This window comes from Poecilia reticulata, chromosome 23 (assembly GCF_904066995.2).
Source record: "Poecilia reticulata chromosome 23, P_reticulata-male-v2, whole genome shotgun sequence".
NCBI classification, from domain to species: Eukaryota; Metazoa; Chordata; class Actinopteri; order Cyprinodontiformes; family Poeciliidae; genus Poecilia; species Poecilia reticulata.
In genome coordinates this window covers 16,356,908-16,501,086 of record NC_088852.1, presented here as the reverse complement: position 1 = coordinate 16,501,086, position 144,179 = coordinate 16,356,908, and the positions used below count along the sequence as shown (strand labels likewise).

General features: G+C 39.6%; 3 protein-coding genes and 3 long non-coding RNA genes across 8 annotated transcripts in view; 3 read left to right on the top strand and 3 right to left on the bottom strand.

Annotated features, from left to right (window-relative positions):
* Positions 1-26,568, top strand: part of ntf3 (neurotrophin 3) — a 39,335-nt gene extending 12,767 nt beyond the window's left edge. The window contains exon 2 of the mRNA XM_008401435.2: positions 24,833-26,568. Within this exon, the coding sequence (XP_008399657.1) occupies positions 24,833-25,729 (897 nt within the window). The 3' untranslated portion in view covers positions 25,730-26,568. The remainder of the gene's footprint in view (positions 1-24,832) is intronic.
* A 15,143-nt stretch (positions 26,569-41,711) lies between these two features.
* On the top strand, positions 41,712-50,506 carry LOC145550185 (uncharacterized). Its single transcript, XM_081604045.1, has 6 exons — positions 41,712-42,896; positions 42,961-43,046; positions 44,053-44,178; positions 44,261-44,329; positions 48,617-48,712; positions 49,563-50,506. The coding sequence occupies exons 2-6, from the start codon at positions 43,005-43,007 to the stop codon at positions 49,638-49,640; spliced, it is 411 nt and encodes a 136-aa protein (XP_081460171.1). The 5' UTR covers positions 41,712-42,896; positions 42,961-43,004; the 3' UTR covers positions 49,641-50,506.
* On the bottom strand, positions 48,318-63,349 carry LOC103459668 (uncharacterized). The gene is made up of 3 exons (XR_532790.3): positions 58,182-63,349; positions 49,535-49,656; positions 48,318-48,733 (listed from the first exon to the last, which is right to left on the bottom strand). It is a non-coding gene; the product is annotated as an uncharacterized LOC103459668 (long non-coding RNA).
* A 5,315-nt stretch (positions 63,350-68,664) lies between these two features.
* Positions 68,665-143,752, bottom strand: ano2b (anoctamin 2b). Of its 3 annotated transcripts, XM_008401429.3 has the most exons (26): positions 143,307-143,752; positions 138,730-138,926; positions 132,294-132,683; positions 123,462-123,560; positions 122,254-122,405; positions 119,821-119,875; positions 119,161-119,212; positions 117,360-117,415; positions 116,836-116,883; positions 115,059-115,123; positions 113,335-113,469; positions 112,656-112,816; positions 111,597-111,679; positions 111,305-111,400; positions 110,143-110,226; positions 106,660-106,734; positions 106,356-106,557; positions 102,807-102,918; positions 102,466-102,523; positions 102,278-102,378; positions 95,982-96,121; positions 86,632-86,784; positions 85,960-86,012; positions 83,795-83,973; positions 71,761-71,866; positions 68,665-70,617 (listed from the first exon to the last, which is right to left on the bottom strand). In XM_008401429.3, exons 1-26 carry the CDS (start codon positions 143,341-143,343, stop codon positions 70,261-70,263), a joined length of 3,246 nt encoding a protein of 1,081 aa, XP_008399651.2. In that variant the 5' UTR covers positions 143,344-143,752; the 3' UTR covers positions 68,665-70,260. The 3 variants fall into 3 exon arrangements, with proteins under 3 accessions (XP_008399651.2, XP_081459823.1, XP_081459824.1); XM_081603697.1 differs by lacking the exon at positions 110,143-110,226 and having other exon boundaries at positions 143,307-143,748; XM_081603698.1 differs by lacking the exons at positions 138,730-138,926; positions 143,307-143,752 and adding an exon at positions 136,217-136,566.
* On the top strand, positions 89,292-90,967 carry LOC145550131 (uncharacterized). Its single transcript, XR_014085987.1, has 3 exons — positions 89,292-89,660; positions 90,156-90,349; positions 90,585-90,967. It is a non-coding gene; the product is annotated as an uncharacterized LOC145550131 (long non-coding RNA).
* On the bottom strand, positions 91,090-93,095 carry LOC145550132 (uncharacterized). Its single transcript, XR_014085988.1, has 2 exons — positions 92,599-93,095; positions 91,090-91,618 (listed from the first exon to the last, which is right to left on the bottom strand). It is a non-coding gene; the product is annotated as an uncharacterized LOC145550132 (long non-coding RNA).
* Positions 143,753-144,179: the final 427 nt, after the last annotated feature.

The following is a 144,179-nucleotide window of genomic DNA, read 5'->3' as shown; positions in this document are numbered from 1 at the left end:
TAATGTCTTGTATGAAAATGTCAGTGTATTGTCAATCTAGGTTGTTTGTGGAAATGTGGTACATCCTTTGCTTGAGGGAGGATTGTAAACAGTGTGTCATCTACACTGCATTGACATCATGCAGTTGTCTCATTTGCTCTTGAACAGAATTTAACAGTAATATGCCAAACGTGCGCGTCTTCAGATTTGCCTACATAACATTCCGTTTGATTTTATGGATCTTGCCCAACTTGCTTGTTTGCCCCGGGGGCGGTGGAGGAGGTGGGGGCAGTAACCCGCTCTGCCTCCATTAACCCCTATTGCAAGTTGGCACGAGAGACAGCAGGATTTTCTGGAGATTAGCAAGATCACAATCACAAGAGAATACAGATTGAGTTGTGCGTAAGACCACAATCCTCCTTAGTCGGTGGTGAGTGTGGCCTCGTCCCAGATCTGCTATGCGAATTAGTCAGGACCATCAGCGGCCACAGACCCTGCTGGGTCTCCCAATGTCAGACCATCTACCAAACACCAGAGCAGATTTCTCTCTGCAACACGGCGTACCAGAAGACGTCACTCCGTCGGTTCATGTTGATGGGGAAAGTGTTGCTTAGTTCAGAAAGATAAACGGGAAGAAACTTTGTGTAACATGCAAATTTAGGGCGTGTTGCTGGCATTGCCTTGATTCTTGAGCAGTTATTCACTGAACAGGCAGCCACAGAGCTCCTTCGTGACTGAACCAATCACATAGATGAAACCAAATGACATGAGATGGATGACAGACGAAATTCCACACATTCCACATTTCTGACTGTCATCTTGGTGTAGAAAAACCTTCAGTATTAATGGTTAAAGTAGATCTACTGTTGTGATAGACGAGACGTTTCCTGCTTATGACAATGAGCCACAGATAACCTTTAGTTTAGAGTAATATTGTCAATATCAACGGCTTGTAACGATGCAAAAAATCCTAAAGTAAGCTCAGTTTTCTCAAGAAGTAGCAATAAATATCAATCAAGAACTCCAGTTTATCATCATTCAAGTCAAACATAATGGTGTTTTTTGGTTTAACAGCCATTTGTGAGTTTTGTGAGTAGTGTGTGTGTGTCCATAATGGTGGAACGCTCCACACACACACACGAGCCAAAGCCTCTGCTGAGCCCTGCAGTCTATTCCTGCTTCAGTGATTGTATTAGGCTTGATGCTGGATTAGCTCCCCTGATCTCTTTGTCTGATTTTGTTTGGTAAACTATTACTGCTCTGTCCCTCTTCTACCTCGCACAACCTTTGGTGGCAATCCATTTACCCCATCTTACAGAGTTTGCAGATAGGACATTCCCCATCGTCAAACTTGCTCCTGAGCTCCGTGTTTGTTTGCGCTCCCACCAGGAGGCTCGGCTGGAAAGGGGCACAAAGGGGTCGGGGGGGGTGAAGGAGGGATTGTGGGACGTAATCTAAGATTTGTCTAGATGTGACTGCAAATCATAGGAGTTGAGAAACATCAAAAGAAGCAGAAGATCCATTTCAAAAAGAGACCAGCCAGAAGGGGAGACCCTTACCACTGATCAGCGTAGGTGTGTAGGGTGTCAGTCATGATGCTCTCTGTCAGATGTAGAGTACAAAGAGAACCACATCAAGGTAACACAGGCCTCCTCTCCTTTGTACCTAAAGAAACCCAGCCGGAAACGTTACCCCAACCAGCCATACTGCGTCTGTCCGGCCTGTTTGGAGAAGAAAAACATGGATTAAGGGCCTTCACTTTTCTGTTACTTCCTCTCTTTCACCCAAGGACTAAACCAATAACCACCGTGTTTGCTTATCCAATAGACCGAACTGTGGCAATCACTCTCAGCTTGAGTGCGAACAGACTCCCAGCTCGCATCACCACACAAACAATCCCGCAGCTGCTTTCACTTCTGAGATCGCCGTCTCTGTTTGAAGTGTGACAGCTCTGAAATATGTTTTCTCCCTGCGCTGTGCTCTGTTATGATGATCGCTTTCACTCTGTCGAGGGGTAATAACCTATTCCTGATTCTCTCTGTTGCACATGTAAACTGTGTGCTTGGGAAAAAAAAACTTTTTAAGGAACGGGGATCTGTGTCCAACTTGGCAGCGCTGACAAAGTGGGAATTCCAGATCCGGAGCTTCAGAAGAGACAGTTGGAAAGTGACAGTCAAGGATCCAGATGCTGTTAGAACAGAAAGTAGTCGCAAAACTATTCAGGCTCTAAGTTTTTTGGGGGGGCATTTTGGAGGGTTCGCATTTTGCCCAGGAACTTTCCAAACTTCGGTGTGTTTTAATTAGTTCGAGACCTACGTCAAGCAATCCCTTCATCTTTTACTGAAATTTCAGCAGCAGTTCTGTTTATGTTGCTACCGGCTTTTCAAATCTAGATCCTGAATTTTTTCTTCCCCAGCTCTCTCTGCAGAACAGCTCAAGTTCAGACAACATCAGCAGGAATGTTTGGGGTTGTTTTGTGCCTGGAAGGTGAATATCTGCCCCCGGCTCAATTCTTCTTCAACCTCTAACAGGTTTTCCTTCCGTCTTCCCTGTTTTTAGTTCCATCCATCCTCCGATCATCTCTGACCGGCTCCGAATTTTCCTGACAGATTGGCGTAAAAAAAAATAAAGTGACTAAACTCTCTTGTTCTATTAGCTAACCAGCATGTCTGGTTCTGTGACAGATGGATTTTGTATTCATAGTTTTGCTTCACTTGGCCACTTAAAAGCAACTGTCATTGCTAATGAACACAAACTGAAGCTGGGAGTGTTTCTTCCCAGAATGACAGACTTAATCCATGGAGCATAAAAGACCAGAAAATGATTTAACTTGTACGAGGGATGATGCGGCATTCTGTACAATGACGATATTATCTAACCTGAATAACTGACTGAGGTTCAAGGCTTCAGACCGACTCAATTTGTAGATGGAATGCACAACATCTGCGTTTCTACACAGATGTGGTGCCAAAGATTTTTCCAAAACTGATTTGAGGATTGACTTTTATAAGAAAGAGCTTTTCTGTTTTAATATAAATAGAGACGATCTTCACCACCTATGATTACATCACAATATTGCTTTTCAGATTATAGTTGTGCTATTTGCTGATCACCTGTTACATAAAAAACAGTGAAGAGGGTTAACTTCATTTAATACTGATGTTTTCAGGTGATTTTCAAAGCATGTAGGATACAAGTACATCACAGATTGACAATGTGATGTGACACCTACTGGCCAGTTTGGGAACTACAGTGACTACTACAACCATTCCTCTACAATTGGCATTACTGTAAAGCAGCAGGCTGCAGGCTAGCTACCCTAACAGATAATCTGACGAATTAACCAGCTCAATATAATCTGAGTGTTGGTAAAAATACAACGTTGTGCACAATAATTGGCATCTAGTATGTTACTCAAACTCTAAATGACACTACAGGTTAAAGATAGTTATTATGCCTGTTATCATTAGTAAATTAAGATTTGTGTGAAAAGTAAAGGGTCACAAAACGTATGGATGAACTGATATGAACATTTGGGTCAAAGTCGATATCCGATATTTTCCTATTCTTTCAACACAGAGAAAAAAACCAACTTTTTTTTTTCTCGATGTCCAACACTCAATCAGAATAAACGTTTCCTGGTTCAGCTAGGATTATTATTATTTGTTAATTACCAGAATAATAAAAGAGTAATACAGAAACTGCAGAGAATTTTCTTTAAGTTTCCTTAAACTCAGAAGTTTACACACTTCTGTATATTTGTCAGAATTACCTTTAAAACGTATCATCCAGCTCAGATGTTTTGCGTTTCCTTTCCTTGCGTTTTTTTTTCATCCTGTAGTTTGCTGGAAATTTGTCTCATTCCTCAGGACAGAGCTGCTTTAACTGAGCCAGCTTCTCACCCCGACTCCCAGAAACATCGACTTTGTAAAAGACCCATTTGAACCAAAGCTTTACATTCCAGATATTTTGAGAAGCTACTTCAATATTTCAATTTGTTTTAGTTTGTTTTTGTTTTTTGTCATGACTCCCACTACTTTGTGAAATGGATGCTCCTCCAGCAGAAAAACACCCACACAGCATGATACTCCCACCCAGTTTCATCAGCAGTGGTTTTGGAAACGGACCCGTTTCATAATAACCCAGTCTAATTTTTATTGTTGAACACAAACCTTTACCTCCTGTTTGAATCTTTGATGCAGGTTTGGAATAATTCTGGTAGGCTGGAATCTCCTTTTTATTTATGGCTGTCAGACTTTAAAGAAAGTATTAAGAATTATCTTTAAAAACATTCTATTATTATTGTGTTATTTACCAAATAGAAATAGTTTTTTGTAAAACTGAGACAGACATAACACATAAAATCTTCAAAGTCAGAGAAATGTAAAAAAAAATTTTCTTATACTGCATTAAAAATGACATCAACTGAACATGGTGGACTTTTGTAAACGTTATGCGTAGAGCGGTATGTTTTCTTAATGCTGTCACTTTATGTTTCTTATTAGGAAACTGTATTTTGTTTTCTTTTAATCCTGAAAGGTGAAATCATTCAATTCCACTGGCAGCTTCAGATTTTTCCAAAGCAAAAATGTGATTTACAAGGTCACATTATCAATCACTAGGAGAGAAAAAGCTGCCTGACATCCATTAGTCTTGTCTGAAACATTTACAGTATGAATATGTGCTCATTTATTCTAACTTAGCATTGGTTTCTGCTAATGGGTGAACCTGCAGATGGACAGAAAGCAGCTATAAAAGTCCAAGGTCTGGCCAAGACCATAAATCCACTGTTGCACAATCTAATGTTTGAAAGCAACAGAATATGAGTTGATGCAGTTCTCCATTAAACTGTCCGCTTCTGTAACTTCGGTGGCGTGTTTGTCATCGTCTCTGGTTAAAAATGACGCTGTAACTGAATCAGTATGAGTCTCATTACGGTTTGCAGCGTTTAGAGTCAACAGGAAATTTGTCTGCTGGCGCCTTTTAGAAGTCAGACCACTCTTACTTGTGCTACAAGGTGTGAGTTTTGACATACGTGAAGGAAATGTACCTGTAGGCGTGTGTGTGGACGGATGAACATTCCGTCCTCACGCGTTACACTTTGACCTACAGCTTCTCAGAAACGTTCCTCTGCATTAGCTGTGGATTCACTTCCCCCCCCCCTGTTCTGAGGCACACAAAAACTCTCACCGCTACAAAGCCACTTTCTTTCTGCGTCAACACATGCATGGGCACAAACCCGTTTTTTTTTTTTTTCTGAGGACATGATCAGCCGTGAATGCCGATGAGTCACCTGGCTCAGGGCTGCGAAACATTCAGAGGGTAATTCACTGTTATGACTGGAATTCTGCCCTTCCCTGCACTCACCCTGACACCCTCTGGGGTTCAAAGACGGGGTGGTGAGAGGTGGAGGTGGCAGGGTGAGCTACACGCCTTAGCGGGCTCGTCCGTGTACATTTAGGGGTGTCGGAGTCGCTCGGATCAAGCGTGCCATCAATTACAGATCCGGAGATCAAATTTTGCCAATGAAATACTGTAATTTTTATGGAGGCTTTGACGGGAAAACTTACATTTCAAATCAGTATGGGTCTCATGTGTATGAAAAATTGATCCATACACATGGCTGATGTTTTGGACACCATGTGAAATAATTTATCTTCTGAAACAAAAATATCCACTTACCTTTAGTTGGGCCTTTTATATTCATTTGTATTCAAAAACACATGAACTGTGATTACAATAGAACTGAATAGAATAGAATAAAGTGGGAGGCACATGCCTGCTAGTGTGCTAATAGCAGAACTCATCTTTTGTTTAGTGCTAACACTTTTGCTAGTTTTGAAAATATTTAGTGCACTTAAGTTTCCTCTAGTTACATTTTTCTGATGTGCTGATTTACTTGGCGGTTTTGTAAACTATCAGTTGAATAAAGTTTGACATCTGTGTCAAAGGTTTTGACATCGACTTCTCAAATTCTTCAAGTACTGTGCGTGTATTCATGCTCTGATTTTGAAGTAAAAGAAAGCCGTTTAAAAGCAGCAGTTCTCTCTCTTTTTTCCCCTCCATTACTTGAGGAAATAACATTTAATAGTTTAATAATACGAATACAATATCTAGGGGCATGATAGATAGAACATGTACACTATCTCAAAATTAATTTTTACTCGAGGTTTGTAGTTTTTCAAGGGCAAATATAATTATTTATTCAAGTTAGCCCTTTAGCATTAGCTACTGCATTGGTGTAGCGCTCTAGCACTTGCAGAGTCAAAGTTTATGATTGGTGCTTTAGGGTTAGCACAGCTAGCATTTTAGTTACGGTGCCCTGAGAGATTTATGGAAACATTCAGATTCTTAGAAAAGTTTAAAAAATAAAATAAAAATAATAAAAAGAAGCAATAGACTGTACAGCAAGGGCAAATTTACAGCATAGGAAAAAAACAATGTACAGTTACAATATAGAATGTCTGTACTGGTAGACCCTCTGTGGGTCTTATAGACATAGACGTAAACTCCCAACTACGCCGACCATACGGACGAAATGTGGCAGGTACGGGTATCAAGATACATCAATGTTTAAAAAAGTTGACATTTCAAAAATATATCTGTCTTTTTTTAAAGACATACTGGGGAATGTAACAGAGTTTCTGGGGTTTTCTTTTAGCTCCATGTAGCACAGTGGAGAGCTACGCTACCCCTCCCCCACATGTTGGCAACCAGCTGAGTAGAAGAAGGCCTTTCCCTGGCTTTCAAATGAGACTTCATCCGTTTGTAAATATTTCAAATCACTAAAACATCAACAGTTAAGGTGTGGAAATATGAACAACTTATCACCCGTCACATTTGGCAAGCTATAGGGAAGTGTGTGTGTATGCGCGTGTGTGTGTGCACACACAAGCAGAACTGCTGAAAAAAGATATTCTGTGCAACTGGTATGTTTATTTAAAAAGTAATAGTAAATTATGTTGGTGTTCCAGCTATATTTTTGCTAAAGTCTAGTATTTTAAAAACAAATATTATAGTTATGTAACTGTAATAATAAATGTTCTATACTGTATCCATTTTGCCCCCTTTCAGATTTTGTTTCTGTTATGGACACACTGCAGTGTGATATCACACACACACAAGATCCCCCCAGTGACCATCGTTGCTTTTAGCTGTGAAGTTGTCAACGTAACACACTGAATCTTAAATGTGTGTGATATGAAAAAGGAAGGCAATGTTTTGCTACGGTCAACACTAGAACTGGACAACAAGGTTCAAGGCCATCACATTTCACAGGTCAGTAAAAAATATTATTAAAAACATGACGAGGGAGAAGGAGATCAGTCACGTTAGCTTGACTTTGACAACTTTATGATGTGGATGTGCTGCAGAATTTGGTGTTTAGTTCACTTGGAAAAAAAAAGGTAACCGCAGTAAATGAAACATTGACCACCATATTTGATGTGTATGATTTTGGGGATGACCCATCAAAATATAATGTCTGTTCAAATGTTGACTGTATGCTGCTTTTTTTTAATTTTATAACTTTGTAATTTAGTATTTTTGTTATGTAAAGCACAATTAACTGCCTTGGTGCTGAAATGTGCTATATTAACTGATCTCTCTGATTAGAAATCAATAGAGCAGGTGTTTTAAATGAGCCAATCAGCCACTGCTGTGTTCAAACGTCACTTATTAAAAATCTCAAAACAAACATCGAGCCCGAAACGTGATACCGCAACGGACAGAACGTTCCATTCTTTGTGTGGGAAATGTTTGACTGTTTTTTGGTGCTGAATTCTGATACATTAGTGGCGTTGCAGTCAGTCGGTTGCTATGGCAACGAGTCTCTGTGTGTGTGTGTGTGCGTGTAGCATAGCTGGCACACACAGCGAGAAATAAGAAGGTTATGAGTGGTTTTGAGTTGTTTGGCATATTCTTATTTGCAGAAGTGTTTTACTGCAGCCTCATGTTTTTTGGCCAGGTTGTTCTGCTGCAGACCAGTTTTCTGTACTGATGAAAAAAAATGGACCTTTTCCAGTAATATATAAATGTGGCTACTTGTAAATGACATGTGACCATCGGGGGGTACTGCCAACTTTTAAATTACACACGTGGATGGATGATTAGGGTTATCACTTCTGACTCAGTGTTTCACAGGGTTTTTATTCATTTAAAAAAAAAAATACATTTAATACTCGTCTGTGTTGGAAGAATTAGTATTTGTGGGGGCATATGCTTGGCTGGAGATCACGCTGCAGACTGACCTGGATGTGGCTTATATGTGCAGAAACATCTGGAGTCAATCGGACAGCAGGGACCGGGCTCAGACAGTGCAGGGTGAAAATCCCTCTGGAGGATTTGCCGGGTTTGGCACGCTGCTTCACAGCGCTAAGCCTGTCGCTAAACGATCCCGACCGGGGGCTGGGCGGGTGGACGGGTTGGGCAGGTGGGGGTTGTAACCGGGTTCTCCGTGGCAACGCCATCATCCCTCTCACGGCCTCGGAGTGGCACAGCTGTGGTTTTCCTGATGCAACAACTTCCAGTGGAGACCCCCCACCCAAAGGAAAGTGAAACTCCAACGAGAGGGTCAAAGCTGAGTGTCTGTATAATGTTATTGTTTGATGATAATTAATATTGACTAGGGCTGTACAGAACACACATGGGTTTCATTACTGGTCTAATATCTATTTTGGGTTCAAAAGTTTGAAATGTGACACTTTTACAATATTGCCTCAGTTGGGTAAGACCAGCCGTTTCTACCACAGGCTCTTTATGTGCTATGATGGCCACTAACTTATTTCTCATCAGCAAAGCTTTGTGACATGTAATTGACTCCAAATCGAAGCGTATGTGACTTTGACCACCAGTCCAGCCTCGTCCAGAGAGATTTATCCCCAACAGAAGTTTATTTATCCTGGTGAATAAACCTTCAGCTTCCTGCCAAGGTTTTCTGACAGGCAGCCGAACTCGTCTGTAAGAGTTGCCATCAGTCATTCACCTATGTTATTTTTAAGTTCATCAGAGACTGTCGTTTCTATTGGAATCACAGATCAGCTATATTTAGCATTTGGAAATACGCAAATAAAGATCAAATAGATTCGAGTTACTGTTGTAACTAAAACCTGTAGATTCAAAAATATTTAACTGAATGACTCATTTAAATAATTCAAATGACATTTTCAATTCAATCCGATTTATTTTAGTAACATTCAGAATAGTCAGACTCGGTTCAGGTTTGCTCAGCCTATTATAAATCTAATCCGTTTTAATACGGAAAGATTTCCAACAGCTTCAGATAATTATTTTTTTGTTCCTAATACTGATCTAAGTCGCTTAATACTCTCTTGAGTGTAGTCCTACCTATAAAGCTAAATAAGGAAGTTAAGCTAAACTTAAGCCTAAGAAAGCTAAACAATGTGTTAACTTACCTTAGCTGTTCTAAGAATACTTCATCGAAAACATGCACAGTTTTAAAATTTGTCCTCACAGATACATCAGACGTGACTCGTACATGTTATGTATTCTTTAAATAAACATCTCACTCCTGGTGATTTTGTTGGCTGTTGTCAGAATGTCAAGCCTCTGTTTTGATAGAACTCCTTGATAACTCCGAACATCTGGGTTCTCGCAACAATTAAGATGTCGTTGAAATCTATTTAGGTTTAGTTTGTTTTTTTGTTTTTTTTGTGTGTAAAGCTGTCCTCCTAGTACAGCTTGGATTTTCAGTAGATTTAACTTTTCCTTACTTACAATAACATTTTACAGTAGTTTTCAGAAGCTGAAGACTAGCATTAGCGTGTTCACATTCTGATTTTGATAGGAATTGCTGATAATTCACAACGTAACTTATTTCTATTATTTTCAAACAAAACTTTTTCCAAAAGTTGATCTGCTTCATCGTAATTGTTGCGAGAACCCAGACTTTCAGGTCAATAAAATAATTTGTTTCCGTACCGTTGAGACCATCAATTTAAGCGTATTTTGGGATTTGTAAATAAAATAAAAGAAGGATATTAAATATTGACTCCATAGGTATCAGGAGTAAACCTGTGACTTCAGTAGCATTTGGATACGTGGCTGAATGTCACTGTAAGAAGTGACATACCGTTAGAGATGTAACACTTTGAATTTAAATTCCATTGATTTGCCTCTTTTTTTCTAGCACTGAGTGGTGATGAGTCAACTAAGACAGAATCTTAATAAAATATAGTTCCTCGGTAGAATCGCTGGTTTAGACTTGCTTCTGCTCTGAATGCAGTCGTCCATCGCTAATTTGTTTGGGGGCGACTCCCTTTACATGTTTAGGATGAACAACCAAAAGCTAAGATACGCAGCTAAGTCAAGCTTGAACATGACAAAAAAGAAGTCAAATAATGGATGGTAAAATCCAACAGAAACACAGATTTGTTCTGGAAAAAAGTCAATCAGTCTATGACTAGAGGGAAAGGTAAAGTTCTGTCTTAATGTTTACCGCTGCCATACTCTCCATTTACTGAGTTTAATAAACAGCTGGTTCTTAATTTAAAGCTGCATCTGGAGAAGCTGACCAAGCTGGACGCCTTTAGTTCAGAGGTTAAACAGTGATGTGTTGGTCACAATCCGTTCAATCCCAACATCTCTAAATCCTTTAATCCTCCTCCACACTTCCTTCCGGAAACATTCAAATTATTCTTCAATGCCATTATCAAGAGATTAGCTATTATTAATCTCTTTATTTTAGCACATTAAAACTCGTTTTTGTTGTGATAAGTGCATCTATTTGAGGTGAGTTTAAGTGTAATCAAAGGAACCAGAAACTAATCTTTGAGTTTTAAATATACAACCTATGAAAACACTGAAACACACTTGGCCTAATTGTTGTCTTTAACAAAAAAAAAAGTAGGAGCTGAGGATTGCTGGTTGATTGGTTATCTGATGGTTGGTTGACTAGTTGAAGCATTTTATTGGTTGTCCAGTTTGTTTGTTTGTTTGGTTAGTTTTGTGGCTCGTTGGTTAGCTTGATAGACCTTTAACTAATTGTATGTTTCAATTGATGGATGCACATACAACATTTCAACCAATAACTCAGTAAAATCACCCGGATGCTTAAAATTCTGCTATTCTTTTTTGTGCAAGTTGCAAACTTTACATGAACGTTGTAATGAAACCGTCCTGTCAGCACTTCACTGCCTAAAGATGTATAATCTAATAGTCTAGACCACAACTTTCTGAGGGCTTCCATGGCCTATAGATCCATACCTCACACAGAGCAAGTTAACTACAAACTTTCCAGCATTATGATTCAACAATAAGAACAAGCAAGCGTGGAGGTGTTATTATTATTATTTTATTTTTTGAAGACTCTGATTCTTTTTGTTGCTAAAGAAAATCCTCCAATTAGGAATGTCCCGATGTGTGGTTTACAGTATTTTTACAGCGATTCTGTGGTATTCCTCCAGCAGCCTGTGGAGAAGTAACTACTGTTGGCACTGATGATGTTGCCTCTTTGCCAGATTTATGCCAGTCTGCTGGTGTAAATTAGACCGACGTGTGCCAACTTGCTCCCGTTACTGCCAATAAAATCATTTCTTCCATGATAAGATCCACATTTTACTGGGACAATCAGAAGTAAGTAGGATTTTTTATTTTTTGGAATCGGTTATAGTTTGTGACTTTATTTGAATGTCAGAAAATCTGATATTTTTACGAGTGTTTGGTTATGCTTCCACAGTAGCTGTTCTAACATGGTATGCAACATTCTTGATAGTCGGTTTCGTGAACCAATAATAATAATGGTAATAATCTATTTGGTAATGACATCTTCTTCACGGGACGAGACGATGCGTGTTTTATTGGGTTTACGAGATTGAGAAACGATTTTACCCAAATTTATGGGAACATTTTGTTTTAAGGAATAGAAGGTTTTATATAACTAACTGCTTTTAAGACAACATGAGTGTAGAATAACCTGTTTCAGGTTTGATTCACCCAGAGACTGAGGTTGTTATGCATATTTTATATGAAATTCATGCAAAGAACTTAGCCAAAAGCTAAATATAAAGCTTTATAAATCTCTAACTGTGTTTAAAAGAATAAGCATTAATTTGTAACAGTAAATATTTTAGATTTTGAACTACACAAAACAGAAAAAGCTCTTCTGTTTTCTTAGAAGCTACCTGTTAGCTGCTAACAATGCAAATTCTTAGTTAATTCTAATTAGCTAAGAATTAACATTTTTAGCTGACGCTTAGCTAATTCTAAGCTGAGAATGCTAAGACTTTGCATTCTCAGCTAAGAATGAGCTATTTTTGCTTGTAGGAATTAGCATTTTTAGCAGCTAACGGTTAGCCAGGCAGGCTGCTATCTTGTCCATCTCTGACTGTTCCTTCTTTGCCTTTACAGAACTCAAATAGATTCTATATAAACTCTTTAAAAATTGAATAAAAACTTATTCAGATTGCTTTTAACCAGATTTGAAATCCTTTTGAGCCACCAACATCATCGTGGCATCAGAAGAACTTATCCTTAGAACATGTTTTTTGCAGAGCAGATACAGATTACACACACATTTGAAAATATCAACTTTTGCATCTTTAACAGGATAATGTCACACCAGTCCCTTCAACTCTTAATAATTGGGCTGATAATCTGAAGGAACTGACTGATTTTGTTTACCGACTTATTTATCTGGCTTGTCAATGAGTCCAACTACGAAACTTGTTTCTCGAGTCGGACCCAGATGTTTCTTCTGGTCAGTCGTAGCCCAAGGTATGGGTCAAGGATTTCCAAACTCCCAAAACTTTAGCTCACCAGCATACGGATCACACCTTCTGGGCTTTCAGTGCTTGCTTCACGTTTACGTCTTTCAGCTGTATTTCACTTCATTCCAATTCCAACGTAAATCAGTAGAAGTGAATCCACTGAGAACAGAAGTAATCCATCTTTAACCAGCAACAGCTGAAGCAGCGGGTTGGGGTTCGTCTGATTGAAGGCGCTGCTGCAGAAAGTAGAAAGTAGGCATGTTCAGACATGTTCAAACTTTGAAAGGACGTTCAACTTTACATAAACTGTAGCGCAAACATAAATGGGGTCAATTTCTCATATTATATAATTATATCTCATATTGTGTTGAGATATAATTTTGTTTGGTCAGTTTGGACATTGTCATCGGTGTTTGTCATGTTAGACTCTCATACGGGTCTCCTGGGAGAATCAGTGAAAACAGGGAACACCTGTTAGGGGAAACAGTGAGGTAACCAGGAGAGGTTTCATTTTCTATTTCCTCCATACAGGAGGTTAATGCTCTGATCTGGCTTTGACTGGATGATTTTTTTGTAATAAATTCGGTGCAGCACATTGGCTCACTTGTAGAATCTATTCCATGGAAAGTGGGTTATGCATGCGTTAGACTTTTGTGTGCTCAGTTCTTGCTTTGCAGCTGATGCTACATACATCACACCGTGAAACATCATGTTAAACGTATGCATCTAGCTGTGTTTCCATTAACTAAAATTGCACAAATTGAAATTACAAAAAAAAATTTGTGTAATGAAAACATGCCAACTTAAAAAAAAAAAAAAAAAAAAAGTCACGTTTTCCGATAAAAAGATGTTGCACTGGGATGGGGTTTTTCAACCGTATCAAAATGGAACATACTTGGTCACACTCCTGCTTTTATAACCTTGTACTAAGCTGCTTTGCTAATTGGAGAGTATCAGTTGGAACATACAGAGACTAGCCGCTTTTTCATTAAATATAGAAGTGTGCAAATTGAAATTCTACAAATAAATTTGCTTAACGGAAACACAGCAGTTTTGGATAAACATTTTAAATTGAAAGAAGATGACGATATAATTGGCAAAACCGCCAAATATATCGTCATCAGAGGAGATCAACAGGTGGATGTTGCTACTGGCAGAAACAGCAAAGAAAATGGCAGGAAGAGGCATTAGGATGATGGTTTGTGTTTGTTTTTTCCAGGCAATGTGCAGCTGGCTCCACCAGAGCTCTCACAGCGTCACACGGTTCAGAAAAAGCTGTGTGTCATTCCAACCTGTTGAATCCACAGCTCTTCTGTAAGACGCCCGACTACAATTTGCCCAAACCACCAAATACGTAGCTGCTCCAGATTAGGCGGGGCTTGTTGTTTCAAGACATCAACGTTTCCTCTGATTGGCTGATAGAGGATGAGCGCTACTCGTTCAGTCATGAATCTATGAGCTGATAGATTCATGACTGAATTATTAATATATCTCATGCAACTGTTTTCACTCATGATTTCTAAAGAGTTATTGCGCGAGCAAACTTATTCACTTGTGATTTAAATTTCATTTCTTGTTAAATGTAAACGCTGCAGTTGCAAAATTGTAATTTTTGCAACACTAGGAGATCATAGGCAAATATTTGTGCATTTTTTTGTACTGGAAGCAGATACTGCACAGGCAGACAGAGCCAATCACAGAAGAGGATCCTTCCCTTCGCTCATTTTTACTTGCGCTGGCCTTAAAGTGAGGAAAAAACAAAAGTACGTTATATTGCCAGAAAAAAAAAAAGACATGAATCTTTTGCTGCACTAGTGCAAACAAGAAAAAAATTTTTGCTCTCACCGCACTGGTACCTGCACTTCTGCTGTGTGTGAAAGGCACACCGGCTTCTCTGGAGGAGTGGTGATTCATTCTGTAGGATTCAGCAAACATTTAAGAGCTACACACAAGCATCCCGAAATCACACACACACACACACACACACACACACACGCACACACGCACACACACACAGATTGATGACATGATGCGACTTGTGTTGCCACTGGCGCTACAGGATCCGGTAAATTTTGTATCTACATCAGCAACCCCAGGAACTTGCAAAAATATTTCTCAGTGCGTTAACAATTTACCTGGAAAGAAAAACCCAGACGTTTGCCGAATGTAACAACAAGACTGGACATTTAGAGTTTAACTGGTGTAAGTGAAGCGGCTGCAGAAGTAGAAGTTGTGCGACCTGCTTCAAGCTGCTCGGTTGATGGATTCTTCCATCTGAATTGTTAGTTTCTGCAGCTCCTCCAGAGTAACCATGGAGATCTTGGTTGTTACCCTGATTAATGCTCTCCCAGCCTATGTTGGTAAGGTTGTAGTTTTCAGCAAAAGGACTTAACAGCGTTATGTGAGAAGTTTAAAGCTTTACAAATAAACATTAACAACATTTTTACAGAAACAGAAAATGCCAGGTATGCTGTAAAGTGTAAAATTGACCTTTTCTTAGTTATTCATCATGTTTCAATGTTATTCCCTCATCAAAAGAGTTAATAGACGAGTCATGGTGTGATGACTTCCTGAAGGCGGAGTTTCAAAAAGAGCAGGAGCTTCTTAAAGAGACAGAGGCCCAATTTCAAGGCGAAATCAAATTTCTTTTAAGTTGTATTTGAAACATGTAGCATTTTTTATAACAACTGAAGTTAGCATAGTTACTTGATAGATTGTGCTATAAAATGGCAGTATGTGCCTGGAAAACACCTAATGCTGCCCCTTTAAAGCCCAACAGGACAGTGAATAAATGTGACCAGCATGCTTACAAAATAGAGATTTCAACCAGTAGTGTGAATTTGATCTACATTATTTTATGCTTGAACTGAAACACTGAAAACAGCTCAAGGATAAAACGTTGCTCTCAAGATGCGTTGCACACGAACACACCGCTAGCTGAGAAAGTGTCGCTAACTTGTGATCCACATCGTCCAACAACGCTTCGAGGTAATTGCGTGTTTATTTTATGGCACGTTCCACTGGCGTTCTCCACAGAATGTGTTGGCACATGCTAAACACCTCACCATATTTAATGTTTGATTTACATAAACCCGGGAACTCGAGTTATGTCACCTCTCATTAGCCAAGGCAGCGCGGTGACGAGGCCGCTGCAGCAACTCAGGAAACCTGTGAGTGTTCCTGCTAACACGTTGCCACCTTAAGGGTGATTATCTGCATCAATCCCATCAATTAGGTGTTAAAAGCTCACATGGTGTGAAGCTACAACATTAGCCTCTAACCTATTACATCCCTGAGACAATGTTGCTACAGCACCACATGCTCTCTCTTAGAAACCTGCCCTCCCTCTCACAGGTGTGTGTGTGTGTGTGTATGCACCCCTGTTGTGTGTAGGGGTTAGTTGAGGCCTTACCATTAAATGACCATAGCAAAGCTTTGAATGCAGTTAGAAATCCTGGCGTCAGCATTAAGTCTCACCTCCATTTAAAGAGCTAACTACAAGCGGGACAGTTCTGAGAGTTGCTAGGGGAAACGAGTGAGGCATGTCGGAGGTGTGAGGGGAGGCAAATCTAATTTGTTCAGATTAAAGACTGACGTTCTGCTAATCAATGGCCTTCTGCTTTAAGTTTGGGTTTCACGTCCTGTGAATGCCACAAAGTTGACGTCAAAGTTATTATAGTTAACTGAAACTAACGAAAACTGAAATAATAATAAACTGTAATAAGTTGGGAGAAACTAGACTAACTTTAACTGTATTGTGCGTTAAAAAAAAAAAAATTAAAACATACTGAAGGTATAGATATAATATTCTTTGTTTTCGTGTTTATGAATGTATTATATGTAGCATATGAATATGAAATTGACAAGCGGTTTTCTCTCCTGGCAGTGATTATGCTAATCTGTAAAAGTTTGGAGAAAACGCCAGTCAGATGGTTGTTCAATAATAATTGAATACATTTTTTGAAAATGTGTTCATTACTCAATGTAACCATTATCACAATGCAACACTTTGACATTTTGGAATTTTGCACCTAAAAATGAACCAAAGTGTGAAAAAACTAAAACTGGTACTATAACTAGTAAAAACTAAACCATAATTGACTAATAATACCTCATAAAAACTAGCAAACACATGCTAAAAAAACGAATTAAAACTGAATTTGATAAAATGTCACTATAATAAAAACACCAAAACCATTATAACCCTGGCTAACATCTTACCGTTTTATGAGCATTAATATCAGCCCTCTACAACAAAAGTCCTCTAAAAACGGAGGAACTGATCCAAAACGGTTCAGTGTTGACCTCAGATGTGTGTATTGTCGGTCTTGTGAAGGAGCATTGGGTGCATTTCCTGCCTCGTCTTTCAGGCTCAGTGGAAATTCCTCTACATGTTGACATGATTACACAAATCGAGTAATGAACAATAGCAGATTCAGTCCTGGGTGACATTTTGAACGTTTAAATCGCTGCAGCTGTCAGAGAAAAAAACTTTGCCATTTTTCATGTTTGGAAACTACAGATGGGTGTTTTTGTAATCCCAAACAAATAAAGTATAATTTCATTTTTTCCCTATTGGGACTTATATATATATAAATAAAAATAAAGAATTTTGAAGTTATCCAATGATATGTCACTTTCATTTACTAATTCATTTATGTAGCTATTTTTGTTGCCAAAATGAGATTAGTTAGAGATAATGAATAAATCATCAAATAGTGCACACATAAATCAGTCCTCTGTCATTTTAGTGCAGCTTTGCTTAAACTCATGTTACTAACGCTGATTAACTCGCCTCAGCATATTTATTTTACAAGGAACTATTTTCTTCTTAGTTCAGTTAGCAGCTCTCTTAACATTTGAGTAAATTTTTAAGAAAACTGAACTTTATCCCCGGATAAAGAGTGGAGTAGAAAAGAAAACTTGTGACTGTATGTATCCCTCAGAATACTAGACTTAACGGCTAGCTGGTTCCTGGTGAGGTTGAGTAGTATTCTTCTTCTTTATTAAATCTGTGTACATACAGATACACCACCATATGTATCAATCAATCTAAATTTTCCAGTCAACTAAATTGATGCGTTTTCTATGGTAGGTACTTCCATACGGTCAGTATTGTATCTACAGCAAACGGCAGTTAACTTGTTTGGTATTTTCTCATTACACTTTTGCTCGTCGTCCTGATCTGAATCTTAGTCGTTTCTCTAAAATCTAGTTGTTTAAAAACAGGCTGTACAATTTGTGGCTCTATTTTTTTCCCTCCAAGCTATAAAAATGGTTGAAAATTGAAAAATGGCAACGAAGATCTTTGAGTTGTATTGGCTGTAGGTGTTTGTTGGTAAGGAGCATCACTTTTGTAAGTGTGGAAGGGAGTTGAAGAAACTCATTGCCATCATGCTGACAATGAGAGATGGTAAGTCAGTTCATATTCGCTAATTGTCATGCTCTGTGATGAGGCGAACTGTTATTACCAAAACGAGCCGGTAATGATGTGGTTTCTATGCGATTACAAAATGAAAAACACCTGGTGTTTTCAGATAAAGATTCTGCGGTCACCACTAAGCACCTCTTCTATCAACCGGTAGTGTGTTTCAGTGTTGTTTAGAGTTGCTTATGGCTAAATTAGGGTTAGAGTGCAGGTTTTGATGTTTTGACCTTTTTAATCTTTTTTTAAAATCTCTTTAATGTTTTTATCTTTACTTTTTCATTTCTCTCACTGTTTACGTTATAATGATGTAAAGCCCCTCGGAAAACGTCCCAGTTAAACGACGTTTAACTAAAGTTCTACGGGGTTTAGAGTCCCAGTTGACGGCGTTCAACTAAAAACCTAGAGGTTGGAGTCCTTGTCAAACGGTGTTTTTGACTAAAGTCCCAGAGGGTTAGAATCCCAAAAGGGGTTTTAATGTTTTTATCCTTTTTTTTTATCTCTTTCTCACCATTTATTCAATGTCATATGCTGTTTTTATTTTAATTGTGTAAAGCACTTTGAAATGCCTTGCTGCTGAAATGTGCTATACAAATAACATTTGATTGATTGATTGATTGAGTGATGTTGTTGTTGTAATTGATATGTTGTTTCCCGCTGTGGTTTCTCTGGGTTTTTTCTCTCTTTCTGCAGGTGTAGAAGCAAACTGGTACAATGTTTTCTTGTATTCTCTATTCTTCTCTCCTCCAGTCCTTCTTACCCTTTAAACTTTCCCCCCCATTCCGTTCCATCTCCATGTTGATTAATTGAAATAAACCCAAATCAATTAGTAGTTTTTAGTTTCTTCTATATTTATACGTACATGCATTTATACATATCAAGTGACATCAAGCTGTGACACTGCAGCTGGGAAAGTCAGTCTGTTGGCACTCAGACCAGAACCAGAAGAGCAAATAAACACTTTGTTAATGTAATTTCCATTATATTTTATATGAACAGTCGTCAATATTGGATTTTGATATTGGATTTGATTATAAGCCTCAAACTTCTTATGTTAGACTGCTGCAGCCTGACTCTTGACTTTCTGAATGTCAAACAAATAAATGAAACGTTTCTGAGTCAGAAAGTTTGAGTTTAAAGTTTGTTGCAGATGCAGTCACATCGCTTGAATCTTTAGATATTTCGCTATACAACTACAAACATTCAGATGTTTCATGAGACGTTTATGACTGACTAACACTAGATAGTGGTTCATTTTGAGGTGTGACGGGAAAAAATGCATTCAAAAAATGTCTACGTGTTGACATCAGTCTAAACAGACTTTCTTCCAGGAGTTTTCCTGTATTTTCTCAGCCTCTTTGCTGTTTCGGTCATTAATGTTCTTTTTCCTGGTCTGTCAGTCCACCTGAATGTTGGGCTGGATTGTATTTAGGGGTCTCAGACTATATCTGCTACTTAAAAAAGGCAAAGGTCAAACGTCCTACTCATAACGGCTTATGTAGAAAAGATTTTTGAGACATTTCCACCTGAGCAGCTGGTCCTCGCCTTTCTTTGTAGTGAACAAGCCGGGTCCTTTCTGCTTTGTCTCTGCTGCCAGGACCTTTCTAAGCTGCTTCTGTCAGAAGACAAATGGTGTTTAAACAGGCTGCCAAGCAGATGGCTGAATGCTTTTGGTTGCTATATGTCCTCCTTCCTTGAGGATCAAGCTAGCGGCGCTGATTTATTCCAGTTGTCTTCTATTTCATGTATTGTTTTGTGTCAAAGGAATGACTGGTGAGAGGAAAGTAAATGTAAAAATCCAGCATTCAGCTGCTGCCTCTCCTCACCCTGCAGAAAACTGTCCACACTGTGAAATGATTTAACAAGATTAAATATATTTCATAGGGATTTTAATGCGATTGGCAAGAACAAAATGTTGGCCTATGAAAAGTGAGATATGGGTTTGAACTGTATGGTGGCCTAGGAAGGTCACCATAGAGCCTCAGCGCAACAGCAAAAGCCACAACAGCCATGCTGAAACAGGATTGATACTTTATCACTTTATCCGTAGGATCTCTTCCATTTTAAATTCTGTTTAATATGACTTATATTTTTAACATAAAATCCGTTTTAGCATAGCTCTAGTTTTAATATATAATCATTTTATCGTTTTAAAATCAAATACGTTTTAGCACAACTTCTATTTTAGTTTAGCTTTCATTTTAGTAAAGCTTCTGTTTAAGCATAACTTATATTTTTGCATGAAATTCTTTTTATCATACCTTCTGTTTTAGCTTAAATTCCATTTTGGCCAAAAATCTGCTTTAGCATACAGTGAATTTCATTTTAGCATAACTTTATTGTGGCTTTTTATCGTGGTGTTGTGGGTTTTGCATTTTGCTGACCCTTCTGGGCCACCGTAATATTTCACTGCCCTTTGCTAAGAGTCAACTTAAGAAACACAAGTCCCTTCAGAACGCTCAGCCTCTAAACTTAGAGTCCACCTTTGTAATGTGGTAACTGATGGAGCTGCAGACCGTAACTGGAAAACTATTGATTATGGAAAAAAGTATGCCATTTTTCACAGTGACAAACTTGTGACCTTTTTTGGGACGTTTTTGTTGGGACGTCTAGCAAGAGAAGTCGGATAAAAACGTCTCTCTTTCATCTGTGGCACGTTGAACTGAGGATATAGCTTTTGCTCCATTTACTTGTCATCAAGGCAGCGATTTAGCTGCAGAGCCGCCATGGAATAATCTTCAATAAGGTCTGTGCTTCCTTACAAATCAAATTAGCATCACGGTTCACAGTAAATGAATCCAAGTCATCTGTAGTTAGGCCGGTTGATGGGATTTCAAAGGCCTGTTTTCACCCAGTTCTGGGACTATTTTCAGGTCTCAGTACCATCTGAATATCACATGAAAAATACATTTTCCCCAGAACAATTATCCAGTTAAGTGTGGCGTACACGGCTATTATCTTGTAAACAAGGCTTTCTGAAATCACTTGACGGTAAAATGCGAGGGACCTCCTGACAGTTAACTGGGCCTTTAAGTGATTCGTCTTGTTCCCGTTTGCCTCTTATGATTATATAATCATGTCTTTGCCACATTTCCTCATGAAAGTAAAGAACAAACACTGGAACAAGGCAACATTTTGGCTACCTCTGCAATTATCATGCCTTTTTCTATCGCAACCCATTGACCAAAGAATTTGATTTCAATGGTTTTAGACACCAGTTAATGTTAAGTCTCTATGCAGCCTTGACGTAGACATACATTTATAATGAGGTTGAACATCAGACATTGAAATTGAGTGACATCCCATTCGTGGCTACAGAAGCTTCAGCTCTTGTGGGAACAATTTCTGGGGGCGAAGGCGGACGTTTGTCTGCAGTGTCCGCTCCAATCCATTCCAAACATGCTTTGTTGGTTTGACGTCAGAGTTCTTTGAAGGCCAGTCGGTTCTTCAACAGCATACATGCTCATCCGTGTCGTCAGGGTGAATTTATGTATCATTTATATTTTCATCCATCCATTTTCTGCCGCTTATCCGGGTTCGGGTCGCGGAGGCAGCAGCTTCAGAAGGGAGGCCAAGACTTCCCTCTCCCCAGCCACTTCTTCCAGCTCCTTTGGAGGAATCCCAAGGCGTTCCCAGGCCAGCCGAGAGACAGAGACCCTCCTGGTGGGATGTGCCCGGAACACCTCACCAGGGAGGCGTCCAGGAGGCATCCTGACCAGATGCCCGAGCCACCTCAACTGGCTCCTCTCGACGTGGAGGAGCAGCAGTTCTCCTCTGAGTCGCTCCCGGATGACCAAGCTTCTCACCCTATCTCTAAGGAAGAGCCCAGCCACCCTGCGGAGGAAACCCATTTATATTTTAAGTTGTACAATTTCACAAGTTAAATTGACATTTAAATATTTTACCTACCTTAGTTTTGAAGCCACTTTGCGTTTCACTTTGATTGCTTTTTGAAAGCAAATATGGTCATATTAGCTTATATAACCTTATTTATTCCATCTATCGAATAATGAAAACCTACATTACAATGCATGTAATGTAGGTTACATGCATTGTAACCTACATTACAGGTTACATTGTAATGTTACATCACAGGTAACATTACATTACCTGTAATGTAACAATCATTAAATCACAATCATTTATGTGATTTTAAATCATTTATGTGATTTAAAAATCACATAAATGTTTTCAAGCTTCACTGCTCAAAATGAGAACTGATGAATAACGACCTGAGTGGCTTGACAGAAAAAAAAACTGTTAGCCTTGTTTCTGCACTGTCTGAAAGTTGCAAAGGAAATATTTATTTCCTTTTTTGTTATGTTTTTGAAGTGAATGCAGTGATTTTATGGTGGTTCCCTCATTGTAAGAGGATTCAGAGTTTAAACTGTGTCTTTCTGTGACAAACTTTCCCCTACCTGCTGCGGTGTTCTCGCCGTACTCCCCTTTCCTCCCACAGGTTAAAAAGATTTGGTGTGGCATAAATTTGGTTTGTATACTTCGGCGGTGGACGTGGAATAAAAATATTACGGCGCAAGATACAGACTAATACATTTTTAAAATGGAAAACATCTACAGAGCAGTGTTAATCTTTCGTTAACTAAGTTTTTTATTAGCGGATGTTTTTCTGAAAAACCTGGACAGGACCATTTCTTAACCACGGCCAAATAAAACAACAATGAAGGATGTCTTGTTTTTTTTTTTTTTTGAGATGAAAGACTGTTTTTAATTTTACAGTATTTTGTGTTTTTAATTTTACAGTATTTAGAGTTCCCTGTTTTTCAGAAAGAGGTTTATTTAGCTTGTTTTTTTGTTTTTTTTCCATGTTTTATGTATTTACATTTCTGGCCTTCGAGGCACAAAGCTTGGACGCCACTTGTTTTAGTTTTTTGCCAGTCTTAATGGAGATTAATGACTTCAAAGTTCATGATTCCAGATGCTAATGCAGTTTTGTTTCTTTAGATTTTTTTTTAACGTTTTGAACCAGGGTTAACCCTTGTCCCTCAGTGGGGTCGGGAGGGTTGCTGGTGCCCATCTCCAGCTAACGTTCCGGGCGAGAGGCGGGGTTCACCCTGGACAGGTCGCCAGTCTGTCGCAGGGCAACACAGAGACACACAACCATGCACACACACACACACACCTAGGGACAATTTAGAGAGGCCAATTAACCTGACAGTCATGTTTTTGGACTGTGGGAGGAAACCGGAGTACCCGGAGAAAACCCACGCACGCACAGGGAGAACATGCAAACTCCATGCAGAAAGACCGGGGCTGGGAATCGAACCCAGAACCTTCTTGCTGCAAGGCAACAGCTCTACCAACTGCGCCACTGTGCAGCTGCTCCAGGGTTAACAGTGTTAGTGAAATAATGAAAAAAAAGTCGGATATGTCTTTTCCAACACCTTTCCTAGAATTCAAAAATGTAATATTCAAGTTTCTCAGAACCATGTAAACAGTCTTTTAGCTGTAGAGATTAAGTAATAAAAGAAAGCAAAAAAAAAAACAAATAATTACCTGACAACATCGTGCCGACGACGTCGCTGTAGATAACTAAGATTTAACTGACTACAAAAAGCAAGTCAAACTAACTTAGAGGAATAAAAAAAAAAAACAGACTCTCGACTTGAAGCAGTGGATATTGTTCTGGTTCTGTCCGTTGTGAACAATGTGCTGAATTGAAAGCATTGCTCTGTGGGAAACAACAGCGACAGATGAGGCGGCTACTTAAACTGGTTAAGATGCTGGAACAGACAATGTCAACAACCTTTTAGAGAGCTAGCGGGCAAAATGTTTTTCAGTTGAGGATGTTTCGTGGAAGAGAGGTATGACACACAAGTCGCCGCATGTTAATTCCCAAGCGTGTATGCTTAGTCGAAGGCACGTCCTCGTGCTGCGAACGTTTTAGATTTGTGTTAAAAATCAGCCGTTTTAAATGCTTTTGAAGCTGAAATCACCTCTTATGTGGAGCTTTATTAAGCCACGCAAATCTTTCGTTTCATGTTATTCTCTCGCTTTGAAAATGAAAACGCACAAAGTCGGTTTGATGACGTAAAAGGTGTTCTGAGCCCCATTTTTCATGATCTATATTTAATACTACTTATTGGAAAACAGTCACATAAGGCTAAATAAATGATGTGTTTTCTTCAAAAGGTCTGTCTTACGAAAGTAATCATACCCTCCATGTTTTCTCGTAGTATTTAAAAGATGAACACAAAATAGTGCAAATTTCTATACTGGAAAGAAAGGTTCTCACTTTGATTACATAAAATGATGACAATTCAACCAACATGGGAAAAATGTTTTAAGTGAAATAATTTGCGAGTGGAACTTGTTCTTTTCCATCAATATTAAGTAATCATTGACTTAAAACAAGCTCTTATTTCTTGGTGAAAAGTTACTTGTAAATTAGTCTTGTCTTGTCTAGCAGAAACTAGACCAATAACTAGTTTCTGTTCAACAACTGACTCGGTAGAAATTCTACCAGGTGAATCCAAGTGAATGGGAAAAAGCCAAGACTGTCTGCGAAGCGTGATTTTAATCAAGCGCAATAGCACAGGAAGGTAATGGCCAGTTTAGTTGTAAAGCTGTAAAATGATACAAACACTCCTGCAAAGGCACTGTACCTCTGTAAATGAAAGACAATCCAATTTGGGCATATTAAGGGTACAAACCTCACATCTCTTCTCTTTTTATGTCTTCACAGATTTTGCAGGTGAATCTAGTGATGTCCATCCTGCTGTATGTGATGGCCCTTGTGTACCTGTATGGTATTCAAGCATCTAGCATGAACAGCAGCCACAAGGGACAGCAGCAGCACCCGCCGAGCCCCGACCCGTTGAACTCCCTCATAATCCAGCTGCTGCAGGCCGACCTGACGAGGGAGCGGACCCCGGGGAGCCACCGGCAGCAGGGGAGAGGCAGGGACGCCAAGCACCACGATCCCATCCTCCATGTTTCGGGCCCAAGCTTACCGTTCAAGGACCAGGAAGACGGCGAGCCGTGGGGCGCGGGCGGCCGCAGCGGCGGGAGCAGCGCAGGCGCCGTGGAGCAGCAGGTGACGCTGGTGAACTCTGACCTTCTGCGGAACCACAAGAGATACATTTCACCGCGGGTGGTGCTGAGCGACCGGCCGCCGCTCCAGCCGCCTCCCCTGTACCTGGCGGACGACTTCGTGAGCGGCGGGCCGGAGGGAGCGGCGGTGGGAAACAAAACGCGGAAGAAGCGGCAGGCCGAACACCGAAGTTACCGCGGGGAGTATTCTGTCTGCGACAGCGAGAGCAAGTGGGTGATGGACAAAACCAGCGCCATGGATCTACGGGGAATCAACGTGACGGTCATGGCCAAAGTTAAAACCTTCGACAAGCGGGAGGTCAAGCAGTTTTTCTACGAGACGAACTGTCGGGGCGAAGACCAGCCGGCCAGAGCCAAAGAAAGGCAGTGCAGGGGAATCGACGAAAAAAACTGGAGCTCTCAGTGCAAGACGACGCAGACGTTTGTTCGCGCGCTGACGCAAGACCACAGCGGCATGGTGGGCTGGAGGTGGATACGCATAAACACTTCCTGCGTCTGCGCGTTGTCGAGGAGAAAACGCAAGACGTAAAATCCCAGTTTCTCGGAACCGGAACCAGTGGAGTTCCACTTTTCTTTTTCTGGGATTTTATTTCCACAGCAAACCGGCACCACAGGATTAGGCGCGGTGGTGGGCGGACCACGACGTTCTGCTCCAAACAAACACATCTGAAGAAGACTCGGGTCCATTTGAATGCGATTTCAAACCAATGTGCTGCAAGCTGGAACGAAAGAACTCAACTCGAGAGGGCGAGGACTGCGCAACGGAGAACTGTACATATAAATTATTTAAATTATATGAAATGCATGTAGTGAATACATGGTTATCTATCTTTATATGATGTATGAATATATTTGTGTTATTTATTGACAGAAGATTCCTTAAAATGAAAATAAGAATAAGAAAAAAAAAAGAAGCGAAGCTTAAACCTGACTTTCAGACTATAATGCGAAGCTTAGGGGCTGCAGAGGTGCTTCACAGCGAGACTTAGTAAGTGCCTTCACTGAAGTGTGAGTAGCAGGACATGGCAGCAACGGTTGCCATAAACGTTTTGGCAACGAGTCCGTAGTAAGGTGACCCATCAGCAGGGACCTGTCCCATCCCGCCGACCCGCCGTTGCTAGACAACCAAAATGCAAGATGTGCAACAAGAAATCTTTTCAGTGTCTTCGCCGTGATGTCGACCAGCGGTCAAGTTTTGCTTCTTGTGGTTTCATTTGTTTCATCCTTTTGAATAAAAATGCCCATGTATCCCAAAGTTTTAAATTTTATATTTAAAATAATAATAAGGCCCATTTCAAATTGTTACAGTGCCAAAGATTAGATAACATATGTAAGAGGATAATAAATGTCTTTATTCTTCTTTTCACAGCTTACCTCCCGAATCTGTTCTGATTTCACAGTTTTCATGGTTGGTTGAAGTGACTCGTGTTATGTTTACTCAAATGCCCATTTTGAACGGCACCGTTTCCGGGGCAGTTGGTAGTGAGTCCGTTTAACACCTGATAATTTTATGTGAGTGACAATAAAAAAAATGTTTAAAAAGTAAGAGTTAGGAACTACCTGAAAAAATGTAGCTACATGAACATAAAGCAAAAACTGAAAGGACTCCGTAAGATTACCTGTGTTAGCTAACAGGCTAACTTACCAAAAAGAGAGAAATAATTGATTTTGGTCATTTAAAACAACTCGGACTGAAAACACGGCATCAACAGGTGAGGTAAAAGTTTACCCTCTCACTGTGCCTGAAGATGGTTCTGCCATTTTGGATGCCAGTGTATATTCTGTAGAAAATATGGCCGTTGTTTGGTTGGGAAAAACTGAAAAATTCAATAGTTTTCCATCTCCTGGATATTAAAAATTTCTCAGTTAATTTGTAAAAATGAGCTAATTGTGCCATCTGATTAGCTGTCTCTTCGTGACATGACACCATTTAACAGTTGAAAGTTTTTAGTGGGATTGCATTTTTATTTTAAAGTAAAGGTTAGGTACTATCCTGAACAATACTTAGTCTAATGAACATAAAATGATAACTGAAAGGAGCCCGCATAAAGAATAGATCACTGGGATTTTTTCATTTTTTACATGTTGAGAGAAGTTCTTCTCCAATCACCTCTCAAATATATATGCTAAAAAAAAAAGGTCACATTTGAAAAAAATAGAAAAGTTTTTTGTGCTGAAGTACTGTGCTGATATCAGCTGCTGGACTTCACATAATGGCACACGGGACCTTTAGTACCTGCCTGCGTAAAGGTTCATTTCAAACGTTAATTTTAATCTGACAAATGAGACTCATCAGGACGTATAATTATTAATTTATCGAACGTAACTCCATTTGGAGTTATGATTAAAATATGTATTTCTTTGTTTGGAAGGTTTGATTCAAACCTGCCTGGAAGTAACACATGAGGGTTTATTTAGAGAATTTATGAGAATAAAAAAAAGTGTGAATCATCCGCTGTGGTGTTTCTCAGCCACCAGCTCAATCCAGCGCATAAAAACAGTGAATTGGAAACTACAAAGTTTACACAGATTTCTGCAGCAGAAGACAAGCGCTGAGGGGATTCCCTTCAGAAGCACGCTGAAAGATTCATTTCTCACCTTGTTCACACTGTTAGGATTAAATCCCACATTTTAGAGTTCACAGACCAAAAGAGTTTATGTGGTTACTTACCTTCAGGTAATTTCATAACAAACACAGGCACGTGTCCAATCCTGAGTATTAAATTGTAACACAGAAGCACAATCAGGTCATTTTTAAGACCAAATTAAAGACTACAATGACCAACAGCTCAGCCAGTAAGACTCTTCATTTTGCTGTCAAAGATTATGGCGTATTAGAGCCATTATGATAGAAAACAAAGGAAGAGTACATTTCTGCCAAAAAACTGAGATTGGTCTCAAGAGATTTTCTAGCGTAAGGACATTTATGAGCTTCAAAGGTCCAAAAAGTTTGGTATTACTGGTAGACTTGGTATCAATATCATCGATATTTTTGTATTGATCCGCCCACCTCTATCAATTATGTGTTAATTTGCTATATTAAATCTCAACAAAGTACATTAGTGTTGATTAATACGCCGCTCTCTATCAATCAGGGGCAAAGTTGATTTGTCAAACTGGGTAATGCTACAATTAATCACGTTGACAACTATGTGAGCTCATGATGCTTTTACTGCAAAAGAATCTTACCAAGTGTTTTTGGTCTAGTTTCTAGTGCAGATATTGATGCATCTCAACTGTTACCAGTGGAGATGGATTTATAGTCATTTTAAATTAATCCATAACAAAAGTTTGTTTAAAATATATTTGTTCTGGCATTGTTACAATAAGATACAGAAGGTTGCAGTGGAACACAAAGTACTCGTTCCATTGGCAGATTGTTGCACTTAGAACAAAATATTTTTTCCCATAAGTGTAAGAAAATCTGCTAGTGGAACTAGAACTTCCTTTTTTTAAAATCAATATTAAGGTTTTGTTTTCTTTTTACTTAAAACAAGCTCTGAAATCTTGCTAAAAGTTACTTTTTAGTTAGTTTTGTCTTTTTTGAAGTGTATGAAGACATTTGCACTAGAAACTAGACCAGAATTACTTGATACATTTTTGTATTTTTGCAGTGTAGGGTTCCGACGACCTCAGCTTGTGATTCACATTGAAGAGTACGGCTCTAATCAGGTGCAAAAACGCAAAAGCCTAGTCCAATAATGTTTGTAGAAATTACTGGAAGGTGGTCCCTGAGGGTGCAACCTGATCGTAGCATTGATTTAACAACTCAATGATAGTCATCGCTTAATTTTCTATTACGGACAGTCATTAACACAAGAAGGAACATTAGAATGTTGGAATTGGGGTCATTTCAAAGGTACAATAAGTGAGCCACAATGTTTTTAGTAAGGGGTTTGTAGCTAGAAACAAGACAAGGTATTGGAAATCCGTTGTTCCTGTAAGTTCTATAATGACTAGACCAATTATGTCTGGAAAAACAATCAAAACGTCTCATGTCTGCAGTGAAAATGGCTCAAGAGCAGGGAGAAAAGCACAAGGTCTTGTTTCAGTCATGCAGCCGAAGCAACACGATTGACAATGATATGAATCAGTCATTATCAAATTCCTCAGAGATCTGCGTAATGAAGCATGTTTGTTTCTTCACCCTGTGGTTTCTAAGAGGCGAAGCAATATTTCACAGGTCAGACTGCGTTTCTTTAAAACCAGTCTGGTTTTCAAGGTTTAGGACTTTATTTAGACAGTGTTTGAACCAAGGTTTCTGTTGAGAAGTTTGACAATAACAGATAAAAACGTTCTTCTAAGGAAAAGCTTTTCTTTTTCTTTAATCCATCAAGAGAAACCCATTTGTTCTGTGTGAGTACGATTAAGCACAATGTTTTTACTGGTACTGTATTTAGACGAAAGATTTTTAACGCTTTCTAAACATGTTGTTATCTTATTATTGTGAGCTTTTGTTGTTCTCCTCACATAACTGGCCAAAAATATAATGTTCCCAAGACCTTGTTGGTAATTGTGTCGTTAATGGTGGTTGGTTCAGACATTTAAAATCTGAGAACTGGCAAGAGTTTAACGCGTTGCCTAGTGAGACGACGGCAGAAACAATGCAACTTTCTACATCTTATTGTAACAATGCCAGTACAAATAAGCTGTAAATAAACCATTGTTATGGATCAATTTAATAGCGCTATAAATCCAAACAGCTCATCTCCACTTGTGACATTTGGAATAAGGTTGTCACCAAACCCCCGAGTCATAATGTTCACTTTGTGCTAACTTGTTCCTTGGCAACAAGTTAGCACAAGACACAAACTCTATCCACGTTTCTATGGTAAACTTAAGGATAGTTACAGGATAATATGTACCGTGAGAATGTGGAGAATTACAAAATGACAGGCACATTTTAAGGGGAGTGAACTGTGTTAGTTCGAGGGGGTGGTTTCCTCGGTGACGGGGTCAAAATCAGCCAAATTCAGGGCACTAAGTAGCCGGTTTTCTCAAACAGCTCAAAATAAATTAGCACCACACGTCCTTTCCCGCTCCAAGTAATCTTTATATATATTCATGTACTTTGACAGGCTTAATTCCCGGTCAACATATTCTGGAAATTTTGTGATTTTAGACATTCAAAGTCACTCTGAGCAACAGTTGAACCTCGTTGTCTGTCCATAGACAAACTTTATTCTCTGCCATTTTGACCTTTTTTAGCAGTTTTCAGATAGAAAGGTTTGAGGTTCAAAAAATATAGCACCAGCTAGTGGCGTGGCAAGGGAATTACACCATTTCCACGTTGACTTGCTGTGTTGTTTACATAGTAAAGATTGTACTTGGAACATTGTCATTTAAATGAGTTAATATAAATTTTCATTGGATTGTTGGTCTTACTTTTCAATTCAGAGACAGTAGATTGGAATCTATGATCTTTGAACTTTTATCTAGTGTTTTTTTTGGCTAAAATATATAGCTTTATCAAAATAGAAGAAAAACATATGTCATCTTTAAGGAAAGCCATTGATGTTGCTTGGTGACACAGTACTTATTCATCTCTGAGGTTGTGTTATGTTTTCATATTTAGTCCAAAAACATCAGGTGTCTTTTCATGAGGTGTTAAATTTGTCTTTGTGTCTTTTGTTTTGTGTTTCTGGGAACCTCATTGGGCAGAAAAGGTGTGATAATGGGGCAAAGGTTCAACTTTCAGCCAATCATCAACCTTAAACCGTGTTTTAACATCATGATTCAAGTCTTACAAAATTCTTGAAATCCACATCGTATTGACAATGTGTAGCAAAATATAAAAACCGATGTCCAGACGCTCTGTATTCAGTCTGACTTGAGCTTGAGTCGTTTCACACGGGAGAGCGAGCAAAAACACAATATACTTCTAAAGACTAGCAACTACCGTTTGCTAGTCTGCAAAATATGGAATCAGAGGACCTGAATATAAATACCACACAAGATTTGTGTTTCTATCAAAAGCTGAAAACCATGCATAATTTTCCCTCCATATCACATTTATGCACCAGTTTTGAGTTGGTCTGTCACATAAATATTCCTCCACAAAATGTTCAAAGCTTGACTAACTTGAACCTATTTTCTTAAATAGATTATGGCTCAAATAAATCAAATCATGTGAAAAAACCAAAACAATGAATTTGAGGACGATTCTACAGCAGACTGAATAGTGAATGCTAAAATGTTTTGCCACATCTGTAATCCAGGATCTGTAAAAGTCTGTGCCTTAACATGAAGTGTTTGCACACACCCTATCAAACACAAGCTCTTTTAAGTTTTATTAGTGCATAAGGGAGTGAGTGTAAGCGTTTGGTCAGGGCCTTCTGCTATTATGACACTGAACTGTGTGAACTAGAAACACATGTTTCCTGCAGGCAGTTTTGGTATCTAAACTCAAGCACCGGATTAGTCACCCTTCAGCACTGGTGATCTCTATTTGCCAGAAGGAAAAGTGTGCTTGGAGCTTTGAACGGAAATGTGACCGTCATCGTTTGGTTTCACCTGGTCCCTCAGTAGGCTAGATATGATCTACTCTCCATCAGTTCAATGCTGAATTTAGTTTCATCTATACTGGACCTGCTTGTTTCACGAGGTTAAGGTTACATGATGAGCACATGTAAAGGATAGAAGGTATTTCTCCAAGGAATCGTAAAGTGTATTTCAAGAAAACGTGAAATGTAATAAAAATGCACATTCAGCCTGTTTCCATCTACTGGTTTGGAGTGAATCAGCCTGACGATGCAAAGCGTTTCGTCAGGTGTTGACATTACGTTTGGCTGTAGCAAACAAGATGGAGAGGTTGCAAACTAGCCTGGACCAACCAAACATCTCAGATCATTTATGTCTGAGCTGAACTTAGAAATGTCTCTGAGTTTCATGCCCCTGGTAAGGCAGAGTGAATGGGAGCTTTCCACCATTCCCATCCCAGCGTGGAGCGCCTCTCACCGGTCACTCTAGGCCACCGTTCCTCCCTCCATGCTGGAGGTGTGAACTTTGAAATTTTCAGTTTCGTGTCTTACTAGAGGCACAAAGCTCTACCAGTGGACAGGAACGTCCATCTCCCATTTTGGCCATCAATTCTTTTTTTAAAAAAAGGGGGAAATTAAAAACAAAACAAAAAAACCCACCTCAATTCAGAATAAAAACCTTTTTGTGAAGTTCAGGAAGTTATTTTGAATTTTGCCGTTTCCATCAACCGCTTCTGATGCGATACTTCAAATTACGCATAACAATGGCTATGAGAATCCTTACTGTAAAGGAAAGGTTTACCTGATAAACTGCTTTACTGTGGAAGATTGTAATGAAGTAATGACAAAGGAGGACAAGCTCCAAATTCTTCAACTTTACCTTGAATCAGTTCATTCTCAGGGAAAACTTGCTGCTCCGTCAGAGCAGGGCTTCCAAACACTTATCAAACCTGCCTTTTGAAATGGATCACATAGGCTAACCTTAATCTTCTGGAATGGTTCCAAACTTGACCCTATTAAGATCTGATGGAAGTTCAGTAACAAGCCAGGTCCAGGGCAGGAAACAAACCATTTCAATGAGTTGTATTATTACTTCCCAGACGAAAGGTCAAGCTTTCAACAGGAATTTTGCCTGGACCTCGTCATCCACTACAAGAAGATTGTGGTTTGTCCCGTAAACGGTTAAGAGACATTAAAGCAAATATAAATCCTGTAAAATTCAAACTGAGGGACTGTTGTGCTAAAAACAAGCAGCGGTCTCTTTGTGGAGGTGTCTGACCTGGTAGCGACGGAGTGGATCGGTTGGGACGGAGCAGCAGAGTGCGTTACTTCTAATGACCCAGGAATTTTGCAGAAGGCTAAAGCTGTCTTAAGGAGAGGCACATACAGGCAGAGCTGGGATTTGCGGCTGTAATCTCCACTCTAAGAGGATCTTAACACTTTGTCAGGCTACAGAGGAGAACATATCAGCAACACCTCCACTGGGTTGGCTTCCTGTGCGCTCAACCGCAAAGGTAGTTCTGTCCAAAAACACATACAGAATGGTACGAAAACGTACCAACGCTTTTCTTTATGATTCCTGTAAGCGGCGCAATTAGATGTCACAGTGGCAACTGAATGTACCAACAACGCCAACTTGTCTAATCTTCATGACAACTTGGAGGTCCAATCAGCATTATCGGGGAATCACAGTAAAAGGTCATGGTTGAAGTAGCCAAGAATGTTATATATATATATATTTGCTCTCGCCTGGAACTTTAGCTGGAGATGGGCACCAGCAACCCTCCCGACCCCACTAAGGGACAAGGGTGTAAGAAAATGGATGGATGGATGGATGGATATATATTGGCAAGAGTTTGTAGAAACAGTGAGCAATGTTTTTCTTATAACTCCTCTCTACCTTCACAAATCCGTAGTTTTTATTAGCCTGCTGGTTGTGAACTCCCTGCTGGCATAAAACATAAACGCTCCCAACAAATTTCATGGCTTTTTTTTTTTACTTACTCCACTGGATGTGGCAGTAAAGCTGCTTGACCTGGGTCTTAGGCTCTTAACTCGTATCCCTGTTGCATGTTTGACAAATAAGAAAAGACAATGGATTAAAGCGGGAAATAGGATTCTTCCAGCATTTGGCAACACGGCTTGGCAGACGTGGCTGTAAAGAGGACTAGCTGGACTTCAAGAGGTTATTCCTCTCATTCCTTCATTGACACCTGTGTTGGTGCTTGTTTTTTTTAAAAATACATATAGGCAAATCTACTAAACTTGTGTAATTGCCACTATATAAGTTAAGAAAAATGAAGTTTTAGGGTTAAAAAAGGAGTCAAGGCCGTCTCTGTGAGTGGTTTTAGGGTAATGTGGGTTTTTTGGTAACTATTTGAAGGGGTGTACATAAGACTGACATAATACTGTCATAAACATGTCATGAAGTGTCATTTGGTAAATAATGAGACTTTTAATGCAATTTTGCATTAAAAGTCTCATAATTTACCAAATGACATTTCATGACACCAGTCAGAGCATTCACAAAGAATCCTTCATGTTCATAACATATGTCATGTCATGTCAGTCTTATGCACACACCTTCAAATAAAGTGTTACCTTTTATTTTTTGTTTTTTTTAGCATGTTGAGATTAGGGAGCGGTTAAAAAAAAACCAAGAAGTTCCACAATGTCAGAAAAACGAGGCTTTGTGGTTCCAGACCATTTCTGCTGAGTGCTGCCAACAACTCTCAGCTCTAAGACACTAAAATCTATTCAGGGGTTTTCAGATGATGCTGCAGCCTGTTGATCAGCTTCAGGTTGCAGGTCAGAGGTCAGAGCTGTTTGGATTGCAACAAGGACACGACTTTAAGAGATTTGTCAACGTTTGATGGATCAGACGTCGATCTAGCTAGAATAGAGCTCCACCGGTAGATTTGAAATGCTGAGAGCCTGACAGCATTAAAAGCAAAGTTCTGTTTCTCTTATAATAATCTGTTTGTTCTGAAGGCATCTCCAACCTTTCAGAGATAATTTGGAAGGAATTTATGGCCTGTGGCTCGGAGATCGGGCGATTAAATATGATGGGTGATCATATTTACCCATCATGAAAATGATCACACTTTCTTTTCCCTTTTAGCTGTAATTATTTTGCTTGTCTTGCTGTTTCAAATGCATTGACTGTTTAGGTCCTTTTTTATCATTCAGTCTGAAACGTACCAACATGACTGATGTTTTCCCAGGACTGTCGTGTAATCCCGTGGTAACGTATCGGTCCCCATCTCTGGGTTTTGCTCTGTTTGTGATGACTAGAGTTGTGAATACATTCAGATCCACTCGTCTCGTAGGTAGTTTTTGTGTTGAATTTTCTTTTTTGCTTTTTTAATGTCAACTAAGGCAGCAGAAGTAACACAGAATTGAGCATATATAACATCCCAAAAGTGTTTTATGCATAAATAATGAAGATGATCTCGGTATCATTTTGAAAGATCTTTCAAACAACGTGTTGTGACGTACAACATTTCCAATGACGGCAGCTAATATCTTAACTGCAGTAGCTAACACTCCTTTAGCATGAATCCAATGGTAATGGAGGCTCAGGCCAAAGCAGGTTTCAACAATCTCAAAACAATTTGAGTCTAAAAAGGTTGAATAATTTAAAGGGAAACATTGTTTTCTGAACTTTCTATGAAATGTTACATTTGCATTGGGTTGATTTTTACTCAATCCCATGCACATCATAATCGTTTATTGTGATTTATGTCAAATTATGATATAATTGCATAATTTGATATTTCAAAAATAAATGTGTTTAATGGAAATGTGGCAGTTTTGGAGAAAACCCGTATCGAAATTGGTTGATTTTTGCAAAACGACGATGGAAACACTTTTTTTTCCCCAAGTCACACGAGTCACATGATCAAACAACTGGCTGTGACTCCTGGCGCCAGCCACGAAGAAGAAGACGACAGGAAGCAGTAGGAGGATGGCGGCACGTCGCTCATCCACATATGATTTTTGAAATGCGTTTCTTATTGAACGGAAACACCACAAATGCGAAACTGTGTTATTTTGACAAGGTTTTTTTTTTTTTTATGCTTGTAATGGAAACGCAGCTCCACGTTAAAGTCTGACAGCAGAAAGAATTGGGTCACAGAAAAGAGGAAATGAGATGTTCCTGTGTGCTGAGCTGTTCGGTCGCTGCCCTGCAGTCTGAACATGTGATACTGAACGCAGCCCTGGCCCCTAACACCCCCCCACCCCTCTACCCCCCCTCCACTGGGTCCCTGCAGCGACAGCGACACGCCGGTTCATCCTTAACAAGCAGCGAATTCATTCTAATATATCCGAGCAAAGTTCACAGCTTCATCTTGAATTAGTTCTGTCTCATCTGTTATAACATGTCTGAGATGAAGTTCAGCTCCAGGTCCTTCAAGGTGTGACATCATTAACGTCGATGCAGAACGCTGAGTCGGCGATCACAACCTGGTCGTGGAAACCAAAATCACTAATACGACTTCAGCTTTACTTTATTGATACATTGTGGAAACTCTTATCTCCTGTTGTAATCAGTGTAACGGAAAACTCCACAGACGGTTTTCATTTCAATTTTTTGTAAGATCTGAAAAATGGGCCACGGACTGAAATTATTGGCCATTCTTCTTTACAAAAAGCTCAAAATGAACGTTTGGAACATTATTTTTTTATGTTGCCACAGCTTCACTTCTCAAGTGGATTTCGGTGTGGACTTTAACTGGGCCATTCCAAACAAAAGTCGTTCTAACAAACCCAAACATATTGATTTTTTCTTTAGGATTATTTTGTGCAACCCCTAAATCTAACTCAACCAGGCTTCCCACAGTATAATGCTGCCACTGCTTTGTCTGCCTGCCTGCCTGCCTGCCTGCCTGCCTGCCTGTCTGTCTGTCTGTCTGTCTGTCTGTCTGTCTGTCTGTCTGTCTGTCTGTCTGTCTGTCTGTCTGTCTGTCTGTCTGTCCATCGTGTGTAAGGAGTTTACCTTAAAAAGTCTGCAGAGGCCAAGTTAGGCTTCAAGATGATTTATTGAGACATTTTTAAAAAAAGACAAGCTGAAGACTTCTCAACCTGGCCAAATATGGATGCAGTTCTCTCCTGCTGGAAGCCATTGCTTTTAAAGACAATCCTCAAATCCCGTTCAATCCTAATACCCAGATGATGTCTGGATTTGTGGCTGTGCCGTACGAAATGAACAGGATGGATGTTGGCACTAAGACTCTTGCTGTTATGGCGGCTGACTTATAGGAATTCCAGCGGATGCTAAAGCTGGCTTTGTTTTTTTGCTCTGCTGCTGCAGCAGTGTGTGTGTGTGTGTGTGCGTGCGTGTGTGTGTGTGTGTGCGTGTGTGTGTGTGTGTGTGTGTGTGCGTGGGTGTGTGTGTGTGTGTGTGCAGGTCTTTCCCACTTTTCTAAAACGAAAAAAGGTTAAAGCTTGCTTTGGTCCTAAAAATCAATACAGGACAAACTCTGAAAAAAACAATAAATGTGAGTGCTTAAGAGTGTTTTTAGGCATGTTGCGTGATACTGCTTACTTTGTGCGTGAGCAGAATGCTGGGGGTAGAACAACTACGTAAAGAGTGCAGAGCGCCACAGCAAAGAGGAAGTAGCACAGAAAAAAACATATTTTTATTTTTATTTGCGTTCTGTGCCGGCTACGCTACACTCAGACTCATTGCCATAGCAACTGACAGACAACAACTCCCTGAATGTATCAGGACTCGACACCAAAAAAACATTTCCCAAACGAAGGGCAGATCGCCTGAACAAACTGTGGTTGTTAGCTCATTTAAACACCTGCTCTACTGATGATGTCAGAGACTGATGCGGTCAACATAGTAAGCTCACAGGGATGTTTTAATGGTTCAAAAAGTGAGAAAAAGCCTACAAATGTAACTATTAAATAAGAAATGATGACAAAAACCCGCCTCGTGCAGCACAAATGCACTACAATAAATCTGATTCCACAGCAGCTGCTACTTTACAGTATGCTGGAAATTCCCTTATGCATTTACACTGACTAACTCCCAGCGCGCTGATTTATGCAGCATCTCCAATTCCCCTGAAAACCTACTTTGCATGCTGCAAATTGTTTTTACAGGGATATTTCCCTCCATTCTCTTGAACTGTGTCGTATGATTTAACCCCTGGAAGCTGGGGCTTCGTGTGTTTGTTTTTAAAAAGTTTTGCAGAGAACTCGTTGAAATCTAAGAATCGTTTTGGATTATTTTTCTACGCGTCAACTCCGACAGGACTGGTCACGCCGCCGTGCGGTCGCGGGCGCAGGACAGCGGGACACGCTTGAGCCCTCGGCCTCGGCGAGGAGAGATCTGCTCAACAGAACCCGCGCTCCCACAAGCATTTGACTTAATGTTATTTTAGTCGCTGCTCAAGCAGAACCTTGACCTGGGAGCCAGAAATAGTCCGTCGTTGGCTCTCGCTGCTCGAAGCCCCAGTTTGGTCATAAAACCCAATGTTTATCTTTTCTTCCTTATTGTCGACTTTATCTTTCCCTCCAAGAGACAACACTGGCCTCACGCTCGTCTCACCAAAAGAGATGTCGTTAACTATGTTTTGCTTCGCAAAGGCACATTGTTATTTTTCCTCCGAGTTTGGCTTCCAGTTCCACTTTTAAAGTTAAAATATTATATTCAGCTCTTTACTAAAGGTACATGTGATGTTTGTAGATGGATCTACAGTTGAAACCAGATCTTCACATCCACCGCCTAAAGAGACAAACATCTTTCTTACCATCTCACATTAAATTACACTAAACCTTACTTGACTTTTTTCTTTGTCATACAGATTTGGGTGTAAACCTACAGCAAATTTCACCTTTTTTCCAGCCACGTAGTTGCATTTTCTAGCACAATCAAGTAATATGTTAACTTTGGTTGTTATGAAAATGCTACATATATTAATTATGGTGTGAAAGACTGTAACTTAACGCCTTGTCTCTTTAAAAACTCCTACCATTTCTGAGACTCCGCCTTCAGGAAGTCATCACAACATCCCCTCCTTTAGCAACGTTTTTAACCAGTGTTGAACTGAGAAGTGTCTCAGGAGAGGGGGAGTTATGTGAGGGGGCGCTCTGTGAAACGGAAGCTTGGAAACTGAGGAGGAGCTCCGTCTCGAGGGCGGGGCTACGTCCACCCAGGCGTTTACCACAACTGAATGGTTGCCATGAGAGATTGAAGGATTTTTCAAACATCCAGGTATGTTTTAGATGAAGAGGGAGGAAGTGACATTACAACATGATGTAAAGCTAAAAAAAAGTAGATTTTACATAATACTGCCTCTTTAAAAAAATGTGGTTCATCAACAACCACATATCGCCTCAAACAGTGAGATTAATGGTTCTATTGTCATTTGTAATTTTTATATTTGTATAATTTTTTTTTACTGTTTCACTTTTGTTAGTTTATTAATTTCCATTATTCTTCCACTTTAGTTAGTAGATTAGTTGAGAGTTACTAGTTCAGCTACTTTGTATATCAAATTTACCTGGAAGGTTGGATTCTTTTTTTGTTAATAAAATTCCTTTATTTTGGGGAGAAATTGTCTGTGTTCATTTCATACATTTGTTGTGTCTTACTGTCTCAAAACGCCTAGTCTATTGTTATTTCAGTACCTAAGTACTTAAATAACCATTTTTATAAGCTAAGTTTTTATAAGCAAAACCTGAAACTGAACTGTCTGGTTTATTTTCCTGAGGAAATGGGCCTAAAGTACAACAAGCACATTGAAATAAATTCTACCAGACTGGTTTTACGACCCTTTTTTAGGTTGAAAAAACAACAGGCAAACAGTAATATATTACTGTTTGTAGATGAATCTATGCGTTTCTCCTGAAACGTTCATCAGTTAAACTCTGCAGGTTCTCTGTATTCCTTCATAGCTGTACAGAGTTTTCAGATGATTTTTTGCTTTTTACTATAATGTCTATAAATTTGTACTGTTGAGTGCAAATGTATCATAATAGCCAAGTTTGTTGAGGTATTTGTAAGTGTTAAAAGTGACAACTAGAAAGAGAAATTTATGGTTGTATAAAAGGTATTGCTGATCAATTTCTATTAATAATCACAGTGGTTATACAATTTTTGATCCTTTTTCTCAGCTAAATGTTTGCAAGATTTTTAATTTGTTGCCAACCTTTTACAAGGTTCTGGACTCCTGCTATGTAACAGGTTACTTACAGATTTCAGCACAAAAACATGATACAAATTGCATTCAAAAATTGTTTATACTGAATAGAGATAAATATAAGGGTACTTTCAGTTCTGTTTGCAAAACTTTTTGTAAGTTTTTGATTTTAAAAACTTTCTCAAAAGCCATAGAGCCTCTTTAGATTATTTGTTTTTGTTCCTGTTGTTGTAGCCTGATTTCGTTTCATTAAAGAAAATAATCATTTACCATTTCTTAGTCTTTCTATTGGGCCAAACTTCATGGCAAGAGGCATTATAAAAGTCTCCTTAACCAAACACCTCACTCCAAAGACCACAAGGCTAACAGCTAGCTAATGTTGCATTAGCTGGAATGTAGCAAATAATTCTTTTTTAGATCACTCATTGTAACAACTTCCTCTCTTTTTTATCGTGTTAAACTCATGTAATTTTAAAACAATGTAACGAATCAAAATTCTTATAATTATTAGAACCTTTAAAGGACAAACTTTCAGCTTTGGTTCTTGTATTTCTCAAATGAAAACATACTGAGATTGTTAGCATACTGTTAGCCTCTACATATGTAACAAGGCGGCCGTTTTGCGGTTGGATTTTACGATGATGGAAGATTTCAGGAGGCAGAGTCAGGTGGTAACAGCAGTGGGTTTATTCTCCTCACAGCATCAATACACAGACAATAATTATTCTCTTCACAGGTGAAAACTGAAGGCTTAAATAGTCTCAGCTGTGTTGGACTCAACCACTTCCACTTCACAGTGGGATCTCCCTTAACAAATCTCCACCTATTTAAATAAAACACACTTTAATAAATATAAACATTTAAATTTACTTTTTATAAATATTTCATATTTTATCCTACTAATTGAAACACCACAAAAACGATTATCTCCCCACACTTTTCAATGGCCTCTCCCAGAACCTATAAATGGTGTCTGGACCCCCGGGGTAGTATTTGCCCAAACACCCTGGAGAGGACACAGAAAAGACAGGTGAGTCACTCAATATCAGCACTCCACACTTTACAGATTATGCACACACATTTGTTCAGTTTTACCCACCAGTAGCTCATTGCTCTGAGTAACAATTATCCTCCCTCCACAGGCAACCAGCTCACTTTCCAATGACGAGCAGCTGTGCAGAGCCCAGAACAAAAGGCTACATGCTAATTACTAACAATACTCAATAAATACCATTAAAACTTCTCGTGTGCAAATTGCTATTTATGTGCAAATCTCTGCTTAAAGTGCAGTGCTAAATAAAGTGCTTGTTCATAAAGTGCAAAAAGTGCATTTAAAGTGCTATACAGTGATTTAAGTAAAAGTAGACCCAGTAATGAAGCTCTCTTCATTACAACACACAATGAAAATGTTTCCTAGTCTGGTTTTTTGCTGGTTGTATTGCTTACATTAATTATATCATGCTTTAGGTATTTGACTACATTTGCTTTTAGTTTGCTACTTTAAGGTTTTTACAGTGAGGCATGTTCATCGGTAGAACTACCTAACATGCTAGACATGTCTTAAGTTAATCAAAAGTCAGTTTGAGGAGTACATTACAGCTTTGAATATTTGAACATTGTTAGTTTTACCAAAACTAAGCAACAAATTAAGTCCAAATCCTAATCTAAAAATGTAACGTCACCTTGAGGATCGTGGAACAATCAGCCCAGACTTGCGCATGATAACAACTCTCAGCTGGGTTGAAAACAATGTCTACGACTCCTGCACTTAGCTAACAAATCACACACATACACACCCCTACACACACACACGCACGCACGCACGCACACACACACACACACCTACACACACACACACACACACACAGGCCAAGGAGAAATTGAGGTCAGAGAACTGTCCATGCGGTCATGCCAACAAAGTATTAAAGTTATGACCCTGCTCTCTCTTTAACTTTAACCGGATCAGATTCAGCCACCACGGCTGGTTGTGACCTACCAAATGGACAGGGCCCGAACATGATTAAGCCTCTTTAGCACTCCTTAGCTAAAAGCAATAATGGAGTAATATCCAGCATGTTTTGAGTTTTATGACATATGCTAACTCCATTCATTTAATCCTCTACTCATGCTATCCTGTGTTAGCTGGGCAGACTCCTCCGATTGACCCAACTGCACTGTTATCTGAATATAGACCATCTACAAAAATGTAACTTTTATTATAGTTGCTCATCTTCAGATGTGCAGCTTTTTTCGCCCTTTATGATTTTATCCACTCCAGATTATTTTCTTGAAGAACTATTTTGTGAGTGTACTGAATGTAGCAGAACCTTTTCATTCGACCTGACGCCCAGTAAGAGCTTCAGGTAAGTAGACTCAGCGTCTCCTCCAAGTAGGGAGGACATTTCCTTAGTAACCAGAATGTTGTCATTTTTACCGAGGGCAATTCAAAAAGTTCTCAAGACAGCCACAAAACCATTTTGTCATTATTAAATAGAAATACTACACATAAACAATTCTCAAGCTGTCACCATTCTTGTACTATCACTTTGAATCTGATTGGCCGGATGGTCCCCGTTAGCAACCTGCTGTAAATCCTGTTACCTCCATTAAGATGTGATGAGGGAAAATATACCTGTGATTTCATTTACAAAGACACATGAATCTGATCAATGTAGCATTATTTTCCTCAATTCACTGCAATTTTTATTATTTGTTTCCATTTTTATAAAAAGTTGATTAAAAAAAATTCTAAAAAGATCAAATCAGCATAGGTTGCAAACAGAACTGAGAAGCACAAAACCTTCTTCCTATTAGCCCTCAGGCATCGCTAGCATATTGCTACATGCCAGCATAATGATCCCATGCTCTCTTTTAGCCGCTTGAGTTTTTATTAGTGAACAAGTGTCACTTTTGCCACTGTGCTGTGGAAGTGACTGGAGAGGAAGCAGTGTGTGGTCATTGGTCAAAAACCTCCATAAGGTCGATCAGATGGGCCGAACATCCACAACAGCCCAACATCAGAGAGGAAGCCTTGAGGTTGTCACTTTATCTGGTCAAACAGGTGAGAGGATGATCTTTTCCTTGGGCTCAGGATTTGCTTGAATTAATTCCACAATTTAAAATAGATTAAGAATCACAACAGGGAGCTGTATGACCATCTCATGCAACGATGTCTCACGTGAAACGATTCCAACGTATCCCCATGTCTAAGGTGTGTAAAGTTCTACTTTTATTCATATGAATTATGCTTTAATCCTGTACTGCCTGTGCAGCAGTGTGTTTGCTACTTGCCGTGGCCTCCCTCTGAAGGATGCACAATAATAGCAGAGATTGCTCTCCTATTATTTTTTAATGGAAGATGTTGCTTATTTTGTTCGTATCTTTAAAATAAGATGAGAAAAATTGCAATTAACTACTGATGCTGCAATTCACTCAGTTAAAAATTCTAATCATGCTCCACCACTAATACTATTAAATAAAAATCCATTATTTAAAAAAAAACTAGTTATGATGTGAAGACTGGCTTACTTCTGCGTTATTAACTTCCTATAGCAAGTGGCTGTGCAGCATGTCACAGTGGCTTCTCTGCTTTTGAAACATTCTGACCTGCTGCTCATGTAAAGTCACAGTTGAATTAAGTAGTTATATAAATTCAGTCAGGAAATACAGAACACGAATCCAACATGTACGAACCAGAGTGAAGTTGGCTCCCCCACCTCCTTCAAACCAAATTGATGTCTAACATTTGGGCTCCGTTTGTGCAGCAAACATTTTTGTTTGTTTTGTGCCACTGTCATTTTGATCTCTCGTGACCTATGTGAACATTTTTTTTTTTATTTTATTTTTTTGAATCTTAAAAATTATAACGGCACAAACAAATTTTGTTGCAGCACAAATAGCACAGTTGACTGGCTCCGCATTTTGTTTGATTTTTTCTAAATGTGGACTGACTGGTTGACCTTTGATGACCTCTGGACACATACTAATGTTTTTTAAAATGATAGAAGCACAAACAAAACAAAATCTGCTGCACAAACGCAGCACAAAATGTTTCACACCAAATTCCTTTCATTTGAACAAGGTCGGGGGTCCAACTTGTAGAAAACATTTTACTCTATTTATTTTGGCTAATGCCAGACCCGGCATCGGCATCATTGAACTTACATTTTGAGACATTTGGTTGGTTGATTCTGAAGCAAGTTGTCACCTGATTCTAGTCGATGAGGGCTTTGTGTAAAGAGGAGGACTACGCATTTCTGGGAGCGTCAGGAAGCTCGACCAGAGGTTCCCCAGACGACCGGGGAGCCTTGGAGGAAAACTGGAAAGACACAAAGGAGGAGAGGGTAAGAGAAACGACAGCCACCAAACAGGACATCAAATGTCACCATGTCGACATTTCTGATCGTCCATGTCTGCGTGCGTCAGGCCCGCCGGCGCTTGGAATGGGAGCAGCAGGAAAAAGAACGACTCAGAGCAATAGAAGACAGCAAGAAGGTTGTCAAACACACACGCACGCACACGCACACACACACACACACAAAACAAGTCTGTACATCTGTAAAAGCAAACAGCATTAATTTCTAAACTTTGGCTCAATGTGGCGGCTTCATTTATTAAGTGAAATGGGCTCAACCTTGACAGCTTGTTTGTCATCACCAGCATGATGAGAGACCACATGCTTTGCCAAGACTCACATACAGGTTGCATGCAGCAGCCAAGCAGTAGTAACTGAAGCTGATGGGTGTAATGACAGGTCATTCTGGCTGTCGGCACAGTTAGCCGGGTTTTCGGGGGGAGGCAGAGCACTCAGGAGTTTGGATCGAAGCCCTCAACAGTTTCATCAGAAGCTTCCTGTTAATAACTGGTAGGTAAGGAGCTCATTGTCGTCGCCAGGACCAACAGTGGCAGCAATTTTTATTTTTGGCAAGTGACTTGAGTGAACTGGATCAGTTCCATAACTCTGCCTAACCCAAATTCACAACAGGAAATGGGTTTACTAACATGAGGTTAGTGAGGATTGATACAGTTCCTGCCTCACCCGGCACCATTTACTATTTTGGACGACAGATTGAAAAATAGTCCAGATCTCATACTTGTTTGTGGTGTTTTCTCACTGGATAGTCTGGTAGACTCAGTTCGATTAGGGACCAAAACTCCAATATTTGCAGTGTGAAAGGGTACAGTTCCCTTTCACACTGCACTGGGTTAAACAAACCAAACTATTTGAAAAACCTGTACCCTCCTCGCCAGTGGGGGCGCTGCACCAAGAACTAATGAAGGAAACAACACAACAACTTCTGAAAAAGACATTGAGCACAACTTCCTTTCTCACGGAATGTGAATGAAAATGAAATAATGTAAGATTTCAGTGGTTGTCTTTTGTCGTTGGCTAAAGACTATAAGCCATTTCTCCTGCTAGCGCTAAAACTTGAGCGTTGGTTGTATTTACTCAGAATGTCTTGTGCTGTGGTCCACTTCCTGCTTCTGGAGGAAGTCACTTGGCATTCACACCAGAGTTCACGTCAACTGAAACAAGACTTAGGTTTTTAGGTGAACCATAGTTTTTATTGTTGATCCTCATCAGAGTTGGCACGTTCACACGTCGTCAACAAACCAAACTCACTAGACACATTAGGTAAACATTGGATAAACAGCACTAAAGCACTAATGATGACTTCTAGGTATTTACACTGTCACAACATTGGGCGCTCACTTTCTATTGATTGAAGATGTAAGGAAGAAGGAGAAAGGACCACCACCCCTAACAGAGTGGTGCTCTGGGCAAAAGTCTTACATTTAAGCTGCTCAAACTAGCAGAAATCTGCATCAAGCTAGCACTGTTTTAAAATGTCAACTAGCAAGCTGCAATGAGGTTGTCAGGCTTTTTCAAAGTGATTTGTTATCAGGTGTTTCTGAGGGTCTGAGACCAGCCCAGGCGATACCTGGCTGATTTAACCAGTCGGCAAGAAGGAGCAGGCTGAACAATCCTGCAGTGGAGAGAACTCGCATCAAAGAGTGTTCATTTCCCATCCAGGTTCACGTCATAGCTGCGGGTTAAATCAAATTCACTCCCATGGAAAGATAAGTCTGGCCCACATTCAGGTCTTATCAGTAGTTCACGCCTGTATAGACGAACACACACGAAGCAGCGGCAGGAACGTATTTGGCACGTTAGGGGAAAAAAAAGAAATCTGCGTGTTCAGCGTGTGGACTCAAACAAAGTAACATACACAATTACCAAAACAGATGGTCACCCTCACAGATGTGGAATGTACACACACAAAACAGCTGTGAAGGCCTCGTTTCTGACAGGAGTGTGTTAACCGGCGAGGGACCTGGCCTGCTGTGGCCATCAATGTTTCTGCTAGAGTCTCAGATTAAATAAAAAGACATTTACCCTCACAAAAAGGTCAGTGGACTTTCTGTTACACCCCCACCTAAACCTTTAGTCATGCACACTCTTTCTGATTGCAACAAATCAAAACCAGATTTGTGCAGCCGCAAATTATTGGAAGTTCAGGGTTTGCAGACTTAATGTAGCTAGAAATGCACTTTTAAAGTTAGTTAGAGGAATAGTCTGTTTCAGAAATGAGAGAACAAAATTCCACCAGCCCTCTGGGGACAGAAAAAACAAGTAAATATAGCATATTCCTAGAACATCTTATTTTGCCACAAAGGAAAGTAGGTAGGTAGGTTGGCTGGTTGGTTGAGATTTCAAAAAAACAATTGCCTTTGCAGTGTCGTTACCGCAGTTTGTCTCGGCCGATATCAGATCCTGCCATGCCAGGCGGTTTGACTGACAGCAGACTTGAGTTCCTTGATTGGCCTAGGATTTATGTCGTTGCATGAGCAAAGGCTGGACCTTGCAAACTTCATTTCAGTAACTGCAGTGAAGTGGCTGATATGACTCCAGGAACACGAGTCAACTTTTGAATATCATAACCCATCTCTCGGAGGAAGAGAGAACCGGTGCAGCTTTGGGCAGCGTTCTGTCCGAGTTACAGTTTGACGTTGGCCACTGTGAGTTTTTCTTTTCAATAAGGTTCATATGTAGATATTGGTGTACATCTTTTGATTGCATTATCTAAATCCTAAAAGTTAGGTTTGTTTGAGAAATCCTTTAATCTCCCGTGGCAACCATTCAGCTGTGCAAAACGTCTGGGTGGACCGAGCGACGCCTTCAAGTAAATGCCCCGGTTGGAACCCAACAAAAAGGTTTCATGTGTTATGCAGATGATACTTTGAATTTATTTATTAATCCGCAGCTGTTGTAACTTTTCTCTTGTCAGTTCCGAAGCTAAATCAACGTCACATACGTGAACAGATTAGACAAGTTAGCATTATTACACACACGGAGAATAAGTTCTACTGGCAAAAGTAGCTCTCAAGTAAGTGCTTGAGGATGTGGAGGTTTGCCTGATTTCACCTCCTCCACATGTGTGTCAGCTCGCCTTCCGCCTTAAAGTGACAGACATTGAGCTAAATGTCTCCCTTGCTCACATCAACTTCCTCCACCCTCTACAGCTGTTGAAACACCCGCGCACATACACACAAGTACGCAGTATGACAGAAATGTTAATAGATGGCAGGCCTGGGTCATTTGGAGCAATCGCAACCGGCCATTTCACATGTATCCATGTCAAGTCCTTCTATACAGAAGGAGAACATATTTCCAGTCCTCTCTGACTTTTACAAATTTTCCTGAAAAGCACACAAACAGAAGGGAACCAGATCCACCAGAGACCAATGTGAGGTCAGGGGTAAACCGCCAGCAGCCACACGTCCGTTTGGAAGCCTGGGGCGAAGCGGAATGTGTTTGCTGACTGTTGGACCGAGGAGACTGGCATCTTCTACAAGCATCACTCAAGAGTTTTGAAGTGATGAAGGATTGAGTTTGGTTGCTGTGGTTACGTCAGCAACCAAACTGTCCTATAAAAGAAAACTGACTGGGATGGGTGGGCGCATGCTGGGTACTACCAGGTGATTTAACAGGACAATGCAACCAAGGAGGTATAAATAAAACCTCAACCTTTTTCAAAGTGCATGAAATACCATATGCACCAATAAATCGGCCCAGATTTCCTTAATTTTGGGAGATTGGTGGTCGGCCGATGCAAATCTAGCCGATCTGATCTAGCTTGGCAAAGGTGTGATTAACCTCTGTCCTCTTTTGGTCATTTCTGCATATTTACCACAGTCACTCCACTGTTGCCAACTCAACAATTTTTTGCTATATTTAACGACATTCCAGAACAGAAAATTGGAATCTGCCAAAATCGGAATCGGCAGGTCAGACTTTTTACGGAAAACTGCAATCGGACCAGTTTAAAAGCCAAGAAAGTGCCAGGAAACCAATGAATCTAAAGTCTTTTATATTCATTTCATTATATATACACTATAGTGCCAACTTAAAACACATATTGTACGGAGAAAAGTCATTTTGATTCAATCACACAAACATTCCAGCTGATCGTAGATATCAAACAGTTCATTAAGTTTGAGTTTATTATTCAAAGTGGTTTAAAACGTTTAAGGAAACCAGCATTCTGACAAGTGGTCACATGTTTACAAAGAATCACACCAAGTGCAACTGTAAAAGGTCATCGATGATCAAGGTCAAATATGGAATCTTTTTGATTTTTCACATTCATTTCGTAATCCTCAGGGCATTGAGGCGTAACTGGGTCCGTATTTTTTCCTTCTGTCTTTTTAACAGTATATTTAGTCATCAACACTGTTGACTGTTTGAACTGGTGCATGTGTGAAACTCTGGTGTTACAGGAGAGAGAGCAGCAGTGGAGGACGCAGATAGCAGAAGTGACGTCCAGCCAGGAGAAGACTCTGCAGGACAGACGGACGAGACTCCACAGCTTCAGGGTGAGAGACGAACGGAAAAAACTAAATCAAACAAACGGAAAAATATGATTTATTTAGTTAGATAGAGAAGATGACAGGCTGGCTGAACAAGAAGTAAATGATGAAGTTTAGTTCTGGACAAGAAGCAAGCATATTGAACATTTGAACTGTTTCTTTGATGGTGCTTGAAACAAAACACAGATCAATGAACCGTTAGCCGACATAATAGAAGGAAGAGATTGTTTTGTTTTTTTCGACTGTTTCTTCACATTTTAATCTGCATCTTATCCCTGTTGTTTTCCTCCTTTTCTTTTTTCCCCTTTTATTCAAAGAATTTTCTATAAATTTTTTTAAATAAAAATCAGAAATTCTGAGATTTGTCTCAGAAATGTTAGAGAAAAACAAGGACATTTCTGAGTCTGAAAAGTCAAAACTTTGCTAGAAAAAAAAAATCTGAAAACTAGATGAATCGTTTACATTTTTGAGAAAGTATTTTGGATATTTCTGACAGTAATCGCAAAAAGATTTTTCTCTTAATTTTTTTTCCCTCATTTTTTCTAGAATTCTTTTGGGTGGATGTTCTCTCCTGGTCCTGAGACTCCATTGCACAACCAGGTCCAAACAAGACCTGGTCTATTAGAATGATATTGGAATAAGTTTGATCTATTTTAGCAAAGAGAATTGAAGTATTTCTTGTCCATCCATTTTGGAATTGTTTTCTACTCTGTGTTGGTTTGTTACATAAAATGTCCATAAGAAACACTGAAGTTTGTGATCCGTTTTCTCTGATTAACTTTCTATTCCGCTTAGAGCTCAACAGTCTTTAAAATAAAATCCCTTAACTTCTCAGCTCTCCTGTTTCGTCCTTCAGGAGCTCCAGAGGAAGGTGTTGGCGGAGGAAGAGGTGATGGAGGGCGCCGCCGTCCACCAGCTTGTAACCAGGATGTAGACGCATCACAGGACACCTGGGCGAAGGCGTGAAGAGTTTCTTTAAGAGCCACAACTATAACTGTATGGTGTAAGCATAAGGTTAGAATCTACAAGTTTCCGTACAGCGTTTCATTCATGAGACAGGAAGCTATTTTATTCACGTTATACTGAAAAATGAAGATGCAGCAGTAGATCCAGTTTACAAGATTTTTGTGCTTCCAAAATACAGCAAACAAAACGCTTTATATGTTTGTGTGTTTTTCAGGCACATAATTCCATTTTATAGCACAATAAACTATGTTACCTTCAGTTGTTACAGAAATACTGTGTATGTCAAACACAACTTAAAAGAAATGGGACTTCATAAAACTTCTGGAAATTGGGCCTCTGTCTCTTTAAGAAGCTCCTGCTCTTTCAGAAATTCCACCTTCAGGAAGTCATCACATTATGGCTCCTGTATTAACCCTTTAGCAACATTTTTTTTTACCAGCGTTGCTCTGAGAAGCAGCTCCTATAAGGAGCAGCAGATGACTTTGCTAATCGCTGCTGGCTAGTCTGAAGGAGCCAAGTGGAGGAGTCTCTGGGAGGGCAGAAGCTTGGAAACTGCAGATCAGAAGAGGTGCTTCGTACTCGAAGGTGGAGCTAGGTCCAACCAGGTGCTTAGCACAGCTGAATGGTTGCCATGGAGATTAAAAGGATTTCTTAAACATGCATGAAATAATCAAAGCAACACTCCAGATATGTTTTTGATGAGGGAATAATATTATAACATTATGTAAAGCTGAAAAATGTCATCCTTTAAAACTGGATTGATCCAGTCTGTACAACAGCTGTTCAACAGCCACTTCTCTTACTTCAGAATAAAAGTCTCAGAAATAGACAGAAGACGCGTCTATTGCTTTTTTGTGTCCATCTTGTCTTCCGTGTCTGTCTGTCCTTTCCTTCCTTCCATCCTTACTTCTGTTTCCTCTGTCCCTGATAAAACTGAGTCTTTCTTTCCTTCCTTGTGTCCTACCTCCCTTCGTTACTTGGGTCCTTCCTCCTTGTCTGTGTGTTAGTTCCAGTTCTCACATAAAAAAAATATAATGGCTGAAATATCTACCCTATGTATTTATCTATATTTTGTGTATCGTTTTTTTTTATTTCAAATCAAGAGTAAAGAACTCAGGATTTGAATTTAGAAAAGTGGAATGTTTAAATGAATCGTGTGTCCAAACCCTTGGCTTGTCCCACAGCGTGATTAAAGTGTCAGTGGTTCATGTTTCTTAACCTCAATTTAATGTCAAAATCAAAGAAGAGAAAAAATCTGACAGTCAGAAAATAAAAAAAACAACTATTAACATTCTGCCATGAGGCGGACTGAGTCTGTAAACCATAAAGTCCCATTGTTTTCTTTGATCTGAGTGCGATTAATGTCACACACACATTATAAATCTATCCTGTTCTGTGGGTGTGTATACACAGTTTGTCTCATTGGTGTGTGTGTGTGTGTGTGTGTGTTTCATCGTGTGTGTTGACGGGATGCTAGGGTCCGTCTGTCCGTCCATGAAACCTGAAACTTTAGGGCCAGCCTCAAACGTAAGACAGAATTATGTTTTTAAACACGATCTGGATCATTTTCACACACTTCAGTTTGTTAACCAGTCCTTTCACAAATCATGTGTATTAAAGACTGAGTGAATAAAAACAGATGTACAAACTGTCACTATAACTGGTTTACAGCTGGTTTTATGGTTGCTACAGTCAGATTCAGTGATTTAGAAGAGGAGTTCTGATCAGGCTGCTTTATCAGGTTGAAAGTAGCTTTTGAAAATAATCTACTGGCATTAATAGGGCCACACTAAGAAAATAATGATAAAGTCATAATGTTACTTTATTCTTGTATCAATTTGTCTTTATCCACCTAATTGCATTGCTTTATTTTGACTTTATTCTTGTACAACAATGCTAGGTTGTTTTTTTTTGCATTGATCACCACAAACAAATTCCTTGTAGTTTAAGGAGATGCCATCAACTCTAACAAGGTTTTCAGGGCATTTTATGGCGTAACGCAGCCTGACGTGTTCTTCACCGTGATCAACTGTAAAACATGGGAGTAATTCCCAACACATTCATGCTTCCTCTCACAGCAAACCAACCAAAATATTTATCAGTAGAAAGCTCAACCTCAGTCTGAACAACCAAGAAATCTAAATATAACGATAATAATAAAAATATATTTCAGGGTTTTCTGTCTTTGTTTTATTTCAGTTTCTACTGTTCAAAGATGAGCCAACCTAAGTTTAGAAAGAAAGTCATCTTTGCAAGAGTGCTAGAAAGACTTTGAGTAACCCACGCACCCTGGTTTCATACTTCAAAGTTAATGTATTTGCACAGATGGATGGACAACAGGGCGTGTCCCAGCTGGGCTCCCTATACTGTGTGGGTGTTAAACTTCCTACTTTTTATGCACTTCCTTTTATTCGTGGAATATGCGCAAATACACATACAGAGCACTTTTCACCTGCATGATTGAAACATTCTGTCTGGATGTTTTATGTGTAGCTGTGTGCGTTTAAGGTGTGACCTGGTCATGAATCAGACTGACATATGAACGAAGTTGTATCAGTGAGACGGAAAATGTTAAGCGGTGTACAGGAAGGTCAAATGCGCCGAGAGAAGTTACAGGAATATTGGAACAATAGATCATGCAAAAATATAAAGTGACTTGAAGACTTATACACATTTTTAGAGATTAAAAATCCTGTTTTTAAGTGATTTGTCAGCTGCAGAGTAAACCTACGTATAAGCAGACCGTGGGGAGCCGTTTGTCAAGTTACACACGAAGGCTACAAATATCTAGCCAAGAGATATTTAGGTTAGAATTAAATCTTTAGCTTGTTTGCTTAACATTTAATTTCAAACAATTTTTTTTACCTGAGCTTAATATTTAGCTAGCTCAGAGCTAAATAATAATCTATGTTAAAGCTAAATGTGCTGTTTGTATGCTAGATATTTTGTCAACCAAACAATTACCTAGCTAGCTAAATATTTAGCTTCAAATTAAATGCCCAGTTATCAAGATAAATACGGTAATTAAATAGATTATGTAAAATTTAAAGTGTCGTAGCTTGGAACTTGCCAAATATTTATTAAGCTCACAGTTAAATATTTAGGTAAGAACTAAATAGACTGTAAACTAGATATTGAGTTTTTTTATTAAATATTTAGCTAGTCAGTTACATTTTTAGTTAATCTAAATATTTAGCTATCTCAGAGCTAAAAATTTAAGTGAGAGCTAAATATGTTGTTTCTATGCTAGATATTTTGTCAATCAATTAGCTTGCTAGCTAAATATTTAGTTTCAAATTTACTGTCTGGTTAGCAAAATATGTTTTCACTAAATATTTAGCTTATAAGCTTTTGTTAAGCTAAACTTTTCAGCTGTCTCAGAGCTAAATATTTAGGATAGAACTAAATATTTAGATGGTAAACTAGATATTAAGCTTTTTCATTAAGCATTTAGCTACTATGAAGCTAAATGTTCAGTTATTAAGCTAAATATATTCATTCTCATAACTTAATATTTAGTCTTAGGACACGGTTTGATCTGGAGCTAAAGGATGTAGGTTGGAGTTTAGGTTTTCCTAACCATGTGTACCGTAACCATGTGTACCGTATCACATGGTTACGGTACACTTTGTTTTTGCCACTCATTCTTTGAAATGAATCACTTAATGGATTCCATTCATGTTGTGTTTCTCTGTTGTACTAAGTAGGGATGCCGGATGGAACACATTAATTAAAAATGAGTTTAACCTGTGTTCTCGTTTCCACACGTCTGAGTGCCTGCTGTGTAAAAGGGGGAAAAGAATGCAAAGGACTAATTAGATACACGTGTTGCTGAACATGTACAAGCTCTTCTTGAGTCATTGTGACGTGAATATTAATGTGAATATTAACGTGTGATCTATGCTGAGCTGAAAGCTACGCTACGCTGACAGTCACAGAGTTAACGGATGATTTTAAAAAAAAAATCTAAACCAGTCATTGTAGATGTAGGTTTTCATATAGGATTCTGTTTTTCATGTTCAGTTTGATTGTTTTATTTCTGCAGGTAGCAGTCTGAGTGAACCTGTTAGTTTTCCAGAGTTAAAGAGGATATCTGGATGAAACGAATCTGGGCAGGCCAGGAATTAGCCAGAGGCAGGAAACAATAAAACACCAACACAAAGGCAAGGAGACAATACAGACGGATGACGTTTCACTTTCTGTTACTCATCTTTCTAATTAGGCTCGTTAGGAGGAGGTTCTGTTCCCAAACAGATATTTAAAAGCCATGTAAAGTTTAATAAACTTATTCTGTAAAATGCTTTAAATATTCTATAAGGGTCTGGAATTGTGTGTAACAACTGCTTCTCTACATTCCAACGGAGACGATGTGAACACTGTGCTTTGTTCATACAGTAAGTCGACCAGCAGCAGCAGGTCCTTCCACCACCATGGCAGCTCGTTCTGAAAAGCTGTTAGCTTTACCCTTTAGCCTCGTCTGCCTGCAGATTATTTTTTTCACAAAATGTTTGCAGATCAGGATGTTTGTTTGGAATCGGGGTTTGTTTTGCTCGGAGGTGGTTTTGGTGTTGGATGCCACAGTGGTGGAGAAAGTACTCAAAAAAATGTACTCAAGTAAAAGTAAAACTACCACATTAACATTTGTACTTAAGTAACAGTAAAAAAAAAATACTGGCTTTTAAAAATACTTAAGTATTAAAAGTAAAAGTACTTGCTGAATTGATTACTTAATTGCTAATATCATTAAGTATACCGATTGTATTTAATTTTAATACATTAGAAATGTGTCATTTTAATGAACAATGCCACAGATAAAGCATGTTTTTTAAATATGTGATTCTATGCATCATAATTTCAGGGATGGAAACATCTGGTCTCCTGTCCTAACACAACATGAACTTCACTTTTTTTGCCACTAGTGGCCTTTATTTTTGAAGAAATTCTACGGAAGCGCATTGCCATCATGCAGAGAAAATAAATTAATTCGAGCGCTATCACATTATAACGTGATACGTATTTTGTTAAATCGTGATACGTATCTTGTTAAAACGTGATATGTATCTTGTTAAAACGTGATATGTATCTTGTTAAAACGTGATACGTATCTTGTTAAAATGTGATACGTATCTTGTTAAAACGTGATACGTATCTTGTTAAAACGTGATACGTATCTTGTTAAAACGTGATATGTATCTTGTTAAAACGTGATACGTATTTTGTTAAAACGTGATACGTATCTTGTTAAAACGTGATACGTATCTTGTTAAAACATGATAATTTCATCCATTCTGAAGGTGGTGGTTGTCTGTCGTGAATGCAACAAAGGCCAGCACAATGGCTAATTTACGGGAGTTGGTCAAGTTTTACTTCATGCTCGGTTTAAGACATGGAGAAATCCTTATGCTTCTACGCACAGTGGATAACGTTAAAATTAGTATGAGCACTTTGAGGAGGATCCTCGAAAAAATGGGACTCCACAGAAGAAAAAATCAATCCGATCCTTTAGATGTTGCTTGGTTTTTGGATCAGGTGCTTGTGTGCTGCGTTTAGAAGCAGTCCTTTTAAATTATCTTGTGTTGGAAGTGTTGTTACATTTAAGCTATCCAGAAGATCAACAAGTTGGTCTCTGTCCTCATCTAGACAGCCTGATTTTAAGACATTGCTCACAAGATCTCTGTCCGACTGAGTGATGTACAGGAGGAGGCTTTCAAACAACATTTCCTCAGAGACTTCACTCTCACCAAAAATGAGAGCAACTGTAAAAGCAGGGGCAAGGCGACAAGGAAAGTATCCATGATCTTTAAATCCCTTAAGCAGTATCCGGCCAATGGATTTCCACTCTTGTTTTTGCCATCTGTTAGGCAATGATGGAACTCTTACCTCCTCCCCTTCTGCGATGCGGTCCATAAACTCAGTCCAAAACGTGACATACGCATCTCTTGAGAAATCATCTGCATCAGCTCCCTTTTCATCTATGAAACTAAATTTTAGTGTTTGTCTAAGGAGTATTTTATCCTTGAACTGTGTTATCATCTCCTCAGGAAGATTGCTCCTGTGTAGTTTTATAGTGATAGACACCATTTCATTTGAAGCTGCGCTGGTGCTTCCTTCATCATCTGATGCGGGATTTAAGCGAGTTCCGCTTGTGGACGGAATTTCCACAGATATGAAGTCTTGCTCGTCTCCATCAAACTGATAAGATGATGGTGTCATCAAGTTCACCTGGAATAGGCTCTGCATTTGAGGCTGGGCCGAAGGTGACTTCTGATTCATCGGACAAAGGATCTGGATCAAGTTCCAAGTCTGATGACAGAATAAAACGATGTTCACTTTCTTGATCATTTTCATCTGCCTGATATTTGTAGATTTGTATTTGTAGATCCTTCAGATTCCTCTCCCTCCAACTTGATCTTGCTTTTAGTGGAAAAGTAAAATCTCAACCTTCCTAATCTAACAACAGAGTACAGTTCTCCCACTGTGATATTGTCGTCCAGCACAGCTTCTTCCTGGAAGTCCAGTATGTCATGATTTAATGTCTCAAAACTTCCAAATCTACATTTTCCATTGGGGAAAAAAAGTTCTTTGGAATAATTAAGAAGATCTGATTTCTTTGTGTCTTTGGGTACATCAAGTGTCCTTGTTCCACCTCCCTTGCGTGTCCTGACTTGTTTTCCATCATGAATCCACCCCAGCTCAATTCGTCTCATCTTTTTTAGAGCCCATTTATTGGATTGTGCATGTGTCCTTGTCCGTTTTGTTTTACTTGTGTCAGCTTGATGCAATTTTTCATCACTACTTTTGAGGTCCATTTTCCTCTTTAGTTTTTCAAGGAGGGAATTTTTGTTGAATCTTTTGGATTTGAGCCTTTTTGGTCTAAGCAAAAGCATCTTGCTGCTATTCAGTCACCATATGTTGGAATGTATTCAGATAGAGTTCCATCATCCATACAGTTAATAACTGTAGCATCAATCTGCGTAGAGAGAAATTCATATTACAACTCACAGAGAAGCTTGACACCTAGTGCAACATCCTGTGGCAACACACACGATTTGTCTTTCATTTTGTCTCACACAGCATGATGTTGCAAGATTAAATGGTCTTTATGTGCATCAGCCATATTTTAAAATAACACTTTTATTCAATAAATAAATTGAAAACCCCCATCAGCCACTGTGTGTTTGAGGCCTTTTAGCACAAAGTAAATCACAAAGCTTAAGTTGGTTTCCGACCACAGCTTCCGATTTGGAAAATGACTAAAGGGCATTTCCACCTAATTTTTCACTACCTAGTTAAAAAACTATCACACCTAGACCCTTCAAACTTGGACTGGATTATTCTACTCATAGCGGAATGTTTAAAACCATGTTTGGGATTTGTAAAACCTTTTTCTGTCGAGGGCTACCATCCAGCAACTTTTAGATTCACCTCTGCTCCAAAATGTCTGAATTCCCTCACCAGCATTCATTCCTCTCTGCAATAGGCTGGAAACGAGCAGTTTATTTGATCCAGGTGTGTTTGAGCAGACACATCTAAAAGTTGCAGGATGGTAACCCCAGAGGACTGGAGTTGGTGACCCCTGATCTACAGTCATGGCCAAAAGTTTTGAGAATGACACAAATATTATATTTTCACAATCTGGAGTACATGCAAATTGCCATTATAAAAACTGAAGTAGTAGACTCGACACAGGCACAACAAGGTTCAATGTCCAAACTTATTGATTGTTCTTGGTGATTTATTTCCCTCTTTCACCAAACAATTACAGAGATCAAACGTTCATTTGTTCTCATGCTACCACTCTTAAAAACCATCGGCCCCAAACCCAAATCCCTGGTGGTCCTTCTCCAGGACCCTGCATTTATCTATGTGGACTGATCCACATTACTTCCTGTCTAAATTTAGAAAATAAATAAGAAAATAATAAAACAAAAAAATAAATAAAATCAACAATTATCAACCTACAAATAAACTCTGTAAATAATACAAAAAATAGAAATTTAAGAATAAAGTAACAAAATTCAAATGGATAAAGAAATAAAGAAAAAATAGCTCCAACAACTTTTATTCTGCCTTTTCTCGCTGTGTCGGCTTTCCGCGGAACCGTTGCCATGGCAACCGACAGACAACAGCTCAACGAGCACATAGAGCAGAGATTACCGATCAGGGGAATCAACACCAAAAAACAAACATTTCCCACACAAAAAAGTAGTAAAAACACTAAAACAGAACATCCAGTCTGTTACATTATGCTGTCAGGCTTAATGTCTATATTTGGATTATTAATAAGTTTTCGCCTGAGCACAGCGGCGGCTGATTTAAACAGCTGCTCTACTGATGATGTGGTGGGCGGGTTGACCTGTTTTAGTACCAACGGAACCAAAACACACCGAACTGCGCAGCACCTGTTAAGGTTATCAAAGTCAGTAGCAGGCTAACAACAGTTAGGCTAGTATAACTGACCCACTGCTCACTTGTTCAATGTTTTCTTTAAATTAAAAGTTTTCCTCACCTGTGAAATCTGAAGCCCTTATTACCATGATCTATGGTTGAACATTGCATCCGTTGTTCTGATTCTTTGCGTGATTGTAGTATTTTCCTGACCACCGATATTTCTGCCTCAATGGACAGCAATGGCGCATGTGTGACTTACGATAAATCACATAATGTCCAGTCCAGTAACATATACATCTATCAATGCTGCTGCCTCACTGCTCTGTCCTTCTATCGCACTTCCCGCTATTTAGCAGTAGGTGTCAGGTTACATCGTGTTGCATTCAATGTTGTCGGGGATAAAAGAGTTTAATGCGCTTAATGTCCGATTTGCCATAACTATTTATTGAATTCATTGTTGCCAGCTGGGGTGACAACAGGGGTGGCAAGGCTCTCGTTTGGGGTGGCAACTGCCACCCCTGCTACCCCCGCTGTTTACCATAGTAAGTGTTGTAACTCAATATAAGTCAACATACTACTGAAAGCGCTTATGCTAACATTAGTGCAATTTTCACATTAAACTATGTTTGTCAGCATGCTGGTGATAACACACATCCTACTGGTAGGGTCAGTATACTAGTCGCTCTACAGACTAGTTGATAAACCTCATGCTAACATTAGCCTTGTACCAAAATAAGCATTTTATATAATTTTTTATTTATTAGTTATGTTTATCATGCTGATTGTATTAAGTAAATGTAAATCAACATGCTGGTGACATCACACGTGCTACTGGCAGAATTTGAGCTAGGTTTAGCATTTTAGCTAATTGTAGTTTACACTATAGCACACAATGGAGTAATTTTTTGTTAGCCAACATGCTGCTGATAACTCACATCCTACTGCTAGCATCAACATGCTATTTGCTCTAAATGCTAGTGATTGCTCTCATGCTAACATTAGCTTTGTGGCTAAAATTTTGAGTTAGTCAACATGCTCAGAATATTAAAGAGAAGGATTTCTTTGTAGATTTTACAAAATCTACCAATCAAATGAAAACACAGACAGAAAAGCTAAAACACACACTCACTCATAGCTGTTAAAACATCAATGAACCCAACATGGACCCTGGTTCTACTGGACATATCTCTGTTTTTCGGAAAAACCCGGAGCACCCGGAGAGAAAACCAACACACTCGTCATTCACCAAGTAGGTAACTTTTTTATTGTAAATTTCTCAAACATTGTAATTGAGGGGACGTTGTATGGCGCCCTGGATAGAGTGAGCATTCAGCCTCTGCAGACTCCTCCGCTGCCAGCTCCCCTACAGCCGCTGCTGTCCCCATGGTCATGAGGTTTCAGGCGGCCAGATTAGCACCTGGCCAACAGGTTGCTCCAGTAAATGACTCCTCGTCGCCTCCTCCCTGTGCCTCCTCGTTACTCCTCCCTGAAGCTCCTCGTTGCCTCCCAGTTGCTCCTCGTCGCCTCCTCCGTGAAGCTGCTCATTGCCTCCTCCCAGCGGCTCCTCGTCGCCTCCTCCCTGAAGCTCCTCGTTGCCTCCCAGTTGCTCCTCATCGTCTCCCAGTTGCTCCTCGTCGGCTCCTCCCTGAAGCTCCTCATCGCCTCCTTGCTGTGGCTCTTCGTTACTGGCCTGCAAGGCCCAAAATCTTGACCCCATCCATTATAAATGTTGTAAGGTGTTATTAGGCCCTTACAAGGATACTGTATTCATGTAAGTTGAACACAGACACCCAAAGAAATGTCTAGATGATGGGACTGCACCCAAATGCAGGTTCGTTGGACATATTTTTTTGTAGGGAAACTGGAGTACCCAGAGAAAACCCATACAGAGGCTACAGACAACAACGCGGCCGTCCCAAGGTGAACTTCCAGAGGCTGAAATCAAATTAAATCCATGAAATCTGAAGACGCTTTCCAAAAGTTGATAAAAGGATAAATTCCTCAAATATTGGCTGGCGTAAATCCAGGAAGATGAGAATATTCTCTGTCTTATTCCACTTCTTCAGCAGGTCCTTGAAAATGGCTGTGCCCTGGCTGGTGACCTACTCTGGGCTCATGCTGAGGACTCCACCTTCAATTTCAGTCCACAGTTTCTTGGTGCTGCCGGAATCTGGAACATGTTCTTCTGATTCAGCCTCAGTGGGAGTTGTCTCTTCCGGGATTTCTGCTGGAGATTTTGCATTTGCACCAGAACCTGATGATGCTTCACTGAAGACCACGGATGCTTCAGATGACTCGGCTCCATCCAGGGCGGTCTCCTCTTGGCTGACTATAAGTGTCAGCCAAGAGCCAGTCTCTTGCAAGAGGAACTCTCCACGTGTGTGGAGTGGAGGAACCACATGTGGAGAAACTCTTGCAAGAGGCTGACTCTGAGGCTGTGAACTGAGATTGTTTCTGGGTCACCATCAGTGTCTTCCCCCTGAAATTCAGCCCAAACTTTCTCTGAGATGAAATGAAAACCTGAAGGTTTAATGGCCTGGGCAATCAGGCAGTGTATCAACAAAGACATTGAATCTTTCTCGTCTTCCTTTCTTTCCACTGAGGAAGCTGACTTCTGACTGTCCATCAGACATTGAGATGCCAGATGAATCAGAGGAATGCTCTGAAACTTCCACAATAGGAGACAAAGCAGTTGAAAAGTAAATGCGCTTTGGATACAGCCTGAACTCCTGTGCCCCCGGATGTTCTATGATAAAAAAAACCCTCATCAGGAGGGCTGTCTTCAGCCATAGCTCCGGTTCGAATTCATCTTCATCCATGTCCCAATCTAATACTTGTCCCGGAAGAACAAAGTCTGCCCCAAAAGTTTGCCTCGGGTTTAAATCCTGCATCTGCAAATCTTTGGAGAGACAGTATTCTGGATCGACAACATCATAAAGGTCATCTGGAGGAACAAAAGGCTCCTCCGGATAGTTTTCATCAAAACATGGCTCCTGTTCTGATTCCTCTCCTTTCAGATCTTCAGTTGACAGGAACCCTAGATGAACGAAGGCTGCCATGGGGGGAGTTTTCTCTCTCGCTTTGGAACATCCTTCAACTGCAGGTTCACAGTATGGCTCCAGTGTGATGCCAGAATGTCCTGCAGACTTTCTCTTTTCTTCCACCTCGCTGCCCAGGGTCAGCATCTTTTTGGTGGAAGAAGTTTGCAGTTTTTCTGGCATTGGAGCAACCTTTGCCAAATGTCTGTGAGAGAATTTGGTGAAGAATCCTCTGATCTTCCCTGGAAGATCTTTGAGCGTTGAGAAGAAGGAAGTCCTCTTAACGCTCTTGGATTCTTCAGAAGCGTGCAGTCTGATGAAAAGGTCTTTTATTATGATTTTGGTTTCCTCAACCATAGCATTCATGCAGAGACTTCTCGTAGGGTCGTTGGAGCCTGAGGTGGAGCGGACTCTACCAACCACGTATTCTATGATTCATTTATTTAAGTTCTCGATGTGTTCGGAACTGAAGTCTCCATAGACCTTTGTGTCTCTTGCAAACGCTTCAGGCACCTTGTTCCCAACAATCGCCTCGATGGCTTCAGTGGAGCGTTTGTCCTTTGGGAGACAATCCAGAACGCTTGACGTAAAAAGCTCCAAGATCTCTCCCAAAATCTGGGCCAGAACGCTGGTGGTGCTGCGTGTTGGGTCTCCAGTAGACGGACGCATCCACTCCATCCAGGTCAGGTTGACGAACAGGGGGTGGATCAAACGTCTCAGGGTGCCGACGGTAACCGTATCTTGAAAACAAATTTTACTGGCCATAATATCTCTATATGTATCTAGAGGAGAAACGTCCAGATTTCTGTTCAACAAAAAGTGATGCAGGCTCTGCGAAAACCGAGTGCAAAGTGGTTAGAGAAACAGAGCAAATACATACGCATGACGTCCTTTCGTACGTCATAGGCATCAGACACGCCGCACAATACAAGTCCTGCAAATATTGAGAAAGATTTATAATCTAAAAATATTATTTTAAACAGGATCTAAGCAGCTGAACCGTCCGGGTTCTGATCTGAACAGAACCCCGGCGAACCGGTGAATGCCTTAATATGCACCCATTATGCCCGGTTTACAGGAGGAATGACAAATATTGTTCAATTAGGATTATTTTTGCATAAGAAATTGAAAATGTGGAAATATGGTTAATAAATATGTAAAATGAAACGTTCAGATTTTTTTTTTTAAATCCCGAATTTAAAGCTGAAAAGCTGGCCAAATTTTTTTTTTTTATGTTTGACAAAAACAGAGATAAACTTGAATATTTTAAATTGTTTGTGTTCAACCAAGAAGTTTATCTGATTCTTTCAGTCCCATTTAAATAAAATTGTCTTGTAAATTATTTATACCCTTGTGATTAATCAGTTCAGAAATGTTAGTCAAAAGAAACTGAAAGCTTCTTCAATCAACACGGAGCTCGGATGTGTTTTACTGTTCGGTTTTTATTGAGGAGAAAACGGCGAGGCGACGGCTGTTCGTTACCTAGCAACCAGAATCAATAGAAGCAAGACAGTGACAAAAACCGATCCTTTTAAGCATTCTTCAAAATAAAAGACTTCCTCTCTCTGACTAAGGGGGCGTTTACACGACAACGATCCAACAAAAACTGAATTTTTGTTCCGTTTTTGTTGGATCATTTACACAAAAACGTTCTAATTACGATTTGTGTTTACACAGTAGTACACTTCGAAAACGTGTAATGCTCTCGCTGCGCCTAATTAATGCTAGGTTCTTTGAAACTGAGTGCGCATGTGTTTAAAGAAAAAGTTGTACTTGAAGGCATGTGGATTCGCGTTTCCCCATCAGGTACCGTTCTCTAATAGATTGGGAGAAAACACGCATTGTGTGCGTCTGATTAGGGCGCATGCAGTTGGAAAAAGTGGGATAACTTTGCTGAAATACCTTGTTTGAGCTTTCACGGTGTCTGTAGCGAGAGCCCCGGACTGGAAGCTGTTTATTGTTTTTACCTTGGAATGGCCAACTGTCTGTTATTCCTATATCAATTTGATAAAATAGGAGCTACCGCACTTCCGACATCTGTGTCCTCTGTCACCTTTTTAAGCTGTTAAAACAGTTTAATCCGTTGCTAACAAGTCGTAACCTGTTTTTCCGAGCCGCCTTCAAACGCAACATGAACGCTGAGACGCTCGCGCTGGGTTTACACCTATATACATAATATAAAAGAATATATTATGTCTATGAGCCGGAGCACATTACCATAGACATTTATACGTATTAATATCTATGCACATTACCGCCAGATTATCTCCACCATCGTCTTCTTCTTTTGTGTCTTTTTGGCGGATGACAATCAACTTAAAGTGCATTTACCGCCACCTGCCGGACTGAAGTGTGGTCACCAATGATATTCAGAGGGAATTTATTAAAACACACCTTAATGGTGTGCATGAGTGTCAAAATTCACACCCGTACACACATATGTACACACACACACACATAAATACTTTTAAATACAATTAAATAGCCTAGTGTTTTAGACATAATAGTTTTACAGTTCAACAATCACCAATTCCACTACGGTTATTTATTATGCCAGTAGAATTTTGCTTTTAAAGGGTCACAGAAAAGGCTGATGGATATCAGAACAGAAAAGAAAACTGCTGTACATCCAGATGTAGTTTACAAGGACATGCCAGCAGTTCCTGGGATATGACATCTCCTTCATTAGCGCATGGCGGTGTTCCTCCTACAGAGCAGTAAATGTCAGGAATGCGAATCCCAGAATGCCACTTTCAGGATGTCGGTTTGCCCAACCGCCAGCTCCGTCTCGGCAGCTGGTGGCGGTTAAAACCGTATCGCTGTAAAACCAAGTGTCTCGTGATGCGACGTTGTAGCTGCCGAGTTCCACATGTTGCGTTCGCAGCTGGAACCGAATCGCAAACGGAGACCGCGGAGTGAATTTATGATCGTTTCACTCTCATTTTCAGACGAGGAAGCAGAAATCTCAAAGACTCCGAGAGAGATTAAAATGTTGTTGTTTTAAGGGGGGGCAACATCATGTTCAGATTTTTATTTGATGGCTGGAAAGAAAAAGAGAACTGCCATATTGTTGGAAAGATTGATCAAATTGTGGTTTTGAGTTAACCGGATAATTTGAGCTATTAAGAGCCTTATAAACATTAAATTGCCCAATAAATGTTTGTCGTTTTCAACATCTCCATAAAAAATTTAACATAAGAGAAGGAAAGGAAAAATAACACTTGAATCCATTTAACAAATCTGTATTTAGGAATTTGTACACCAGCTTAGGTAAGGATCAACAACAGAAACTTATATAGCAAATATACCTTTTATCACAATTTCCTAAAGTAAGATTTCAATACATGTAAAGATAACAGTCTGTGACTGAGTCCTGTGTGAACAGACGCGTGTTGTCTTCAGTTGGAAATAAGGAACAGTTACCAAGGCGCGAGAAACAGAATCGAAGGTTTTACAGCATTTCGGCAGTTTGTGGAGTTACTTGCGGCCCCCAGTCACCGTCTCATTCACACTCCAACTACTTTTCCATTCTTTCATTTGTCCTTACCTCCCTTTTTAACACCGGTGAGGACATTTTGAGCTGGTACACCTTGGTGGTAAAGATGTCTCTTCTTTGTCTTCAGCTTCACTTTGAACCCCAATGAAACAAGCTGTGGCTTGGTGTCTGAGACGTCCCCATGTTGGTGTGAGTCATTGTGAATGGTGACATGAAGTCTGATTTTACAAGTATTTGTATGTTGGAAAAATCTTTTAACAACCATAAGCTAAATGGAATGGAAGCCTGGCCTTGTTTTGAAAAAGTCACCGTTGACACAATGAACTGAAGGGTTTGACCAAAAAATCACTTTTATCAAGAAATGACTTAGGCCATTTTTTTTGTAAGGTGATAATATTTGAGACCTTTTTTTTTTTAGAAACCCCATCTGTTTTTTTTTTTCTAATAGACCAAATGTTTGGTTTATTGATTACCTTGCGCTTTGAACAACAGAAATGAATGCCCTTAAACTTACATTCTGATGTGTCACATTGATTGGGGACATCTTAACTCTCACTGGCAAAAATCTTGAGCACTTGGAAGGACTGGTCTGAGATGGACAGAATTTGGTAAACACTTTTCAAGAGAGATTAAAGTCTCCCTCAAACTCGGGGATGCGGTGCGTACGCTGTGAACCATGCAAACTATGCTTTTGCTTTTGCTATTCTCCTCACATGAAATGAATTGCATGACTTGTGTCGCACCAAATATATGAGCTGTATCAAGGCCAAAAGGGGTGGTGAACCCAGACATGAAGCATGAGAGGCGATGACGTTTCCTCTATTCATTTGCTAAGGAACCTGTGCGATAAGGCGTCAACAGGGGTGAAAGTAAGGGGGTACGGCTGGGTACTGCGTACCCCTAAAAGATTTAGCGGGGGTACGCAGTACCCTCAAGAGAGGAGCGGCTCTGCTGTAAAAATATCAGTGGGTTCACTGTGCAGCTGTGAGTTCACCCACTAATCAGCCGTGACTGATTAGTTTTTCAAGAACAATCTAAAACAGACTTAATCGGTTAATAAATAACTTTTTTCCCCATTTCATATTGTTTCTGAACTCTTCGTGCTTTGCTAGAGCAGCGGTGCAATATGTCGATCGCGGAAGGTTTTGAATCGATCTCGGCTTTAGGTGACAAACCGAACGCCCCAGGAGGCTGAGACCAGCACGCCCTCTTCTGACTCCTTATCAAAACGTTCGTAACTTTATTAAAGAACAAAAAAAATCAACAAAACGTGTTCAAATTAATGACCCAACAACAATAATAATCTTGTTTCAACAAGGTGTTGCGCAATTCTGTGCGTTTCGGTTCCATTACCAAAATAACGAGCAGAGCAGGAGTTTAAAATGAACTAATCAACCACAGCTGTGTTCAGGGAGCTTATTAATGATCACAAAATAAGTATCAAGCCTGCAAACCTAATATCGTAACGAACTGAATGTTATGTTTTTAACATAATCTCAGGTCGGCTTGTGGAGCGCATGAGGTTGCCATGGCAACCGCTGTGCTTAAATGACAGAGAGAGACGGAGAGAGTGGTTTTGAGTTGATCACCTGTTCAGGTTGCTTTACCTTTGTTTACCTTTGCTGTGGCGCATCACAGCCCCAGTAATTTCTGAACTTTCAATTAACGACAAACTTGGACTAATTACCTTGTTCTTTGCGATTATAGGTCATTCACAACAAACATCAAATACGGTAAATATGTTTCATTAAGTATTTAACAAACAAATGGCTTCTTCCGCGATAATTATGTTAAATTAAATTAATTTTCTAATATAAAAAAATAGTTTGGTGCTGTCAGGCTCAGAGTCTGAGAGGCTTTTCCTTTATATCAAACTTTTTTTTTTGCCTCTTATTTAGTGGAAACATTGATGTTGATGAGATTTTCTCCAAAATAATAACTTTTTTCAACCTTTATAGCTCCACTGTTGAAAATGAGACACTAACATTCACAAATGACATTGAAATAAAATCCAGTCCACCATCTGGTTTGAGGTGATTCCTCTGGATCCTGTTAGAGGAAAAATATCCCAACTTCAGAAGACGAGCTTTTAACCTAACAGAGCTCTGTGGTTCCTCCTGTCAGTATGAAAGTCAGGGTGAGGAGGCGCCATGTTAGGAAGAGAAGTGGAAGCTGCAGGATCTTCAGAACAAACAGGTCATGATGCTGGGCTACTGATTATCCCTCTGTCTGGACACAGGAGCTAAAATGAATGGTTATATGCCAGACATGGAAAACTAGGATCACTCCATGCCACCATGATGTTCAGAATTTAGGACTCATGGCATCTCAAGGTGTTAACATTGCAGCCAGTTGGCTGAAGGAAAAACAGCTTTATTTTGTAGCAATTCTAGAGCTACCAGCTTTTATCAAAAAAAATAAAATAAAATAAAATAAAATATATATATATATATATATATATATATATATATATATATATATATATATATATATATATATATATATATATAATCTTTTTTTTTTGTCATAGTACCCCCAAGAATTTAAAACTACTTTCACCCCTGGGCATCAACCACTTGCTCTCTCGCCAAGCGACCAATGAAATTCGTGCATGTGAAATTTCAAGCTCATACACGTAGACGTGCAAACGCGGGCTAGCATCGCAGCACAAGGAAGTTGGGAAAATGTTCAACTTTGAAGCGCCGCTGATGTCGCTATCGTGTCCCGTGTGTTGGGTTCACCCCAAATGATGGGAAACTGTCGCGTTATGTGTGATTCGTCGCCAACCATGTGTCGAGCCCATTAGGCCGTTGCTGTACCTGTACAGCAAGCTGCCTCATCCATTTGGTCCAAGATCCTAGATATCGTAATACTCCTCAACAGAATCCATTTCAATGTATTTCTGGACCTTCATCAAGCTTGTTTGTCAGTGAGCATATTCTCTATAACAATGATTCTTCTAGATAACGGTAGAAGTGGAAAGTTCAGCTTTGTTTAAATATTGGCTATAGAGCTAATCACCTGGTCATAAAACAAGCCTACTTCAACATAACATCGGACAATTAGCCTTAACATTATTCCATGGACAAACAGCACAGTAGGTTTCTCTTGAATACTGAGTACAGCAGAATGTTTCACAGACTTTACAAAACTTAACAGAAATTGATAAGAGAACGTCTGCTTTGTTGCAGCTTGTAGAATACCTAATCATAAAGCTCAGCATTAAAAACAGCGGCTCCAGAAGGCCTCATGAACTGAACGCTGAGGAGCGTCGCTGCTGTTCTGAAAAGTTTTCCCTTCACAATGGCTCTAGTGCTTACAGCAAAACTACAGCTTAGATTTCAGTTCCACTTTAACATACAACAACTATATTGTGTCGTGTTATTTTTCTCAAAACTGCTGCTGTAAAAATGATAGTTTGTGGTTTGCTAGAGAACTCTTACTAAAAGCATCAGATGTACAGATGTACAGTGCCTTGCTAGTCTTTAAAAGTTTCATGCTTTTCTACACTTCACGTTATAACCACCACCTTCAGAGTGTTTTAATGTGGTTTTATATGATAGACCAACACAGAGTAAGCACATTTATGAAGTGAAAGAAATATTATAATATTTAAGTATATATATATATATATATATATATATATATATATATATATATATATATATATATATATATATATATATATATATATATATATCAATCACTCTCTAGATGTCTTGCAGATAGATGGTTCTTTGGATAGTTTGTTGGGGACAACATTCATCTATTGTCTTGTCCTTGCAGGATCATGAGGGGGTTATCTTCAGCGGTCACCCCTTAGAATTGCCTGGTCATTGCTTTCCAAAGCAATTCCACTCAATTCTCATCTCCCTTCAGTGTTTCTCCAATTGAGCTAGATTTCTACAGGTGAATTTCACTCGAGCCAATCAGCGAACAGAAGGACTTATGGACAAAGTTGGTTTTAGACCTGGAGTCTGCCTCTACAGGGCTGAAACTTGGCAAATGAGGAAGTGGCAGCGGAGGAAGTGAACGACGCATCGGGCAATTAAAGTCGGAGCGAGACGAATGTTTAAGACATTTTATTGCTGGCAAAGATGTCTTGGCATTACTCCCCATGGAGTTGCTTACAGCGCACACAATTTCCGGTAAGCTTGATCAAGCTAGAGCATTACATATGTCACAGCCAAATGATAGCGACTGGGTAAAATGAGATCCAGTTGTTTAAAAGTCCACTCCTCCAGCAAGCGATTGTTTCTCAACAGTCGAGAGGCCAGACTCTCTGGACAAAGCAAAGTCCAGAACGAGGGTCTGGCTTTTACCAGAATACCCTTAGGCGAGTTCCCAGTACATCTCAGCACAGAACAGGGAACCATGGACGCACACACTCATACCTAAGGACAATTTAAATAAACCATTTAACTGAAGAGTTATGTTTCTGGACTGTGCGAGGAAGTAGAAGTAACCGGAGAGAATCTATGCTTGAACTGCGAGAGCATGCAAACTCAATGCAGAAAAACGTCAAGGAAACACAACAATGTGTTCTTTTCTTTCTTCCATTTCACGATTATGAACTACTTTGTGTTGTTCTATCACATGAGATCCTGATAAACATTCAAATTTGTGGATGCGATGTGACAAAATGTGAAAAAACTCGAGGGGTGCGAATTCTTGGAAGAACCTGTGAAGCGTCTCTGAAGAGTTAAAGACTTTGAAGTTCACCAATGCAACATAAAGATCATCGGTCCGAACCCTGGTCCCAGGAGAACTCCACTGCGTCATTACAAAGCAATGTGGATGTAGTTTTTCTTTTAATTTAGCATAAACACAGTGAGTGTAGTTCAGCTCCGTCTCATTCACAGGTGGCCATCCCCGTGTATTATTGTCATGGTGAGTGCAGCAAAAGTTCCTTATGGCTCAGAAGAGATTCTCAGCTTCACAGATCATGGAGTTCTGATACTACAGCTTGGAAGGAGGTGAACGGCACCACAGTGTGCCATATTGGCATTTTCCCAGTCCATCAGTACCTAGAGCGGGTCGAAAAGAACCAACCAGCAGCCGTCATCACCGGTCACGATTGGTTGGGTAAACCGCTTCTAAAGTTATTTCTAATTTATAAAGAGAATTAAAAACAGTCCAGAAAATGTGGAATGTCGTGAGAGCTACAAAATCTGTAAACAAAAACACAACAAAGTAGGAAAATCACAGATCAGACAGCCCTAAAGTTTAAGCCACGATGTTCGTCAGTCTGTTGGTGGGTTAGTGTTTCCTATCGAAGCAGTCCGTCGGTTTGCAGTTCTTCCAGGTTCCTGATCACTTATTCAACCTAATATAGTAATTATTGCTTCTCTACGCTATGAAGCTCATGTGCCTCACTAAATAGTTGGTACAAAAAAAAAAAGGGAAAAAAAACACTTTGTCAGGTGAACAGTCGTGCGAGTCGGAACAGCACACTCACACAGCCGTTCGTTAAAGATCCACACACTGAGGCCAGCAAGGACCAGTTTATACTTCTGCAGGAGACCTGTGATGACATCACCACCGCACTACCGTGTCACACACACCAGGACACAAACGATACAGGTAACACACAGGAAAAGGGCCGAGTCTGTTGGCTTACAGGCCCCGTTTAAGCTTGATCCCCCCGATCGGGACGGAACGCGTCACACCGCCGTGTGCTTTGAGTTTGCGTTTTCTTTCCTGGGCAACGAAGACATCTTGTCGCTGATCTGACTGAAGCTGGCGGCCCTGCACCTCGCCCTCGGCCCCCCTCCATCTCCGGCCGTGGGGCCCGAGGGCAGGGTGCTGTATCTGCCCAGAACGGGGAAGGCCTGGCCCGCCGCGGGCGACTGGCTGTTGGGCTTGACGAAGAGGCTCTGGATGAGCTGGAATTTCTCCTTCTCCTCTTGCAGAAACAGATCCACCAGGAGCTTCTTTTCCCGTTTGAGCTGCTCCACGATGGTCTTGGGGACGTCTGGGATCACCCAGGCAACAATGAGGCTGAGGAACATCACCAAGTTCTGGGAGGGAGAGGGAAGCGTGGGTTAACGTACAGTTGAAATGAGATATTTACATAAACTGAACCTTTTTTCCTCATTAGCTGCTTTTCTATTAGAAATGTGCGCAAGACTTTATCAATATTCCGCAAGTGATGAAAGAACACAATTTGCAATTGTTGTGTTACCGTTACATAAGAAACACAATTAAAATCACAGCTGAATAAGTTTGTTCGCATGACAAGTAATAATAAACTGGCCGCGGCATCATTCTCCAACCACTTCCTGTCGTGGTCTTCTTGCGCCAGAAGTAACATCCGGTTGTTGATCATGTGACTCGTTTGATGCAAAAACAATGTTTCCGTTTCAGTTTTGCAAAGTAATCCAATTTCTATGGAGAACCTACCTTCTCCTTGAATCATAACTTTATAGTGAAAATGTGAGTTCTTCTTAAAGGAAACATTGGCATGTTCTGTAGGGTCACTCTGTTTTATCCTTCGAAGTTTTGTCTTATGGATATTGCTGGATTTGGAATCAACAGCAGCCTTTTTGTAAAACCCAGAATTGATGAAAGGATCTACAATTTCCATAGGTGATACTCACAGAGACTGTTGTTTACAGTAGGTGAGCTAATGGTGCACATCATGCTAACCGCTAACATAAGACGCTAAAGACAGTTTTATTCAACTCAATTCAATAAAAAAAATACTTAATTGATCCTGATTGGAAAATAAATGTTCATGCAACTCAAATTAATTCAAAATTCCTCAGAGTTATTATAGATCCGTAGACATATTTAAACCCTGGTGACTCATACACACAGTGTGACGTCACCTCTGCAGATGGAAAGCCAGAAAAACAATGAGTCTGAAAGTTAAATTGGGACTGTATCTCTATCTTAAAGTCCTGTAATAGTTTGGCTAAAAAAAAAGTAAACAGCCAAATATGTGCGAAAGACATTCTAGAGTAATAATTCCACAACATTTAGCCTAACATTTGGTCGCCACATGTTTGTGTACCAGACAACAAAAGCTGTTTACTGTCTGTCTGAGGTCATTTGGTGCATAAGAGCATATTGTGATCCAAATGCTTTGAATTAGCTATGCGTGTTCTCGGAGTTATTGCTGCGTGAATGGCAGGCATTAGTGGAACACAACAAACCCATACCTGAAACAAGATGACAAAGGCCAGTCTTGCAGACAGGACGGACCAGTACTGCTTGGAGAACTGGTACGCATCAGAAGACCAGGGGGGTTCCCTGTAGTCCTTGTACCTTAAAATAACAAACACAAACAAGAAGTACTAGTACCTTTGTGTTTTTAAAACCCACAGGGAAAGTAAATGAACAGAGCAGGGTACCCCAAACAGGCCACAATCCTGTAAGACATCTTCCTGTTCTTTAGCTATCCAGGACAGATGCTGATATATATTATAATATTATAATATTCTTCTCTTCCTCTCTGCTTCAGTCTGGGCTCAAGACGCAGCCAACTTTATTTGCACTCTTCTCTTTCGTTTGCCTTGTTGTAAATCATCTTTACGGTGCAGGCGAAAATAAACAGTAGACGACCTGAAACGCACGTTGAGAAAGAGCCAACGCTCTCAGAATGATGGAGGAAAAAGTGTGAAGAAAACGTCTGAGGCCGACAGAGAGAGAATAAAGAAATTCAACGTAAAATGCTGCTCATACACTTTAAGAAGGTAAGAAAAGTCAAAACTTTAAATCTAGAGATAATTATCTCTAGGTTTCTCAATGGAGCTCTTTCACTTTGAACACAAACATTTATGAGTTTTATGTCACTTATACAAACCCTGATCATGAAGTATTTACATTTCATTCAATGAAAAAAAGGTTAAACAGGAACAGAAGACAAAACAGAATAGGGAAGAGGAAACTGTATTTAAAGCTCCAACAGGCTGTTCATCGGCTGACCAAACGTTTAAGCTCCAGTCGGTCCGTCTCTGCCGAGGACACAGTAGTTCAGCGAAGAGAACTTTATCATTGGCAAAGAGAAATTTAACGTCGTAACTTCAACCAGGTTACCTCATTCAAGTTACACGATAACTGGAGTGCAGTCGGCCGGTCGGTTAGACGCTTGAGAGAAAAACTAAGGGACAGATACAGACTGGGTGAAAACGGAAAACCTGTTAGTTAGCACAGGTAAGCTAACAGAGGACTGCTAAAAACAGATGCTGTAAGCTAGCACTTTACATCTGTAGACACACATATTTGTGAAAAAAATAAGCCTGTTATTGTGATTGGACTAGGAACAGCTTCCGGACATTTCGAACTAACGCCAAAGCTAGCAGTTTAAGAAATCTGAAATGAATCTACTGCAAAAACACAAAATCTTACCAAGTGTTGTTTTTGTCAAGTGTCTAGCGCAAATATCTTCGTAAACTTTTTTTAAAAAATTAATAATCAGGAATTATTGACTTAAAACAACCTCCTACATCTTGCTAAAAACTCACTTCTAAGTTAGTTTTGTTGTATTTCAAGTGGACTTAGATATTTTTTGTAGAAACTAGACAAGAATGCTTGGTAAGATTTTGTGTTTTTGAAATACCAATATTTTAATAGCAGCAGAACCAAATCAGTCCCTCAGCATGATGCTACAACCACCATGCTGGATAACTGGTACATCATTCTTGGCTTTTACCTTAAACTGCTCGAACTAGTGACCTTGGAATTAACAGCGTTTTAGAAAAAGGCACCAATAACTTATGCAAACATATAATTCTATGTGTTGACTTGATTTTCCCAATGTTTTGAGAGTCACTTATTAAAATATTTAGGTACATGTATGTATGTGGTTAAGCCAGTTTGCTTAATATGGAGCCTTTGTGATTATCAAAAAAATCCCCAATAAATTCAAACTTGTGCAGCCAGTTAGTTTTTTTTATTTTATCGCCGCACTGTTATGTTTACATTAAAACATAAAACTGTCCAAATAAGTCAAACCAGTAATAAATCAACGTGCATGTGCTGAAATATGCACAAGAGCTTTCGTTAGTGAAAATGAGGGTAAAAACAATTGTAATCACAAAATCATTAAGAAAGTAAGTTTATGTATGTATGAATGATGGCTGGAGAAGTTGAAACAAAACGACTGTGTTTTAACAAATATGTCTAAAAAGTATCTGTCCTTCCCTGTGGGACGTGGAATAAAAGATGCATTTTTCCTTCCTAGGCTAACCTTGGCACGGTTCAGCTCATTGTTAATCAGAAGAGAATCTCTGAGCAATGAATCGTCTCGGAGTAATCAATACACAGAGGTTTCAGTGGTTATGAAACAAAGGCTGGCATTGTAAACCCATTGCTATCTACAGAGCAAACTGTCCAGCCAGCATCAAGTTGAATTACTGCATTTGGGATACAAGGAGAACTGTCTCACAATCAGGATAAAAATGAAAAGCATGAAAATGCAACAGTTGATATATTGTTTGTTTACAGATAATCAACCAACAGAATCAGTGAAAAATAGAATTAGATAATATTACGTTTTACCTAAATATACCTAAAAAAAAATCCTTTTTAGGTATATTTTCTATGAATAGACGTGGATGTAAGTGTAGCAGGTGGCGTGTGCCTGTGTGATGATGGAGGGATGTGGCCTGAGGATATAGGTGTGTGTGATTACACACACCTATATCAAGGTGTGTAGAATTATTAGGGAGCTTCTTTTCTTCAAGCAGAATGAGCCAAAACAAAGATTTACTTGAGACCTAAGAGTCAAAAACGATCAAAAGTTTCTTTGAGGGATGCAGAACTCTTTAAATCGCTGAGTTAATTGGGGAAACTTGTGGAGAAAAAAAAGCAAATAACTGCCAAGGATTCGAGAAGAATCAAGTGTGAAGCTACCAGAAGCCATTACATTCGTAAGGTGATTAACATCCGGCTCAGTCCTAACCAAGTTGGGTGCGTCTCCATTGGCAATGAGTCCGTTACCATGAGGCGGGGATGTGGGAATATGGGCGGGGCCATGAGCGAGCAGCAGCATTGGTTGGTGGCATTTTACGTGTACCCTTGGTCGACCAACTTGACGCTAGATGCGTTCTTCCACCATAATTGTTAACAAGGTCTGGACCTCGAGGCTTGACCATGGAGTAATCAATTTTTTCAGCGAGTCATCTTGCCAACTACTGCAGTCTCGTCACGGAACCCACCGGCCAATCAGTGAACACAGTCTGCACCAATCACATCGCTTGTGCGAGTCCCCAAGACGTGGCCTGTATCACGTCTTGGAGACGTCCCTAAAAACGTAGACGAGCCTCTCGATGTATGAAAATGTAGACGAATCTGACTGGGGCTGACGGAGGAAGAACCAGTTAGAACCACGTCTGTGGAGAAGGGCTGTAGATGTACAAACACTCGTTTACTACGAGGCTGATCCATCACCGGTCTGTTGCGACGTGGCCGCAATGGACTGTTTCATACTCTCACTCTGTTCTTCTCAATAAACTTGTACAATCTATTTTTGTAACTCAATGTTTTACACTGGCATTCGCACAGGCTTTGAATTAAATGTTAAAAATAAAATTGTGTTTCCAACCATTTTTATTGCTACTCAAGTTTCCTGTCAAGCCAAGTCAGGAAAAAAAAAAAGGACCACTTTCCCTTTTAAGCATTAACCACTGTCAAACAAACTCAGCTCACATCACAGAGCTCCTTCATTCCTTCTGTCATCCATCAATCACGTTTCTCAAATTTATTAAATCAAGAGCATATTCTCTCCAAAACAAACCCCATAAAAGGTTGTGCGGCCCGACATAAAGCTCCATCGAGTTTAGACAAAGTCGCTCGCGACACAAACAAATAAAAGAATCTTTTAGCGAGAGTCGGCTGTGGTGACGGGGTGCAAGGAGAGGAACACGGGAAGCGGCTGACCTCACCAGTTAACCACGTAACATTAATGTGAGCGCTTGGATCACGGTCGCCGAGGCGCGGCGCAGAGCGGCGCTCACATGTAACACACCCTGCCATGCAAAAATTCCTCTGAAGATAAAACACTCTGAATGAGGCGTCTCAGTGAGGCTGACATGAAGAGGATGTAGCTAACAGAGGGGAGGATGAACACTAAGCGTGTGTGTGAGAGAGTGTGTGTGTGTGCGTGCGCGTGTGTGTGTGTCGTAGCAGGGTCTTATGATGGCTGACTCCTTCTCCTTATACAGTCATAAATGAGGAATGTTTCTTGAGAGACGGAGCTCCTCTCCCCTCTTTTTCTCCTTTAATCTATTCATCTTTCACTGGACAATATTTTACAGTGTTTTACTCGAAGGTCGGCTTCTAATGTGATCTGGACTTCACTTCCTGTCGTTCTCCTAGCATTTCAAGCTAATCTGTCTCAACTGAATTAAAGAGGAAGTGCATGTGTTTCTGTCACCAGAGAATTATAGGACTGCATGTGTGGGTTTTCCTTATGCTCCATTTTTCACAATAACAGAGGTATCCACAGCAACTGGGGCTCTGTATTGTTTCATAGGACCAATCAGTGAGACATTGGGTTTTATAGTTAACTTTTTTGAACATGCTTGTTTAAATTTTTTTATTTATTTTTTTTATAGACAGCTACTCAAAAAGAGTGGTTGGAACCGCTAGCTAAAAAGCTAGTTACGCTAATCCTAATGTGCAAATGATAAATATTAGCTCTGCTAACGGTAAGGAAATACACCAACACGGCATTTGGTGTGCGCTAATGCTAAAGCACTAACTTCAATTTAAATTACGTCTGCCCTTAAAGACTACAACCCTCGATAATCAATTTAAGTTTGAGATAATTTGCAAGTTCTAAAATACCCTTAGAGGTTGTATTTATGTTTATATCTTGTTCTCTGGTGCCCGTGTTTCATTTTGTTCCTGTACGGGGTTTTTTTTGCTTGAAATTCAATTGGGGGGAACCAATGTGAATGTGAATGAATTGTCTAATTGAGGAATTCTTGAAGAGTCGACAACGAACGCCTCAACACAGGTGTTGACCTTTATTCAACTAAAAGTTCACAAAACAGCACCAGATGCTAAACAAAATAATTAGCTGTTCTATTAGCATTTTAAAATACGCATCATCTCTTTTATTTCAATCTTTCTATCTCAGATTTTTGTTTTGAAAGGCTGAAGTACATCACATAACTAAGATCTACAGCTTAGTTACTGGAGCTCATCTCTTAGCTAAGTGTTCAATTTGTCTCCACTGTAATGAATATTGTAAAAAAAAAAAAAAGTGTTTATCTCTTAGTATACGAGTTGACATACAAATTACAGAAACATTTCTTAGAATGTAAAGAATTCTTCATAAAATAAAGAAAATTACAGACAATCCTGACCATCCTTTTTATGTCATTGTCATACAACGAGTGTCTTCAGTCAGAGGCTTCTTCAGAACAGCTGTAATACAGACTGCAACAGGAGATCCTTCCTGCCCACAGCCATCAGCGTCTCTAACAACTCTTTCATGACAATTGTATAATATGAGTAACAACATTTACTTTCCCTCTGGGATTAATAAAGTACTTTTTTGATTTGCACTGAATTGAAATGTGATTATGGTTTTTATTATTCATGGATTAAAGGTTAAATATGTGAATTTCATGTGTGTGTGAGTGAGATACTGCTTCCAACAGTGTGCCTCCTGGGATCCCAGAATATATTTACAGACAAACAAGGGTCAAAGCATTCCCATCCCAGAAACACACACACGCACACACACACACGCGCACGCACATGTGCACGCGCACACGCACACGCACGCACACACACACACACACACACACACACACACACACACACACACACACACACACACACACACACACACACACCCTATCAGAATACATGGCTTCTGTCAGGGCTGATTCCGTCTCCTGGATGGATGAACATGGATTTTTCATTTGGTATGACAGATCTGCCATCCACTCATTTCTTATTTAGAGATTTTCCAAGCAAAAAAAAAAGAAAAAGCAGAATTAGGACAGGAGAATAGTATGTAAAAACAATATACTGCTTTATGGTCCCATAGTTTTTAAGATATTTTTTTTCTTGGGTCTATTGCTATAGTTACATAGATGGAGGAAAGAAAGATAATCCTGAGTTAGTCAGTTATGCTGGGAACAGACTTCATTAATTGACCAGTTTTATTTTATTCAAGTGGGTCTCTATGACCAGTGGTGGCTTTTAATGTGGCCCACATGGGCAGTTGCCCAGGGTAGCAGAAAGGGGAGAGAAAGCCAAGAACTAGAAAATAAAATATTTGCTACTACCTGTATGGATATTGCCGCCTTCCTAAAATAATGGACTAAATCATTTTTGCCAAAAGTGATTTTGGGGGATGGGGGGTAAAAATCACCACCTATTTACTTTCAAAAGATTCTTTAGACAAAAAAAACATAAAAAAAGGTTGGTTACTTTCTTCCCACAAATTATTTATTTATTTGATAATTGCATTTTTATCAGTTTGGGGGCCTCATGAAAACTTGAGGTTTTCTTTTTTTGTTGTTTGTTTAGCAAATTTGTGAATTTTTCAAGACATTTACAAGTTTTTTTTTTCTAGAATATTTCTGAGATTAACCTCAAAGTTTAGGAGTTTTGTTCTAGCAATTTTCCACTTTTCAAACTCAGACGTTTCCAAGTTTTTTCCAGAAAATTTCAGAGATTTTTTTTTGACAAAAATGTACTCCTCTTGTTTTTCTCAGTACAATACACCGTCGTAGTCTCTGGTGCTTCTTCCGCTTCGTTTGTGTCACTTGATGCCCCATGGCGCCTATACGGAGATCCAGGTTTTGAGGCCTTGTTAATAAAATCGTAGTACAGCGCAGAAGAAAACCATTTACTCACTACATGGTTCAATTCCAATACCAAGGAGAATGAGTTTTATGCGTTTACATCCACCGTGTGCCCAACAATGTCGTGCCTCTTCTCTCATCTCAGCAGTGATTTGTAAAACATAAATGTAACTCTAAGTGAACACAAGGCTCAAATTGAAGGAAGTTGCATGCGAGTTTGCAGATTAATTCCAAAAGCCTTCTTACGAGTGTTTTTGTGGATAATGAAAAACGAAGACATCCTTTTTCTGCCAGTGTTAGATCATGCAAATCAATGACAGAACATATGGATTTAAAAAGACAAAAACGGGTTACGTGGACCCTTAACTTCTGACTGCTTGAGTTTTTGAACGTTAAAAAGGGTAAATAACTCGCGTCAAAATGTCACATACCCAGAAATAATTTAGCAAGTCGAGCAAAATCCAAAATGTGCGGCATGATGCTTCCCTCTTATTAGTTCTGCTGTAATAATTTTCGGAGCAGAGCTTATCTCTGCAGCTCATGAAATAAAGAGTAAATATTTTCGCCTGATGCACCAAGAACAGATGTCCAATAATAAACCTCCCAATAATCCTTCACATAGCTGCTTGGCCCTCGCTTGACTTCAGGGCGATAAGAACATAAACACAGGCAGCCTGATGTCAGAGCGGCGAACTTTACACAACGATTTATAGACGTCGACGAAGGCAGAAGAAGAACCTTCACGAAGGACTTTGTATTGTATCTGTCACCCTGTATATGTAGCTTTTGTTGAAGACAGGAATCAGTTCATAAGTTCTTAAGTTCATAAACTCGATCACGTTGCTTGCCATAAACACACAGTCATTTTCTAACATTTTCAGATAAGACTCACCATGTTTTAAACTATGTGAGTAGCAGCTTTTATGCTACTTGACAAAAAAAAAGGCAAAAATGCCTGTTTGTAATCAACAAAACAGAAATGTATTCTTTCGTTCGAGGCGATGGGAAGCAGAACAACGTTCTTTCTGGTTGTTTCGCACTTTACGAGAACTCCAGTATAAAACTCTTGGGAAGCCATCAAACGTCCTACTCCGTAAATCCCAGAAGATCTGTGGGACACGACGTGAGAAAGAAAACGTTCTGACCTGAATACGTCTCAGTAATGAGCTGAAGGAACTCCTACACACTGCTCCAAGTCCAAAATGATGTTTTTTCCTGTTTTGTGTGGGTTTTTACAGGATCTAAATGCTGTAAAAACATTGCAAAAATACTGAGGCTTCCTAACTGTTAACCACTAACAACATTAACTCTTTAAAGGTATCTTTTTCCAGACATTTTGTCCACTTTGAGTTTTTATTTTTGCCCTTCCCCAGTGTACCCTGCACCACATTTGGGTTTATTCATTCAGGTCAACACTAACAGACACCCCAAGCTTTTAAATACTATACTTAATTATGTCCTCCTTCAAAGAAAATTAATTTAAGTGTCGTTATCCATCCATCCATCCATTTTCTTGCACCCTTTTTCCCTTCGTGGGGTCGGGAGGGGTGCTGGTGCCCATCTCCAGCCAACGTTTCGGGCGAGAGGCGGGGTCACCCTGGACAGGTCGCCAGTCTGTCGCAGAGCAACACAGAGACACACAGGACACACAACCATGCACACACACACTCACACCTAGGGGCAATTTGGAGAGGCCAATTAACCTGACAGTCATGTTTTTGGACTGTGGGAGGAAACCGGAGTACCCGGAGAAAACCCACCATGCACAGGGAGAACATGCAAACTCCATGCAGAAAGACCCCAGGCCGGGAATCGAACCCAGAACCTTCTTGCTGCAAGGCAACAGCTCTACCAACTGCGCCACTGTGCAGCCCCTGAGTGCTGTTATGATAGTGGAAAATATTTAGTGAAGTTAAATAATCACCTGTCAAAATGTTTTCTTAGGTTTCTTGGTTGGGACTTTTGTTTTCGGTGTCTCTGAGATTCAGGTTTTAAGCCCAGCCTCCAATACTAGCAAAGTTTCCATATAATAATAGAACAGAAGGTGGAGGAATATTAATATCCTTACCTTCTTGTAAAAGGAGTAGATGAGCGATGCTATCTTGGTATGCTATTGCTAAGCTAGCTCACTTGAAGACACTCGAGTACAAACTGAGCACAAAATCTCCTAAAACACAAACTACAGGGCAAGTGTGTGTGTTACGATTGTAAATTAGCTCAAAGACAGAAGTGTTGATAGATGAGCTTGACTAAGTCTGTACCATACAAACGCATCAACAGTTTGTCAGTAATTTAGAAAGTAGCACTAAGCTAATCAGGATGAACGTCACCTACAGATTCATTACCACCAACTAAAACTTGTAGTGAAGAATTACAAGTACAGAGCTGTCTTTAAGCTGAGCACACGCAAACATACAGAGCAGTTAATTGGGTCTAAAATGTACACGTGCACATTTGTAATCTATTTTAACTAACTCAAATTAAGTAATTGGCTGTTTGACTGACGCTTTCGGCTTATGGAGCACACCATGCTTACCTCCGTGATTCAGATGACGACTTTAAGAAGTCTTTTTCCCAAGAAGACCTACATCTACTTAGGCTTCTCGTATTCATCATAATTCACATTCCTACTCCTTGATTTTTATGTAAAAATTATCTAAAAATCATATGAAATCCCAAAATAATACAAAACGCTTGAGCTTTGACGACAGCATTACTGAAGAGACGTGCAAGTCCGCTGAAGCAGAAATGATGATTTAGTCCGTCATACTGCTGTTTTTAAATCTGATTAAAAATTGAAATGGTTCTGTCACTCCGTCTATCTTTATAAAACCACCCAGAGAGGATACGTTCCTCCCCTGCTCTCTGCCATGCCGGTATCTTTCCATCATGCTTAATCTTTTCCTCGTTATAAAAGAAGCTTAGTTTCTTTGCCTTCTTATCTGATCATTTCATCAATGCTGTCAGCCCCCCCGCCCTTCCTTTCTACTCAGCTTGACACTACCATGCATCCATTCATTCGCCTGTCCTGTGACATGTATTCATCCATACCAACCACAATCACAACATCAACGAGGGACGACAAAGGGATATAAAAAGACAGTAACTCCATGGAGTTATTGACATCAAGAGCTGGATGAATGGCTCTTGAACCAAGGAACAGCTGTTATACCCAGCGATGTACATATTGGACACAAAAAAACCCTTCTTGGGACATTTGCTACCAATTTCATGCCTAATAACCGTTACAGGCGTAAAGCGTCTCGTCATACTTTTGGCGTGACGCATCACGGCGCTCCAGCACAAAGATGGTATTCTTGCTTCGCCGACTTATGTAACTGCAGGTCGGCCTTGGCTGTCTGTGGTCGCCATCATCCGTGACCTTTCCCACTACAGCACTTTATATTAACATTCTAAAGGAGATTCTTGCCATTGGCACCAGCAAAAATGTGCGGAAGATACAATGGTGGACTGTCTTTGGCAGTTATTGACATTATTGAATTAAAAAAGCTGTGGTGTTGGCAGTAAGGTGTTTTCAACCTTAAACCTTTTATGTTTCATGTGTAGAAGGTGCTTGTTACATCTGCAGTTGACATAAAGTTGTCAGTAGCTGAAAAGAAAACCAAGGAGTCGGTGGAAAGTTGCTAGAAGTCACTTTTTAAGTGGAAGAAGCAACTATGGTGAAAAAACCCCCCGATAAACCCGGTGCGTATTTTTCACAAAAGGATCTAGAGATATTTAGACTCTAGACGCCAAGGATAAACTCCATGTTTTTTGGAACTTCCTGTGGTCCTGGCCAGGAATTGCGAGCAAGAAATTTGATTGGCAGCAGACGGCATTCCGTGACTGGCTCATGGATTTACGTGATTGGATGATCTAAGGCGGCACTAATAGCTCGTTGCAACTGGATGGGGCAACTCGCAATGAACAATTATAGCAAGAGATTTTAGAGAAACTGGTCGCCCAAAGTTACAGACGCAAAATGACATCAAGAGTCTTGACGACAGATCCTGTGTGCTCACATTCCCACATTCCCGCCCAAGTTCCTGTCAGTATTCACGCCCACATAGAGAGGGACACACTGCCAGTGGAGAGGCACCAAACGTGGCTGGGACTGAACCATAAATGAGACTTGACAATGGAGAGGGAGCTTCCGCAAATTACATTAGTAGACATTCCGGTTGAGTTTTAGAAGTTTAAGTTCCAACACTTACACGATTATAACTGTAACTGCAGCTTCAGAAATAGTGAAGTACAGCTTCTAAATAAATGACAATACACATCACATTCCAAAAAATAAGTCGTTGTTATTTTCTCCTAAGCAGCTCATACCAGGAGCATTGGGTCTGTGGCCGACACTAAGACTACTGAGAAAAGTTATGGTGGTTAAAAAACAAAAGAAAAGTGTCATAATCTTGTTTTTATGGAATTGCACGTTCTAATTCCCTGGAGTTCTGTTGCCATTGACATTTTTAAGTCATTTTGATAACATTTCCATCCCCCGTCTGTTGCTGCGCACTGCTTGCCGGCTGCCTGAAAGAAGGGTTGACGTTTTTTCCCTCACTTTGAAGAAACCTCAATAAAACTCAAACTTATGGCATAGGAGCTAAAGGAGAACAAACCACTTTCATTAAAGTGACACAGTTTTAAAACTCTAGTAAACAAACTACAAAGGCTACAAGGTCATGTAAGCAGCGGTTTGGATCTAACTGCCAGAGATGCTAACAATGCTAATTGCCAAGGTAATACCAGACTGTTGTACTTATTTTACATTCCAAAGAGCAGAATTGCAAAAAAATAAAAAGTATATTTAATGCGATAAACATTTGAGAACTTAATAAATGCATGTTTATTTTTTTGATTGAGTCTGTAACTCAAAATTACATTACAATGAATAAGTGCTTTAGGTAATATTTGAAATCCAGTTAAACCAGCTAGACATCTCAGCATCTGCACAAAGCTGTTCTGGACTGCAGATTATGATAATTACCCTTTAAATATACCAGACTGTAATACACATAAATTTGTGAGATTTTCCTTGTGTTTAGTACAACTTTTAGGTTTTCTTCACAGAATATCTTGGAGGTTCCTTGTGACACATAACTGTCTCTCTAGTATTTTCCAATTACCAAGAAAAGGTTCCTCTGTTGACTGAAACAAGATAATTACATTTTCGACATGTCATCCCATTAATTCATCTATTCATTGTCTACTCCTCATTATTTGAGAACGGCTAATCATGTTATGAGCTGACCTATTTTTATTTTTATTTTTTTTTAAAGGTACAATACGAGTAAAGATCTTTGTCAAACATGCAAAGAGTGTTTCGTTCCTGTACGCCACACATTGTAACGACTGGGAGTATTTGATGAGATATAAGAGGCCAGAGTGTTTTTTTTTTTTTTGTGTGTGGTGGGATTCGTACCGGCAGACAGTGATGTCTCCCTGGTCCAAGCTGTGTGGCGCGGTGCCAGGCTTGAAATTGGAAACGTTGAAGAAGGAGAGCGTGTGGTCGATGAATCCGTGCATGGTGCCCGTCTGGCTGTACATGTACTGGTAGACGAGCCGAGGGACGAAGTCTGACGTGAAGGAGATCACAAAGGCCTAACCAGAGAAAAAAACTGAGTCAGACTACTTCATTTTTATGGGATTATTCCTTTAAAATCTTAAATCAATCTTGAAGTTGGCAATGGCACCCTGCTGGACCCAAGACTATCTGTAGTGTTTCCTTTGCTAGCAACTCCATTTTAATAAAATTTGTATGAAAAAAATAGAATGGAGGTTCTTGATTTTGTCTGGACTGAATTTGATCTGTGGCTGGTTTTGTGCGTCAGTCATCGAAAAGGTTGAGAACTTTTAAAGTTACGATACAGACAAAGCTATGCACAACAGAGCCAATGTGAAAGTACGATAGAGACTAAAACATGTTAGATTTGGTTCCAGAACATGTCCAAAACCGTCTTCCAGTCGAAAACATTGACTAGAAGTTTTTGACTTCCAGTCAATGTTTATTATCTGGGTTTCCATAACAAACCCAGATAATAAATAATCTGTTTATTATCTGGGTTCCTTTCTGTTAATCCATAACAAATCTGTTATGGATTAACAAATCCATAACAGATTTGTTTGTTTCCATAACAAATCTGTGCAAAACGTTGTAAATATTCCGCTAATGTAAAAAAAAAAAAAACAACAACTCACTTTTGCAATGGCTATGTTTCTGTTAAAAAAGAAACGCAATTAAAATCACACATGAATAAATTTGTTCACGTGTCGTCATCCTCTGCCCACTTCTGGTCGTCTTCTTCACGGTTTGCAGCAGTGGCAACGTTCGGTTGTTGATCACATGACCCCTGCGATGCAGTTTTGCAAAATAAACCAAAAGAAACCCACTTTGTTTCTTTTGGCAAAGTTTTTATTGGAAAAATTAGTTGTTTTTTTTTCAAAATTGTCGTGTTTCTATTAAATTTATTTTTTATGTCAAATCGCCCAATTATACTGTCAATGGAAGCGCAGCTACTGTCTTGTTTGAATTGGGCCAGTCGACTTCTTGATGGTGGGTAGGTTCCTCTTTGCCAGTCCAAAAGTGTTTTCCTTGCGGCCCTCTCTAATTTAAACAATACTCAAAGCAAAAGGAAACTTAAGACACTTATTGAAGATCTATGAAGGAGAATAGTCGATTTACTCGATCTGGAAAAGCCTTTTGCACAAATTAGTTGCCGACAATTAAAAAGGAAACAGGCTCCAAAACTAAAGCCTTCACACTTAACTGAAATTTGCTGAGGCCTAAACGGACTTTGAATATGGACGGATGACCTGCATTCCCCTTCCACTGCATTCCGTCTCCTTGTTTTTACAGCACGTATGAAGGAGTGCAGTCCTTTCGTCCATCTCTCCACCTTATTCAAACTCCTGTCCTTTGATTTGGAAACCTTCAGAAATCTCTTCAGTATTAAAGTAAACAGAAAAGGATTTGGTTGGTTGGACAGCCCAAAGCTGACCTCACCAGATTTACATTTCTGAACGCTTCAGCAGGAGAGCATCAAATATTAAATGAGCAGCTAACTCAGAAGTTAGATATTGTACGATCCCTCTTGTGTGCATTTTACTCCAATCTGAGCTCAATATTTGGCCACAAAGTGATGTTTTGTTGTTGCTGTTTTTATAATCTGTAATTTACCATCAAGTAACAAATCCAAAGTCCACTAATAAAAGGCGAATGCCTTCAAGACATTTTACCTTTTTATCATTAAGCTTCTTAATTTCATCTTTATCAAAAAGGGGGGGAAAAAACAAACTCATTGGCTGAAGAAGTGATAACTAAGGATCTTTACCAGCAGATCATGTGGGAAAACAGAGAGATTCCTCCCAAATTCTTGTTATTTAATTACATCGCATAATTGTGTTTGAAAATAATGTATTTAACCTGGAGACTGGACGAACTGAGAAGGAATGTGAGCTGAATGCTTACAGCATTAAGCTAAAGTATGATTATGAGATAGAGGTGTTGCTTCCAGAGCTTCAGAAGAAGGTTTTGACTTTAACAAACTAACTGTTAATAAAAAATACTGCGATTATGTTCATACTTACATTTATTATTACCGACAGTTTGCCCATTCCGCTCAAAATGTTGTACCATATGCCTGGAGAAGAGAGAGAGCGAGAGAATAGTGACGTCAGCATTACAGCAGTGTGATCATCGTTTTTTATTCAGGTGAAATTATTTCTAAGTTGTTTTCCAGAACGTTCTTGGTTTCTCTGAGTGTGTGTCTGCTAAACTTTGAGAGATATTTCTGCTAAAGTGGGGTTGTGTGAAGTATTAATGAGTAGTAAGTAGGTCAGCCGCGCTTGGAGGAGGCTTTAACGCCCAGGCGGAGGTTTAGCCTCGGTTACATGGAACTGGGCCGAATGTTAGAGATGTTACGAAAATAGAGGAATAATACAAACTAAAACTGATATGAAAAACTGATGCAACAAAAAATTCACAAGGTTTATTTTGCTTACAAACCAAAGCATTTCTCATTTTGGAGGCTTCAAAGAGTGCGTGAACAGTAGTTTTCAAATATCGCCACAGAGTGGAATTGGATTTAGGACTGGCCTTTGACTAGGATGTTCCATGACAAAAATATACTTTTTAGCTGAATTATTCCTGTCAGACCGTCAGTTCCCGAAACTGACGAATTTATGTTTGACTCCAACGTTTTTACAAATTTTTTTTTTTACACGTTTGTACCAGTCTGTTGGTAAGTTGGATGAGCTTACCGATGTCTTTAGCACGTGCAGCGACTGGCCGGCGTAACTCTGTGACAAACTTCCTGGCATCCAGCCTGATCTCAATGACGTTGTTCAACAGGGCGAAGAGCGGGGCCAGGGGGAACGACGCCACAAACAGAGACACAAAACCAAACTGGATAACTGTGGAGAGACGCAGAACAAAAACAAAACAAAACAGAAAAATTATTATTTGCTTATGTTATGTACAGTTAAAACTAATTCCCTGCGTTATGGGAAAGACAGCTGTAGATCCATAAAAGTTTTATTCCACTGGAGAAAACACGCAAAGAAATTATTTAAAATGAGAATAAACACTGAAACAAGATGGGATAATTCATTTTCTAAAACATGCTGCTTTGTGATATTTGTCATAAATCCAACATTATGGATTTTCTGCAGGCTACATTCCTGAAATTTTTAACAAATTCTTTTAAGCTGTCCTTGGAAAAATTAAAATGCACCAAATTAAAATGATGAACTTCATTTAGATACAATTTACACACACACACACACGCACCCCCCCCCACCCCCCACACACACACACACACTCCTCATGAACATGTTTAGGATGCCACTTTTCTTTGACATGTTTGTGTGCCCCCCACCACCCATGAGGAATGTCCTGGGTGGAGAGCCATAGAACTCATAGAACTTAATGAAAAGCTCCAGTCAAAGGAAGGAAGCTGCAGTCATATTCAATAAATCAGAATGTGTCTTTTTTATGAGCCTCATAAAAAAGTACAGAACCTTTTGAAAATTGACAACATTTAACCCTTGTGTCCAACAGAACCCCACACCCGTAAAACTTGTATCATTTGCCACAGTCCTCCACGTTTGCCTCAGTCCTTGCACACACAAGGGTTAAGCAGGAATTAAAAATATTTTTCATTAAAAAAAATGCATTAAAAATATTACTTTTATTAGTCTGAAGTAACATTTCAACTTTAAATGAATTATGATTTTGAAATTATAATAATTAACAGGCATAAAAGCATTTAAACATCCATCTGTGTGTAATGAATCTATATAATATGTAAAAAGTTAATAAATTAACTGTTCAATAAAGTACTAATTTTTGGAGCATGAAAGGTAAAAGCTTCATTTGTATTTTTTACATGATTTCTTTTTTTAAACTAAAAATGTTCAGCTGTAAATTTAAATAACTCTGATTCTTTGATGCTTCAACGTGAAACAACTGAATGTTTTGTTTCCTCCGAGTTCTCCCTCAAAGAGCTCAGATTGGGTCTTTCTTGCCAGTGATTGGAGAATATTGCTGGTAAATATCAGGTGCTAGATTTCACCATGATAAACATGAATATTTAGCATCTGCTGCCAAAGGGGGAAGCATATCTGATCAATGAGAACGTTGTGTCTCTCTTGGCTGATTAACGATCGGTTCACCTCCGTCTTAAGAATGCGCAGAAGGAAACCCGAGAGGGACACAGCAGTCGGGCCAGCCGGGGCCAGCTGGGGCCCCCCGACGCGTTGCTGCGACCGGAGCGCTGGAACCTAAGCAGTGTGGGAATGGGGATTTCCAGCGAGCCGGAGACTGACGGCTTCACCTCGGGACACCACGTCGAGACAAAGAGCGGCCGGGAAGAGAATACGGCAGCGGAGCAGCGAGCGCTACGGGGCAGGCTCAGAGTAACCTCGCCGTCTACCTGAGCCGAGGTCGCCGGGTCCGGCCCAGCCACACAAAGGCGGCGCAGGAACAGACAGGCCCCACGTAGAAAAATCCCTGCGAATGGCAACAGTCCGCTCATAGTCATGACTGTCAGAGAGAGAGAGAGAGTGTGTGTGCGTGTGTTTTCCATGCGGAACGCAGACATTTCTGACATTCTGCGATGCGCCCCGAGGCGGGTTTCCTCCCACCCTCCTGTGTCAAACAAAATCTCCCTTTTCAACACATAAAATTGACTTTTCAAGCTGTGAAATCTGGAATGTAATTAAAGACCTGTAATTAAGAAACGTTTGCCTGGTGCCTCCACGGTTCCACGTCGCTTCACCACGTGGGTTTGTAGCTTTTTGCATGTTGTAGTTCGGAGAATAGACACAAAACAACAATAACAATTTACATTTAGATGTTTCTGCTGTCCTGTTGCTGAACTTTGACCCCCATCAGTAAGGAGCAAAGCATCAAAGATATCAAGCTGTGGCGGCATCTTGTTTTACGTGACAGTGTGGAACCATCAGTCACCGCTCCGTTTTAACTTCTTTCAGCTAAATCAAACGTCTTCATCTGCCCAGCTGTTGAAGAAATCATTCTCCATCTTTAAATGTTATACAGGATTTATGTTGTTGAAAACAATCCATCAGTCCACTGAGGTCACAGCATGTTAGTTGAGTTGAGGTCTGGACTTTGACTGTTGCAACTTCATTCATTTCTCGGTTGGTTGTTCTGTCGCCGTTATCAATGTCCTTCTGATGACTGAAGGACAGCTGACCCCTCAATATTCACAGGTTTCTGTCAACAGCTGCCAAGAAATAGATCAAATCCGCAAATACTTGAGATACTATGGAAGTAAATATGTGCCATCAGAATTTGAATAAAAAATGCATCTGAAACTTGAATGTTGTATATTTGCACTTACTTTTTCAATTAGAAAATTAATTCAGAATACAATTTTGACCTAAAAAAAAAATTCAGTGTCATTATTTGTACATGTATGCAAATTTCATTTGTTAAAAAAAATTCACATTCCTATTTCAGAGATCAAATTTTCAATATATATATTTTTTCAGTGTTAAAAAAATTCAACATATAAAAAAATTCAACTTTTAAAAATTCAAATGCAATATTTTCAGTGTCCTAAAAATTCAACTTGCTCAAATTCGCTGTCTCAAATTCAACATCTAAAAATTCGCTGTACAAAAATGGCGAGGTTACTTCAGGTCACAGACATTAGCAATCGTTGTCAGATTTCAACACTGAGCTAATCACATGACCTAAGCGTCATATTGAAGAAATACCAGCATCACTGAGGCTAGCGACTATGGAGGCGAACGCAAACCCAACGGTGAGTCTATGCTTTCATATTTCTGTAGTACATTTTATTTTGCGCATGAACTTTGATACATGATATTAAAGCTTGATTTAAAACACGGGTTTGGGCCGTTGTTAATCTTACGCCATGTAATGCTGGCATATTAGTTCTCGCTACCCGCTAGACCTCCACCCCCTTCTCTTGGCTGTCCTACGCCCAATTTTCCCCTGTTTTATTTAAAAAAGAATATCACTTGCGCCAAGTCTAGAATCTTTAAAGATAACTGATGGGTAGCGACTTTCCGGGTTGTTTGTATGTTGTCTTAGGTGAGACTGATCAGGCGGTCTTAGTAAAAGTCGTAACTTTCCAGGAGATGCTACCGCTAATGTAGAAGCTAATATGGCTGCCTTGTGTGCTTCAAGGAGGGGCTGTGAACTCTTCCGACATTAATTGATTTCCGACCTACTGATTTCAAAATAGTTTTTTTATTTTACTGACAATGTTTTTGACATTTTTTTTCTTTTCAAGGAACATATGGATCATATTTTTGATAGACTCCATGATCGTTTGGAGCCATTTCTATTTCTACAATTACAGATGGTCCTGCAGTCAATCAGTTTTCCACAGGTGAAGAAGCAAAGTGATGACGGTGACGACAACGATGATGTCTTGGAAGCAGAAACTGCAGGTGACAGGGTTTCTCCATCAGTTTCTCAAAGAAGGTAAAATGTCTGTATAAACATTTGGCCAATGTTTGTTATTTTGAGAATGATAAATAACAAATGTATTATGCTGGTATTATACCAGCATGATTTTTGAAGGACATCACATTCATATTCATTAGTTTCTTAGATGGAAAAGACATTCGCATAAAGTCATATCTCAAAGTCAGCTTTATGAATGATTCCATCTACAGGAAACTCACCATGTATCTAAAAAAAATTATACTTTTCCTAGCATTTTCAGACAATCTGCACCAGCTCATGAGATTTTGGGTTGGCTGGGAGGCTCCATGGCAGGAACTGAAGCCTGAAGTAGTGCAGTCAACTGGACCAAACCACAAGCCCACTTCATCCACCTGCAGTGAACGTTTACGCCTTCCAAGCCATTATTCTACCTACCAGGCTCTGTATGCTGACATGACGGTGTGTCTTAAATCGGTTGGGACTGGCTTTGGTCTTCTTTGAGAACTTAGTGCATTGTTGTTTCATTTGTTCAATAATTGCATTTCAATATGGCAATTAAGTAAAATTACAAAGTCGTTTTATTATTAGCTTCTTTTTTTTTTTTTTACAAATACTGTTCATCATTCACCGCAGTCTTGACATTAAGTTGTTCTTTGAAGTGACGACTAAGTACCTGAAATGTTTGTCAAGCATTCCTGTAAATCTGAAATGTTAGAGTAACTATGTTCAGAGTTTCTGAGTCAGCACTGTTTGTACAGGAAATATGAAACGGAAACTGTTTTTATGCAATATTTTATTGAATATTCATCTATGCTTGAAGTATTAGAAAATAAATGACATAAGACAAACTTAACTTTTCCATTCTTATAATGCAAGAAAATTAAGGTCCTACACAACTGTACCTACTAGGTTCCTTTTGAGAAAAAAGAACAATCAACTCACAAATGTAGAACATTTTAGTTCTTTAACATGTCTACCATAAAAGCACTATGATTCACTTTTCCAAAGCACAAATTTTTACCTTTGTGGTAATATGACTTAGCTTATCACTTAGCTTTACATTTCATAAATGCTGAATTTTTAAACTGGACAACTTTCACAACGTGAAGAACTGTTCACAAAACAGAACTGCAGCAATATAAATGTCACAACCAAAAGACAGTGATGTGCCTTTTGGGTTTACTGCGTCTCTTAAGTCCATTTGTTCGTCAGTCAGTTGCACAACTTGAATTTGGTACTGTGACGTTTGACTCTTCCTGAAGAGGAAGCCCGCACTCCTCCCATTCAATTTCGGGAATCTACACCCTGGAAAACACAAAGAAGGGATCAAGAGAACTCAAAATGTACTTGATTGCAGATTCCTATGTAATAAATTAAATGAATGATAGTTAGTATACATGCTACACATTAAATTATCCAATTAAAATGTACCTCTATCAAGGCACTGTGGGGTTCAGGAATTGAATGGTGTCTAACTTAATCAGAATTTGCTTTTAATTACAACATTAATCACAAATTTTAGCATAGCTCAAACATTCTTTGTAACCAAAGATATATTTTGGAGATACAAAGTAGTGGGGATTAAAATGATTTTAATAAGTTAACAGCTGTACTTGCAAGCATATATTTTCTTCAAAATGAGTTAAAATCAAATGAAAAAACAAGGGAGGTTGTTTGTAATGTTGCTAGGTAACAGAACGACGTTTTGTAACGCAAAGTAAAAGAATGTAAATTAATATATATCAACACTTGTCAGATAAGAGAAGCAGCCGTTTGGATGACGCTATAATGACCATAAATGTATAAATTTATTCATAAATGAAGTCACATGAACAATACAGTAGATGAACAGAATGGGGTTGTGGTTATAATTAATGTCGGAAGAGTTCACAGCCCCTCCTTGAAGCACACAAGGCAGCCATGTTAGCTACATTAGCGGTAGCATCTCCTGGAAAATTACGACTTTACTAAGACTGCCTGTCTCAGTCTCACCTAAGACAACATACAAACAACCCGGAAAGTCGCTACCCATCAGTTATCTTTAAAGATTCTAGACTTGGCGCAAGTGATATTCTTTTTTAAATAAAACAGGGGAAAATTGGGCGTAGGACAGCCAAGAGAAGGGGGTGGAGGTCTAGCGGGTAGCGAGAACTAATATGCCAGCATTACATGGCGTAAGATTAACAACGGCCCAAACCCGTGTTTTAAATCAAGCTTTAATATCATGTATCAAAGTTCATGCGCAAAATAAAATGTACTACAGAAATATGAAAGCATAGACTCACCGTTGGGTTTGCGTTCGCCTCCATGGTCGCTGGCCTCGGTGATGCTGGTATTTCTTCAATATGACGCTTAGGTCATGTGATTAGCTCAGTGTTGAAATCTGACAACGATTGCTAATGTCTGTGACCTGAAGTAACCTCGCCATTTTTGTACAGCGAATTTTTAGATGTTGAATTTGAGACAGCGAATTTGAGCAAGTTGAATTTTTAGGACACTGAAAATATTGCATTTGAATTTTTAAAAGTTGAATTTTTTTATATGTTGAATTTTTTTAACACTGAAAAAATATATATATTGAAAATTTGATCTCTGAAATAGGAATGTGAATTTTTTTTAACAAATGAAATTTGCATACATGTACAAATAATGACACTGAAATTTTTTTTAGGTCAAAAATATATTCTGAATTAATTTTTAAATTGAAAAAGTAAGAACAAATATACAACATTCAAATTTCAGATGCATTTTTTATTCAAATTCTGATGGCACATAATTACTTCCATAAGATACCCTCTAAAAACACTTATAACCACAACAGGATAGTTAGGGGTCAATGTACAAAAAAATAAAAAAGTAATTTACACCAAGAAACTGGGAATAACCTAAGAAATTTTCTAGAGAAAAATCAAGAAAATTTCTGAATTTGAGAAGTCAAAAATTTGCTCTGAAACTTTTAGATTAATCTCAGAAATTGTCGGGGAAAAAACTTGGAAATTTCCAAGTTTCAAAACTTGACATTTTTCAACTTATGAAACAGAAATTTCCAGGTTTTTCTGGCATACCCGACTATCAGGTGTGAAGACTCCCTTATCTGGCCTTTCTTCTGACTCCACTGCTGGTGTTTTGTGGTTCATTAAAGTGCAGCTTTGCAAATCCGTCACAGTGGTCAAGTTTTCATTCAACTCAGACGTTTGTTCCGACAGGAAACATTACAGGGACCTTCCAAATGAACCAGGTAAAAGATGCATCATTTTTCAAAAATCCGTTTCCATTTACTCTTTCACAACATAGGCACAATATTATTTACAGCTTTCTTCATGAACAATATAAAAACTCATAACATTACAGCAATCAAGCTGGGCAGCATTTTTAGATGTCTCTGGTATTTCTGACATTTCATCTTTGAAGAAATGAGGCGTTCTCATGGTAACCCTTCCAAACAAGTCATTCTCCTTTAGGCTTTTTTCTGAGGAAACAGCAGCTGCAGATATAGAAGCAGAAAAGCTTGGTCCAAACTGAGTCACATAGCGTAGCAGCTTCTCTAGAAAAAAAAGTTTTAAAAGAATCACGAGAAAGTCTGATTGTAAGTCACACATCCAAATAGAGCTGTCCAAAATCTACAACCTATAACCTCAATAAACTGAAGAAATGTTGGCTGAAACTCCTCCACAAACAGAGAACGATAAGTTCACAGAGAAGACAAATACTTCTTCTGATCCTCCTAAAGTCTTTGGTTGCATGTTGTTACTTGTAATGCTGTTAACCTATGAGATTTGGATACTTGTTGACAGATCGCAACAGTTTCTTGGCTTCTGTTCAAAACACAGAGACATTAAAAGTGTTTACACTTTTGATGGATTTCCTCTTTTTTTTTGTCTTTTGTTTAGCTCTTGGATGTTTCAGATTAAAAATGTTTTAATATCAGACAAAAACATCCAGACCAGATATGGAATAAGGTTTAAAATGATGTCTTCATCTTGGAAAGTGAAAACTTTCACCGTATTAACTGTAATTACCAACGTCGTTAAATCAACAATGGAAGGGAAAGCTGAGTTAATCTTTATTAGCCTCTAACCATACCTGTACATTCAAGAATTTACTTAAATAGAACCTGTCTGACGACATGAAGTAGGATAAAAGATCTCATCTCATAAAAAATAAAAACATGTAAAAGAAATTAATTTCTAATCAATTCTATACGTTTTGGACTTCAGTGAAACCACAATGACTGTGTTTCCTTTGACCGTAAGATTACAAAAATACATTTGTTTAATTGAGCACTTTTATGTAAAATGGACCTTTTTTAGCTTTACCATCATGTTATGATGTCATTTTCACATCAGAAACATACCTGGAGTGTTGCCTTGATTCTTTCATGCATGTTTGAGAAATCTTTTAATCTCCTGTGGCAGCCATTCATCTGTGCAAAACACCTGGGAGGACATAGCCCCGCCTTCGAGACAAAGCTCCTCCTCTGAGCTCCTTTAGACTAGCTAGTAGTAATTAGCAAACACCTGGTGGAACTGCGCCGTCTGCTGAACGTTTCACATCTCAGTGAAACGCTGGTAAAAACATTAAAGGGTTAATAGAGGAGCCATGTTGTTTTGACTTCCTGAGGGCGGAGTTTCAGAAAGAGCAGGAGCTTCTTAAAGAGACAGAGGCCCAATTTTAAGTTCTTTATAAATGGAATCATGAGATGGAAACTGCTTTGTTATGTTTGTTGTTTGCACTTTATATATTGTTAGTTTATTTGTCTTTGCCCGCTATCCATGTGCTGCTGCCTTTCTCAACCAGGTCACCTTGGTGGAAGAAATCTTAATCTCAATTAGATTTTTTTGTTTTTTTTATCTGCTTGAATAAAGGTGTAGTAATACTAAAAAGTTCAAATTTAGCATTCCTTTGATCATTATTTAAGTGTGGCAAATGATCAAAAATAGAAAGAGCCAAACACTTTTCATAGAAACTATTTTTACGTCTGTCCTGAACAAAAAGTTGACACTCTATTCAAATGACAGCAAAGAACATATTTTTACTGTTTACCAACAAAACCATGAAAGTGAAAACTAACATTAGAGTGATGTTAAATAATTTGTCACAATGAACATGTATCCATGGGGGAAAGGAAAGCTTTTATCTGCCTGTGTTTATGCGCTGCGGTTTCTGGCTGACATGGACACGCTGTGGGTTTGGTGTAAACACCGAGGCTATCTGTTCACTTACAGCTTCCAGAAAGCAGCATATATACATTGTCGAGTATCTATTACCATTTTCTCTCTTTCTTTTCTTTTCTTTTTGAAGATTTCACCATTTGCTTCGTGAAATGAGATCTACACAACTTCCATGAGTTTCAAAGAGCAGTTCCCATCCAAACAACCCCAGAACATCCTGGATCCATAAGCGCTTCGGTCCGACTGCGTGTGTTTACGAGCGTGTGTGTGTGTGTGTGTGTGTGTGTGTGTGTGTGTGTGTGTGTGTGTGCGTGTGTGTGTGTGTGTGTGTGTGCGTGTGTGTGTGGAGGGGGTCAGATTATGTAATAGCTCTGTGTGATGTTCAGGGAAACTCAATTAAAATGATTGTTGGTTTCTCATTGTCCCCGGGGCCGTTTCCTCTCTCTCTCTCTGTGAGTGTGTGTGTGGTGTGTGTGTATGTGTGTATGCAGACTCACTCATCTCCATGTACTCTGGTGTGAGGCCTTCAAACGGAACCAGCGCGTAGTCCAGGTTCCACTGCTGGGGAGGTCGCTCCTCGTCCTTCTTCTGAGTCGGCTTCTTCTCCTTCAGCGCGCGGATCAGCTTCTTCAACTTCCTGTTCAGATTAAGCCAAAGACGTATAGAGCTGTTCAACGAACGTATTAAAACTACTCCACCTTGCAGGGATTCTGTGTTTCCCTGTCAGGTTTAAGTATTTCTGACTGTGTGCAGACCACACAGTTAGATGGAAATTCCCATAAAAGACTTGAGCTAGCATCATCTTGGATCTTAAAGATGTTGCCATCTTTAAAAAAAGTCCTGTCCTGCACTTGTAAAGCAAATGTTATGTAAAATGTTTTATGAGACGTGATGTTTACACAAAATATAGCAGCTTAGGACGTTTCCTACAGCAACCAGTGGAGTCAAGAGGTTCAGTTTCTCTTAAAACGGGTTTTTGCTTCGTGAAATGTGGCCTGACTTTTTAGCCCCCAGAAAGCTACTGTGTGTCTTTGTATTCCAATTATGTCTGAAGATTCAGATCGGGAAAAAATTAATAGACCACTTAAAATGGTCGGTTTCTCTGATTTTACTTTTTCTAAGTATATGTTTGAGTAAAATGCACATTTTTCTTTTATTCTATGAACTACTGACAACACGTTTCTAACTATGAAGTTAGTTGTGCTAACCCTGAAGCACTAAGCATGAACAATATCTTCCGCTAACATTACAGCGCTACACGGAAGCTAATGCCAGTGCGCTAATCCTCTAAAATCGCCACATTAGTGAGAATGGCCTCACATTGATTTACCTTTACAATTTGACAACGAGAAGCTACGAGTGAACATGAAATAAAATTTGAGTAATTTAGTGGTGCATACCACTAACTCACAAGTTAGTTCTGTTAACCCTTAAAGCCCTACGCAAACACAGACTCAGCGGTGGCTAATGCTAACATGCTAAATCTGCAAAATCAACCATATTTGTGAGGATTACCTCACACTGATTCACCTCTACCATTTCGACCAATCGGTAACAATCCCAAACTGTAAATGGCGAATTAAACTTTAAGCCCAAAATGGCCAAGCCATTTTTAATTGCTGAAAAAGATCAGGTATGTCTCTGCAAATATTAATTTAGTCTCTGCATCGGACAAAAATTTGACCTTTCCTCATCATGATACATAATCAATATGCTAAAACTCATAGACACGACAGGGGTTGAGTGTTCCTTTCTTAACACTTAAACCCAATGTTAAAAAGCCATGACGGTTTGTTTTCCCAGTTACTTTCAGCAGCCTCAGCGTTTCGTGTTTTAACAGGATGAAAATATACAACAATATACAAAACTCATGAGGTCAGAAAACATTTAGTGCTGTTATGAGATTTCAAAGTATGTTCCCAGTGGGTTAAACCAAACCTGCAAGACACTAAGAAATTTGTATTCAAATTCATGAATATTAATTGGATCAAAAAGCAGAGACTTAGCAGAAAAACGTATAACGTGTGTTTTTGCTCAAGTCAACATTGTCAACGTGCTGCATTGACTGTAAAACGACATTATTTTCAGCGAGCCATAGCAGGTCTGCAGCACTCCGTCATGAGCTAAGTCTAAATGTTTACAGCGCCTCAGAAGCAAACATCTCAGAGGAATCCCATCGCTCTAACAACCAGAGGCTGACTGCTTCTGAAGGCAAGTTACGGCAGGAAGACTGGCTCTTATCAGACATGCAAACCTGAATCGGTGCAACCGAAATGAGACGGAGGGTTTACAGGTGTCATTATTTTTGATTCTTCTGTATCAAAAATTCAGAAGACTTTATGATGTCAAACAGCCGTCGTTGTCGTCTAACAGTAAAGACGTGCTCTCTCCGAGTGCGAAGGCGTATTAATAGTCCCTCTGCAAAGTCACACACGTCTTACATTGTGCGCAGGCTGTATGGTGGGTGTGTGGTTGGGTGCTTGTATGAATTTGAAACTTGTGAAACCTGTAGTGAAAATGGAAAAATGCCTGGTCGTTCTTTTTGCAGTGCATACATAAACGACCAATCAATACTCCTCACAGAGGAGAAGAAGAAACTGAGGCTACAGTTCATGCAGACTCACTGAAGTCGAACAATAACAAGTTAGAAACATATCAGCAAATTTCCAACATTGGAATGAGGTTAATAAGACGAAAGCATGCGTCTCTTTAGCCATGTTTAAAGACTCCGGCTGCAGCTGGTGGTGTGGTTTGTGTGGGGGATATTTTCTGTGGCACACATTGAGCCTCTCACATGCTAAACACCACAGCCTACCTGACTGGCTGCTAACCATGTCGATCCTTTTTCGAGCACGGCGTGCAAATATTCTGGGAGATAACGCAGCGTGTGACATGTGATCATTTCACCTGCTTTCTCATTCATCAGACTGAGGCTGTTTTAAGTGAGTCAATTTCAGAGACCCGTTGGGTCTCAGAAGGACGTCACTGTGAATATTCCACAGACCACAGAAATGGATCCTCTGGGAGGATACGCAGGCCCGGCCTAGCAACCATATGTTGCCTTGAGAATACTCTCTCCCTTATTTGTGTTTTGCGAAGGTAATCTGTTGTTGGAAGCTGTCAAACCAAGACGTTCACTCTGCAGTGGAGTTAAAAGATTTCAACTCGCAAAGTAATTTGTGTTGCTTAGAAACTTGGCATTTCTAGCTTTGATGGTGACTGAATTGTTTAACTTTATAGATTATTAAGATGCAGATTTGTATTTATGCTTTGACATCTAAAAGTGACATTGTACCTCCAAGGAAACATGTATCCACAGTGTTAAATCTTTTTTACCAAATGCCCCATCTCAATGGACCAGCCGAAGGCTAGGACATTGCTAGGACTGTCTGTTTCAAGGTGTGCATTTCAAGTGCTGATGTAAGAGAAACATTCTTTCATAATTGTTCGATTTAGCAACAAGCTCAAGCTCAAAAATTCTGCTCTCGAGCAAAAAAACAGACCCGGTTTGCATCCTTCTCCTCTAGCTCACTCTTTGCCATCAGTTTGGCATCATCTTGGGGAAGTTCTAGCAATTCAACAAGTGGACCTCAGTGGACCTGAGCTTGATCAGATGGTAAACCAAGTCACCTCTTCGTTTTTCTGAGAAACAAAAAAGAAGTATTCCACAGGAAGATAACGAACCTGAGCATGCAGGGAGCAAGTTTGAGCAGGAGCAAAATGATTGATAATAGCAGAGAATATTTGAAAGAGAGTTCAGAAACATAACAGAACATCGAGCGTTTGTAAGCAAGAGGGAGCATAGTTTGAGTATGAGAACAGATATTTGAGGTTGAGTAGTACAGATTTTGTTGCAGTCTGCCTATTGGCCTTCATGCACACCGCTGCTGCTCATTAAATATTTTCTCCTTTATAATCTACTGTCTGTGCGCCTGAAATGTGATGGTGTGAACATTTTTGTGAAAATCTCGGCAGATTAAAAGTTTCTAGCAACAACAATGCAGTGAGATGTTCAAAGCCTCTTTAACGTCTTTTCTTCCCCATACCAATGAATTGGTGTTTTGTGACTGACTGCATCGCTCTCTGTGCTAACAAGAAACCGAGTGTGTGGACCTCAAAAGGTGGTTTCATACTACGCTTCAAAATATACTACACTCCAAGAATGCCAAGAAATTCAAGTGGAGGGGTTCAGATGTAGAGGGTTGCAAGAACCACATTAGTCTACTAGATTTTGCTGCCACCAGTGCAAATATGCTTATTACTGGCAGCAGGTGGATGAACATGTTTCTGCAGGCGGTGAGTTGAAAACTTTTGAACGATGGCCATAAGATATGAAGGGCAGCGCTGTTCAAGAAAAACATAAAGCAGAGACTGAAACTCAGCAGGATGTACAAGGATGGACAGCAGGTCAAAAGCTATGTTCTCAGGTTAAACTTGTTTAGGATAGAAAAATCCGTTTTCTGTCAAAGAACAGGTAAACATAATGATGAGTCTTGTGTGTTACCAACAGTGAAGCAACCTAACACTATCCATGTGTTCAGTTGATTCTCATTTAAAGGGGTTTGCTTATTCACAATTCTGCCTGGTCTGTTCTTGGTGTTCAGATGTCCAGTCTTGGTCTCTGTCGTGGAAGGTCGGGTAACAGTCTTGATTTTTGGAAGGCCCGATCTTGGTGTTGGCAAATCCGGTCTTGGTCTTAAAAGGTCCGTTCTTGATCCTGGAAGATTTGGTCTTGGACTTGGTTTGGAAGGTCAGATCTTGGAAGATCTGGTTGTGATCTTGATCTTGGAATGTAGAGTATTGCTCTTGGAAGGTCTGGTTTTTGAAGGTTTGGATTTGTTCTGAGCCTTGGAGGGTGCCGACTTGGTTTTGGTCTCAGAAGAACTGTCCTTGACTCCTTGACTGTTTAGCAGGTCAACTAACTTTAAACATCATCCAAAACACACAATCCCTTTGTTGAAACACTATGGTACTAGCATCACCTTGTGGAGCTTTCATCAGTGGGTCAAATATTGGAACATTTGAATTTTGGATTTTTGGCTAGGAAGTTTCCCAAACCCTAAGTGTTTATACATCACAACATGTCGGTTCTAAAAATTCAAGTGGACAAAACACTGTGTTCAAGTCCAAGCTCTTATCAGACAGGAAGAGACCACCGTTAATTAGAATTTGGTGGAGACGATATAAAGCATATCATAGTAAAATGAAAGTTCTGGACAACATCCCAGTAAATACTCTAGAATAAAACAAAAAGATTTTAAAAGTTTTGTAGCCAGATGACACATCTGTCAGTCTCAAAACATTCGGCCATGACTTCACATGCTTGCTGAGTAGCTTAACTGTAACCCCTGAATTCCTCTTAAACCAGAACTCTGATGCTGAGTTCACCACTGGCTGCCTACCAGGCGTGAAAACTTTGAAGCATATAAATGTGACGCAGACCACTTGACGGAACGTAGTAAGTCGTGTTGCGTGTGTCACGGCTCGTTGACCACGCATACTAGAACCTTTGATGAGGCCAATAAAACAGGTCGCAGGGTTAAGCTGTGCTTATAGCAACAGTAACAACGCTGCCTCAGGCCAGGTGCTGTTATAAACAGAACTGACCTCTGACCCTTTGGATCTGCTTGTAAAAACTGAGCAATAATTGCACAAAATGGTGCACCTCCGTTCTGACCCAGAAGAAATGTTATTAGAAGGAATCTTGCGCAGTACTGTGATCGAGCACGGGTGAGTGAGTGGGAGCTTCATGGTAAGCGCACAGAAACAACAGAGACATTGTTGTGCTGCAGTCAGAAACACAATTTTACTCTGAATACCACTAAATAAAACAAAGTGCAACAAACTACCTTCAGGGAAGCAGCCAAGAGGCCAAAAGTACGGAGCTGCTCCATCTTCTCCTTTCATAGAACAAGTATTAGAATCTAATGTTCATAGAGGAGATGGGTTGTTCTGTCTTAATTGGAAAAAAGTTGGAAGGTTTTTGAGTTCAAGTCCAGATTGTTGGCAAGACGTTGAACCCCAAGTCGTCCACCAGAATATGTTTTGGTGTATGGGGATTTACCTTCTGGGACAAAAGGTCAATATGACTACGCAACTGAAATTCAGATGATTTACTTTTAAGAGCGGCCAGATGAAAGCCGTCTTTGAAAGAAAAACATATTAAATCCTGTTTGCAGAAAAATAGCTGAAAATACACAGGAGCCTCAACATGCAACCCTGAGAGTAGCATGATGTGGCAGCTTGGGGGGATGCTTTTCTTCTGCAGCCACAAAAGATGTTTAGATTTAATGGGAAGATCTACATGCAGTGGAATCCTGGAAAAAACTTAAAAAGAAAAATCCCTTCAAGCAGAACAAACAACAGGATCCTAAACACACACCGCTTCAGTTTAGTGCTTTAAGTCAAAGTATCTTCATGTGTTGGAATGGTTGCAGTCAAAGTACAGACCTAAATCCAATTGAGAATATGTGGAAGAACTTGGAAACTGTTGTTCACACACTGTCTTCATTCAAGCTGACAAAGTTTGAGCCACTTTGCAAATGCATACTGCAAAAAGCAGATGGTTGGCTGGATCATTTTCCTTACATTTAAAAATTATGCACTACTTCACAATGACATGCATTGAAATTTGAAGTTGTAAAGTGACAAAAAGTGAAAACGGTCAGTTGGTGTGAATACTTCTGCAAAGGTTTCGTCTCACAGCTGCCCTCTGGGCTGGTTTAGACCATCAGACATCTAAGTCTCAGGTATAATTATGGCGCAGAAAGCAAAAAGAAAGCAGTCAACTCACGGGATCCCGATTTCAAAGATGTTGTTCTGGATCAGCTGCTTGCCCAGCATGATGATGCTGAGCTGAATGCACAACTCGATGAGGCAGCCTCCTGGTGCGCACTAAGGGAAACACAGAGGGTCAGTTCCAGAGCCGTGCAGGATCCTCGTATACTTGACCTTCTTAGCTAAGGTTTTACAGAAACAAACCTCCTCCATGCGATAATCATTGAAGACGTACACATAACTTCCAGGTCGACCCGCGAACCTACGGGAGCAAACAAAAGGTAACATTCATGGGGTATATATATTTTTTGATTTTACTAAAATTAATGAATCATTTCTTTTATATACAGATGTTTAAAAAATAACAAATATTTCTTGTTTAAGAAAAGACTCTTCTTGGCATAACATAAATATTTAAAAATCAAAGACAGGCCTCTTTTTTTCTTCATTAATAATTTATGTTTTTGCGTGAATACACGGTTCCCACAGCTCAACACCATGTCAAACTACACACAGGAACATGCGTATGAGGACTCGCGTCTTACCGTCCCTTGAAGAAAGCCACATAAAATATGGGAGCGTATGCGTTCATAAACTTGAGCAGGAAGGCCTTAAGGATGAGGCGCTCTTCGAAGTTGGTTTCCGTTTTAGGAATCTCTGAAAAAAAAAAAAAAAATGAAAAAAAAAGTTAATATTACTGTTTATGGAAAGTTTTAAGAGGACAGTACCGTATTTTCCGCACTATAAGGTGCACCTTCAATGAATGGCCTATTTTAAAACTTTTTTCATATATAAGGCGCATAGAATAGACGGTACAGTTAGGGTTGCCACCCGTCCCGTATTGAACCTATACAGGACGCGATTTGTTTCGTACTCTACAAATGTGGATGTGTGATAATAAAGAGTACTTTATATAGTAGGCTGCCCCAGTCATTGTTTCACTCACGGTGTTGGTGTTGCGATATGCTGCTTTCTGGGTAACACAGACCAACCGACACGCTGCCGTGTCTCTCTTCCCCCGGCCCCCCCCAGGCTTTAAATGTATAGGGGCTGGTCCTTTGGTAACCCTAGTCGAAGAACCCTGGATGAATATCTAAAGCCACTTTGTTGACATAAAGAATGTCAACAAAATAGTCCGACTCGGTTCAGCGAGGAGAGCCTTCCGGGACTGGGCTGGGGCGTGGCCGGATGATGGTCACATTTCTCTGTTCGCACACAGCATGTTGGTGGAGAACGTGGTGCTAAATGACCTGCAGACGACCTGATTATCAGGTCGGTAGGTAGATAGGTCAGTCAAACTTTATTAACAAATCAGCGTTCTGACAACTATCCCAGCATGCACCGCGCGCTTCTTCTACTGGCAAAAATGAAGTCGGCGGCTGCTTACCGTAGTTGCTAGACCTGTTGTGGCTCAATATTGGTCCATATATAAGGCGCGCCGGATTATAAGGCGTACTGTCGGCTTTTGAGGAAATTGAAGGTTTTTAGGTGCGCCTTATAGTGCGGAAAATAGGGTACTTTAATATGCACATTGGCTTTTGAAGATAAAACTCAACCCCAAATCATATTTTTATTTTAAATGAGAAAAAAGAAAGGAAAAAAGCAGTAGTTGCACAATGCCTAAAGTGGTAAGAAACCTTTCAACACCAAAGTCAGACCAGTTAGGGTCACGGGACGTAAAAGGAGTCCAGTTGTGGCTCATATGGTCTGAGTTCTTTCGTGTTATCAATGTACTCTTGCACCTACAAGCCTCAGAATTGGCATTGTAACCATTCTCACATGTCAATAACTTTGTTGATCTGCTCTTGAATTTCTTTAGATCAAAACATGACGTGTCGCTTTTGAAATCTTTTATCCTATGTCAAGATGTCAGACAGGTTCCGTTTAAGAGATTTCTCCATTCTACCAGTCTGGCTGTCATCAGGGCAGAAACGGAGTCATAAAATGTGGTTAATCATAATTTTGTTTGATGATTTAAAACATTAAAATATAATAAAACATAAGTAAAAAGTGAAAGAATCTGTAAATGGAAAAATACTTTTCTTAGCAGCACACACATCAGTGGAAGTAGGTTAATGTACTGGCCCTTCTCTTTTTGATTCCACATACACTCACACACACACACGCACACGCACACGCACACACACCCACACACACACACACTCTCCCTCTTTACACGTCTGAATTCTGCCTCTATTTCTGGGGTTGGGAATATAGATGTGAATGTCGTAGGAACCTCTGGGGACGACTGATGAGGCAGCTGGAGCATGAAAACATCAAAGTTTTATCACACTGTCCAAGAAGAAGAAGAGGAGGGGAAAAATCTACATTTTTCTCAAATATGCAGACACATGCTCACTGTGTGAAACAAATGTTTAAAAACATCAGAGTGTGTGTGTGCATGTGTGTGTTAAGATTTTTTTAACTAGTCCCTGTGCTGCTCAAGTTCAGTTGGCCATCCCTTCAAACTTACATTTTTTACCCTTAAATAACAAAGCATCAGTTTATTAGTCTCTGTAGAAAAGTAATTTCAAGAATTACTGCAATCAGCAGCAATAAAACTGACCCAGGCATATGTTAATTAAATTGTGTGTTATTTCCTGAAAATCTTGCATCACGCCCTAATATTTATTTTGATTCTGATTCCCGTTTGTTCCAATTATGCCTCCTAGTCAAGTAAAAATAAACTAAAATATGCAATATATCGTATATATTGGCACCAACATCGGTATTGGCTGATACATATCGGTATCAGCCCAATAAATAAAACTCAGCTTAAGCCAGCAGTGTGGTCAATTGTTTAAGGCGTCAAAAGGTAAATCATATCAATATATGATATTGGTAAATACTGGTTATCGGCCACAACAGCGATATTAAAATCGGATATGGATATCAGACCAGATTTTTTATATTGGAGAATCCCTAAAAATAACCAACTGACATTGTTTTTTTGGAGTCATAGCAGTAGATTGTGAGCAGGCTACATATTTGACAGAAAAAGTAATCAAACTTGTGTTTCAGTTATTCGTTGTTGTAACATTTCGGGGCAATAAATATCAAACCATTGTACATCTTCACCAAGTGAAAAAAGTTTGTATGTGATCATTTTACACTGTCTCTATAGCTGACAGAACTAGGATAACACATTTTAGACTTGTATTTTTTTCTATTGCTTGCGTGAAATTGTTTTGCAGTAAATATGTAAATTAAATCGTAATTTCAAACTGCATTTCTTTTTTTTTTTACATAGATTTTGACTATTATTAATATGTGTTGAATGATCTCACCAAAAACAAAAGCAGATGTTTAAAAGAAATTACTTTTCACAGCACTGCTGCCGCTGTATTTTTGAAATTTCTTGAAGAATTAGATTATAAGTTTGGACACATTTTCTCTATACACATCTGGTTTGTATGCTTCTTTGGAAGAAAGTGTAAGGCTTATTTATTAGTCCAAGTTTGCTCTATTTTTAGCATCAATATTTTTCATTCCCGTTTGCAGTTTGTTTATGAAGATAATCTATTTTTAAAAGATGTAAATGCGCAGATGGGAGTCAGGAGAAAAGTCAGAGATGTTAAACATAAAAAGACAGAATCTAAACAGATTCAGGTGTTTTCAGATCAAATATATGTTGGGCAGCAGTTGCCACCATATACATCTTGTCTTAACAAGTACTGTGTACTTTTCAGTGATGTTATCATTGTTATAAAAGCACATGATGTTTGTTGTTGTGGTTTCACGGTTCTCTGTCCTTTTGTGTCTCTTTCTGCAGGTGTAGAAGCAGACTTTTAGTGTTTTCTTTAAATCTTTTTCTCCACCTTTCTCAATTTTCCCCTCCCGTTTTTTTCTGTGTCTGCGCCCATTACATTCAAAATAAACTGAAAGGATTTTTTATGTTCAAGTTTTACACATATATGTGTATTTATCAAATAGAGCATATGGAAAGCTGTAACGCTCTACCGAGACAGAAATATTTGTGTGATTGTTCTGAGTCGCCCTGATTTTAAACATGTAGGATTTTCGTGTCTTGCATAACTGAGAATCTACACCAATGAAAACAGCTTTAGATGAGAGGTCAGCGGGTCTTTCTGTACCTAGCTCCGTCAGCCACAGTGCCACGCTGCCGTAGATTTCATCCAGGATCAGGATGACCACGAGGTTGATGATGACAGCGGTGGCCGTCACGGTCACCCGGACATTGGACTTGGTCTCAGGGTCCGGGCTCATTGCCATCAAGGCCGAGATCGTGATGCGGTAGATGATTACGCCGAAAACCGCTGAAAACGTCAGTCCAAACTGGCAGCAAAGCGAGAAGAAAATGCTCTGGCAATTAGTTAAAAGTATGGTAAATATCAAGGAAGTGTATTGTATAAGGTACAGCACTTGTACTCGACTTGCCATGAAAAGGATAGAGGAAATGTTCATGAAGTATCCAGGGAGACGGTCTTTCCACGTCAACTTCTCGGCGACCATCTGATTGAAAAGACGAGAGGGAGACAGAGGAGAGAAAAGAGTGAGAGAGTTCCCAGTTTGCCAAGCAATGTGCCAAGGTTGTTCAACTTCATTGGAAGATCTGGAGTGAAGAAAAACAAGACCCCCAAAAAAACAGCTTAAGTGAAGAAGAATCAGACAAACACGTGCAGACCTCTATTTGCTGAATCAGCGCCTGTAAGTGGAAAGTAAAGAAAGGATGGAAGAAAGGTCAAGGGGTGTAAATAAAATGTACTTACTAGAGTTATGGTGAATATAGAACTAAATAAAGACGTATCTCTAATAAAAAATAACTTCAAAAGAGGAAATGAGGAAAAAATGACAGAAACAGAGAAAAGTCTCAATTGAGCCTCTATTGCCATTACTTTAATACAAAATGTTCTTATAGTACTCATATTTGGAGGAATTTGGGATAATTTCTTAAAAACAAACAAAAAATGTCATCATTTGTTTCAAGTCATCTCAACTTATGTGACCTGATTCACATCATGGAGTAATGTCACATATTTTGAATAAGCAGGAACAGCAAGCAAGTGGTGATCACTCCTGAAGCAACACTGCCATCTAGTGACGGTAAAGGAACAGTGCAGCCAGCACCTAGAGCTGCCTGGATGTCACTCAGTAGAGAACATCCTCACATGGACGTAAACAACTTTATTGAATTTGAATGGAAACCAGAAGTTCAAGCTTTTGATTTATTATCAGCAAGTCACAATCAAGAGAAGCTGGAACAAGAGGACAAAGTCAAGAGAGGGGGATGTGGAAAGACAAAGTTATAGTCCGAGTGTGTGTGCATTGCGTGTGTGTGTGTGTGTGTGTGCGTGCGTGCGTGCGTGCGTGCGTGCGTGTGTGTGTGTGCGTGCACGTGTGTGGACAGCCATCAGCGGGGGAGGTAGTAAATTAGGTCAGGTGTTATATTTGGCTTGTGGAGTCCACTGAGGAGAGCCCGACAAAGCTCTCATGACGGAGACCCAGTGACAGGTTTTTATTTTCTATTAGCTCTCTTTCTGACCAGCCTGCTCCTTTTATGCAAAACAGGAAATCAAAATAAAAATTTTTTTTATCATGTAAACACTAAATAATTGCTTTATTTCATCCTGAGACCTAACAGAAATCTTCTAATCGTAATTGGGGATTTTTATTTATTTATTTTTGTTTTTGGGCTGATTTGTTTCCTCTTCCACTCCGACATGTCAAATTTTGAACCAATAGGTGTACAGACGCATATCAAAATGCTTGGTTTTTAAGAGTATAAAAATTTTGATACATAATTTCAAAAGACTAGAAAAGACTAGAGAATTTGAATTATAAATCAACAGATGTTGACCAAAAAAGCAAACTCTACACCTACAAACCACGGTCTCGGCTTGGTTGAAATGAGCTCCACTGCGGTTTGAACGCATATGTGAACGTCAAGAAGACCAGAGGCGGCTCCAAAAGCAGGAAGTGGACTACGGCACAGTGAATTCTGGGTAAATACAACCATAAACAAACAAGTCTAGCACTAGCGGGAGAAATGACTCGTGGTATTTTACCAAAGACGAAAGAGAAATCCTACAAGCGCTAAAATCTGACGCCACTCCATTTTGTTTACATTTCCCTGAAGTAGGAAGTTGCGCTCAGTGTCTTCATCAGAGGTTTTTGTGTCGTTTCCTTCAGTAGTTCTTTGTGCAGCGCCACCACAGATGGGGAGGTGAACAGGTTTTTCAAGTAGCTTGGCTCATTTCACTCAGTGTAGTGTGGAAGTGAAACGTACCAGCTGATAATGCAACAAACGTTACAATTTTGCTTCCAACTCAAGTCCACCAGACTATCAGGTCTGAAAACACCGCGTAAATCTAGAATGGTGAACTTTAATCCCTTCTGCTCACTTCAATGAGCAAAAGCGAATTGGAATGAAAAAATTGCCCCATTGTCCTAAACACAATTCTCTCTTTAGATGAATTGGACTGACTCCAAAAATAGCTGGCTGGCTTTATTTGTATTGAGTGCTGAAAATGTTCTGCACTGACTCCACTAAGCGGTGAAACATGCAGCTCTGTCTGACTTTTGAAAGCTAATTTGGTTTGAACCTATAACACAATTTTTGTGTCTCAGGTAATAAAGCCAAGGGCTGCTAAGTGTGCGTGAGAGGGAGAGTTGTGTGTCACCATAGTGACGGTCACTAATCTTACCCCTGGCTTCCTGCCCAGCATGCATCACTCCCACTCAGGCGCTCTCCCTCTGTTTTTCTTCCTACCTCCACTTCTCAAAGCCTCTCAGTCGCTTGTGTTTTGTGTTTCTTTGTCTTGTATCTCTCTCCGTTTTTTTTATTTTATTTTATCCACAAATGAGCGTTGACTGACAAGCTATAAGGTAATATATACTGCTCACAAAGTGGCAGGTTTGAATAACCTTCAAAAAAAGCTTAAGTCCCAATAAGAGCATTCAGAAAAATTTGATTTAACCTTCTTGCCATTAATTAATTTTAACCTTTGTTTAATTTTACTGTCTAATTTAACCTATTTAATGAAATTAGTTGACAGCTGGCTGGTTGTATAAGCGATTAGCTCGATTAGCATGGTTAGCACTGCTAGCAATAAACATGAATTTTGTGGTTTAGCTATTTCCAGGTAATACAGACATTCATACTAATAGAATCTCTATCAGCACTCTGCCAGCATTTTCTAGTTCAGAACATCCCATAAAAAACACAAGCCGAGTAAACAAAAGCATAAAATATAGACAGGTTCACAGAACTGGGTCAATTCACCTTTTTTGACTTAAGTTTACCTGAATATCACTAACGTGGGTACAAACTGATGAGGTTGATGGCTTTTTTATGTGAAGGAAAAGTGACCGAAGTTAGCTTTTTTGAAAAGGCAAAGAAGCTAAACTATTAGCATCTATTGACGCTCTGTAGTGTAGCAACTACATTCAATCTCAGTTGTTTTTTATCTCAGTTGTTTTTTTTTGTTCAGTTTTGACTTGCAAATTGAGATGTTTTCTGATTTCTGATTACAGAACTGATACTTTAAATTGTCTTTAGCCTCTTAAGTGAGCAAGTTAGTCGTGGGCAGTTATCAAAGCGTGGGTAGCTTCAATAACTGACAACATCAGGCTACGTATGTGCTGCCTTATGTGTTGTATAAAAAAAAAAAAAAAACAAAGTTTGAAAACTCAAAAGGATAATTAGGAAATTTAGGACCATCAGCAGGATGGGTTAACCAAATAATAAACTAAGAAAGCAAAAGGAAACAGATACCTGAGCAGATGAAACCACAGCAGCCAGAGGATGGGACAGGAAGAGAAGAACAGAGGGACAGCAGCCTGCTGGAAAGGAAACGAAGGGAGAGGAAAAGAAGGAAGGCATGCTAAGGAGAAAAGAGGAGAGGAGATAGGGAGGGTTACCGGTACTCCTGCAGCCATGGCAGACAGCAGTTTTTGTCTCCATCTGTCCTTCCCTGTCACTGTCCCGTCCTCCTGCTTCTCTGGCTACGAGACAAAGGGGCGAGTCACAAACAAAAACATACACATAAACACGGCTTCGCATCAGCCACTGGGGCCAGGGGTGAGCCGCAAGGCAACCCCTATTCATCCTAACCCTATCCCACACCCATTAGCTATAGAAGTGCACAAGTCGTAATTATGAAAATAAATTTGATTAATGGAAACACGACAACTTCAAAAACAAAACTCAGGTTTTTCGATTAAAGGTTCTTGCACTAGGACATGGTGGTTTTTTCAAATGCATCAAAATCAATCTACGTTGCAAAACTGCCATGGAAACGCATTTTTTCACATCGCAGGAGTTATGTGATCAACAGCCGGATGTTACTCCTGTCGGAAACGACAAGGAAGACAACAGGATGTGGTAGGAGGATGATGGTTTTGTTTTGTTTTTTCCAGGCAATGTGCAGCTGGCTCCACCAGAGCTCTCACAGCGTCACACAGTTCAGAAAAAGCTGTGTGTCATTGCAACGTGTTGAATCCATAACCGTAAAATGACAGACTACAATTTGCCCAAAACACCAAAGTGGACGGGGCTTGTCACTCCAACCTGACACCAACGTCTCTTCTAATTAGCTGATTGATGATGAGCCCTAAATATGGCTGCTTGGCCTCTTTAACACACGAGTTAGGTTTACTTTAATGGGATTGTTAAGGAAACCAAAAATCAAGCAGACAAGTTGGAGCGTATTTGTGAAAGGGAAAGAAATTTCCATTAAAGCACATTCTTGTGTTAGAAATGGTTTAGTCAAACCGTGGACCTGAAAGATTTGCATCAAAAGGGTGATTTTTATAAAGTATTGAATGAAAAGTAGCATAATAAAAAGCCAGCTCGGCTTTTTTCTGAAAGTGACTGGTTGGAATTTGTTTTGGTGGTGTCAGAGTAAAGGGGACTCAATGCAAATGAACACGTAACTTCAGAGCTGATAGAGATCACAGAGGATTTTCCTTTCACTTTGCAATTATGCGCTGGTTGGTGTCTATCATAAAGTACATGAAAAATTGTGGCTGTAATGAGAAAAAAATTTGAATTCCTTTTCTGATCATGTTTTAAAGTTCCTACCTCGTTTTTTTTCTTTTTCTTCTTCTTCGCCTTCTGCTGCTGCTTCCTCTGTCGCTTCTCCAGGAGGATGGTCTCATACTTTGGCCGGGGATGTTCCTAACAACAAAACGGGAGCTTGGTTACGGAACAACATTCCCATGATGCATCTGTGCAGCTGATTTAGTACTTAGTAACGAGCCACACACATGACACCCTGTTCTCATCAATTATCCCTGTAGAACTGAGCTGATCTGTATGTGAATATCTACGTCTGAGTTTCTAGATGGTTTGTTTTTTTTTGTTTTTTTTTTACCTCGTCCTCCTCGATTCCCGTCAGATCCCAGCTGAAACTCAGGCTGATCTGTCGCCGTTTCCAGTGCTCCAGGAACAACACAGCTGCACACACAAGCACACGCACATAAATTCAGTCAATCAGTCTATCAAAAACTTTGCTGTCTACAAACCGAAAAACAGGATTTTACTGCTAAAAAACAGAAAAATATGGGGGGAAAAAAACCCTTTTTTTAAACCCAAAAGTTTTCACGCCTCTGGCAGATTTAGGTTTAATTTTATTATCACTAAAGCAAAAGTTTGTTTCCGGACCACTCAAAAGATAATGAAACATTGCTACATTTTTGTCTTTTATTTAGGTACTAATCAAAAAAGGCAGATAAAAAATTATTTACATAATTTTCAATACTAAATGGAGAGATATCTATTATTCCTTCCAAATGTTGACCACCTTTCTGTAGCTTTTCCAGTCACTCTGGCTAAATAGAAAATAACTTATCCAATATGTGCTTTGCATCGGATCTGCAGAGTAAATCAAATCTGCCTCAGTTCCATAACAACAGCGGTGGTTGTTATGGAAACCTGGCAAAACCAAAACATCACCCACTTTGCATTAATCATATTTCATATATGTGTGTGTGTGTGTGTGTGTGTGTGTGTGTATCTCTAAAAATGAAAGTTTGTCATGTCATGGCTTCTTCCTGTCCGAGTGGCTTTCCAGCCCCTGTGGGTGCAGAGCGTTTTTCATGGAGGATAATGACACTCACACAGCAATCTTAGCTTATGTTGACCTCTGTATTTTTTTAAAAAGTGTATTTTCAAACAGTAAGTGTAAATATCTGACTTCAACTGTACATTTTATTGTGTGTTTTTTTTTTTATTGAACTCCTGAAACTTTACTCCTGTGCCGATTTAGCTTGTCGCCACAAGCGTCCGCCTCCACTTGAGGCGAGAGAGGACGTAAGATATTAATGAGCACCTTCACGCTCACCCCACCTGTCCTCTTTCGCCTCCCTCTCACTCACACACACACACGCACACACACATCCACACACACACTGGCGCAAACCCGAAACCTCACCCCACAGAGACATGAAGATGGCGAAGAAGACGGTGGCAGGGTTATCGAAGAGGTGCGAAGCCCTGGCGGTGCCGCAGGCCGTGCTGAGGTGCCAGTAGTCGCAGGCGCCGTCGCACAGCGGACACATGGTGAAGTTGAGACGCTCGTCGCACATCTCCAAACTGCAAAGAGTGAGAGACGGAGGGAGGAAAGGAAGGGCGTGAACTTCAACCCGCCGACAGACGTGCCGACGCTTATTGTGCGCAGCATGAAAACAAAACCGTGATTTCAATCCCCGCATAAAAAAAAAAAAAAAAAGACTTTAAGAGATGCTCGTGTCTGTTACATGTGCATACGAGAAATGAATGGGACTTTTAACTCCTGACTACCACACAAGCTTTTGTACTTTGACCCTATTCATAGTCGGTGTGGGCTGAATCCATGACACTCGCACACACACTGCCAGCCGTACCTTCTGTGTGCCTCCCACACGGCCGTGACTAAAGCCAGATACAGCAGGTATCTGGGCAATCCCTGTCTAGTGGAGTGTGTGAGTGTGGCTCGTGAACATGAGCACACGCTGAAAAGAGATCCCTCATTTTCAGACTCTTCCAGTGTTGTACGGCGAGCCTCCGTCCCGCTCCGTTTTACATGTTTGACTAAAATCTGCGAGAGAACGGCTCGAGGTTTCCGGTTGTACCTGGGGATGTTAGTGTCCACCGTCGCCACGCCGTATCCAAACACGATGATTCCCACTATGGAGGCCGGGATGAGCAGCTGGGTGTAAACACCAAGCCATGCAAAATACAGGCCGATCTTCTCTCCAAAGTACTTCCTGCAGAAAAACAAGACAGGCTCACATGAGACGAGGATGAGTTTGCAAATCTGTGCATTCCAAAAATTTAACTGGGGACTATTTGTCTAAATGGAAGGAAAATTAACTTCTTCTCTTGCTTCCCTTCATCCAAAAGGCTTCCTCAGTTCATGGCTGAGAATTATCCCAGTACCTGAGCGGTTCATCAAAGAGTCAGCTTATTGAGACGAGGCTCAGCACTTCGTCTACGTCTCAAAAACAGGAAACACTTTGGACAGGGAAGACAGGTGAGCGAAATGAAGTTTAAATGAAACGTACAAATATGAGCGAAAGAAAAAAAATTCTACATCAAACAAACAAAACAAAAAAAACAGGAGTAAAACGAGGAGGTGGTCTACGGTTTCATCTTTCTACAGTGCAGGACAAGTCAAGAATAAATCATACTCTGTTCATACTTCTCCGTTAATACTTAATGGAGGAATGTTGTTTGAATTTGCTGGTCAGATTTTTGTCTGTCTGTGTTTAATATGCAGATACATAGAATGATGTAAAATGTGGAGTCTGTATTGACGTCTTCAAGATTGGCAACATTTAAATCAATAAATGCTTTTCCAAAAGTGCACATGCAAACAACACTGCTGGTCAAGACTAACAGCAAAAATTCAACATACCACACGATTTCAGATTTTTGTATCAAAATGTTTGTAATAATCAGTCTTTCAGATGAGCCAGATTAACAACAGAGCGCTTTTAAAACCTAGGGCAGGGTGCCAGTTTGTAGGGTTTCCAAGCTACTGCTTAATGCATAGACTGTTACTAGCTGAGCTTCCATTAAAAATATGTGCAAAACATTAATAATAGTCTGCAAATGTCGAACAGTCCACAAATTTACAATTGCATTGTTGCAATTAATTAAATAATAAACGCGATTAAAGTTTGTTTGTGTTTTGCTTAATATGTCATTCAAAAAACATGTCACACCATCATCCTCCCAACTATCGTCTTCTTCTTCATGGTTTGCTCCACGCTTTTTTCATGTGATGTAAAGAAAAATGCTTCCATTTCAGTTTTGCAAAATAAGCCAATTTCAATATCTCCAAAAAAAAAAACAAAAAAAAAAAAACACCTGATCCTACAGCCAAAACTTTTTATCATAAAACAAGTGTTTTCGAAATTAGCACGTTTCCATCAAGTGGATTTATTTTCAAAATGTCAAATTGCGCAATTATCCGGTCAACGGAAACACAGCTAGAGAAATGTTTGACTAATAAACTCACATTTGCGCTAAAAAGACTGTTAACTCTGAATGTCCTATGCAAAATATCTTTGTTGCCATTAGCTGCTGTTTCTTGCGTATCTCCAGATTGTAGCTTCAGAAATAAATAGAAATACAATAAGTCACAAACCTGAACTCAGTTGAAAAGAAAAGTCAAAATGTATGACAAATAGCCAGTTAGCCAGCTGTTGAGAAAACATTAATTATGCATTTCTGAGGATAATTTAATATGACCTGACTGACTGCAGTATTTTCTATAACCATAAATTCGGAGGTAGTTATGAGATGAAACGTGTTCAGAGGGGTAGCCGGCTCTTCTGTTTTGGAACATTACCTGACCAGATCAATGGGCTGGTACTTGTAGAAGGCCAAGTATCTTGCCCACTCTTCGAAAAGAACCTAACAGCGCACACACACACACACACACACAAAGAGAGAGAAAGAGAGAGAGAAACATTCAGAGTCACGTCAATGTAGGTGTGTGATGTCATGTTGAAAAACATTTTATTTTTTTTCCCGGAGGCACAGCTGATCTGGAGGCAGGCGCCTCCTGATTGGCTGAGCTGAGGCCCTGAGGAGCTGCGGTGTAAGTAACTCCATCCTGAAGACGAGTGAAACCCGGTAAGGTGGGAGGAAGACGGCCCGGCAGAAACACGGTGTCAGGTTCGATTACATCCACCGCACACGGAGCGCTGTCCAGAAACGCTTTGTGTTTACGCCCAGAAACGCAGAGAGAGAAGTGAAACTACTGTCACTTTGGCTTTTACTGTGCTTCCTTCGTTTGAGATTACTTATCCGTTCCTCCAATCAGACATGCAAGTGTTTGAAAATAGTCCAGATTTTTCCACTTTGTAAGAAAAGTTATTCCTTATTGCAGCATCTAGGAGAAACATTCTGGCTTTAACCGTAGCAAACCTAGAACTGATTCAACTTTTCTACATTTTTGACATTTTTCTCGTAGCCACAAAATTCAACATGTTTGACGAGTTTTCGCTTTTCACGTCAAGAAACTGACATTTCTTGACTGATCAAGCTCAGTCGGATTCAGGTCTGGGATTTGATTAGGTCATTTGATCTGAGACATTTGTTTGGAGTTCTCGCTGCGTGTCTTTCGAACAGTAAAGACCAGAGTTAGTTCTCTTCTCTACATAGGTGAAAATATCAACGAAGTAGATCAGAACTTTTCTTTTGTGCTGCATCTATCGGATTTTCTTAATCATTTTTTAAATATACAGTATATTAGTATGTAAAATATCTCTGTTCTCTGGGCTATTCTTCATTTTTATTTTATAATTTGTTTTATTTAACCAGGTCAGTCGACTGAGAACAAATTCTCATTTTCAGCAGCGACATGTTCAGAAAACATTAGAACAGAATATCAGAAAACAAAGAAAAAACTGAATTACGATCATATTCATACTGACTAAACGTGCTATAATACATGAATCAACGGCTTTTAAAAGCAGGTACATTAATCATTCGTTATCGTTTACAATCAGCTTTATAGCACAAAAAAGAATATGGTGGTTCAACTGTTAAATAAGTGTTAAATTATAAATCCAAAGCAGAAATCTAAGACATAACGCCGGCTGGGTTGAAATGGAAGCCTGTGCAGCAACTGAAAAATGTTTTGTTTATCCTAATTTACATTCCCATCCCTGCTTGTTCTGTTATGTTGTGGTACACTTTGGACAGATTTATTTACCGCGGGTTTATTTCCAGTCTGGACTTTCAGTCAACAGATTACCGTTTCTCTCTCTCTCCCTCTCTCGTTCTCGCTCCGCCTCGGAGGAACGTTTGCTCGACTTAAACTCCAATCTGTGCCGGTGTTAGGCAGATGGGACGACGTACGAATGCGAACAAAAGGAGAACAGAACCGCCATTGTTCAGAAAGGCCCGTGTGTTCCGTCGACCGAGGCTTAGATATCAGGCGGGCCGGGGTTCGAGCTGCGAGCAGCCCGACCCCGGGCCCTGGCCAGGGGTCACGTTCAACATCCGGCGTCGAAGTTTAGCGTCTCTTTTACGGGCAGATGGAACGGGGGAGGAGGAGGGCAAACGGAGGGTTAAACCAAACTGAACGAAATGGCAGAGGTGTGAAAGCGGAGCAGCACCTGTCTGTCGTTGCGCTCCTCCAGGTGCCCAGTGACCTTAAAGTCGCCCTGCGGAGCAAAAGGACAGGCATGAGGAAACACCAGAACACAGGAAAAACAACTAGTCACACTTTAAAAGCACTTTAAAAAGAAAATCCACATGAATAAATATCAATATGAAGGAAGGAAATCTGTCAAATACAGACACGAAAAATGTAAACTGAGTTTATTTTACAAGAAATGCAATCAGGAGAAATGATCAGATTTCACAAGAAAAAATTGGAATATATGTTGACTTCTATAATAATATCCTTTTCACATATTTGTTGAAACTGCCACGACATAGTGGCAGTTTAATATGAGACACATAATCTGTGAAACAAAATGCATCTCCTCCACCTTCACGGCAAAAACACAAAATCCCACCCGGCCGTTTCTGCTGCAAATCTCAGTACGCTTGAAATGAGAGAAAACTAAATTACGTGTAATTTTTCAGCAAGATATGGGAAATAGTTTTAAGTCAATACTTCACGGCTCACACTTACATCATGAAGAGGGAAGGCGGCGTCATATACGCCGTTGGCTATCAACGTGCTGATGCCTGGAAAAGAGAGGAGGGCCATCGGTGAGGTCAGGTCAGGTCACATCACGTCACACGTTTTATTTCAAATGGAGCAGTTTTTAAATCAGAAACTCAGACCACTGGTCAGAGGGAAAAAACAGATAGTAAAGCAGTTCTGTTAATTGAGTTTTTCAGATGATTAAAATGTCAACCTATGTCAACAAGTTTGACATGTCTATTTATTTTGAATTTAGGAACTTTTTCTTCCAATCACTGAAGAGCTTACAAAGAAAACATGTTGTTGTATTTTATTTGTTTTTGTGAGCTGATGCATGAAGAAATGATTGCGTCATAAGGGCATATGAAGAGAACATATACTGTCACGTTTTACTGCACATTATTTATAAGATTTAGATCTGGGTGCTGACTAAGATGCTCTATTACATGAATATGTGTTGATCTCAGGCTAAATTCAAAGCAAAATCAATGCAGTCCAAAGACAGAGTAAGCATTATTAGTCCACGGAAGGGGATTTGTTAAAAAGCAGAGAACACCTGTGTGGTTAACAAACACCACACCCAGGAAACACCCATCCTCACGCATGAACACACACTCAACCAGCCAGAAACAACCGCATCTCCCAGAGGCCCCTGCTTCCAATCAGTTCAAGCTGACCTAGGAAGTGTGACCCACTTGTGGAGGAGATGGTGCAGAGCAACAGGGTGTGTGCGTGCGTGTGTGTGTGTGTTGTTGCGCTGAGGAATGAAGGGAATAGAGGAAAAGCAAGGTCAGAGAGAGAGATGAAGCTCTGTTTTCTCTACCGTTCCTCCCCTGCAGGCTTGTGAGAACCCGCTGGCTGAGGCCGTCTGCTGCCATGGGCCAGCCAACCAGACATATGGGGGACACTGGACATGAAAAGGGTGTCAGCTCATCTCCACAGAGGAACCACGGCTCGCACAAACTACGTCAACGCCAACGTACATGTTACACATGCAGCTAACCCGCTTCCTAGCACGGCTGTTTGGGAGAACTGGTGCCTTTTCCTGCTTTGCTAGCAACAACAAACATTAACGCTGAGGTAGTATTATTATATTTATAATATAATATAATATATCACAGTCCTGATATTGGTGGAACATCTAGTGAGCTGCAGTGTTTCTGTGGAGAGTCAAACAGTCAATGGAAATATTCAGGGAGAAAAATTCCCAGCTAAGCTAAGCTAAATTAGCCTAGCCTACCTCTAAATGCATCTAAATGGGATATATATTGAGGTATTTCATGAAGGTATTAAGCGACAGATCAACACAAAGTAGGGGATGCATTTTAGGTCAAGGGAAAATTAGAAAGTTGACTTTGTGAAAATAGTGGAGGCAGCATCATGCTGAGGGAATACTTTGGTTTCAGATTGTATACACTAAGTCTGGATGGATGGAGGTGAAAAGTAAAACAAAAATCAGAATCTAAATATTGTGTAGTATATTTTGTAGTGCAGCTGTTTACTTTAGAAAAAATGATGGTGGCAGCATCATGATGTGGGGATGCAGGAGCAGGGCAGGTGGTCGTGTTGGTCTGTCACATTAAACACCCAGTTTGTGGTTGTGATGCAACGACATCACAAGACAGTTTGTCTGCTTTGGGTTCATTTGGTTTTACTCAAATATCAACGTTTGGGTACCTAAGACCGAAGTCTTTATCTTTCTTCACAAAGTTTTTTTTTTTTTATTCTGTTTTGTGGCATAATTTTACAAAAATTCTGCCACAATGTTTTGTGGCAGCCTCCTCACCTATGGTTTGACATGTTCGTACACACACCGTCCGCCTCAGGATCTCATAAACCTGGAAAAGATTCAAGACCATCAGTTTAGAAATAAATGAAGAGTTAGAGTCATTGTGGACAAACGAAAAAATAGAATGTGGCCACAGAGGAGTAGATTTCTGCCAAAATCTCTAAAATTTCTAGACTGATTTAATGTGTTTCAGGGAAAAACATTATTATTTTCCAACATAAAAAATCACAATTTCCCATGATTGAAAGCATAAATGTACAATGTTAGACCTACATTTTAAATATTTTAAAATAATAAATTGAAAAAAAAAACCTTAAGAATAAACAAATTTACAAGAATTTCCATAAAAATGTTTAATGTAAATTTTTTATTTTACAACGTCACAGAACATTTTAGTCCTAATATCGCAAACTGATGCCTTTAATCGTGGAAAATTGTATCTTTTTCATGCAAATGCGCAACTTTTCAAAATTTGGGTATGTTTTTTTTTCTTCCAAATATGTGCAATTCATCTAGAAATTTCAACATTTTTTGTTTAACATTTTCTCCTCTGTTCTCCACATATTTATTTTCCCTTTACGTCACTCTTTATACTCCATCACAGGTAAATAAATGAGCGATTATAACACATGGTGAACTCACTAAAGACACACTTACTATTCTGCCTCTTGTAGCGTTGTCAAAGAACGTGTCCTTAGACGTGATGTTGTACCTGAAGTAAACACAGCCGGCAGGTTGTTATGGATGCGTTTCTTTGTATTTAAAATCATACAAATCAAGTGATGAGAGTTCATGTAGGAGGAGTGAATGTACTGTGCCAATCTGTGGGGAACCATTTTCATTTAACAACTAAGGAACAATAAAAAGAAAAAAAAAAATCTGTCAAACAAATGGTTCAACGGTTTCCCATTTTGACAAGACCAAATTAGGAGAAGTCAGAAAGAAAGAAAAAAGATAAGGTGCCATTACCTCTGTCTGAAACAGTATTTAGTCAGTCAAGAGCAAGGATAGCTGTGTTTGAAAGACTTATGGATCCATTAAACACCATTACCAGAACCTGACAAGTCTGAAGTGTAGCAGAGATCAGAAGTGATTTATTTAAATAATTCTCTGTCCACAAATCTGGAAAAGAGTTGAAGTTGTGAAGCTTAAAGTAAAAACCTGATTTAGATTCCACATCTGGTTTTGATGCATCTTTAAGATCCCTGTCCTGTTGGAGCTTCCAGTTGTGTCCAAATGGAGTTCAGAAAACAGGAAGTAATCGTTTGTCTTCGTTTCTTCGTCCACTCTGGACATCGGTAACAGCAGCTACGTTTAGATTCAATCGCAAACTTTTAAAATGTGGCGATGTTTCACCTACTAGTTTGGAACGAACCAATCAGGCTACGCTAAGCGTCATTTCATCAGACATCGACACAACGCGTGGCTGTGACAAAACAGGAAGTGCAGGGTGCTAACTAGCATGGATAAGTAATTTGCAACATCAGTACTTGTTGCAATTTCCCCTTCACCACTTCAACACATTTCGGAAAAACCCCAAGCGTTCGTGTAAAAAATTATTTTGCGAAATTGAGTAAGTTATTTTGAAGTTTGCCGTTTCCTTTAGCTTTCTTTAACATGATACTTCAAAAAGTGCATTAAAAAAAGACAAAAGCAAAAAGGTTTACGTGGTTTTCAGCTTTTCTGAAAAAGAGTTATTACGCCACAGGGGAGATGGAGAGAGATTTTCCAAATGAGTTATGACCTAGCTAAACTTCCCAGCCCAAACCTCCAGGATGGACAGGAGCACTCCATTTCTAAGTTAGCAACTACTACTTCCTGTTTATTAAAGAATTCGAATTGGATTGAAACAGAGCCATTGACATTGTAGCATCCTTATAGAGGCTTTAGGGTTAGGGTAAAAGTGTCCTAATTAACTTGTTTCCATCTGAGACCAAATAACTTCAATTTGACCTACCTTGATGCTCCAAAATTATTCTGAAACATGTAAGAAAGTTGGTTTTAGGAATGTATAATGAAAGCTAATATTCTCCCAAATGCCTCCCCTTGACCTCATTGAAAACGTGGACAATGCTAAAAAAAACTCATAAAAGCTCTCCTTGGAACCAGAGAAATGAACTGGCCTCTACCCATTTTTGTCAAGAGCAGCAGTCAAATATCCAATCAGATTTAAAATACGTCCACAGCAAAATTCAAACCTGTGCAGAAACGGAGGAAACGCAGAGAGGAGTTGATTTACCAAAAGGACAACCTGAAACAAAGCTCGTCCTGAATACTTCATTTGAACAAGTGTCCAGGTTAATGCTCAGGTTGCTTGTTCAGCGGTTCACTCAGTAACCTCAACCCTTGACCTCTGGCTGCTCAAGCTTCCTCACAGGAGCCACTAGATACAGCTATCAGAATCGGTCAGAGCAGATGTTTGGATTGAGGGGAGAAAGTAGCAACCAGTTGTTGCTAAGGAGATGAAGAGATGAATCCAACGTGGTGATGTTTGGTTATAAGCAGAGGCAGGTAGAGTAGCGAAAAATTATACCCAAGTAAAAGTAGCACTACTTCAACATGTTCAACAGTAAGAGCATTTGGTAAAAAGTCTACTCAAGTACTGAGTAACTGATCAAATTATAAATCATTTAATATTTAAAAATTACATCATCAAACGGATCAAAATATAAAGCTAAGGGAATTTTTGGTGTTTTAAGGACCAAAATGACAATAATTCATATAAGTAACAAAAAATAACTGAGTCGAGCAAAAGAAAATGTGTCCAAATCAGTTTCTTTCCATAAAAAACCCCCATAAAACTTTAATAAAAGCTGCCTGTGTGTGTCTGTGCCTGATGAATCTTTGGTTAAAACATGTTTGTGTTTCATTCAGAGGGTAGAGAATCCAGACATGCTACTCAAGTAAGAGTAGAAATACTTCATAATGAAATGATTTGAGTAAAAAAGTAAAAAGTACAACGTAGTAAAAATACTCCTGAAAGTTACTCAAATAAATGTAGTTCAGTAAATGTAACTAATGCTATGCAACTGTGGTTATAATGCAAACAAAACATAGCAGATGGACGGACGGATGGTTGGACAGTCTTACATGTGCAGTTTGTCCCTGGAGAAGCAGTGGGACAGAAACTTGGTGCTGCCGTGGTCCTGGTGTGGTACTTTGGGCTCAAAGGGCTGGTTCAGTTTCCTCCACACTGAGCTCATACTGGACCCAAAACCACTTTCTTCTTTGAGTTCGTAACTCTGAGAAAAACCAAGACAACAGACACGCTGGTCACTCAGCGCTGGACACAAGAAGTACTTTAGACTTTGAGCGGAATCGTCTCTTTATCAGACAATTTCTTTCTAGTTTCTTTGGGGGGGCGGGGGGGGGGGGGGGGTTATCGATCAGATTCTAAAATTGTTCTCATTTTCTGCCATAAAACATAACTGCAGCTCAGTTATCTTTAAGCATAAGAATGCTTTTAACAACACGTCACCTACATCGACAGCACTTCGCAAAAGTATTTACACGTAAGTTACGATCGAAATCTTGGATGTATTTTAATGTCGTTCTATGTGACAAACCAACACAAATCAGCACATTTAATTAATGTTTTTTCAGTTAAGTTCATTTATAAGGCTCCATTTCAAAACAAAGGTCGACTAGAAGACCTTTAGAAAAAAATCATTTAAATTTGATCATATACATGACCCTAGTCACCACTCAGAGCTTTAAGTTTAGTTCATTATTCAAATTAGAACATTTACTGCAGCTGTTGCCTCATGGTGAAGCTCTCAAGTCTTTCACAACCTCTAAAAATTTTGTTCCCAATACGACACATTATTTATTAATAATGTACTGCAGAAAGGGATCATCTCAGAATGATGCTGCCACCACCATGTTTCAATATAGAGACGGTGTGTTAAGGGTGATGTGCAGCATTTGTTCACTTTTGATAGCTTCTACAATATATCCCAACATAAATCAGGACTTGTCTGTCTTAGTTAGAACCCTATTGTGTTCCTGGATGCTAATGAATTCTACTAACTTAAACTTTTTTAACATTACCTCATTGTATTTATTTTAAATGTGGTACATTAATAAAAGATTTCAGCTGAACATAATCACGTATCATTTTTCAATTATGCACTTCTTTATGTGTCTGTCGCATAAATTCCAGTTCAAATATGTGAAGGTCTGTGCCTGAAATGTGAAAATCATGACTGTACAGCACTTTATATGAAGCCTGGAAGTTAATTTCGTCAGTTTGGCGTTTTTAGAATCCGGTCTGCGTCAGAGGTGTACCTGAATCTCACCTGCTTGGTGGGAACTTTAATCTTGAGAAACTCGGCCTCTCTACACAACACGGGCCACGGCGCGTGGATCCGAGTGAAGCTGGGCCCGTGGGTCTTCGTCTGCCAAGCCGACAGGAAACAAAGAAAAGAGAAGAAGACGTTTCACGTTTGAACGAACCTGAAAACGAAACTGGACAGGAACAAAAAAAAATGTCCCCAGACACGTTGGAGGTGAAAAAAAACCAAAAAAAAAACAGTTGATTCCTCGCAAATATTTGTGTGCATGTACTTTTCTGTTCTGTGAAATATAATACCAGCCTGCTTGGCTGAAACCAACTGCTGCTCAGAAATGGCTTAACAGACCATCTGTCAATGCAGCTTCGCTTTCCAAAATAGCAGACTTTGTTTTAGCAAGAGGCCTAAATACAAAACGCAATTCACTTTAAGTTCCTGCTGCTCAAAGTTCATGTCTGACGTCTGAAGCTTCGGCTGAGAGGGATTCTTCAGGAGGTGGAAGCAGGTAATGTCTTACCTGCAGGACAAAACTCTCTGGGCGACTTTATTTAGATCAACTGGTGAAGCATGAACAGCAACTCTATGAAGATACAGTTATGTCAATATTTCATTGTCCTATATATAACGTGTGCTTTTACTGAACTGAACTAAACTGAACTAAACTGAATTGACTGGAACTGAACTGATCTGAAGTTTAGTATTGAATTGAACTGAGTTGATCTGAACTGCATTAAACTGCATTAAATTGAACTGAACTGAATTGCCATCAGTGCCAGTATTCCCTGTCTTTGCTCCGACCCACTCCCACTCTTTGGCGGACCAAACTTGCCCGGCAACCGTTCCTCTAGTATTTATGACAGATCGCTGTGGCCAACGCTGACGGCCGCCTGAGGCTGTTGTCTGTTGCAGTGCGCTCCTCACACATTTTTATTTAGCTTCTTCTTCTGCTAATGAATAACTGTGCCTGGCCCACACAGTCATTATAATAAGACACATTAACAAAAGGTGACAATTATTTGCCTAAAATAGGACCACAGAGGTGCGTGATTAAATAGCGGAGCTCCGCCGTGGGGTATAGATATTGTAACGAGACAGAGTGTGGAGTGCATTCGCTGCATTCAGTGCTGAAAGTTTATCCTGTAAAATCTATGCCGCCACTTTAATGGTCTTGGCTGTTAGCCTAAGCAGGAATGAAAGTCAGCAGAGGCAGCGGGGGACGGCGGCCAGGTAACCTTAGCCTTCTCAGACCCCCTCCAGCTTCTGTAGAAAGGGTCGAGTGATGGGAGAGGAGAAAGGTGGCATGGCCGACAATGGAAATTTGAGACGAGTCCTTTTCTCCTCTCAGGACTCCTTCTCTGCTGAGATCTTTCACCTCCCCAAACTGTGCTTTCTGCTGCTTTCATGACTGACTGACTGACTGCTTGTCTCTCTTCCTCTGACCTTCCCTTAACATCTCTCTCACTTACACCCATGTTCTCTTTTGTCCCACATGGGGAGCCAGCTCACTTTGCTCTCCCTTCAAATAAAATCACATGTATGGATCATTTCCGTTTAAGGAATCTCTCAGGCCTCTAAAAGCACAGAAACTCTGATCTATGACGGACGGAGACCACAGATCAAACTAAAAACTGTTATTTTGTGAATGCTCAGAGTCTGCTAGTTGCGTTGATGCCTGCACTTTGCTATTTTGAGAAGTGTGTTATTGTGCTCTAACCAATCTGTAACCAGTAGCAACCAATTTCTGCCTCCTGCCAAAGCTAGAACTGAAAGAAAGGTACATTTTGTGCATGTGCCTGTTCTTCACCACCACACAAAACACAACTGAGACCAATGTTGTGAAAGTTGGACAAGAGTTTGAGGATGACCGAAGGGAAGAAACTTCTGGAGTGAAGTTATTTGGAATAAAGTTTGATTTGACACTTTTTCTTTTCCTTGGATTGAGTCAAGAGTTTTGACTAAAAACAAAATGTCACAAGCAAAATTTTGTTTAATGTTTTAGTCCAACCCAAATGTAAGATGGAAGGAAACAGAAACGTGGTTTTAAACATTTCTTGTATTACAACCGTCCAACCACTCCCTTAAAAGCCCCCCCCAATTCAAAACACATTTCTACGGTGGCCCAGACAGGTCATCAACATGCTAAAGCATCAACACAACAGCAACATCTAAACAAAAATAGAATTTATGGAACATTTAAAAAGGCTTGCAAGCACAACCTGAGTACGGTATGCTAACTTCCACTTATTATAGCATAACCTCTGTTTTAGCATAGCTTTTGTTGTACCCTACCTTCCATCTCAGCATAACCTCTGTTTTAGAACTACTTCCATACTAGCATAGCTTTCATATTACCTCTATTTTAGCATAACTTCTGTATTAGCATAACTTCCGTATTAGCATTCCACCCATTTTAGCATAACCTCTGTTTTAGCATAAGTTTCATCTTATTACAACAACCCCTTTAGCGTAGCTTCCAGTGTGGCTTTTGCTGTTGTGACTTTTTAATTTTTTCTTATTGTGCTTTTGGGCTGCCGTATATTTCACAGCAGTTAGGCTGCCGGTAATCTGGGATATGTCTCTACCTGTTTGGCACATCTAGACACTGAGATGTTTGTCTTTTATTGCAAAGTTTCTCAATCACAGTCAGACTGAAAGGAGACTATCTGTTAAGTCCATGCTTGTATGCAAAACATCTTTAATTAGAGTTAATGGTTTTCACAATAAATCCCAATTCTCAACAAAACCAACTACTTAAAGAAACTACTGATCTGGACCCAATTCTAGAGTTGTATGTGAATTCACATATGTCCTAGAGAACGTATGTGAATGTGGTCAAGTTTAAAAGCTCTTTAGTCAGCCAGCACAAATCAAAATATAAATTAAATTCTTTTACTCCTTACAAAAAGACTTTCAGCTTCAGTTTAACCCACTGGTACCACAGTACATTTATAGAGTCTGAACCTCTAGTCGGGAACGGACTCATTTGCTCGTCCCTCTTATAAATCTGAAAATTAGGCAATGGGAAATGAATTATTGATGTTCCTTAACTTGGTTCCTTCTTCCCATTTCCTAACTATATTCTCCCATCATTTCTTACCACCTGCCTATTCAGCTTTCATCTCGTCCGCCCCGGCTCGGCGCTGCCGCTCACCCTCGTTTTCTTTTTTCTTGGTCGCTCCGTCAAAAAGGGGAGGATATAAATACCCTTACCCTGGAGAAGGTTAATTAGCGTCATGATTTCCAATTATCTCTTCATCTCTGTGGGGGGGGGGGTAACTAGGCCGCAGCCAGGGGTGTGGAAGTGTTTTTATTGAGTATGACAAGGTGATCAGCTTCTGAGTGTGTGTGTGGAGACTCGGTTGGATGCTGTACGATGTGATTTTGGATGTTGTTTTGTGCAACTGCCCTGCATTGGCGGTGTACAGTGTTGGGTCATTTGTAAGGCATAATTTTCCAGTGCTGGAGCCAATGGTTACCTGTGAAGTTACTGTTTTGATTCACTGTGGGATGCTTTGGTAACTGCCTGAAGTACTATGACTTTAATGTTAATCCAGAAACTTGTGGACCCTTGGGTAAACTGGCATTGGGTCAGTAAATAATGTATTGGTTCCCCTCATGAACCGAGAGGTTCATGAGGGGAACCCTGCAAAACATAATTCTTAAAGGGGCGGTATTATAGAAAATTGATTTTTTTTTTCTTTAGCTTAATATATCATGTTACAATCGTATTTCCTCGTTAAAAACATACCTGTAGTGTTGCCTTGAATGTTTCATGTATGTTTAAGAAATTATTGATTCTTACAGCTCCTCTGCCTTCTCAAAGTACTAACTACAGAAATACACCAATCACAGCCAGGAGGAGGATCTTAGTGTTGCCAATCACTCTTATGCTCAACCCCTCACTTTTGCTCTCTGCTAAGCTACCGCTGGTTCACCACAACATAGTTTGCCACCAAAGCTAAAGCCAGTTAAAAGGCCACTGATACAATTTTCCAGTAATGGTAAGTTGTTTCTTTGCCATTAGCACATTTCACAACGGACAGGAGGTTGATTGACAACACTAAGCCCCTCCTCCTGGCTCTGACTGGTTGTTTTGGGTCAGGAACGCTGCATTTCTTCAAACAGTAATAGCAGCTCAGGGAGAAGATGGACAAGATGGATTTTTTCACAGATTATCTGTCTCATGCCATCTGTAGTCACATGTTGACAGTTTAAATATAAAGAAAACCCATATTTTTTGTAAAAGTTATATACTGCAGCTTTAAAGTTAGCCTGGAAACGGTCCAGACAGGCTGGGGTTAATCAGGCGTTCATTTTTGGCTGCTTTACTGTTCCACCCTGAGTCAGTTAAGGCCAACCACAGCAACAGTGCTGTCCTTAAATATCCAGACTGAAGATTAGTGAGCTGAGCTCCTAGTGCAGGTGTTACATAACGCCATTTTCTGAATAAATTTACACCCTTGCATTATGGTTAAAAAGGACCGTGTTGTTCTGTAAAGCAGTAGTTTTGTGACTAAAGCATCTCATCATGATTACGTCCATTCCAATAATCTCTTTGCACTTTCACCAAATTCTCTTGTTCATATTAAATAAAAACAAACAATCAGCATGCCGAGGTGATGCACTCTACCTGCCTGCATGTAACAACAACAGCTGTGCTACTGAGGAGCTGGAGAAAATGTTTGATTTTATGATTAGAACCTTATAACTGGTCTCTATAAGCAAAATGGAGGAAGTGCATGCATATACGATGTTACCTGGAAGGTATTGTGTACTGTGTAGGCCCCTGACTAGCAGGTGGTGTATTTATGTACTTCCTATGATTAAATATAGAAATGTTTTTCTTTTGATTTGGGTTGATCTACTTGGGGAAAGATTATCACCTGGTTAATCAGTTTATTAATTTCACTTTTAAATTTTGCTCCCCCCCCTCCTTCGTCACTCTCTCAATAGAGGAGTCATGTTGTGATGACTTCCTGAAGGCAGAGTTTCAGAAAGAGCAGGAGCTTCTTAAAGAGACAGACCAAATTTCAAGGTGTTCAATTAAAAAGACACAATTATTTTGTCATATTTGTATATGTAGTATCTTTATTACAAGTGAAGCTAACATAGTTGCTTGCTTGTGCTACAAAATGGCACTATGTCCCTGGAAAATACATAGTACTGCCCCTTTAAGACTGACAAGTTTTAGACTTTTCCCTCAAACCTTACACATTAAAGCGCCTACAACAATTATCATTATCCCTGGAAAAGATGTATAAAAACCATTGAAAACAAACCTGGATTTTATTGCAACAACATAATCTCATAGTGAAATGTATAGAAACATCTGACCTAAAAATGTACACTTATAGCACCAAGAACCGGCTGAACATCCAATATAATTTTTTTTTTGCTATAAAATACATTACTTTTATCCTTTTAATCACAAAAACAGTCACAGTTTTTAAGGACAATCAAATCACGTTCTTTACAGAAACAAAAGAACCTAAAATTAGACATCATTTATCATTATAGAGTCCCACTTGACTGCTAGAACAGTTTTATGAACAATCAGTCCCAGCAAACGTTTCCTCCTTACTTATTCTGTTTCTAGTCCCAACAGATTGGACATATTAACCTCAATTTGAGCCATAAGCATTCAATTAAAGTCCACGCTCTACTTCTTAATTATTTAATTAACTTTCATCTGTAGGAGGACGCTCCTGGGAGAGCAGGGGTCATTGTGTTAATCCACAGGTTCTGTCAACAAGTGGTGCCGGCTGGTTTTTCAGTATCCGTATTAATCCGAAGTGAAACACGCTGCACAACCGATAAGCCGACTTGCTTCGTTTAAACAAACAATAACGCAGGCAAGTAAACAAACATTGAGATTACTTGGTGATCTTTTTTTCTCTTATGTTATGTCATCATTAATAATCTGAAAAATTCACCTTCTTCTGTTCTTCCGTCATTTACTCACTCCCTGGAGATAAGACCAAATTAATATACTTCTGTAGGTTTATTTTTCACAAACTCACAGGTTTAAGTTCAAAATCCAAAACTTGTGAGCATTCTTTGACTTAAAGTAGAAGTTAGTAGATGCGACTAAATGCAGCTCAAATGTTTCATAGCGTGTTACTAAGCTAAGCTTTTTGAGTTAATTATCAAAAGAAAAATATTGCTTTGTTAGGAATGAGACAATCCTGGCCCACCAGCCAGTAGCTGCTAAAGGCGCTAGCCACAAGCTTCAAGATGGCTAACACCTTCCGGTTACATCAGGATTAAGAAAGTCTCTTTTATGTGCCTTAACTGGTAACATTTTGGTTACTAGATAGAAAAAAAATGCCAGATAAAATTGTTTTGTTAGGAATGAGACAATCCTGCCTGCTAACCACTAGCTGCTAATGTCGTTAAAGTTAGCTGTCGTTAAAGTTAGCATTATCCTTGGAGCTTCCTGTTGAATTTTTAAGTCGATCTACACTCAATAATATTGTGTATTTTTCTGCGTTGGGAGGCAGATGTCTCTTTACGCCTCTGCTACAAAGAAAGACTTCTTTCTTTTTGTAATATTTCTAATTTATTAATTTATTAACCTCAACTTGAGCCATAGACATTCAATTAAACTGCAGTTGATATTTCAAATTCCTTGTTTTTGTGTTAATCCGATTTTACACTCATTAAATCACACAGCTGTGACCCAGCTCTATGATTAACCTTAATCCCTCAGAACTGAAATGGTTATTAAAATGCATCTAATCCGAACATACGCTAAGCAGGCAGCAGCTAATGCTCTGTGTGATGTAAATATATTTACTATTTGTTTGTTGGTTTCCACTAATTAAATCTGAGTGGACAGGAGCAAGATATATTAATGCAATAGTGAAGCACCCTCCACATTTATTGACACACTCCCAAATAAAGATGACTAAAAAGGCTTTACATAAAATTTTAATTAATATCAGTAGGAATACCAAAACTTAAGAAAAATACAAACTTTAATTTAAAAAGTAGACGCTTGCAAAGGTCCAGTAAAATAAATGGAACTCAAATGTTTCCTTTAATCACTTCTTGTTTCCCTGGAGGACAAATATGACGTGACACAGAGACCCATTTATTTTAAGCTCTCTCAAAAACAGGGAAGACAAGATTGCCTAGCATTGCCAATCACCTCAATTTGCTCATATTTGTGGTCATAGCAAGACTTCAAACATGGCAGGAGGAGGACAGAACTATACCTGTCAATAAAACACAGTGAGTCGGCTGATAAGGGATGTGAAAAGGCAAATCAAAAGCAGAGAGGTGCAAGTGAAACTACAGTAGTTGGCGCCATCAGCTAACCTAGTCATTGCCATCCGACGCAAATTCACTTGATTTTTATCTCCTTTCAATAGGATTTCTCCCACTGAGCTGGGTTTCTCCGGTTGAACTTCAACCAATCAGCAAGCAGAAAGAGAAATCGTGAACGATGACATCGATGTTCTACCTTGGTTTTAGAATTGTCTTCCTCTATAAGGTTGTAGTTTGGCAATGTCAGCGGAGAAAGTGAATAAAGCCATTCTGTCTGTGTTGGCTCAAATATTGGGTAAGTAAAATCGGAGAAAGAGGAACGTTAAAGACAATTAATCGCTGGCATAGTCGTCGCAGCCCTACTCCTCACAAGGTTGTTTACAGAGCATCCAGAAAGTACAAGCAGCAGGAACACCGATAAATAAACATGAAACTAATTTTGTAATACTATCTATCCCATATGCAAATTAAAGATATATTAGAGTGAAAGTATTCCTTTACTGTGAATGATAGACCTAATCTAAACCTCAATCCATGAGATGAGATAAGGAGCCATTAGTCAGTCAGCTTATCTTCTACTGGCTTTGGTTCCATAGCAGCCATGTCAACAGTCTGATTAATACGACCCTGGGGAGTACACACACTACCAACTGGCTGCTGGCCAGCGCCGGCATACTTCTACACATGCACACACTTATATTTGTTTAGCAGCACAGGTACGAAATGCTAATGCTAAGGGAGTTACTCTTCATTTTTCTACATGACTCACTTTTGAGTGCAGAGGTGGTCCATTTACACTCAACCTTCACAAGAAGTGTGTTTGTGTTATTTTCCCTTTGTTCTAAGTTAGGGCACAGAGACACACAAAATGGACCACAGAGAAGGCAATCTTGTCAAAATAAGATTACCCGTTTCAGGCCTGAGTAAGTTAATCGACACTACGAGGTCCGAATAGCAGCTGTGTTGGCTGAAATTACAATCTGCCCCGTATCATCACTGTCAGGCCAGATTTCATCGCATTAAAAGCAATTTACACTCGTGAAAAATGTTAGAGCACCAAGTGAGAGTGAACACCATTAATGAGATTCAAAGAGCTAAAGCGAAAAACATTCAAAACAACTACCAACATGACCAGATCCATCTATCCAAGCAACTTCACCATGAAACCAGACTGCAAAATGGTAAAGGAAGTCATTATAAATTTCTCATTGGCAACAGTTATCAACAAGACCTGGAAAGCACAAGACCATACCATGCATGGTGTTGCACATCATGGATGGTACGGTCCGCTGGTCCCTAATCTGGGAGTTAATCCATTACTATTGTAACTAGAGGGAGGCTGAACTAATGTCAATGTAATTACCCAATGTTGAGTCATCCAATTGTTTTGGAAAACACATTATGTAGGAATGAATTTAGGTTACATCAAATAGAACACAGTTTGGTTGCCACCCTACAGTTTCAGACACGAGACAGGAGAGTCAACAATAACACAGGATGGTACAGAAGAGCAAGAATCTTTCCAAGAGAATCTCAAAAACCAAAACCAGACATTAGCAGGACACCCACCTCTCTGTCTCTCTCCACTTCCAGGCCCGCCTCCAGGAGGTTGGCCTCAAACTCTTGTCTGATCAGGTGCATCTCGTGGTCAGCGGCCTCCATCGGCTCGCTGCCCCTCGCCATTCCGAGCTCCATGAACACCTCCCCGACGCTTGCCGCCTCCTCCCTGCGGAGGCCGGCTCCTCGTCCGGCCGCTGCGTCGGAAGAGCCCGATGGCGGAGGGAAGTTGCCATTTGAGACGATGGACAGCTGATCCTGCGAAACTGAGGCGGTGCCGGTGCCTCGCAGGGAGCCGTGCCGCCGGTGATGAAAAACCAAAACGTAGTCCACTTTCCGCAGGCCATCGCAGAAGTACAGACCTTCGCTGCTGGCTTGAGGGCTTGAAGGTGCGTCTACAACCTGTGAAAAGATGCATCAGGGCCTCAGTAAAGCCAGTCCCAAACTGCCATTCCGTCAGGATGTAGTCGTAATGAGGCGCACAAGTCAAACACAAATTGTTCAAAAATAGAAAAACCAAACCTTTTAGGCTTCAGGGGAGTTATGTAATAACTGAACAAACTTAAACATTTGATGCTGTGTCAGCACAGGCAGACACAAGTGGCTTTTGGCAGATCCTCAAAAACAATGAAGTGAGAACCTTCAGCAGCAGAGTGGGCAGTTAGCTCACCTTTGCCTGTTTTAGTCTTTATTTAGACAGGGGGGAAGTATAGAGGGAGACTAAACGTGGAAGCAGCAAGAGGTAAAGATGTACAGACACCAGCCTGATGTAAGGATTTTGACTTAGTCACAGGGTTGTAGAGGAATACATCACTGGATTGTTGGACTGTGGAATGATTAATAAAGGAACATTTAAAAACTACCCTATTGATTGAAATTATTATTGTTCCAAATGGGTTACATAGATATAGATACTGAATTTAATACATTCTTGAAAGTGTAGCTGTATTTTTTTAGTTTGCCTAACGGGTCTCCAGGGATGAGGTTAGGTAACCTGAGCTCCCTGTTTTTAGTTGACGAAAAAAATGAAATTAAATTGATGATTTTGTTTCTTTTTAAGTGTGGAGTTCTGAAAAGTGTTATGAGCAACCAAAATTGTACCTACACTGATGTTAGCTTTTTTGTGCGTGTGTGTGTGTGCGTGTGTGTGTGTGCGTGCGCGTGTGTGTGTGTGTGTGTGTGCGTGTGTGTGTGTGTGTGTGTGCGTGTGTGTGTGTGTGTGTGTGTGCGTGTGTGTGTGTGTGTGTGTTAAAGGCTAACCACTTTTACATACACAAAAGGTGTGTGTAAATGTTAGCTAGAGCTATCAGCTAATTGTCTAAGCGAGATGTGAGCGAGATTAAAATAAAGCTCCAATTTCCAAAATGTTAGAAGAGTGTATCCTAACAATATTTTGAAAATCTTTAAACAAATGTAACATTAACAATCTCAAAATTTTTTGAAGCAATGGCTCATGGGAGTTTTGAACTCTCCATAACAGCTACATGTGCTGCAATGCTAAAGCTAGCTTGTACAGAAGTAAAAGCACAAAAAGCAGAAATTTGGCTTAAGTTGAATTTATTTATTTATTTTCATTACTCTCACATACAATGAGATTTAAAAAGTTAACTTAATTTAACTGTTAAAATATTACATATAGCAACATTATTGCTATATCCAATAAAATACAGCATTCATATTTTATTGAACTTCAGCTCTGAGTTCCTATAACTGCTGTTTGGCTTTACATCCAAATAATTTCAACAGACGCTGATGAAAATAAATCGTTTGAACAATAAAAAATAAAGTTAAAAAACACACAATTAACAATTTTGGACACTTTCCCGTGACGTAAAATGTGTAACCACTTTGGAAAAATTTAGTAATTTTTTAAGTCTTAATTTTTTATTCATTCACTTGAAGTTATTATTTGCAAATATCCTATAGAAACGTCTCATCAAAAAGGAAAAAAGCTGATGTAAAATATTGTGAGTTGGAATTGATGTTTTACTACATTTTAAACGCAAATAAATGTGGGAAGCTGTGAAACGGTGAGTTTATAATCCAGCGTCCGATGGATTATAAACTCCTAATTCAAACTTGTTCATGTAAACAGTTGAGGTTGCTAATAGAAAGAAAATGTAAGCGACTTTATTTGTTATAAAAAGTTCAATAGAACAATTTAAAAGAAGGTAAATTCTTAATATTCTAATGATCAAGTAACTGGAAATATGATTTTATGCCGAGCTCTTTCAGCTATAAGTTAAAGAAACTAGATTTACAGTAAAATGTAAGAATTAAAGATGGTTCCTGCACATTTTTGGTCTGGATAAAAATAAATGTCACCCACATACAGTTGGATCTAAAGTTGGGTACTCCAATCGGCAGCCAAGACGTTCAGATTTCAAATTTAAATGCAACGCATTTAAAAAATATATATATATATATGTATGTTAATGAGCTCTAAACCACTGAGCCGGAAACTGCCACCTCAGCAGGATGCATGCTGCCACCATAATTGAGCTCCTGAAACGTTCCCTAAGGTCTTATGTTTGTTTGACGCTTCTGTTCCCTTTTTTTGGAAATATGTAAAGCAGACTTCTGAGAAGAGTCCCGCTAGGACTGATCTAACCATTACCAAGAAACCTTATGAGGCACAGATGTTTGTCTTAGCCAAAGCTTAAGGAGCTCTCAGGGGGATTTGGAGATGGGTCCCCCGGGGGCTCTCTGAAGGGCCCCGTAATGATCCTCAGCAGAATTTTGTTTTATTACGTCGTAAATGGTCTATAGCAACCATGGGATTGTTGGTTAGTGTTCTCATGAATATAAAACAGGAACAAAGGAAAGTGAGGAAAGTAAAAAGCATCCCCATCCGTGTCAACGCTGAGCATGAAACTGACATCATTCTTGCATCAGATCTTGGTGATACGGGTTTAATAAAAGTTATTTTATTTCTAGCTTTAACCTCTCGTCTGCTGTGTAGCATAAAGAATTTGGGAAAGTTTGGAACCTTTTGGAAGACTTTGAAACAACATAGGAATGTGTACAGTCTAGAAAATACAGAGAAAGCTACAGTTTTAACAAAAAAATGAAATCAACTCCAGAGCCACAAGTGGTTCCTTGGCTCTCTTAAAAATAAACAATGAAATTGTATCCCTTTTTTTGTTTTGTTCTTTTTGTTCTGTAAAAAAAAAAAGAAGAAAAACACTGACCCCCTCCATCCTGGCCCCCTGGTGAATTCGGTCTAGAACCACCTCTGGTTCTGCTTGCGAATATAAATGCAACAGCAATTGGAGCAACATAATAGATAATACAAATATTGTCACCTACGTAAAATAGTGGCCTATGACTTATATTGCCAGAAGTGAATAAAAAAATCTCCACCTTTTTTTCCAAAAGACGTTTTAAAGATTAAAAAAAAATCACTTTCGACAAAAAATGACGAGGTCACAATACATAAACATAAATAAATACATCTGCGAAATATCTACGTAAAGACGTTCTAGATTGAAAATGAGCATTATCAGCAGAAATTTCTATTTCTACAGATTTTTTTTTTATTTTTTACCGGAACCCAAAAATCCTGGATGTTTTTACTTTTAGTTCCAGTCAATGTTCCTATTTATTTCGGTATTTAACTTACACCCACGTGAATAAATACATTAATGGACTTTTTGCTAGTTATTTAGGATTTACGAGGCTAATCAGTATTTGTTTAGAAGCGGAAGGGACCGATTCACAACGCTAAAACCACAACTACGAACTACGATGTGGCTGTTTAAAGGGAAACTAACACAAGTCTCTCAGCAGGTGACCAGAAGTGAAAACAGATAGAATAAAAGTACAGCTGGGGGTGCTTTTTTTTTATTTATTTATTTTTTTTAACTCCAATAAAAGCAGCTCAAACAGGAAGCGGAGGAGTGGGTCGGTGGATGGGGGAGATCCCCGCTGCTTACCGGGATCTTGTCCTCGCTCGGGGAGACCTGCATGCTGTTGCGCTTCTTCAAATACACACAGAGTGGGAGAAAGAAGAGGAGGAGAAGAAGAAGAAGAAGCAGACCGGGATTGAAAGTTGCCGGGTTTTGCAGAAAAACGCAGCAGAATTCATCTCCCCCGCCGGTTTCCCCATCGCCCCCCGCCCCGTTAAACACCGGAGCTCGGCCCGGTTCGTCCCCCGTCCAGCAGCAGGAGCCCCGGCCCCTGCGCTCCGGCTCTCATTGCTTTGGGCTTTAAGAGGGATGCGTCAGGTGCTGTGAGCCTGATCTCATGCTGCTCCGCACTCTTCTACGCAACTGGGTGATGTGGAGGCTGCCTTGCGCACCAACGGCGCTCTACACACTGCAAAAAAAAAAATAATAATAAAAAAAAAAAACCCACAAACTCATCTCAAAACTGTCGAGTCGCTTTAGCGTTGGTGAAAAAAAAATAAAATCCAAAAGCAATTTGATTTTTTTGTTTTTATAATAATAAAAAAAACACAACTAAGAGGAGAAACTTTCATATAACTAACACTTTCTCCTGCCTAGTTTAAATAAAAGAGGTGGATTGTTTTTTTTGCAGTGTGCAGAAATGCCTCGTGTCGCCGCTCTGTGATGTAATTGGCTGATACTCCTGTTTTCCCAGTAAAACTCACTAAAGCGGAAAAACGTCAACACTTTAATGCTTTTAAACTATGTAAATCCCCAATTATAGTCATTCCAATCATTCATTATGTAAAACAGTGATTCGCAGAAGTAATCAATGCTTTTGAAGCAAGTTTATGGATGTTTTAACTGCGACTTTTGTTCTTTTCTTATCTGTAGCAGATAGGTCTGCCATAGCGCTAATGCTAGCTTGAATAACATTGTTAGTGTTATTTATTTTATTTCAGGGTTTTACTAAAATACCGAAATGAAATACAAAAATACAAGACTATGTTGCAGAACTAGTAATTGAGGTTTTACCTGCTATTTTTCCTCTTTTCTACTCTTCTGCAGCAGCTGGCTGTGTTATAGCGCTAATGGCAAAAACTGAGCATAAATTCAGTTTCTGTTGAATTAAGTCAGCACCTCGCTACTAGAATAATTCCACCATAAAACAAAATGTACACAACTATCTTGTAAAACCAGCTTTTCCAGCAAGGAGTCGTGGAGGTTTAAACTTTAACTGCTATTTTTCCTCTTTTTTAATCTTCTATAGCAGCTGGTTGCGTTGTAGTGCTAATGCTATCTTGTATAGAAACAACAAAAACAAGCAGAAATTCAGGTTCAGTAGTGTTTTTTTTTTATTTCAGGGTATTTCTAGTAGATCAATACCAAAAAAACTAGCTAGAAACTAGAGTTCATTGAGGTTAAAACTGCTTCAACTAACTTCCTGTAGAAGCTTGTAACATTTCAGTGTCAATGCTGGGATATGAAAAAGCAAGAAAAACAATAGAAAATTATTCTTGTTTTTATCTTGTTGTGCTTAAATATTTCAGATTACCAAACAATTATCATTATTATTATTATTATTTCATCAGGCACAGATAATCAATTTATATAAGAGGTGTTTTCAAATAATGATTTAATTCATGAAGTAATATAACCTCCCACACTAATGAATATTCAAAACAGAAATGACCACTTCCCTGTGTTCTGCAGATGTAATTTGTACTGCAGAAACAAAACAGCCTTATTAAAATAAATTAATTCCCAACATTCTAAACAAACTCCCTATAAGGTCACATTACCTAATATCAGCCTTCACCATGAGCTAGCTTAAATCTCGCATCAACTTCATTCTGTTTCATATAAGACCTGCTTTATTATCAAGTAGACTTGTTCAGATAGATCCAGAGCATAAGTACCAAAAAAAAAAAGGTATGCCTCCATCATTATCACAGTGATATCTCCAGTGTTTCTAATGAGACATCTCTTGCCATCTCATTAAATGCTGCAATGAAATGAAACGCATTGCAAACACAGGAAATATTTCATCATTAGCTCAGTTTAAGAGGGCTCTCATATTTCTGCATGACCTACCAAACAGTAGCTGCGTTTTCCATTACATACGTGCACAAAAGCTTTGTCAGTAGTCCGCTAAAATCGAAAAAAAAAGATCATTTTGCAATTGCGGTGTTTCCATTAAATAAGACACGCAATTAAAATCACACATCGATAAATTTGTTTGGTGCCCCGGGGGGCGAAACGCCATGAAGTCGTTGACCCTGTAGGTGTTGGAGAGGGTTGTTGATCACGTGACTCATGATGCAAAAAATGTTTCAATTACAGTTTTGTGAAATAAACACATTTTTGATACGACCAAAAACAGAAAGAAAAAAAAAAACAAAAAAAACACCTCATCCAAGCAGCAAAACTTTTTATTGAAAAGCAAGTTTGTATGTTTCTTCAATTAGCATATTGCATTAAGTGAATTGCGCAACTATACGGTGAAAGTATAAACTCAGCTGGTGTGAACAGTAACAGTTTCAGCTCCAGGCTGCCGTTACCTGCAGTAAACTCTGAGACTCCTCAGCCTCGGCCTCCTCCTGGTGGCTCTGAGGCTCCAGGACGCTGCAGGGCATGGGCCTCAGCCCGGCGACGGGGAAGTCCCGGGTCAGGAGGCCTTGGGCGTCGCTGTGGATGGACGAGGACTCGCTGAGCGCAGTGGACACCCGGCTAAACCCGGCACTGTTGGACCACGGCTCTGCAAGACATTTTATTCAGAAAGTGAGCAGGCGTACATAACTGTAAGATTCTGGTGAGAATCTGGGACATGATGACCAGAACATTGGAGCAAGTAGGAAATATATACAATATAAACAGAAATATGGTGATATTTACATTATTAAATCAGTTAAATTTATATATATATAAATTTAACTTATATATATATATATATATATATATATAAAACATGAAAGAAAGAAAGAAAGAAAGAAAGAAAGAAAGAAAGAAAGAAAGAAAGAAAGAAAGAAAGAAAGAAAGAAAGAAAGAAAGAAAGAGGAAGATTTTTTTTATTTTAACAACACATTTATTTTTTCAATAAAAATACATTTTGACATAGTTCAGAGGGTGAGCTGTTCACATCCAAGTAGGCTGCAAACCACTCAACTGGTGACAGAAAAAAAACATAAAAATCTACCGAATGATTAAAACGCATAAATACCAAACTAAGACTTTAAGTGACTGAAGTGCATAAACATGTAGCCCTAAAAAGGCAAACCATAGCATCTGTGATCAGCAGATGAAGCGGAGCTGTGCTGCAGAGACGTGGGGGCAGCCCTCGTGCTCCCCCGGCTTCATTTCCAGCTGATGCTAAGTGTTCCTCGGTGCTACAGATATGCTAAGTGGCTGGATGAAAGCTTCGCTTCCCACTGAGCAAATTGTTACGTGTGTCAGTCAGTGACAAAGCCAGTCTAAAAGCACAATGAAAAGGAAAAGCCCACTTCTCCGTTTTTCCTTGAATAACCAGAAGAAGAAGAAAAAAACATGACATACACGGCGTCTCGGAGAAGTATTTCCACCCTTTGGACTTATAAAGCAGAGCACCGTTCAGTCCAGTGTCAATTACTGGAAATGGTTCCTGCGTTTTCATTACAAATGTGCGCAAAACTTTTTCGATATTCTGCTAATGTTGAAAAAAAGTACACAATTTCCTAATTACGCTATTTCTATTAAATAAGCAACGGAATCAAAATTACATGTTCACGCGATAAGTAATTTTAAAAACACGCAGCGCCATAATTTCCCTACTACTTCCTGACGTCTTCTTCCTCGTAGTTTGTGCCAGTGGCAAGTTGCCACCGGCAACATCCGGTTGTTAGTCATGTGACTAAAAAAGTGGAAAAAAAAGTGTTTCCGTTGCAGTTTTGTGAAATAAATCAATTTCTATACTGCCGAAAAAACCCACCTAATCCAATACTTTTTATTGAAAATAACTTTTTTTTAATTAACATGTTTCTATTAAGCAAATTTATTTTCTAAATTTCAAATTTCACAATTAAACGCAGCTACCTGCAAAACATGACTGTGTAGCTAAACTGTACAGTGTAGGGTGAGATTAAGCTTCGTGCTAACTCTGGAGGAGCTGCCGACATCGTCATCTCACATGGAAGAATTTGTTGCCGTAGAAACAACAACAACGACCATAAAACAGTCTTGTTTGCAATTAGCCACAAACCGTGTAGGAACACGTGTAGAGCAGATCAAAACTCAGAAAAGTATAAGTGGAGGATAAACTGAATGTAAACTAACTCTGCACAGCCACATGATGAAACAGTGAATAAATACTTGGAAGTTTTCAGTTCTGATGTGATAAAATGTGGAATAGTTCAATGCTTCCACGAACTTCCTGGTGGAGGTTTTACTGTATGTATAGTACATCAGTAGAAGACTTGTTGCTGAGTGTTTAGAGACGCCTCGTCTCCTCCTGCTGCTTCCCTGAAGGATTCGAAGCAACAAAACAGATATTCCTCCATCTTTGTCTGATTGCCATGCTGTCAGAAACAGATTGCTAGTTTTCCTCTCTCTTTTTGTAATAAGGTTACCGCATTTGTGCGTGTGTGTGTGTGCGCGTATGTGTGTGTGTGGTTATTTTAGGGATACAGACAGCTGTAGCCATAGTAACGCACCAGGCCACGAGCGGTGCTCTCATTTCAGCACCATGGACAGCTCTCTTCATGTGTTCTGTACTTTTTTTTTTGTCTTTTTAAAAAATTATTCAAATCCATTCCTCGCTTACGACAACGAAGCCGGCCGTGAGGTCAAGGGTCGTACTTGTGTTTCTAAAACATTCAAAAGCAACAGACTGACATCAGCGCAGTCACTCGGTTACTGGGAGGTCGCCAGGTTGCATCTGATGGGAAGGGAGGTGGGGGTGGGGGGTCTGGATGATTGAGGTAATCCCAAAAGTATAAATATAAAACAGGACATCAGTAAAACTGGAGTTCCTATTGAGACCAGTTTCCTTTAAAGACGCAGTATTATGTGAATTTACTTCTAGTTTAGTGGTACATGATGTTATACTGTTATTCCCTCATCATAAAACATACTTGATGTGTTGTTTTGATTGCTTCATGCATGTTTGAGAAATCCTTTAATCTCCATGGCAACCATTCAGCTGTGCAAAACGGATGAGTTGACCTAGGTCTCCCTTTGAAATGCTTCCAAAATTCCAAAATACTAAACTTCTGCCTCGGTGAATAGTCCTCCCCTGTGTCTCCTCCACTCAGCTCCTTCAGACTAGCCAGCAGTAATTAGCAAACACATGGTGGGGCTGCGCATCAACTGAGCTCATTACAGGAGCTACTTCTCAGTGAAACACTGGTAAAAATGTTGCTAAAGGGTTAATAGAGGAGCCATGTTGTGATGAAATTTTGAAGCCAAAGTTTCATAAAGAGGAGGAGCTTCTTAAAGAGACAGAGGAACAATTTCAAGACGCTATATTATGAAGTCAAATTTCTTTAAAGTCATACTGTACATATCACCACCTTCCTAAAATAAGTAAAAGAAATTTGACAAAAGTGATTTTTAAATTGTTTTTTACAAAATCATCCTTTGGCAATAAAGACAAGGAGATTTTTTTTCTGTAAAAAAAAGAAAAAAAAGATGTAGGCCTTTAATTTATTAAGGTGATGATATATTGTATTTGTATTACAACTGAAGTTAACAGTTACTTGATTGTGTTATAAAAAGGTGCTATATACGCACCTGGAAAGCAAAATTGCAAAAAGATAATAATATTAGGTTCTGGAATTGAAAGGGTAACAGATTTCTCTTAACTGTGCCTCATTTAGCTTTCCATCCGACTCTAAAAAAAAAAAAGCTCTCTCTATTTCACACTTGATTGTAATGGCAGAGACAAAGGCCATCTTCCAGGGAGCAGATAATGTGCAGCGGCAGCAGCGTGGCACAAAGCCTCCATGCTGACGCGTTTATCACATGCTGTCTCACTGATTGTATGGAAACTTCAGCCAGAGGCCTGTTTGTCTTTGGTTTTCATGTTATTAACTGCTGAGCAGAGAGAACACTAATGCGCTACAGCTGCACGCATCTTCATGTGACTGCAGGTTTCAAAGCGGAGGCATTTATGAGTGTTCTTGAACATAGCTGTGAATTAGAGGCTGCATGTGTTCATTTTTGACTGGCTTTGTGATCCAGATATTGTCTGAAAATTAACCCCCCCCCCCGCCCCCCCCGTGTTTTAAGTTAGTTTGGATGATGACAATTTTTTGACTTTTTACAAATTCAGAGGTGAATTTTCTCAGTCTTCAAATTGTACAAATAAGGTCAAAGGTTTAGAATAATGGTTAACAGATGTCTTAAAATAAATTGCTAGAATTTCGGTCCGACTGAGTCAGATTTCAAGGCCAACTTCCTTTCACGCCCTTTCAGTTCAACTCACATGGAAATAATGTTGGAAATATGATGGTTTTGTTTATTTCATAACTTTTCTTGAATAATTTTTTTGGGTTAGAGTCATTGTGGTTTTTCAGGGGTCGGTTGTGTATGAGCTACTTCTCAGTGCAGCGCAGGTAAAAACGTTGCTAAAGGGTTAATAGAGGAGCCATGTTGTGATGACTTCCTGAAGGCGGAGTTTCAGAAAGAGCAGGAGCTTCTTAAAGTGACAGAGGTCCAAAACACAAAGTAAATTTTTTAGTCATATTTGATATATAACTTTTTATAACAACTAAAGGTAACAGTTACTTGATTCTGCTATAAAACGGCACTATGTGCCTGCAAAACACATAATATTGCCCATTAAAAATAAAACCTATTTAACCAATTAAAAATAAATATTTCAGAAATCTCAGGTTGCTTGTCTCGTTTCCAGCTGAATGTGGATCACTGGGCTACCAGAGTGAACTGATTTATTCTCAAATGGACCAACAAGGCATGCTGGTAAGTTAAAGTCTGAATAAAACTAAACAGCTGTACACCCTAGATGGTGATGCCCACCCCAACCCCTCATAGGGTCTGCTGACACCCAGCAGTATCCATCTATTGTTGGGTGGAGGCGCAGGAAGGGACAGACAAGTCAGGCAACACAAAGGAGAGAGAAAAATGTTTCCTATTGGTTACTCACCTGCACAAGTGGATGATGGTAACCTGCGGAGAGCCATGTCACCTCGGCCCTGACTGACTTCCTGTTCCCTGTGAGAGTCCGGTCAGTCGGCCATGCTGCCTGGCTGCAAGGAACAACAACAACAACAACAATCCTCAGCTCAGTGGAAGCTTAGCTCTTCCAGGATAAGAGTATTTCCCAAACGGCCGGTGGGATCGCACAATCTCTGCACCTCTCCGCTTATTGTGCACACTTACTTAAAGCCACTGCACCGTGGACTCATGGGTAGGAGAGCAGGGCGGCTGATTGGGCGCTCTGCTGAGGAATTACAGGAGCCAAGAAGAGATTATTGGGCCTTCTAACGTTCATTAATTATTGGACCTTCTGTTTAGGCTTAGCCGCAAACCTGCGAGGTCTTAAAGGTCGGCTTTATGGAGCTTAAGACAAGGAAAGAGTCATCACGGCACAGATTACAACTGAGGAATATTTCTCCCAAAAATAGGAGATTAGGTGGAGCAATTTTGTAAATATGAGGTCAAAGTGTCAGGTTTTTGAAAGAGATGACAAGAAACTAGCAATTTAGCTCCTTTACATTTGAAAAATCTTCAGCTAACTGATTCCAGTATTACTTAAGAGAATATCAGGAGGAAAATGTAATATCTAAACCAAAACAATAACAAAAAAAGTATTTTAGGGGACATGTCTGAAGGTGTGGTGGTGGCAGCATCAAGGTTATGGGCTCAAAGTTGATGAGATGTAAGACGGATGTAAGCTTCCTGTAGGACAAAACGCTATGCACAAACCGAGAACAATAATCTCATTCTAAAGGCAGTAAAAGGTCAAAAATCAAATCCAAATATGAAAATAAAATGTCATTAATTTCAATATTTTGAA

Bases quoted from the DNA above. Each gene is read 5' to 3' on its own strand.
- LOC145550185 (XM_081604045.1), top strand. From the start codon at position 43,005: ATGTCTCACGTGAAACGATTCCAACGTATCCCCATGTCTAAG. The intron at 43,047-44,052 runs GTGTGTAAAGTT...ACCTGATTCTAG, and splicing joins AACGTATCCCCATGTCTAAG to TCGATGAGGGCTTTGTGTAA. The intron at 44,179-44,260 runs GTAAGAGAAACG...TGCGTGCGTCAG, and splicing joins AAGACACAAAGGAGGAGAGG to GCCCGCCGGCGCTTGGAATG.
- ano2b (XM_008401429.3), bottom strand. From the start codon at position 143,343: ATGGCTCTCCGCAGGTTACCATCATCCACTTGTGCAG. The intron at 138,927-143,306 runs GTGAGTAACCAA...AATGTCTTGCAG, and splicing joins ACCATCATCCACTTGTGCAG to AGCCGTGGTCCAACAGTGCC. The intron at 83,974-85,959 runs GTAAGTATGAAC...TTCTCTGGTTAG, and splicing joins AACTGTCGGTAATAATAAAT to GCCTTTGTGATCTCCTTCAC.